The following is a 144,179-nucleotide window of genomic DNA, read 5'->3' as shown; positions in this document are numbered from 1 at the left end:
ACAACTCTTATAGTGAGTGATTCTTACTATTGTGTACAATCTTACAACGACAATCTGATGTTTTGGATTGCGAATGGATTTCGTGATTCAAAAGGTAGCACGATAAAGCATAAAACGCTTTGGGCTAGGGTGTCTGAACTGAAATGCAGTCGACCCCTTGTGTGTGTTATTCACACCCTTGGTCACCAACGAGTTGGTGTCCATGCTGTCGGTAACAGTTTGGCTGACGAGGCAGCTAAAACAGCAGTGGCAACATACTTAGTAGCAGCAGTTACAAGATCCAAAAGTAAGATCGATGATGACATCTTGGCAGCTATTGCTGCTTCAGAGACTGGGGAAAACTTCCCTAGAGGTTTCCCTTCTCGATACCATTATCACTTAAGTCCTGATAACGTCCCGTTAGTGAGGATTAATGAAGTTGGGGATAGGGTTATTCCCAATTCGGACTGCAGACCTGCATTGGTACAAGCTGCGCACGAGGGTGTTGCGTCAGCGCACGCCGGAGTGTCCGCAACTGTGTCACTGTTGCAACAGCGTTATTGGTGGTACGGTTTGTACAAACATACACGGACTTATGTCCTCAATTGTGGAATTTGCCAGCAGATTAAGCCATCAACGGTGGCGCGTCCACCACAAACGCAGCTGCACATTTCTAATCAACCACTAGCGTGTGTTTATTTAGATCACTGCGGTCCTTTTTCCTCGGACACTGCGTACAAGTATATCTTGGTTGCAGTAGATTCGTGCACACGTTTTCTTTGGGTGTGGCCACACAGGAGTGCTGACGCCAGGACTGTCATCAAAGCATTGCGTGTCTTTATCGGGAGTTTTGCATGTGGCACCCTTCACTCTGATCAGGGCCCTGCGTTCGCCTCTAAGGCTTACAAGGAAGCTATGAGAATTTTGGGGGTCCAAGTCAAATTTTCGTCTCCATATCGGCCTGAGGGCAATAGTGTTGTGGAACGAATGAACCGTGACCTAAAGCAATCATTGACGGCCAGGGTGTTAGGTACTGGCAAACACTGGCTATCCCATTTGTATGACGTCCAACGTGCACTTAATAATCTCCCTAGAAGGTCTCTGGGTGGGAGGACCCCGTACATGATGCTCTTCGGGGTTCGAATGTTTGTCCCTGACCTTGAGGGTCTCGACATGGCGGCGGCAGCCGCGCCTTTTGACTTAGATGACCACTGTACTGTCTTACAGAATCTTCAAGAAACAAGAGACACTCTAGCAAAAGAGCACGTATCTTCTGCGACCGAGGCTGGACTTCAGATTCCGGTAGTCGGCTGGCTACCCCGAGTTGGTGATCTGGTCCGTGAGAAGGTGGAGAAGAAGAAGGAGTTTGGACCCTCTTATCGTGCACCAGTGCCGGTGCTTGGAGTTGAGGGTACCCGCACAATTGTTTTGCCTCCACTTCCTGGTCACAGAGATAACAGGTACATTTCGGTTGACAATGTCAAGCTACACAGGGTGGCCGATACTCCATAGTCTGACACCTTCAGTTTCTTGCCCTTCAATGATGCGCAGTGCTGTTGTGGTGCGACCATCTGACGTGGTACCTGAGGTTGCCATTGAAATGCAAGTACTTTCTGATCCTGCTGTTTCATATCCTACTGATGACCCATTGCCCCTTTTACTTTCAAATGACATTGTCCAGTCTAATTTTTCCTTTGGAACTGAATCATTGACTTCCACTGCCCTTTCCAAATTTTCTAAATTTTTTGCCTGGTTCAAGAGACAATTTTTGGTTCCCCCCTGGATTTACATCTGGCTGGTGCTCATTTGCATTTTTTTGTTCATGTCCATTGGTTTTGTGGTAGTGTTTTTTAGGTTGATAAATGGACACTACCTGAATGAACGTTCTACAATTAGATTAATTACTGGAACTTTGGCCCCACATTCATCGTCGCACATCATGAAGAGGGACCAGACCTTTGTTAATATCACCGCCTGGCCTGTTCGTGATGGAATAGCATGGGATGCAGTAAAGTTTCAAATTCATGGCCCCACGGAAGTGATTAATGTGCCATCTGTATATCGTGTTTCTATGGGTGATGTGGTAAAGCAAGACATTAGATCTGACGATTGGGATGTTAAAGCTGTAGAGACACTGTTTTCTGATTTAAAATACTATGCCGCATTTGATGCAGAGGATTTGTATTTGAATAATGAAAACTATGCAGAACAGTTTTGTTATCAACATTATGGCACACATTTTCTTCATAGGGCAAACACATTTCGTAGTTTAGTCAATTTTACGCAGTGGGAACATTGCCCCGCCCCGAAGGTTGGTAGTTCAAAAACATTGGTCGGAAAGTTTTTATATTTTTCAGATTTCAGTGTATCCAATAATGATTCTTTTTATTTTAAGCTTATAGAGGAACCTATTTCGAAGGTGCGTTTGACCCACACAAAATTATTGTTTTCCAAGTCCTTTATGGACGATTTGGCCATTGGAGGTTATGACGTTTGGAAACATACTATTGATCTCAAATCAGTTTGGGGAACTAAATCCTGGCAAGTACGAGGTACAGAAGCATTACATCGTGCCTGCCTCATCCCAAACCACATGTTATTTTTAAATTCTACTATTTTTCAGACAACCTGTTTTGGATTGGCTATCTCTAAAAAATAAAAGTCCCCCTCGATCCCAGATCTGAGTGCTTATCCTGGTTGGGAGAATCACACAGATCTGTCCCTTACTGTGTTGCAGTCTTTAATTTCTAATTCCACCTTCAATATTAGTGCATTAGACCCTGCTGGTTGGTTAGTATGGCAGAAAGGTTCGGATACCTGTCAACGTAGATTTTTGGGGTTAATTCCCGGGTACATACAGGATAGAGTAGACCCACGTTTTCTGTCCTCACATACTGTCACTACCTACTCGGTAGGTAAATTGTGCCAGACATGGTTGCAACATTCCTCATTGGATTCTGTTAAAATTCACTTGTCACGTTTACATGACAAAATTGATTTGAATGATTTTGTTAAGGGTCCCGCATTGGGAAGATCCAAAAGATGGGTGTATGCTGTTTACAACGAGGTATGGAAGTTGTCCCAGATTGAGGCTGCCTCTAGACTCCGTGCTATTGACCAAGCCAATATGGAAAAAGTATTGGCAGTAATAGATAATAGTATTAATACCTTATCTTCAAGAATATATACATTAGATAACATTATTTCATCTGTTGTAGATATTGTCCAAGACGATGTGTCTGTTTTATATCATGGTCAAAATCAATTGCGATCGATTATGCAATTTGCTTGGACTTTGCAGACGTTAAAGGCGGGTAAAGTACCATGGGATTACATGAATATTTCATCTTTATTCCGCCCATTTAATCTGTCTGCAAAACAACAATTCATGTCCATGAAAGATGCTGCATATTCACTACTGCATATAGAAAAATTAGAACCTTTGCCTTTTTCTGTTGCTGAGTCGGATTATGCAGTGTGGCTCGTACATGGAATGGTAACTTTACCAATTTCTATGTATAAGTTTAGTTCGTGCATGAAACATTATGCCTTAGGCAGATTTGAAAAACTTGGTTCTGCCTTCTTGCATGAAGTCTGGTCTCTCCCATTTACATATCGCTGTGAGAGAGACGGCAAAGAAGTTTATTTGAAGGGTGAGGAGTGTACGACTGCTCCTGATCATTCTGTAGTATGTAGACATATCCAATTACATGGATCGTGTAATATGAATGCCCCTAATTTAGCTTGCGTGTTGAAGGGCATTCCTGTGCCAGTTATAACGCCATCATTTACGCTGCTTGCTAATGGTAGTTATCTGCTTTTAAATAGTGAGGCTTGCTGTGGGATGTTAGCTGGAATTCCCTATATTGTTTCAGTTTCACGAAAAGTAGTTTGCTGTAATAACGTGCTTTTCCCACCCCCGCAAGGCCGACTGGATATATCCATCTGGCCGACGATTCCAACCTTGAAAGCAGAGTTCAATAGAATGAGCAGAATAAGGGCTCTTTTGTCTCAAAAGGAGGTTGCGTTGACTTCGTCACGAGAAACATTTCTCCTTCAAGTTGCGAACACTCGCACGGAAGTTCAAGCGCTTTTGAATACTGACCTCCCCCTACATTTTGGCACACTAATACACACTATCTTCAATGCTTCTTCTACGACTGGTCTGGTGCACTTTTTTAAAATTATAGGCTCTGGCCTTGTGACGTCTTTCCAGTCTATCTTTGGTGTAATACCAGCTATTTTTCATTCTATTTTTTCTGGGGTCTTCGGAGGGTTTCCTCTGATACTCGCATTAATTGCTGGCATACTCCTGTTGGTCTGCGCACTACGCTATGGCTGCACGACTTGCGCTACTCGACCACGGATTCAGCATGTTCCATCTGCGTAGCCGGATGTGGGAATCTTATGGAACTCTGCCACTGGCTACCTTGAGTGTCGCTTATGGATTATCCTTCCGATTCCCGTTTTTCACTTGTGTACAGCCTGTCTTTCACTGTCTCGAATGTCCGTTCCAATGGGCTCTGGATATGTGTCTGTCAAACTTGGTGTCACCTGACCTGGATTTTGATCGACTGATGTATCCCTTAGTGGTTCATGAGTTTGACTGTTCTGGAGTCGGGTTTATGGCCTTGGGTGCGGCACATGGAGTCCTTGGATTATGGGATATTGAGAAAGCAGCAGTTGACTTCCTGGCACGAAGTTACATCGAGATGCCTGCTTCTTGTCCACGTGGAGTGCTTGATGCTCATTTCCCTGTGGAACACGTGTGCTCTTTTTCTTTGCTGAACTGGATGTCCAACAATTTTGCGGATGACTCAAATGATTTTCTACTGGAAGCCGCAGCTGCATATGCTGCTTATACTTTCCTACATTGACTGCCTGATGGCGAGTCGAATAAAGTTTTTTTTTTTTTTGCCATCTTTTCACAACCGATCGTTGGCTTCTATGGACGATGGATTGTGTTTTTACATTTTTTTCTTCTTCGATTTTTTTCTTCCTCTCATTTTTCTGAACACTCATTTCAAGTTCTTTAGTCTGCATCATTGATCTTGAACTCTGCGTTCTGTAAAAATATTCGCCCCTGGTTATACCGTGGTTCGATCAAAGGGGGATGTCACGTGGTTCTAGGCCACTCCCTATTTACAGTGCTAAGTTAGCTTAATCACGTTAGCTGTTGGAGGACCATCTTGTTGCTTTTGCTGCCTTTGCACCCGACACTGTTGTTACATGTTATTACTTTGAGAAATGCAGACTCGCTCTTGTCTCAAGTGAATGTTATTTATACATCCTTAACAGTTGCTAGTGCCCTTGGTCTGTACATCGAGTAAAGAACTGTTCTAGGACACTAGACGGTGCCGACTGATTATGTTCAGGGTGATCGTACCACTGTTTAGTCACAACATGCACGCAGCTGCAAATACCAGAAAGTCGAGGGCTTTAATAACACAGCGCAGCATATTGTTAGGGCATTCGATAGAAGAGCTGTTGCAGAGAACACTGAGCTGATCCTGTGATGTGATACACCTGAGCTGATCTATACGGTATGGGGTCCCCTATGCAAGCCTATGAGACCTTCTAATAGTCTAATAATATTTTATTAGTTACTAGAGAAAGGAGGGTGGTTATTTTCCACTGTCATTATAATATGATCGCTCCTTTTATATTCTATGGTATTGTAACAATGTTAATGGTAATGATCTTAACCATTTGTCTACTTATGTTAGCCAAAGTATTGTATAACAGGACTCGAGGTTTATGTATAAATTCTTTAATCTTTACTGTGTCTTAGTTATTCTGTTGTGGACTGATATATATATGTGCAAACGGGTATTTCGGGTTCCCACCATTCCTGAGAATAACTAAGTCGCTTGTTCTGGGTTGTCTATACATTGGGACCGCCGAGCTAAAGCTCGGATAACGAATGTGACACTAAGCTAGTCGGATAAGGGGTTCTTAGTTCTGAGGGGAGTTTCTGGTACACCACAATTCTCTAAGGTTCTGGTTTCCTGCGCATAGTTCTGTGCATACGCAGAATCCCTACAACAGGACCTCATAGAGCGCTTCCAATGGTATGTTCCTAGGAGGACCTTGCGCTCTAGGGAAGTCAAACGGTCAGCCGTCATTAGGGTAAAAAAGGCCAACTGGGGCGGAAAGAGTTTTGTGCTCAAAGCCTCCAACGCCTGGAATGAACTTCCGTTTTTCCTAAGGTCTACTACTGAACTTTTAACCTTTAGAAAAAATCTGAAGACTTGGCGGTTTTCAGCCTAGGCTCTGGCAATGCTTCTGGACGAGTGTCTTTTTACGCTATCTCTTCTAGGCAAACTGCTATAGCGCCAGGACACCCTCGGGTAACAGTGCGCTCTACAAATTGATTTAACATAACATAACATAACATAACATGTACTGCCATGAGAGGGTTAGCGGCGCTGGTCCCCGACACGTATAGTGCCTAATGTACTGCCATGAGGGAGTTAGTGGTTCTGGCCCCCGACACGTATAGCGCCTAATGTACTGCCATGAGGGGGTTAGCGGCTCTGGTCCCCGACATGTATAGCGCCTATTGTATGGCCATGAGGGTATTGGAGACTTTGGTCCCCGACATGTTTAGCGCCTAATGTACTGCCATGAGGGGATTAGAGACTGTGGTCCCCGACAAGTATAGCGCCTAATGTACTGCCATGAAGGATTTAGTGGCTCTGGCCCCCACAGCCCCTAATGTACTGCCATGAGGGGATAAGTGGCTCTGGTCCCCGACACATATATCGCGTAATGTACTGCTATGAGGGGGTAAGTGGCTCTGGTCCCCGACACATATATCGCGTAATGTACTGCCATGAGGGGGTAAGTGGCTCTAGTCCCCCACACACATATATCACGTAATGTCCTGCTATGAGGGGGTAAGTGGCTCTGGTCCCCGACACATATATCGCCTAACACTACGTACCAGTGCATCGGTGTCTGGCGGCTCTGGCCATATATGAGAGTTGTAGGAAGATATGCGCCGTGGAAACAGAAGCTGGACCCAAACTGTACTTGTCACCTTGGTCTGTCTGGTTATGGCATATTACTCTGGAATGCAGAGAGGGTCAACAGAGCATTCCACTGACACACAGATGCACAATGTGCAGAGAGAGACTCATATGCGACCCGGGAGACATTATCTCTTAGTACAGTTCCCCCATCCACAGACACCCCCACATTCAAAACGTAGAAAAGCCCCTCCCACCCTTCTGGTTTCATGCTCGCTCTTGTTCCTGTTCGGACGGTGCTTTGGGGTGTTTGTTGGAGGAAAGGCTTTGACGCCCCTCCTGAACCAGAGCGCTGGAGGGTAGATGCACCAGAGCCATGTCTACACCCTCGCGGAAGCACAGGTACCATCTTTGGTTGAAATTTGTAGGGTTGCAACATGGGGTACGCCCTCTACTTTTGTGCACTATTACAGAGTGATGCAGGAAATAGACCAGAGGTGGTTTTGGGGTCAAAGAAATAGGGGAGGGTTTGATTCCAAAATACATTAACCTGAGCGATGCAGGCACAGTCGGTTGTCCTGGTCTATGTTATTGCTGTTATTCCTCATTAACGAATTTGGTATGGGGGAAACATACGAGGAGGTAATGTTTCAATTACTTAGCAGTAATTGCGTTACTCCACGTACGTATTCACCATACTAAATCATCCCCTCCTTCCTGCATTGTTCTGACCCGGGCAACTGTATTAGGTGTCAACGAAAACAGAAGGTGGTGAGGGTGGGAGGCGCTTTTCTACATTTGAATGTGGGCGTGTCTGAGGCCCAGTGGCCCCGTTAAGTAATTAAGTATGGTGAAAACGAACTCAGAGTAATGCAATTACCCGTAAGTAATTGAAGCGGAAGCAGACACACACAACAAAACTCACTTCTTCACACAGAGGTTTAATGACGACCATTGATATTATCAGGACAAAAATGCTCCATTTCTGGACCAAGGGTACACATTTCTGAAACTAAACCGAACACACAGAGCCTGAATAAATGAAGACCTTGTGTAGTGGAGCTGGGACGATGAAGAGAGTGGGGCAGATTAGGGTGCCTTGCACGAGGGGGCACAGGCAGGAACAGGCTCACAGGAGGACAGGACACGTCTCCACACACGTCTCCTCTCTCTCTCTTTACTCTCTCTCTCCTGAAGCCCCCGACCGCTCAGCACCACGGGCCTACTGTGATTACCTGGGAAAGTTAGAGACAGTGACAGAAGTACCAGCAGCGGCACCCTCTCCCAAAACACGTCCCCGAAGGGCACCAGGCCATCGGGGAAATCCCTGCTGGAAAAGCAGCCACTCTGGGCTGGCCTCCAAACATCTCCCGTATCGATGCAGAGCTCATGCAATCTACTAGACACACAGATCCAGCAGAGGAGACACTAGTTCTACCACCCAGACTTAGATGCAGCCGCCCAACACACATAGACCCACCGCCCATCCACAGACCAGCAGCGCAAACCAGGGGTGGGCGGAACTCGTGGACTTTCACTCCACGGAATTCTGTGGAGTCACATAAAAACTCAGCGAGATTCAGCGGAGTTCTGCCAATGGCCGGAGGATAAGCAGCTCACAGTGCAATTTAGCGCCAGTAGCGCGAGCAGTGCTGAAAATCAACATGAATGGCACCATGCTTTGTACAAGAGGGTGCAGCCATTTGAGTTAATGTTGCTGCCGCTCGAGTAGAATATCTACCCAAGCTGCAGCAAAGCGACTTGAACTGCAGCCCTTTGACTGCGACTGCCCACAACCACGCGCGACCACCCTCAGAAAATCACGCCAGGGGACTCCAAATCTCACTTGTGTTCGCAAGCTCACATTTTCTGGAGTCTTGCTTGATAAAAATTCTGCCATGCCACGATTGGCGGAATTTGGCCAGAATTCTGCATTAAAGAGTAATGGGGTGTGACTAAAATGTCACCATTTCCGTGGGCGGGACTAAACATTGCACCCGCCCCTAGTGCAAACGCTCCTCAGTCTGCCACCCAAAAAACCAGCAGTGCTGATACTCATGGACTCACCACACACCCGTAGTCTTATGGCGTGGAAGACACTCACTCTATTTACCACTCAGACACAGATCCGGCGGCATGGACACTCATTCGATCTAGCACTCACCCATAGATCCAGTGGCACAGAAACCCCCACCCATGGTCCTCCGAGCAGTTCCAGTCTATCCCAAAGGAAATGGAAACAATGTATATATAACCCCAGTCATTGATTTAAGGGGAAATCAAGATGCCGGTGCGCACATCTATGTGTTACATGAGTCGAATTGAATATCATAAGCCAGGATCTCATATTAGCATCCTGGTAACCATGACAATTTTATTGGTTCAACACCTCAATCCCCGTTAGATAAATGTAAATGTCCTGTGCATAACACTTCCGAAGTCCTCTGCAGTTGGGCTCCACTGGAATCCAGACAAGAAATTTTAAGATAATGGAAGGTGCACCAGGAAAAGAGTGCAAACGCTAATTAAGAAGTCCTTTAAGTTTCTTTTATTCTTTATAGTAAAATATGCAGACAGACATCAGTCAACGTGTTTCGTTCTTTACAAAAGAACTTCTTCAGGGCTGAAACAATTAACACAAGACAGCACATAAATATACACAAATACATATATAAAAAACACTAGTACAAAAAAACTACAATACATATATAACTACAAATAACAATGAACACATGACAAAAAATATATATATGAGAATATGTGTATACAACTCATAATTAAATCAAATACTTGTGACATCACTATAATAAACCAAGTACCGTGCGATCCAGAATTTCAACCAAACCCTAATATAAAACACAAATATACATAACCAATATAGAGAATACCACAAGGTGTACCAACCCTCAATAACATAAAATTCAAAATACAGCAAACAATATTTTATATATGTACTTATATACATTAGTTCATTTATTAAAAGTATTTTGTTAAAAGAGAATAATAGATAATGAAAGAGAGAGTAGAAAAATGGTAGAAAAAAATGGTCGAAAAAAGAGGAGGAAATCATCAAGAAGACACAAAGGTGTCAGGCCTTTTTTGGAACCATATTTCACTTTGATATCATATCCATATTCAGCTCCAGGTACTCCTCCGATTAAGAGGCAGAAATGGACGAAAGTCTTCGAGAGGTATGCCAAGGTGTGTTGTGCAACTTTGAGTGCCGAGAGAAAGGCCTCATTGCTTGGGGCCTGAGGGACAATAAATATTTGATCATGTGCCCTCACCTTCGCCATCTGACTTAGAAGATTTAAATGAATATGAACTATGTCTTCAAAAACTTGACACTCATTTTCTTCCAAAAGTTAGTACCATTCTTGAACGTTACCACTATGCCAGGAGATTTCAAAACCCTGAGGAGTCTGTTACTAATTTATGTAAACCTGCTTCTACATGCAAATTTGGTGACTTAACTGATGAACGAGTTAGGGATCAGTTCATGGTGGGTTGTGGCATGGAAAGGGTGAGAGAAGAGCTTTGGTTGAAAGAAGATCCTATTCTAGATGAGGTCCTTGTGGCTGCCAAATGCATTGAACATTCAATTGCGTGTATTGGTGTGATAAAGACAGAAAAAGATAAGAGTCAAGCTGTTAACTTGGTCAAAGAAAAGGCTAGGAAAATTGTTGTAAAGCCAGATGTAGGTGTTCATAAAAGCATCACTCTGATAGTACGTAGATGTTATCGCTGCAACTCTTCCACTCCTCTTGCTAATGATAAAACGTGTCTTGCTCTTAAAAGAACATGTTCTAAATGTAATAAGAAAGGTTCCTTGGCCTCTGTTTGTAAAGCCAAAGGGGCTACTGTTAAGGAGGTCTGTGTCAGTTATGATTCTGGGCCTGAGTGTAATGATTTCATGTGTGTTCAGATTGATCTTCAAGCGAGAGACCACAGTAGTAACAAACACAGCGGCCCTGTTGATGCCATTTGTGTAGAGGGAGAGACAACTGATGTTCTTTTTGATTCAGGGGCAAAAATTACCATTGTTTCCAAATCATTATTTTCTAACAATTTAGCTCATAAAATTAAGTTACTTCAACCTGACATTAACCCATGTGCTTACGGTGGGCAGCCCATAAAACTACGTGGATATTTCACTGGGGTCATAGATTACAAACAACGTCTCACTTGTGGCAAGGTGTATGTCTCTCATAAAAGTGACAGAATAATTAGTTGATCACAACAAGTCGATCTCGGTGTTATGCTTGATCCCAGCAGCACCACACCTATTAAGCTTAAAGATGGGCCCACCTTAGATTTTAATTCTGTTACTGAATCTTCATTGCTGTCATAGCTCAAATCTGATTTTTCAAAAGTATTGAAGGATGGTTTGGGTTGCTCGAAATCTTATAATCATGAGATAAAATTGGTTGATCAGGCGAAACCTGTGTGTTGTAAGGTTGGGAATATTCCCATTACCACTCATGAGGAGGTGAAGAAAGAACTTATGAAACTCAAAGCTGAGGGTATAATTTAGGAGGTTGAAGGAATCCTGTGGCTTTCTGCCATAGTTGCTACGAGGAAGTCCAATGGCAAATTATGCCTCTGTGTAGACCTGAGGCATCCGAACAAGTGCGTTGTAGTCGATAGGTATCCCCTCCCTAACATCTCTGAGTTGATCATATTGTTGGGAGGCGCCACTGTCTTCAGTACCATTAACTTAACTAGTGCATACCACCAGATCGAGCTCATGGAATCTTCTACGGATCTTACTGCATTCATAACGCCCTTTGGTACCTTTCGGTTTGTTCGCCTGTCTTTTGGGCTTGTTTCCACCTCTTCTGTCTTTCAGCGTGCTATGAAAAGGGTTCTTGATGGCACAACTGATGTACGTTTTTATCAAGACGATATCTTGATTTTTGGAAAATATTCTGTTGAGCACGACCTCAGACTAAGGGAGGTGTTGAGCAGGCTATCCGATTGGACTCTTACTGCGAAAGCTGAAAAATGCAAATTTGGTGCCAATTCCATAACATATCTTGGTCACATCGTGTCCAGTGAGGGCATTGTTCCCAAAGAGGAGTTAGTTGGCTCTATCATGCACATGAGTTCTCCTACTTCTCGAGAGGAGTTACTGAAATTTTTAGGAATGATTGAGTTTTATTCCAAATTCATTAAATGTTTTGCTGAACTCAGTGCCAACATGAGATTACGCTTGAGGAAAGGTTATGTGTTTTCTTGGGACTACTTATGCGAAGAAAAATTCCAGTCTTTCAAGCTTCATCTCAGCATGACTCCAAAACTAAAGAACTTTGATCCCCAAAGAAGGTCATTAGTAACTACTGATGCTAGCCTCAAGGGTTTGGGTGCTGTCCTACAACAGGAGGGAGAGTTTGGAACAGAGACCATCATGTTTCTGTCTAGAGCATTAAAGGATAGAAAGGTAAAGTACTCTGTTATTGAAAGGGAGACATTAGCTGTGTTCTGGGCGGTGAGGTAACTTAAATATTTTTGTGGGGGTTTTGTCATACGAACTGACCACAAGCTTCTTGTTGAGAATTTCACAAAGAAAGGTGTGGACTTAATATCAAGTCGAATTACCAAATGGGTCATTGCTCTACAAGAGTATCATTTTGTTGTTGAGTGCCTGTCTGGTGTGTGTAATACAATTGCTGATATTCTAGTGTTGAATGTAGTTCGGATTCTGATAACCTTACAGAGGATGACTCCGCATGTGTTTGTGCATGTCAGCACATTTTCTGAGGATAGGTGGCATGAGGAGTTAGCTAAGGACGTTGCGCTTGTTGAGGTGATGAGGTGCATGACTGAGTGTTGGAGCAAGAAAAAGTAAGCCTCTGATGCGTGTCGAAATTACTGGGCTGTACGTGATGAATTGTCAGTTAACAATTGTTTGTAATTCAGGGGCACTAAGCTCACCCCATCTAATCTCAGGTGTGAAATAATGGATCTCATCCACAAGACTCATCAAGGTATAACCAAATGCAAAGAGCGTGTGCCAATGTCGTATTGGTGGCCAAGAATGGACAAACACATGGATCGCTTGGTGCGTGATTGTTTCATTGGGGCTTGGAGCGACAAATCAAAACAACCAAGGGTTCAACCCATAGTGGCGAGGAACTTGCCCTCCAGTTCTTGGCAAGATATCGCTCTAGACATTGTGGGCCCTATTTATGATCAAGGAAGGTCATCTTTCCTCATTGTGGTACTAGATATGTTCTCCAGATGGTGTGAGGTTTTCTTTACAAGCTCTATAGAAAGTAGGGATGTAATTAATTCTCTCAACTGTTTGTTTGCCAGGGAGGGGTTTCCTCACTCTATCCTTAGTAATAATGGGGTACAGTTGACATCAAAGGAGATGGTTGATTTTCTTCAAGTAAAAGGAATAACTCACAAAAAGTGTGTGTTGTACCATCGAGAATCCAATAGTATGGTTGAACGATTCAACAGAGTCATTAAGGAAACTGCTTCTTTGCGAAATTCAATGCTATGGATTGGAAGGCGGAAATTTGTAAAATGGTTGAAATGTACAGTTACCACACATTGTACTACAGGAAAGACCCCATTTGAGCTGTTACAAAGTAGGCTTCCCAACACCTTAATTGAAACTTCATGGGTGAATGCGTATACATTTGAGGGCCCAAGGGAAAACTGCCGGTGCTCAGACTCTGCCCACTGTTGCTGTACTGTTAGGTAACCTGACCCCGTCTCCCTTCGCCATCCTCCACTTTGCTGAACTTGTTGGGAACCTATCAGCTCAGTGGTCACGGCCTGACGTCCACGACGGCATGACGTCATGCCAGGTGAGCTTTGTTGGAGGAAGGGAAATCCTTTAAGAGAGCCATTTTCTCTCGGGATTTCCCTTCTCTTCTCTTTTTCCGGCGGGAGAGCAACGTCGTGGTGGTGCCAGCGCGGGACAAATCCAGGACCAGGAGCAACGTCGTGGTGGTGCCAGCGCGGGAGAAATCCAGGAGCAACGTCGAGGTGGTGGCAGCGCGGGACAAATCCAGGAGCAACGTCGAGGTGGTGCCAGCGTGGGATGCTGAAAAACTGAAGAGGCAGAGGACCCCAGGCAGCCTGCTCCAGCCCGAAAACCCGACCTTCAGCATTTTCACCTGTGAAGCCCCATCCTTTCTCGGTAAGTGCAGTTTATGGCAGGTTGTGCACTATATAAATGCTAATTATAGCCCTCTGACAGTCTGTCCAAGTATTTGTTGACTCCAAGCCCTCTTCATCACCCAGAGATGGTATCCGTTGAGAGTGCTTTATGCATGCAGTCACGTGTTACTTCATCTTGCATTCCCTAAGAGGAATTGTCGTCGTCGTCGTCGTCCCCCCCCCCCCAACCAGGAAGTAAATTTTGTTTCGTGCAACACACAACTGTTGTGTACTGCATACTTTGAACTGAGTGATCTGTGGGCGTCGGAGTTTAAATTAGGGATCGGTGTTTATGATGTGGCAAGGTTAAGATGGTTGAAGCCGAGGCAGAATGCAGTGTGAGATTCTCAGTGTGTCAGTAGGTCATAGAGGCGTGCAGACTGCATGCACATCCAATCCGTGGCCTCTTTGTAGGCCACACGGAGTGACAGTCTCATATATGCCTATGGGAATAGTTGGATGATGTGAGATATGCAGATGGAGGATTTAAGGGGAGAGGTGTTGGCCTAACGGCTAGGGCGCTCGACCTCGGACCTGGGGAACTGGGTTCGAGTCTCGGTAATGTCGCTAAAACATCCTGTGATTCTGGGCAAATCACTTAATCTCCCCGTGCCTAACAAAAATGAATGTGTGTCCTTATGTAACGTAACTGGTGCTATGTAAAGCGCTCTGATAACCTATTCGGTTCAAGTTCGCGCTATATAAATCTCTAAAAAACAAAACAAATTACAATTTGGTCGGTGTGTGGGTGATCTCAATTGGCGCATGCGTGAGGAACAGAAGATTTGTCAAGGAACACTAATTTTGATTCAAGAAAGGCTGTGAAAGTAACTAAGGTGTCTGTGGGGGATCTTGTTATGATAAAAAATCGTAGCAAGAGCAGCTATCCCAAGTTTTCTAAACCTGTTCGTGTCATTAAACTTTTTACAAATGCGGTGAAAACCCAAGACCACAGAATATGGAATTTAAATCGCGTGGTGGTGCTGCAGATCGGTGCATATAAAATCTCCCAACTTCCACGGACAGAGTAAATCCACAGTCGCACGCACATACACTTATCATACGCTAGGGCCCATCACACTGACATTCATTCTATTACTCTATCCACACTGAATATAGGAGAGAAACCTAAACCAATCTGCATCTAAAGCGAGGTCAATGTGACCATAAAGAAATTGTCCTGAGTCATGATTTTAAACATAGGAAATACATTTGAAACTCAATAAATGACAAAGAAATAACCACCCGACACTGGAATTCAAACAAATGGTTGTTTATCTAAATTAATTCAAATGAAAGTCAATCGATAGCAAAATCATTATTCTCATAGTTACCTATTCTAGCTAAATGGGTCAGGACAGGTCTCTCAGTAAAGTCTCCCGAGTCGCCGTCCTCACGATCAGCATCGATCCTCACGAACATAGGTTCAGGAAGAAGTGGCCTTAGACCCTCCCTAGTCTAACATTATTTATAATAAAACTTGCAAAATAAAAGTAACAAACAAACTCTGAATGTCCGTTGAGCCGTTGAGCAGAGCGAGCAGGAAAGGATGTCGTTTAGCAACATTTAGAAAACCTCCGCTCAGAAATATCACAAAAATAAAAACACGGAAGAAGGAAACTCGAGCTGAGGGAACGATACATTTATGAATGCTCTTCCTTGGTACCATAGTGAAGCCACCGCAAGTTATCTCAGTTCATTGTGGCTTTATTCTTTTCCAAGGGCAAATGGAAGCAAGCCCGGGGCTGCCGTCCTCACGGAAACTTTTAATTCAGACAGAGGCTGTGGTCAGGTGACTTCCAACCATGTTCAGCAAGGCCTCTTGTCAAATCTCAATCACTCGAGTGCAGGCTGTAAATAGCGGCCATCTTGGTTTAGGCCAAAACGAACCATCTTAATTAAAAGAAACACAAAACAACGTTACCACATCGTAATGATTATACAGTGTTAATCCCCACTAATACCCTTATGTGTATGTATTTATCTAGCCGTCTGCAACACAAAGAAGCATTAGAGCACGTTATTTAAAAGCGCAAACACGAAACAAATAGCACTTTTGCGACATTCATTTAATTAATTTGCTCACCAATTTAGTTCACGAATTAATAAAGCAACATATATGCATTCCCGCGTGTAATTTTCTCTTCATTAGTAATGTTGGTTAATCAAGACTTCTAACAAAATTAATAATTAATGATTATAAATTAGTAATTTTAATCATGACATATAACATAAACTGGAGTTTAAATCTCAATAAATTTTCAATAGAAAACCCTGCTCCAGCAATCCCCCCTTTGGTGATATATATCACCACAAAAACCAACCCAAAAAAAAAATGTTGTCCCAATTTTTAGGAGAAATTGAAAATGTCTTTTATGACACAACATTAAACACCAGATTCTCTTTCATCATCCCTCTTCGACTCCAAATAAACACTCTCCCTCAATTCTTCTAATTCATTTCTTGTGGGTCTCTCTTTGACCTCTTTTGTTTCTTTGCAGTATTTCCTCCAATTATTCTCTTTTTCCCCCTCTGTTTTTACAACACAAACACCCTAATCTAAGTATCAATAAAGCAACAATTACACATGTCAAAGGAAATAATATTTTACCAATAATGGTACTACCTATCTTAGCAATAAAACTCTTAACAGCTAGTAGCTTATTAGCTATTTTAGTCCAGATACTTTCAGCTTCCAGTGGTACTAATTCTTCATGCAAATCAGTAATATTTTTGATATAGATCTTCAGATCTCTGCTTCCGTCAGGAATGTAAGTGCAACAATGTTGAACTTTCAGCATTCCACAAAATCCACCCTCCTTGGCCAATAAAATATCAAGGGCAAGTCGATTTTGCATAGACATGGCACGTACGGCAATCAGCTCCGTATTTACCAAAAGAAACCCTCCAGTGGTACTTGTCGATAAGCGATCCACCACTGTTGATAGTTTCTGGATTCCATATGCATTTAAAGAAATTCCCACTGCTGGAATTAAAGCCCCAAAGATATCACCTACAATTTCTGACCAAGTTTCTCTCTTAAAACGTGTTAGTAAATTAATGTGTTCTACATCTTCTATCCTATCTATATGAAAAATCTTTGGAAAGACCAGGCCAACATAACACGTGCCATACCAATGGTCAGGCAACCTGTAATAAGCCCTATTTCCACAAATATAATACACTCCCGGGAAAACTGGATCTTCACCACCTTTAAAACCCCATCCTGTTGCAATAAAGTATGTATCATGACACTCACTAGTCCCAACAAAATGACTATCATATTGGGATCTCCTTCTGGTAATGCATAGTTTACCCTTCTGTGGTGCATCTAAAGCCAAAGTTGGACTGGCCCCATCCTTCAACTCTTTTCCCATCTCAATATCCCATATTGTCTCACTCACTTCATATTTCCCTGCCTTCTCATGCATGCTCACTTTCCTTTCCTCTACCAAGTCTAGGAAAGCCTTTTCCTCTTCTTTCAAACTACAGGTTAAATTGTTTCTAAAAATGTAATCTAATGTTAATTCTTCTGCCTCAATAAAAATCTCACCAAAAATGTTAGCTTCTTTAGCTGGATTCAGCTTTTTGTTCATAGGTAATTGCCCAAAAATGTTATCTTTGTTAGACATCTCAAAATCTATTTTCCCTAGCAAATAAAAAACACTACTTAGCACACTACATGAAATCCCATACGTAGCTGGTAAATGGTGATAAGTAACACCCTCTGAAACGGACGCTGGTAATTGCATACAGACATAGCAATCCCTAACTTCCATTGTCTTTACGTATTCGTACAACAACTTTGAAAAAACATTGCTAGAAAAATCATTAATTGACCTATCTTTATGTATGTAACTGTTACTACTTCTAGTTGGAACTACTTTCTGTGAATTCTTCTCTATGTTAGTCACATTCTCAGTATGTATTCCTAAGGTGTCTATTGTAACCCTAAAGGTAACTAATAAAGCTAGTACACCCCATAATAGCATTAATAATCCAGTACAGCAGCAGCACATTCTACACCATCTTTTCAAGAAGGCACATCTACTTTGATTATTTTCTGTGTTAGCCATTTTACTACTTTGGCAGTGTCTTTTGACTTAGCCTCTTCTACTCCTCTACCGAAATTTAGAACTCTAGATTATTTCAAACAGCTAATTTCAGACTTTTTCTTTTCACTTTTCTCCAAGTGACTCCTTCAGTTCACTCAGTTTGGATTTTCATCACTTTTCACTTCTTCTTCAGCAACATCAAATTGTATCAGATCTTCAACAACATCCTGTGCATCCGACTCTTCTCCAATGTCAGTCAGGATAACTTTCAGGATTCCAACAGTTTTCTCCTCAACCACTTCTCGTACGGTCCCCTCTGGATTTCTTTGACTCTCTGCCTCTTCACCGTCAGACAGTGCCACGTACGTCCATTCCGGTGACCAATACTTCTGGTTAGGTTTTCTGATTCTCTTGATCTCCTCTGGTTCTTTTGAGACCTTTTGTTTTTCACCTTTTGCTTGATTCTGACTCGACACCTCGTTCACCTGTTCAGCTTTCGATGAACTTGCACTTGCTCGTGTCAGTCTGTACCTTAGCCTCTTTATTCTGTTAGGCCAAAGATCTCCTCTTACACTCCTTTTTGGTCTCACTTCTTTATTATTTCTCTCTCCAATCCAAGTTCTCTTTCTCAGAACTCGACCCTCTGTTTTCTCATTCTCACTCTCATCTGATTCTGTCTCATTTGCCTCTTGTCCATGAACAACTCTCTTTTGCTCCACAGTCTTTCCCACCACCGATTGAGATTTCCCTAATTCTGTCCCTCCTCGGGTCTCCGACACGCAATCTTCTTGCTGTCTACTTATCCCTTCACCTAGCTTATCAGGAATGTTCCCTACACCTCCTCGGGGGTCTTCCGCAATCTGTCCCTCTCTATCTTCCTCTGACCCTACTTCTTCAGGTGTAATCTCAAGTGGATTTTCAACATCTGATTCAGGCGTAGTTTCTGTGGAATTGCTCTCTTCTCCTCTTTCTTCTCCACTGTTCGTTGGAACTTCAGGCACTCTTACAGAATCTGATCTCTCCTCTGAGACTCTAAATGTTTCTCTTGAAGCCTCTCTTGGAAAGAAAAAAGAATCACCTGACTCTATTTCTCCTTCCCCCCTTTCAGAATTCTTTTTTCTTCTCACTGGTTCAGTTTCTGCATCATCACTGGAATCTGACTCTTCAAAATACTCCTTACCAGTCCCATCCTTTGGATTTGGAACTCTCAGAGTATGACTTGCATGAACCCAGTTCTTCACACCAGCACACTTTACTGCAGTTGTCGTAGTCAGAATGACTTGTCTTGGCCTTCCCCACCTTGGAACCAAGCAATTTCTTCTCCTGTGCACCTTAATCCTCACCCAGTCCCCTGGACTCAGATCATGGGCTTGCTTCTTCTCAAGTGTGGTAGCGTCTTCTCCAACCTGGTGAAACACAGAATGAACTGCGTCAGCCAGGCCTTTACAGTAATCCAAAATCATGTCATCAGTTATTGTCATCAACTTGTTGACAGGCACGAATGCATGTCTCATCGCACGTCCCATCAATATTTCATGTGGACTCAACCCTGTGGTTCTATCTGGAGTAGACCTAATAGTCATAAGCACTAGAGGCAAGACATCAGGCCATTTCATTCCAGTGGCTAAACACATCTTACCAATTCGGTTTTTGATTGTACCGTTCATCTGTTCAACTACACCAGAAGCCTCTGGCCTGTATGCACAATGTAGCTTCTGCTGTATGCTCAATGCTTCACAAATTAAACCCATGAGCTCATTGTAGAAGTGTCCACCTCTGTCTGACTCAATTGTCACTGGGAACCCGTACCTAGGAATCAACTCCCTTAACAGTAACTTTGCAACTGTTATTCCATCATTCCTCCTAGTCGGATAGGCCTCCACCCATCTTGAGAACAAACAGACTACCACTAGAACATACCTCAATCTGTTCACTTGGGTCATTTCAATGAAATCTATTTGCATTCTGGTAAAAGGACCTCCTTCTCTGCCTATTGTTCCTAGACTCACCACTGTCTTTTTCCCAGTATTGAACTGCTGACAAATCAAACATCTTTGACAGATGCTCTCTGCAATTAGCCTGAACTTTGCATTGTACCAGGTTTGCTTGAATGACCTAATCATTGCGTCCCTCCCAGATGTCCCTGACCATGGTACATCCTCGCCATTGTTGACAGCATGCTATTTGACATGACTGGTCTACCATCTCTATAGATCCAAACATGATCTGTCTCTCTTGGGGCACAACCTGCCTTGATCCAATCTCTCATTTCCTCATCTCCTGCTTCATCCTGCAACTGTTTCACTTCATCCCACGTTTCATCATGAACGAATCCAAATCCATACTGACTATCAGTCATCACAGTCACTCTCAGATTCTTTCCAATCTTGCAAGCTTTTGTCAATGCCACCAATTCAGCCACTTGAGCAGACCTAACTCCTTTCAAAGACGAAGCTTCCATAACCTCTGAAACCTTGCACACCGCATATGCTGCACTTAGCACACCATCATCAGTTCTCAGACATGATCCATCCACAAACAGCACATGATCACTCTCAGGCAATGGCAAATCTCTTATGTCTGGTCTAGGTTTTGTGCAGTAGTCAAGCACATCCAAACAATCATGATCAACATCATCTCCCACATTCACATTGTCAGCATCTGGCAACAGAGTTGCTGGATTCACATTCACACATCTCTCGAGAGTCACATTTGATGCTCCCAGAATGATTTTCTCATATTTAGTCAGCCGACTGTGTGACATATATTGAGTCCTGCTTCTCGTCAAAAGAATTGCCACATCATGAGGTACGAATACCCGTACAGGATATCCCATTATTATACCCTCACTCTGTTCCAAGCTTCTGCATGTAGCAGCTACCGCTTTCAGGCAACCTGGCAAACCCACAGCTACGGGATCAAGTGTCGATGAGAAGTAAGCAATTGGCCTTCTCAGTTGTCCATGTTTCTGAATTAACACTGAAAGTGCACATCCATTTCTCTCACTGCAGTACAACTCAAACTCTTTCTCATAGTCTGGCATTCCCAAAGCAGGAGCTTCACACATTCTGCTCTTTAACTCTTCAAATGCTGCCATTTGTTCTGCATCCAATTCCAATGGGTCTTTCACTTCACTTTTGGTCAATTTAATCAGTGGCTTTGCTATCAGGGAGAAATTACTTATCCACTGACGACAATAACCCACCATCCCCAGAAACATCCTCACTTCTCTCTGGGTCATCGGGGCCCTCATTCCTCTGATAATTTTGATCCTGTCATCGGTCACCTTTCTCAGACCCTTTTCAATATTGTGTCCAAGATAATGCACCTCTTTCTTGCAAAATTGCAATTTGGCTGGAGATACCTTTAACCCTCCATCTGCCAGATGATTCAGTAAAGCTATGGTATCTACTTCACAAGCTTCACGTGTCTTCGATGCCACAAGTAGGTCATCAATGTACTGCACTAGTACTGAGCTTTCAGGCATGATCAAACTCTCCAATGATTTCTTCAATAACTGATTGAATATCGAAGGACTCTCTGTATACCCCTGTGGGATACGACACCATGCCAAAATACGCTGTCCAAACCGAAATGCAAAAATCGGCTGGCTATCATGATGCAATGGAATTGAAAAGAAAGCATGACACAAATCAATCACCGTGTACCATTCAGCATCATGAGGAATCTGATACAAAATCACTGAAGGATTTGGCACAATGGGACAACATGCCACCACAATTTTGTTAACCTTTCTCAAATCTTGTACAATCCTGAACTTTCCATTACGTTTCTTTAGCCCCATTATCGGTGAATTACACGGGCTACTCAGTAACTCTCTCAAAACACCCTGTTGAATCATCTTGTCAATTATAGGGGTTATTCCTTCAATTATCTCTGGTGTCAATCTGTACTGTGGGATATTAGGATAAACAATCCCCTCTTTCACTGAAATCTTCACTGGATCTACATTATTCATCAATCCCACATCTTCTCCAGTAAAATCCCAAACCGCTGTTTTTACTGTGTGTCTCAACTCCTGAGGCAAATCATCTGGATCAAACACAGCATATGCACCAACAATCTCACTCTCTCTATTGTCTAGAGTCATCCTGTACAAGACATCCTCATCTGGTGTCTCAAAAGCTATTCCATCCGGAGTACAGAAAATTGTACAATTCATCTTGCACAATAGGTCCCTACCTAACAAGTTCACTGGACTAGTGTCACAGACTACAAACCTGTGCATGTCTGAAAATTTCCCTATTCTTACCCTTACTGGTTCGGTAAGACGAGTCTTAATCTGTGTATTTGCTACACCAACCACTTGGATTGCTTCGTCCGAGAGAGGAAGATTTCTAATATCTGCTGACCTGACAGTTGATCTCGTTGCTCCTGTGTCTACCAAAAAAGTAACACTCTCCCCATTTATTTTCCCATCTATAAATGGTCCTGCCTGGTCTATTTCTAGAGTTGCACCAAGTATGCACTCTTCCTCCTCTCTTCGGCACCGTCAATAGTCCCCTTCAGACTCACTCCCCTCATTCTTTAACCAGTACTGCTGTACCAGGTTAGAACGTCTCGGTTTGTTTACCTGCTCATCATTGTAGAATCCTGAGTCCTGGTTATACTTTTGGGACCCTCTATTCTGCGGCAAGGGCGGTTTTGGCTCTTGGCTCTGCTGTCTGACAACCTTCTGCTGTTGTTGCTGTTGATTACACTCCTCGTTCTGCACCTGTTGATTCAAGGGTTTATTCTCATTACTCACTAATGGTGGATTGGTACACTCGGACCTCCAATGCCCCAATTGTCCACAGTTGTGACAAGGGAACTTTTTCTTTGCCTCTTCTAGATTCCCCTTCCCTTTTCCTGCATATCTGGGCCTATTTCCTGGATTATTCGCTTGTTCCACCATCTGTGCTTCTTGTCTTTCAGCAACTTTTACCTGTGCCCACATTGCTTTCTCTTTCATCTTTCTCTGTTTTGCCTCAATCTCATCACTGAAGTACTTTGCATGTCTCAAGATTTCATCAATCTTTTTACTCTGCCAATCAACTGTATGCTCACGTATTCTCTCACTGATTTCAGGTCTCAAGCCATATACAAATCTGTATACAAAATGACTCAAATCCTTGTCACCCAGGTGTTCATCTCCACTGAACTGTTTAAAAGCCAGTATCAGCCTTTCATAAAAAGCATGAACTGATTCTTTCGCTTCCTGATGTGTTCGATCTATCTTAACCCAGTCTGTCTCTTTCGGGGGTACCTTATTTTTCAGGAACACTATAACCTGCTCGTACTTCTTCATAACCTCTGGGTCCGGTGCTCCCGTTTTCGGATCTCTTGGATACTCCTTAGCAGGCCAATCTACAACTATTTTACACTCTGCCCACAAGTCTGCTGGAACAATTATATCAAACAGACTATTCAGGTCAATCCACAGCACTTTTGACAATTTCACAAACCTGTCTACCTGCCTATACCCCTCGACAGGCTTTTCTCTCAATCGAGGGAAATCATTTGTAAATGACAAAATATCCTGTCTAGTCCATGGGACATGTACATATCCTTCTCCAGGAATCTCTCTCATAGGATAAGCATCCACTGTTTTCTCTTTTTCTCTCATGGGAAAAGCTGAGTAAGTCCTGTCCACTGAATCTTCCCTTTTCTTGTACCATCTATCCTTCCACTTTTCCACATCACCCCATTTTCGCAATAAGGCAATCATTTCCTTAATCTGCCCTGTTCTGCCAACACCATTTAGATTCTCAATGTCCTTGTCGGTGAAATCCACCCTGTAAGGCTTCTGCAAAGCTTTTATCTTATCCATGTCAACTCCTTGTTCACTCGCTATTGCTCTTAACCTGTCATGTGTACTTTTAGCCCTCCAGGTGATACTCTTGCACATAAATAACAACTCTCCATCATGATGGTTTTTTAATATCTCTGTAGGAATTGTTCCTGCAATAAGCTCCTCCAATTCTATGCGCAACCTGGCTACATCAATTGCCTGTGAATCTTTATCCTTCTTTTGAAGAACTTTCAACCAATCATTCAAATCTTCAGCTGTTATTTCAGTAGACTTTTTCACTACACCCACTTGTTCTGCCATTCTCTGTGGTTCCAAAATTGTTCCTCCCAAACAACCAGTATTCAATCCTGAATTAGGCTGTACATCTGATCCTCCACTGCATGTGTCATGTCTTGATTGCCTCAAATTATTTTCACCCGTCCTCATTCTTGATTCCTCCAAAGTGCAAGAACCAACCAAACCATTACCTACATAGGGAACTGTCAAACCATTTTCACCCATTCTTTGTTTATCAAAAATAGGCACAACCGGACCAATCGTTACAGGCACTGTAACAGCTTCTAGATTTTTCGTCAGCTCTCTAATTTTCTCAGTCAGCTCAGATGTGGTTCTGGCTAATTCTCTTGTTTTCTCATCACCGATTCGATTCTCTCTCTCTCGCTCTCTCTCTCTCTCCCTTTCCGTGAAAGAGCTACCACTTTTCAGATCAGGTGTCACCACCTCAGTTTTCACAATTCGCAAAGTATCTCTTATCGGAGTAGCAACTGGCGTGCTCTCTTCTGGTTCTGGTCTATATGGAGGTGGTCTCTTGTAAATCATGTCATCCAAGACCTCATCCTCATAATCATTAGCCCCATACCTTCTCACTTCTGTATCAGGCACCTTTTCTGCACTTTTCCTCCCTTCCATTTCTTCAACAGTTCTCATAGGATATAATCCCTCTGACATACTAGCATCACGCCATCTCCTCATTCGATCATGATGAGTCTCACGATCATATTTCCTCCCGAACATATACTTATAATTGCCTCCACTGTGGTAAATAATTTAATTACCGGTACTTAATTTGATGCGGAAAATTAATAAGAATAGCTCAGTAAAATAAGAGGCAGAATCCGTGGTATTAGAGATTCGGAACGGCTTTATTCCTATACAAAGGAACACAATTCGAATTATGGGCCTTCTATTCCATCACCACGAAAGTTCAGGAAGGAAGGAACATACATTATTGACAGGTAATCATTTTTATAGAAGAGGCATTACAGTGAAACAGATGCAGCAGGCGTAACAGTTGATAACAGAGATAAAGACATACATGCGTAACTAAAATGGGTGTAACTAGGCGTAACTAAAGAACGTCATTAGGTATGATGTCACAAATGGGTGGTTCCATGAAAGAATTTCGCAATGTCAGCAAAAATACTTGGCAGAGATGTGCGCGCAGCAGCATGACGTGTGATTTGACGTGCAACTAGGGGGAGAGAGGGACTTGACATTTAGCTCTACATGTGGAGACAGAAGTCTGGGGTTATGTCAACCTAATCCCAAATCATATCTAATATCCTATGTTTAAAGAACTGTGTTATCCAAAAAGAGAGGTCTCTTAGGATAGAATCTTATTCTATACTGACTATACTGACTGTTAGTGCGTGTACAAGCGTCTAAGTGTCTACACTAGATGCGAGGGGGTAGGAATATTCCATGGTAACAGGCCTATGAATTACTTGCATGAGGGCAGCGAGGCCTGGCCCTTTGCGCGGTAGCTGGAGGAATGTTTACCTAAACTACTAGACAGGAATGCATCGGATGAGGGGCGGAGGAGATAATCTTGAAGGTGAAATACAGTTTTCTGGCAGGCTACGGGCTGGATCAGGCACCGTTAGCCGCGCAGGGAGTAAGACAAAGTTCATGGTCACAGATGCAGGCTCAGACTGGAGCTTTCAGAGGCAGAAGGCAGGAAAAGGCTTGAAGACAGAATTCGGGCCTACTCGCCTGAATCTGTAGAAATGTGGAAAGTGAACCACATAAAGTCGGTGGCCTTTCATACTTAGGAAAGGAATATCTGACCCATTCATGGCGGATCTGAAAGAGGACATGTTGACGGTGGACGCACATGTGTTTGCGTCTTCATAACTGGAACTGGAGGGAACATACATGTACTTGTAACTTATACATGAAACCGTTGGGGTCCAAGATAGGGGACATAACCGACCATAAAAATCCATATTTCCACATTCCCTCCTTGTCCCCTACTGGCCCTTAGGAGATATCAATCTTCATCAATCCATCGATCTGTTCATATAACATCATTTGTTCTTCTTTCTTCTTCCGGGATCTCGAATGAAAACTTGGATGTGGGATACACGAGGTGGCACACAGACCACAAATCGCTGGCCCACATTGTAGACATAAGCAGCAACTGAATAGTATGAGAAAGCCAATACCTAGGAAGGAGAGCATTCTCCATCCCCAGGCTGACAACACGCCCCAGAACCAACCGGACCAAGTCCAGCTGCCTGGACTCTGGTGTATCTGGCTTACAATCTTATGAAGGCGGGTTATGGCTTTATATACTGACGGCGAATTTTCTGGTATGAAAATGCAACAACTTGATCCGATGACCCTACAAGCTCCGCCCCTATCGGCCAGGATGACGTCAAGGACAAGACGATTTTGAAGCACAACAATCCGCATAGCAGACTGCTCTTCTGTTAAATTGCCTAAGGCGGAAATAGTTTCGTTCACTACTGCTTCAAGGGTTCTGGTTAATCTACGTATCAACTTACTATTAGTGACTGTACCTATATAGGGGAAGAAACCTTTATTGAAATCTGTGTATTTTTCCCATGCTGTTTCAGTGTAATTGACGATTGGGAGATCTCTCTGCTGTCTATTGTGTACTAAATGAGTATTTCTATGATAATCAGGAGGAGCTAGGAAAACAGGTGGTAGGAGGAATGCTATGTAACAGGTACCATCCCAATCTAGAGGTAGGCGTATATATGCGGTCTGGCCACATATAAAGTAGGAATGACGAGAAGCTCTAAATGTAGACTTGCCTTGATCACTGAATTTTATCACAGTGGTGCATTTACTATGGCCCATGTGTATGGAGCCATTCTTTCTTATACATAGTTCCCCTTTTACTGGGAATACGGACATGGCGGACAAGATTGGTGTAGCTTCAGATTCAACGTTCAGGATCATGAGGTTAAGTGTAAAATTACCTAATCCGTATACTTCATTTTCTAGATCAGTTCCTGTTCTTTTGGGAAGTCCCTCCTTGTTAGGGTAGCAGACTTTAAGCAAAACTAAGTTCAGGTTTCCCCATACCCAGTTGTCTTGATAAACTGCGGAATCCGAATCTAGGGAATTGATCAAACTAAACCATGCTCCACAGGAGCCATTGTGTGTGAACGGATAGGGAAAGAGGGGCAAAACTCCCTTATAGTTCTGATAGGGAGGGAGTCGGCCACATATCCAACAATTTGTGGCATTGCTGGTTTGATGGGAATGATGTAGCATACTAATGAAAGTGTTATTGCGCAGCGCAAATCTATAGGACAACTCATGCGGGGGTAATTCACTAAAAGAATGTTCAGCAGTAACATTGTAAACATGTTTAGAAATAGGATAATATATGTGCAACAATATACTTGCAGTGAATATTAAAAGACTTAAGAAAAACAAAATTAATAACGTCACTGTGCAATGACTACGCAGTGATTTACAGTACGCATGCCTTTTCAACTGCATCTTTCGGTTTCTTTCTCTAGTCAGGTCTAGGGGATACATGTCAGAGACAAATTCGACCGATTCACCTTGGAGAGGACTTAAACAATCAAATTGTCTGACTTATTAGACCGTAATTTTAGTTTGTATAGTTCCTTATCGCTTTGTTCAACCAAAGGAAGCTTTGAGTCAATCGGTGAAGACACGCGAGGTGTAACGTTTACATCAGACGGTAGTCCATGAAATTTCTTGATATGACTTGAATGTAACCATCCTTTGCGACCTTCGATCTTCACGGCTGTCCTCGTGGTGAGTAGTACAAGTTGAGGCGATTTCCACCTAGGATCCAGCTGAGTTTTCCGGTCAAAATTTCGCACTAACACCAGGTCCCCGGGAACTACGTCATGGGGTTTCACCTCGGTGTTGTCGGGAAAGGCTGCAGCTACCTGTGAACGACAAGATTGTAGTGCAGACATCAAGGAAGCCAGGTAATCTGTCAGCATATTACAGTCAACATCAGTTATTTTGCGTGGTATAGGCGTCCCCCACATATTTGGTGGTCTACCGAAGATCACTTCATACGGGGATAGCCCTGTTCGAGAATGTGCTACCATTCTCATGTAAAAGAGCGCAACTGGTAAGGCTACTACCCAATCGACACCTTTCTCTCTACATATTTTGGACAATCTAATTTTCAGAGTTTGATTATGTCGTTCCACGAGACCTGCTGCCTCGGGGTGTCGGACACAGTGAAATCTCCATTGATAGCCTAACAAAAGTGAAACGTGTTTCATTAGTTCGGATGAGAACGGCTGGCCGTTATCTGAGTAGACAACACGTGGTAAACCGTACCGTGGGAAGAATTCTCGAACTAACTGTTTGGCAGTAGTCGGGGCAGTGTAATCTGAAACCGGGTATGCTTCTGTCCAACGGGAAAGAGCACAGACAACTACGAGAACATATTTGAATCCTCGACATCGTTCCATCTGGATATAATCCATCTGGAGGACTTCAAAAGGGTGATCAGGAGGCTGAAATCCACCCTGTTCTACGGGAATGCTTTTACCTGGGTTAAACTGACAACAGATCATACAGGTACGAACTTTTTGTTTAGCTGCTGCTCGTAAATGTTTGTTGAACCAAATGTGTTGAATGCTGTCTAGCATAGCCTTTTCTCCTAGGTGCGCTGGACTATGTATTGTATTAATGATGACTTGGACCATTGAGTCGGGAAGAAACCATACAGATTTTTCCTTCGTCATCCATCCTTGATTCGTTTGGATCCCTCCTAATTCAGTCCATTTCTTTATTTCGTCTGGTGTAGCATGTGTCTGTATGTCAATTACGTCAAGAGCGGGATCCTTAACCGTCATGCAATGTGTTGGTGTCAGAACTATTGTCTTTGTCATGTCAGATGTGTGAGTTTGAGCAGTCTGTTTAGCTGTTCTATCAGCTAGATCATTGCCTTGGGAAATGATATCAGTAACTTTCGTGTGAGCTTTACATTTCATAATTGATATTGCAGTGGGTAGATGTATTGCATCTAATAAGGCATGAATGAGGGGTCCGTGCTGAATGTGGGCACCGTGAGAAGTTAAATAACCTCTCTCTCGCCACAGCACGCCGAAGTCATGTACAACTCCGAATGCATAACGTGAATCAGTGTATATGTTGACTTTCTTATTTGTGGCTTGAATACAGGCTTGTGTCAGAGCGATGAGCTCTGCTGCTTGAGCTGACAAGGTATTTATGCAATATGTTTCAATGACTTCAGTGTCTGTTGTGACTGCATACGCGGCCACTAGCTCTCTCCTGTACTTGTTCTCATACATGAACCATCTACATACAACGTCAGGTCTGGATTTGACAATGGGACGTCTGTCAAATCTTGTCTGGGTTTCGTCGTGATAGTAATAACTTCAATACAATCATGTGCTAGTGGGTCTGTTCCGTTTACTGGCAAAAGTGTGGCAGGATTCAATGTACTACAACGTCTGATTTCTATGTGTGGCTGAAACAATGTCAATTCGTAACCGGTAAGTCTTGCTATAGTCAAGTGTTGTGTTTGCGTTCGGTTCACAAGAACCTCTACTGCGTGTGGTACTTGTACTGTCAATGGATGTCCTAATACTATGGCATCGCTTTGTCTGATTGCTAAAGCTGTCGCTGCCACTGATTTCAGGCATGCAGGCAGAGCCTGAGCTACGGGATCTAATGTACTAGAAAAATAAGCACATGGTTTGTGTGATCCTGCTTGTTCCTGTGTGAGTACTGACAAGGCAGTACCTTCGCGTTCTGTAACAAAGAGCGTAAAATGTTTATTGTAACATGGTGTTGCTAAAACAGGTGCTTGACATAAAGCTTTCTTTAGGTTTTCAAAAGCTTGTGTATGTTCCTGAGTCCAAGGGAGGACAGTCGATGTGGCCGCCTCCTGTGTTGTCAACTGAATGAGTGGTTTTGCTAGAAATGCATACTGAGGGATCCACTGCCTACAATATGAAGTGAGGCCTATAAAAGCCCGTACCTCCTTTTGTGTCTTGGGTATTGGCATGTTAGCAATTAACTGGATGCGATCTGACGTAAGCTGCCTTCCCTCCTTGGACAGCGAGTGCCCAAGGTAAACAACTCGCTGGACACAGAATTGCAGCTTAGAAGGGGACACCTTGTGCCCCTTTTCGGCCCAAAATTGTAAAACCGTCAGTGAGGCTTTTTCACATTCAGGTTCGCTTCTAGCGGTGATCAGCAGATCATCGACATAATGAAGCAGGGCAGTGTTGACTGGCATGTGGATACTGTCAAGTTCTCGTTTCAGTGCTTGGCTATAGATGCTGGGGCTTTCTGTGAATCCTTGAGGTGCGCGTGTGAATTTAAAGCTTCGTCCATTTAAACTAAATCCGAACAAGTATTGGCTTTCCGGATCTATTGGGACGCTGAAAAAGGCATTCTTGAGATCAATTACAGAAAAGAATGTTGCTTCGGAATCAATGGCTGTCAGTAATGAAGAAATGTCTGGGACTACGGGGTATTGTGGTACAATACATTTATTTAATTCGCGCAGATCAATAACCAATCGATATACTGGCGGGGCTTTTGGATCAGTTCGTTTAAGAATCGGAATTATCGGGGAATTACATACATTGGAGTCGGTTTCCACAACCACTCCTTGGGTAATAAGCTTGTCAATGATTTGCAGTAAAGCCACTACAGCATCTGGGGGTAACTTGTATTGTCGCATTCGTGGTAGTACCACTCCTGTCTTTAGTGTGACTCGATATGGTGTAATGTTCATGCAACCAACATCTGTAGGGCCTTGTGCCCATAAATGTGTGGGTAAAGTCTGCAGTCGGTGATCCATGTCTCGGGACACATAGTGCCCTTTGAAATCACGTAAAAACAATCTTACTCCTTCCGGAGAACAACATATTATAGCTCCTAGAGCTTTCAATGTTTTTATACCTAACAGGTTTTCTGGACATGATTTAGTAAGTAATAAATCTGTAGTTCGTGTCAAGGGACCAATCGTAAGTGGAAGAGGCTGTGATACTTCGTTAATGATAGGTTTTCCTGAAAAACCAAGGGAAATATTCTGTGAGCCTGAGAGGGGTGCCCCTGGAACTTCACTACGTTTTATGGTTGTTCGGCTTGCCCCTGTATCAAGTAAAAATTTTCTATCTTGGCCTAATAGTTCACTGTGTACATAAGGTCCTTCTTGATCTACAGGGACCTCGATAAGGGGTAAGCCAACTTCCCTCTCTAGGCTGTTTCATGAGTATCGTTGATAATCAGGATAGTCATACTGTGCGGTCTGGTACATCTGTTGTGTCGTTGTTGGTGTGGCAGCAATAGGCTGCGGTGGTGGAGCTGGCATAGACTGTTGCGAAGCTGGCATGGACTGTGCATGCTGCGGGGCTCCTTGTTGGTTCTGATCCTGTCTAAGTGGCCGTGGTCTTTCTTTTGTATTACCTATGGCGATATTATGTTTTAAAACTGGACAATCGTGTACATAATGACCTGGTTGTTTACAATAGTTGCATGTCCCTTTTACAGAACCTGCTGAAACACTGGACTGTGTCATACCCTTTTTATGGCCGTCAGCTGGAACTGTCTGGGAAACTAGCATTTTCATTTTCGTGTCTTTCATGCGTCTTTGTTCATGTTCTTGTTCCTCTCTAATTCTATTGTGATGGTACTGTAGCATTTGTAACATTTGTGACGGAGTGTTACCTTGCCAGGTACTCTCGAATTTCAATACTCTATTCTTAACTTGGGGCAAGGCATTTTCAACTAATTTTGTCACAAACAGATGTGGATACGATTCGCTACTTGCTTTTATTCCACTATTTATACCAAAACATTTTTCGAATCGGGCATAGAAATCACTAGTGTCTTCATCTTGCTTTTGTTTACAGGCTGAGATTGCACCCCAGTCTTCCTTTTTCGTAGTTAATAAACGTGGCAGTACCTGTACTAATAAACCTGGTAGTATTTTGGTCTTTTCCCCAAGCCCTAAACCTGGACCTCGAGCTGTTTCTTCGTTTTCTAATGCTGTCCAATCTATCTTTTGGTCTCCCACCTCCCAATCCTTTTCTTTGAGTTTTTCGTAAATGCCCGCAGGCATTAATACCTTTAATATTTTCATAATGTCGGGATAGGTATACTCTCCCATGAGCAACATGTCTTTAATTTCACGGTGGAAACCTGCTGGGTCTTTGTCATGACTGGGTACCACTTGATTTTGCTCGGGTACCTTCTTCAATTAATAGATTTTCCCGGACTTTATTTGAATTCTCCTTACTTTTCTCTTCCTGTCTGAGTGCTTTTTCTGTACGTCTATATGATTCTTTACGCCATAATTCAATGGCATCTTTCTGTGATTGTCTAGCTTTCTTTTTCCATAATTCTTCCTCTACTTTCATGATGCAATCTGCGTCCCAGGTCCCAGCTGCGGGCCACCTCTGACTTTCTGGTAATTCCTTAGTGTAGTCTACCCATAAATCAAGAAATAATATGGCGTCCAGGCCATGTTTATGATACATGAAGTACCCTGGAGTGTCCCTAGGAGGAATGGGAACAGCTTCTTCGAGTACCCCTTTTCTAGTTTTGATCTGTCTTAATTTCGAAAAGAGCGGCATATTGAGAACTGATCTGAGACCTAATTTTGAACACGTTTAATACAACAAAACACAATAATGAACAGTCATTCACACCACAATATGCTGAACGTATTTAAAACATTTAACATTTAATGAACAACAATGATGGCCATTTAGGGAACTAGTCACTAAGCATAATACTCGGCACTAACTAGGTAATTCTGAATTATATACTAGACATACTAGATATACTGCTAAACAGTACAGATACACTGCTGAAACAGTGCAGACCGGATTTGTGTACCCAAACCCGTCTTGACCGGCACAACCTATGTGCACGTCAGAACGCCTCCCCGGCAATGGTACTCACCGGGTAGCTCGGAACGGAAGGCCTCAGAACTGAACTGAACTGGACTTGGACCGGACTGGACTCGACTCGATACTTCGGAACTTCGGAACTTGGTGGGCCTCTGTATACCTCGGATCTTGCTCTCTCAGCTAGGCTCTGGTCGGGATACTTCGCACTTCTCACCGCCTCGTCTGGGTGTTGATCGCAGCCTCAGTTACCCCCGCTCGGCAGGAGGGAGATACAGGAAATCCTGTGGGTACGCGTTGTTGTCCGTCCAGCTGTGGCAGGAGACCGGGCCTGCAACGCACCTCCGGCGCGTGAGATGAGAAAGTGTCCCTATTCGGGCGCCATATATGTGGTAAATAATTTAATTACCGGTACTTAATTTGATGCGGAAAATTAATAAGAATAGCTCAGTAAAATAAGAGGCAGAATCAGTGGTATTAGAGATTCGGAACGGCTTTATTCCTATACAAAGGAACACAATTCGAATTATGGGCCTTCTATTCCATCACCACGAAAGTTCAGGAAGGAAGGAACATACATTATTGACAGGTAATCATTTTTATAGAAGAGGCATTACAGTGAAACAGATGCAGCAGGTGTAACAGTTGATAACAGAGATAAAGACATACATGCGTAACTAAAATGGGTGTAACTAGGCGTAACTAAAGAACGTCATTAGGTATGATGTCACAAATGGGTGGTTCCATGAAAGAATTTCGCAATGTCAGCAAAAATACTTGGCAGAGATGTGCGCGCAGCAGCATGACGTGTGATTTGACGTGCAACTAGGGGGAGAGAGGGACTTGACATTTAGCTCTACATGTGGAGACAGAAGTCTGGGGTTATGTCAACCTAATCCCAAATCATATCTAATATCCTATGTTTAAAGAACTGTGTTATCCAAAAAGAGAGGTCTCTTAGGATAGAATCTTATTCTATACTGACTATACTGACTGTTAGTGCGTGTACAAGCGTCTAAGTGTCTACACTAGATGCGAGGGGGTAGGAATATTCCATGGTAACAGGGCTATGAATTACTTGCATGAGGGCAGCGAGGCCTGGCCCTTTGCGCGGTAGCTGGAGGAATGTTTACCTAAACTACTAGACAGGAATGCATCGGATGAGGGGCGGAGGAGATAATCTTGAAGGTGAAATACAGTTTTCTGGCAGGCTACGGGCTGGATCAGGCACCGTTAGCCGCGCAGGGAGTAAGACAAAGTTCATGGTCACAGATGCAGGCTCAGACTGGAGCTTTCAGAGGCAGAAGGCAGGAAAAGGCTTGAAGACAGAATTCGGGCCTACTCGCCTGAATCTGTAGAAATGTGGAAAGTGAACCACATAAAGTCGGTGGCCTTTCATACTTAGGAAAGGAATATCTGACCCATTCATGGCGGATCTGAAAGAGGACATGTTGACGGTGGACGCACATGTGTTTGCGTCTTCATAACTGGAACTGGAGGGAACATACATGTACTTGTAACTTATACATGAAACCGTTGGGGTCCAAGATAGGGGACATAACCGACCATAAAAATCCATATTTCCACACCACTCCTCTGCTTTTCTCGCTCATGCACCTCATCTTCCCATTCCACCAACGCCTCGAACTGTGTCGGCCTTGGTCTAGGCTCTAGACACATCATTTTTTCCTGTAAATTTCTCAACACGGCCAGATTAAATGAACCATGTTCCGGGAACGCTAAGACACCATCTTCTTTAGTATACTTAGCCCAGTTATCTAACCATATACAGGTATGATACCCATATTTCGCAACCATGAAGGATGCAGGAGTTCTTGTCGGAGGTAGCAATTCACCTTCTCTAGTTATTATGTTCTTATCCTTGTCGAACCATCTTTTAATTTTACTGAACAAGGATTTCTTTTTCTTTTCCTCCGGTTGATAATACATTTTCGCGTTCACTACAACCCTCTAGTCCTTTCCGCAACTGTACGATCTTTTGTCCAATAACAGCGCGACTCACACCAACGCACCAATCCTGGAGCGTCTACGTCACCCTGTACTCCTTCCAATCCCTGCGCAGCTCACACCAACGCACCAATCCTAGCGCGAGCACTGTTCTGATCCACTGCCCAATCACAGCGCGGTCTGTATGACGTCAGTAGTCGCTGCAGTCCCTTCTGCTATGTCTCCTGTCACTCGCCTACCCCTCCTTTACAAAGCCTTCTTAGTAGACTTCGTTTCAGATTCTACAAAATCTATTAGTTACAACATATAAACATCTCCATTGTCTGCTTCGCTAACCACAGAATAGTAAAGAAATTCTTTCTTACAAGAATCCCGCTTCTTTCTAGAACAGCACTTGCCTCTGCTCTACCACGGAATAATTTCTTTCGTTGACACAGTAGCACATCCCTCTACTCTGCCCTTCTAACATGCATCCATTAACTGTTTCCTCTAGGACTGCTCCAAAGAGTCTCACAATCAACTAAATGCTCATACATTCACGCACTTTCACACCAGAAAATGTAGCACATGCACACAAAATCCTGCCTTTCCCAAGAACAGCGAACAGTCTGTCCCCCTACAGAATTATAACACACATTAACCAAGCAGCGCTTACCTCTGCCCAGTCCTTCAGACAAGCTCAGAGAATACCTATTACTACTCCAGCAGTAAGCTTTAACGGCGAACCTTACGGATCCCTGGGACTTAAGACCTGAGTTTCACAGATAACCTTCGCTACCATACGCACTCCTTTTATACCGAAAATATGTCCCTAATAGTAACACACGACGATGTCACTGATTCCGAACCCAGACAATGTGACGCGCAACTTCAATTGTCACACGTTTTTCCCCGCATACGTACAGGGCCAACAATCCCGTCTTTCCCGAGAGCAGCACTCACTTCCCTCTGCCCTACTACGGAACCGTCACCAGCTCCCCACGTTCCAGAAGCCGTACACACTACATAAAACTCAATACGACGACCTCAACATATAGTATTAGTACATATACCAACATCAATCAACAAATCAATGAATCAAAAGCTTATGTACAAGCAATCTATCAGATCAAGACAATAATCTAAAACCATCATACTGCTACCAGGAAACTGCTGCAGATCGGTGCATATAAAATCTCCCTACTTCCACGGACAGAGTAAATCCACAGTCGCACGCACATACACTTATCATACACTAGGGCCCATCACACTGACATTCATTCTATTACTCTATCCACACTGAATATAGGAGAGAAACCTAAACCAATCTGCATCTAAAGCGAGGTCAATGTGACCATAAAGAAATTGTCCTGAGTCATGATTTTAAACATAGGAAATACATTTGAAACTCAATAAATGACAAAGAAATAACCACCCGACACTGGAATTCAAACAAATGGTTGTTTATCTAAATTAATTCAAATGAAAGTCAATCGATAGCAAAATCATTATTCTTATAGTTACCTATTCTAGCTAAATGGGTCAGGACAGGTCTCTCAGTAAAGTCTCCCGAGTCGCTGTCCTCACGATCAGCATCGATCCTCACGAACATAGGTTCAGGAAGAAGTGGCCTTAGACCCTCCCTAGTCTAACATTATTTATAATAAAACTTGAAAAATAAAAGTAACAAACAAACTCTAAACGTCCGTTGAGCCGTTGAGCAGAGCGAGCAGGAAAGGATGTCGCTTGGCAACATTTAGAAAACCTCCGCTCAGAAATATCACAAGAATAAAAACACGGAAGAAGGAAACTCGAGCTGAGGGAACGATACATTTATGAATGCTCTTCCTTGGTACCATAGTGAAGCCACCGCAAGTTATCTCAGTTCATTGTGGCTTTATTCTTTTCCAGGGCAAATGGAAGCAAGCCCGGGGTTGCCGTCCTCACGGAAACTTTTAATTCAGACAGAGGCTGTGGTCAGGTGACTTCCAACCATGTTCAGCAAGGCCTCTTGTCAAATCTCAATCACTCGAGTGCAGGCTGTAAATAGCGGCCATCTTGGTTTAGGCCAAAACGAACCATCTTAATTAAAAGAAACACAAAACAACGTTACCACATCGTAATGATTATACAGTGTTAATCCCCACTAATACCCTTATGTGTATGTATTTATCTAGCCGTCTGCAACACAAAGAAGCATTAGAGCACGTTATTTAAAAGCGCAAACACGAAACAAATAGCACTTTTGCGACATTCATTTAATTAATTTGCTCACCAATTTAGTTCACGAATTAATAAAGCAACATATATGCATTCCCGCGTGTAATTTTCTCTTCATTAGTAATGTTGGTTAATCAAGACTTCTAACAAAATTAATAATTAATGATTATAAATTAGTAATTTTAATCATGACATATAACATAAACGGGAGTTTAAATCTCAATAAATTTTCAATAGAAAACCCTGCTCCAGCAGTGGTTTGTTGTGCTAACACGGTTGGGAGTGAAACTGTTCCTGCGGATCTCCCTGGAACTTTTGGTGACAATAATGGTGGTGAAGGTTGCAGTAAATCTTCTGGTGCATCACGTCGTGTGGTCAAAAGACCTGGTTATTTGAAGGCGTATGTTTAACTTATGTTGCAAAATGTTTTGTTTTCTCTCTCTATTCGTCGTATTCATTTTATTCTTCTTTTCACTTTATGTTGATAAGGAGGGAGGTGTGTGGTATTCCGGCCGTTTCCCTTGGTTACTTTGCCTGAGCTGGAACTCTGTGATGTCACAGGGGAGCTGGGCTCAGGCGATGTAATGTTGTTGTTTGAAGGGACTGACAGTTGCTGGCTGCCTCCTGCCTGGGAGGTTGGATGGGATTATTTCCTCCTAATAAAGCTTCTTGCTTTTACCTTATTGTGCATCTCCATCTCCTCATTTCGTCAAGAACCTTCGTCACAGGTATCTACAACGAAAACTCCTGGTTATTGTCACCCAGAATACTTGTCTTTGAAGTACATGTTCCAAATATACCCTGTTCCAGCTCTTGATAAGACTCTCACAATTTCCTGCCTCCTAATTATGACGTTCACAACAAGTAGTACCCTCTCTTCTCAGGCTCAGACTTAGTTACCAAAGTATAGGGCATTCATTTCATGTGAAAATGCACTCTCTGGTTCTGAACCAATGGTGCCTCGTATGCATGATTACCCTCCACTGTGCTTGTGCATTCATAGGATCAGAGTATCTTCAGCAACAAGAGTACCTCCCTCATTTGATGCACTCTCTGGTTCTGTACCAATGGTGCCTTGTATGCATAATTACCCTCCACTGTGCTTGTGCATTCATAGGATCAGAGTATCTTCAGCAACAAGAGTACCTCCCTCATTTGATGCACTCTCTGGTTCTGAACCAATGGTGCCTCGTATGCATAATTACCCTCCACTGTGCGTGTGCATTCATAGGATCAGAGTATCTTCAGCAACAAGAGTACCTCCCTCATTTGATGCACTCTCTGGTTCTGAACCAATGGTGCCTCGTATGCATAATTACCCTCCACTGTGCTTGTGCATTCATAGGATCAGAGTATCTTCAGCAACAAGAGTACCTCCCTCATTTGATGCACTCTCTGGTTCTGTACCAATGGTGCCTTGTATGCATAATTACCCTCCACTGTGCTTGTGCATTCATAGGATCAGAGTATCTTCAGCAACAAGAGTACCTCCCTCATTTGATGCACTCTCTGGTTCTGTACCAATGGTGCCTTGTATGCATAATTACCCTCCACTGTGCTTGTGCATTCATAGGATCAGAGTATCTTCAGCAACAAGAGTACCTCCCTCATTTGATGCACTCTCTGGTTCTGAACCAATGGTGCCTCGTATGCATAATTACCCTCCACTGTGCGTGTGCATTCATAGGATCAGAGTATCTTCAGCAACAAGAGTACCTCCCTCATTTGATGCACTCTCTGGTTCTGAACCAATGGTGCCTCGTATGCATAATTACCCTCCACTGTGCTTGTGCATTCATAGGATCAGAGTATCTTCAGCAACAAGAGTACCTCCCTCATTTGATGCACTCTCTGGTTCTGAACCAATGGTGCCTCGTATGCATAATTACCCTCCACTGTGCGTGTGCATTCATAGGATCAGAGTATCTTCAGCAACAAGAGTACCTCCCTCATTTGATGCACTCTCTGGTTCTGTACCAATGGTGCCTTGTATGCATAATTACCCTCCACTGTGCTTGTGCATTCATAGGATCAGAGTATCTTCAGCAACAAGAGTACCTCCCTCATTTGATGCACTCTCTGGTTCTGTACCAATGGTGCCTTGTATGCATAATTACCCTCCACTGTGCTTGTGCATTCATAGGATCAGAGTATCTTCAGCAACAAGAGTACCTCCCTCATTTGATGCACTCTTTAAATACCCTGCTAACTTTTGTCCCGAGACCCACACAACATTCATAACAACTCACGAAGGATATAGGCTGCTCTATGCTGAGCCAGCCATCACATGGAAGCACTCGCCCTCTGCTGAAGCATGTCGTGGGAAACTGTCATGCTTCTTCTCAGGTCATACCTGTCATTTGGCAGGTGCCACCCTCTTTTCACTTCTACTCACTGTATGATGAACAGCAGGCCTCCATAGACTTTAATAGGATCACCCAATGTTCAAACCCATGTCATCCCCCAAGCAAGTCCTACATTTCCATTCACTATAGTGAGATCACTGTAGTGCTGCTTTTGTGATGTAAATGAATCAAGGAGATGGCATGGAGTTCCATTAATGTAATCCTAGTAGACGACCTGGACATCCGTACCCTAGTTCGCCAACATCCAGTTCTGGTGGTGCCCAGTGCGACAATGTTTGTTGGTGCCCCCCCCCCCCTCATGACCGCCTTCGCCATGGATTCCCTCACTACCACCCTTCAACAGGGGCCCCTCAAGTCTCTATAATGTCTCAAGTGAGGAGTGACATGTCATCCATACTGGTGGGCAGGACAGTTTAAGAGTGCTTGGTCTGGAGAAGCACAAACTAAGAATGTAAAATGTAACACCATAGTTGGGGGTTCTCTTTAATAATCAGAATTGATTTCTATCCAAATGAACCCTTTTCCCAACTTTAGAAGGACGAAAGACTGGGGGAAAAAAAGCATAACACCCTAATCTATACCCTGCAGTTTGCATTAAGCTCTTTTTATTTTTTATTTTATTTTTTTAAATATCTTTATTTGATTTTACCATAGTTAAACATACCCCAAACCCGCACCCCCCACCCACCCAGGTCAGACACTTAATAATAAAATACAAGAAAAACAAAGATTTGTATGTTCGCACAAGTTCATCATCCTGTTACATTATACATTATCCCTGTAAACTACCACTTTCTATTAAATCATAAAGTTAATTATACTTCACAATATTCTAGGTGTTATTTTGGGATTGACACCATTCTATTAATGGGGACCAAATTCTCCAACCCCTTTTACGCCGTATCCTCCCTTTCCGTTTATAAATAGCAGCCTCCAGATGGGAGATTGCGAGAAGCCTAGCCAGCCATTGATGGAAAGACGGCGCATTGGGATCCAACCAGGCCGCGGCGATACACATTCTTAAAACCGCCATAGCTATAAAAATAAGTTCCTGACCCGGCATGGGGGTGCTAGGATCTGTCGCTCCCAATAATATGACTTCACTGGACAAAACAATCTCTCTTTGCAGTACGGTCGATAAAAGCTTCACAATGTTTTGTTTTAAAGATGTTAGTCCTTCAAAGGTAGAAAAAATATGCACACAGTCAGCATTAAATAGCATACATCTTGGGCAACATGTCCCCTTGCCACTCCCCCATTTAGCGATCCTATCTGGAGTGTAATATAAAAAGAAGCATGTTTTATAGAATTGCGTTTGGAGTTTTGTTGACATGAGAATTGTTTGAAACAAGGAGTATGCAGAGTAAAATTTTTCCATAGTTATGCCAATTTTCTCCTGCCACTTCTGAGATGTTTTCTCCAGATCAACCCGGAAACCGCAAATTTATAAGGGAGTATATTCCCCCAATTGTGTTTTTCCTATGTGAATTAATGTTTCTACTAGAGTTATTTTTCCCGGAAAAATCCCTCCCCTCACCCTTCGTATTAGAAAGTCTCTAATTTGAAGATATTTAAAGAAATCCCGCCGGTCCAATCGATAATTGTCCCTAAGTTGCTCAAAAGATTGTATCCCTACAGGGTAGAGTAAGCACCCAATGTGATTTATACCTGCCTCGTTCCACTTGCTGAAGTACTTATCTTTAAAAATTCCGGCGAAACCGGATTATCCCTTAAGGGAGTATAAAATGATATTCGTCCAATACCCAGCATTTTTCTCACAGCTTTCCATACCCTAAACCCGTTCGTCAATGTTTTTAGTTTCACTTTTTTATGATAGCTGTCATGAAGATGTCGCCAAAGATATCCATAATTTTTGTTGCACAATGTTAATTGGAAATAGATGGCAATCACCCTCTGGTGTCATTTCTATCCCAGTATTCTGTAATAATTCACGACTATAGAGCAGCACAGATGCCCAATAGTATGCTTTTAAATTTGGGAGAGCCAGACCTCCTCTTTCCTTTGACAGGGTCAAAAATTTATACGCATGGCGAGGTTGTGCATACGCCCACATAAAACTCGAGAAGGTGCGTTCCATAGATTTAAACCATTGATCTGAAAATTCTAAGCATATTGCCCTAAATAAATATAAAATCTTAGGGAAAAACACAATTTTCAAGGCAATAGCCCTGCCGATTAGGGATAGATGTAAATTGTCTAAGCGACGAAGATCTTTCTGTATGGTGCCCAACAATGGCTTCATGTTTAAATCCACCAGAATCTCAAGTTTAGATGTAATACAAATTCCTAAGTATATAGCTTTATCCACAACTCGGGGGTCAGACATCTCGCTTTTGTTATTCAGCACGATCTGTGTTTTCCCCTGATTGAGTGCATATCTGGATACGAGCCCAAATGTATTAGCCTCGCATTAGATAGCCGGCATAGCTGTGCTAGGATCCGCGGTTACAAAAGCAATGTCGTCTGCATAGGCCAAGATCTTAGTTTGGTATGCTTGTGACAAAATCGGTGCTATTTCGATATTTCCCTCTATTCTAGTAATAAAGGAATCGATATAGATCGCGAAGAGCAGTGGCGAACATGGGCACCCCTGTCGAGTTCCACGAGATGTGATCAACTCTTTAGTGAGGCTACCGTTCACCATTACCATGGCCCTGGGATTCACATACAATTTTTGCACAGCATGAATAAACCCTCGGTTAATCCCAACCCTAGACATAGCAGCCCACAAAAATTGCCACGAGACCCTGTCAAAGGCCTTCTCGTCATCGAGAAGGACCAATGCCATAGGGTCTCCGGTGCAATCCATACTATCAAACAAGGTGATCACTTTCTGAATGTGATTAGTGGTTGATCTCCCTGGAACAAAGCCATGTTGGTATTTGGCAATTACTTTATGAATAATCGGGGCGATTCCATTTGGCAACAGTTTTGAGTATAATTTGGAGTCTGCATTTATTAGTGTGATAAGGCGATATGAGCCCAGCTGATCCGGGGGTTTATTTTTTGGGGGAAAGATAACTATGTTTGCCCTAGACCAAGAATTTGGAGGCTGCCCCCCTTTAAAAATGTGTATTATTAGGTCAAATAGAATATCTTTAATCTGTTCTATAAATACTAGATAGAATTCCGATGGTATATTATCTAATCCGGTTGCTTTCCCTTTAGGTAAGTTTTGGATTGTAGTTACAATTTCTTCTTTGTTGGGAATTTCATCTAAGATAAGCTGATCTTGTTTGTCAAACCTATCGGTGCCTCCTCCATCTAAATAGCTCTCGATTTTATCTGGATCCCTCCCCCCTCTTCTGTGTACAGGGTGCTGTAGAATCGCCAAAATGCCTCTCTAATTCGTTCCGGATCAGTTATTTGGCCTTCCTCTGGATCCTGTATTTCCCGTATCAAATTTACTGAGGCCTGCTGTCTCTTACGAATAGCCAACTTGCTTGTTAACCTCATACACGAGCTCTTTATGAGCGGTTGCTTTTTTTATGGCTTTAGCAGTAAAAATATTTGTAATTGCGGCCTTTGCAATTGCCACCAAATTTTGAATTCTATTTATATCTTCTAGCTCCTGGCTCCCTCGAGTTACGCTTATCAACTCCTCTTCAGCAAGTCGAAGATTTTCCTGCAGTCCTCTCAGATGTTCCCTGGCTATTTTATTAGTCTTTAATGAGTATTGCATTGTTTCTCCTCGAATCCCTGCTTTTAAGGCGTCCCACATTACTTCAATTGATACACTCCCAATATTGTCCTCTATAAAGTTAGGAATCCACTCTTTCATGTGGACACAATACAAATCGTCTAAAAGCAAGGATTTTTCGAATGTCCAGGAAATAGGTGTTATAGTTCCAGGTGTTATTTCTATGGTGCAAATTAAAGGGTTATGGTCTGAGCGAACTCGAGGAAGTTTCTCAATTTGAAATTTAGATCTAAGTGAGTTGGACATCAATATGTAATCTATCCTTACGTGTGTGCGATGCGGGTTAGAAAAAAAGGTATAACCAGGATCATTAGCTTTTAAGATCTGCCAGCCATCTACAAGCCCATGTGTATAACACATATGTTTCATTGCCTTAAACACTCTAGGTTTCCGGGCCTTGTACTGCCAATCATCCCTTAACGACCAGTCGCTGGGGAGATTAATATTAAAATCCCCGCAGACCACTAAGGGTAGGGGCCAGTGCGTACGTTCATTAGAAATCTCGTGGAAGACTGACGGCTCGTCATTATTGCTCCCGTAAATAGAACAGAGAGTGGTCTTTTGCCCATGTCCATCTTGACACTCCGACACTACCCAGCGGCCAAATCTATCGGCTTTAGAGCGGTTAAAAATGTACCCTGGGCCCTTAGCTAATATAGCGACCCCCCGCATCCGCACACCTTGTGGAGTTGCACAAACCAGTTTATACCCCAGTGTTTTTAGCATATGTATCTGTGTGCCCTCGATGTGAGTTTCCTGTAAGCATACGACGTTCGCACCCATGGTTTGTAAGCCTATCGCAACCATTTGTCTCTTTTTAGGGTCATTTAAGCCACAAATATTTAAGGATAGCACTTTTAGGACCCCCATCTAATTATGTCATGTGATCTTGGCATTGCCCCTTTGCTACACCATAACCTACTGTTTCCAATATACCAGTTACCAGCATACGTCAATATAGCCACCTGTCTGACCTTCCACCCAACCCACCCTACCCAGCCTAACCCCCCCACCCTGCCCCCCCCTCCTCCCACCACCATTATTAGAGGTTACCTGGCCAACACAGGGCCAGGGATGTATTGCATTAAGCTCTTTGATGACAGTTAACAGCTGACTGGTCTATGTTAGGATTGTAATTTATAAACTGCACGTAACAAAAAATCTCTCAGACAAAAGCAGTAACCCACTGTCCTATTTACATTAAATGCAGTTTGTGATCTGCATAGTACACTTTCTTTGCAGCAGGCACATTAACCCTCTGTGCACCTTATGGTGAGTCAAAACGTCCACTACACAAACCTCCCAATCTCTCTAGGAAGAACATTAATCACCAGAGTTATCTTGATATTTTTATTGTTGCCAGAAAAGTTCTGGGGGGCAGGAATGCGCCAGCAGGTGCTTTTAAACCCGTGATATACTTCTAACACGACGCCCCCACCCGACGTCAGCGCCCGGTGCGGTCGCCCCACGTTAGAATCGGCCCTGCACGTGCGGCCATCTCCTGGTGGGGGCTGGTTACCATCGCCAAGACTTGAGAAGGCGCACGCACCCTGCGAGGCACAGGAGTTAAGGATGCCAGCGGAGCCCCTGGTTCCCAACCTGGCCCTGATAACTGTGCCAAAATGTCCCACTACTGACAGCTCTCTGACACTACTCACAGATAAGCAGGCACGCCACTCGACTCTAATCCTGAACTGAGAAGTAACCCCATGACCCCTCAGCCTGCCCTGACCTTTTAGCTACCGGTGAATTGCATTCTGGGACTCGTAGTGTGGCTGTCACTATTAAATCCCGCAGCGCAATATACAGTTTATCAAAAGCCAAGACGGTAAAATGTCATGTCATAAATAACATAGGGTCAGTAGCCAGGGCGGATGCAGGCTTCATGATGGTGGCGCTCACAGCAAACATTCAGACACTCCCGGCGCACCGGCAGACACTCCTTGCTCTGCTGCACTCACTCCCACCTCATGCTGCTCTGTCAAGTTAGTTTTGTTCCTAGCGCCAAGATGCCCTCTTGGCCGAACGGTGTATTGTCATAAATATGTTGTACTGCCTTACACCCACAGTGCAGACCCCGATACTCTCAGCGGTGGACACGCCCAGCACAGGCTCAGACATTCTAGGGCCACCCACAGTGCAGACCCCGATACTCTCCGAGGTGGACACGCCCAGCACAGGCTCAGACATTCTAGGGCCACCAACAGTGCAGACCCCGATAGTCTCGGAGGTGGACACACCCAGCACAGGCTCAGACATTCTAGGGCCCCCAATGGCGCTGCGCAAACTGATGCCGCCTGTGGAGGCGCAAAATGCGAAGAGGCCACCGAGCGTCTCATGTGATATCTGACAGACATTCGTCAGCCTTGGGCTGAGTGGGGCCCCCTGAAAGTATGGGAGGCTCCTGAAGTGTTGCCCCCTGAACCGCAGGAGCTGTAGGGGCCTGGATTACACACCTGCAGATACCCCCAATATAGACTCCTAAATTCGTAGGTAAACCGCTGGCACTCCCAGCTAACATGCAGACACTCTTAGGTCATACATTTTACTCCCAGCTCTGCTGCGGACTCGCCTTGCTCTGGTGCACACATTCATTTCCAGGTTAGATTAAGACACTTCGGCGGCGCTGCCGAACACGATCGCAGCTCTTCTACGACACTCCCTGCTCTGCTGCACACAGGCCCAGGTTAGAGACAGACACTTCGGCTCTGCTGCACACGATCACAGCTCATCCACAGACACTCCGTGCTCTGCTGCACACAGGCCCAGGTTAGGGACAGACACTTCAGCACAGCTGCACACGATCGCAGCTCATCTACAGACACTCCCTGCTCTGCTGCACACAGGCCCAGGTTAGAGACAGACACTTCGGCTCTGCTGCACACGATCACAGCTCACCCACAGACACTCCCTGCTCTGCTGCACACAGGCCCGGGTTAGGGACAGACACTTCAGCACAGCTGCACACGATCGCAGCTCATCTACAGACACTCCCTGCTCTGCTGCACACAGGCCCGGGTTAGACACAGACACTTCAGCTCAGCTGCACGTGATCGCAGCTCACCTACAGACACTCCCTGCTCTGCTGCACACAGGCCCGGGTTAGGGACAGACACTTCAGCACAGCTGCACACGATCGCAGCTCATCTACAGACACTCCCTGCTCTGCTGCACACAGGCCCGGGTTAGACACAGACACTTCAGCTCAGCTGCACGTGATCGCAGCTCACCTACAGACACTCCCTGCTTTGCTGCAGGAGGTTTCAGGGCAGTTCTGTGCAGGTGCAGCAGCCGGTTAAGGTGGGCGGGGAGTAAGGAAGGAGGGACAGACACTCCCACTTCACAAACTGGGAGAAACGAAACTTAACTTCAACACTTCCTCTCGGGACGGGCAGGAAGGAACATGGCTGCAGCAAACCAGCTCCGGAGCCTGAAAGAAGAAGCCACGTGCTCCATCTGCCTGGAATTTTTCACAGACCCCGTGTCTGTGGAGTGTGGACACGCCTTCTGTCTGTCCTGTATCACTCGGTGCAGGGAGGGGCTGCAGACAGACTTCCCTTGCCCTCAGTGCAGGGAAATATCTCAAAGTAAATCCCTTTGGCCCAACAGGCAGATGGCGAACATGGTAGAAATCCTTAAACAGCATCAGGTACCGAGTGCCACCCCCCAGGAGGCGAATCTGTGCCGAGAGCACGAAGAGAAACTGAAACTGTTCTGTGAAGATGACCAGGAGCCCATCTGTGTGGTCTGCAGCATGTCACGTGATCACAAGCAGCACACGGTGCTCCCCATCCGAGAAGCTGCCCAGGAGTACAAGGTATGTGTGCTACAGAGCTGGGGCAGGGGTGGACCCAGTACACATGGCACTCCACGAGGCAGCCAAAGGGAACGAAGTATGTGTGCTTTAGAGGTGGGTCAGAGGCTCAACTAGAGCCAAATTTCCGGGGGGGAGGCGTAATTCTTCCAGTAATAGGCAGAGTGGAAATGCAGGGGCTCTAAGAAGGGGTGAAACAAGCATTTGCAATGCAAAGTGGTCTCGCTTTTGTGAGCGTTAGATGTTTTGGCGTTGTAAATGAATGTCTTTTACCTACCAAAGGAATAAAAGAGGAAAGAATATGGAAACAGAAAGTCTGTTGGAGAAAGGAAGAAAGTGAAATAGATGGAACGAAAACGAGGAAGGGGAGAACTGGGGTGAAAAGAAAATAGAGGGGAAAATAGAAACGGCGCAATAAAGATAGAATGAGGAAAAAAGAATTAAAGAAAGCAAAAATGTTCATAGATTAATGAAGTAAAGACAGCAGGAAATAGAGACGAACAAATAGAAACAGGAGAAGAAAATAACAAATCAAAGGAGAGCGAAACAGAAAAAAGAAGCGAAGGAGAGAGAGAGAGAGAGGGAGAGAGAGAGAGAGAAACTGTCACTGAGATTAAGAGAGACAGATGCAAGGACCGACTGTGACATGCATAGTATAAAATAAAGTGAACAGAGGAACAAGGACAGACTTTTACGGACAGGTACAAAGAGAAATATTAGAAAAGCTGAAGTATACAAAGAAGTCCCTGTGTGCGTGAGGTGGGCTTACAGTTAGGGTACCCTCTTTAACGCACTTTGCCCTGGTGCTGCTAGTAGGCGGCGGTGCTGACAAACACTTTTAAACAGGATGGTGGCAAGTCAAAATTTTGAAAATAAAGTGTTTCAATAAAGACATTTGATCATTATTTTTTATCACACACCGATGATAGTGCACGCTCGCTGTGCAGTGTAATACACTGCACTGTCTGTCTTACATGCTAGATCTGTGCTATGCAAATACTGCAAAGGAAATATGAGTGCACCTGTGCACCGTCAGTGGCCAGGCCTCAGAGGGCATAAAAGAGCTGAAACTGGTTACATAAATTGAAAGCTGTTACAAACAGGGGTCCCCAAAATACGTTTGACCCAGGGCCCCCAACGTCCTTCTAATGTCCGTGTTAAAGAGGGATATTTTAATTGGAGCAAACACTCTCCACCACAGTGTCGCGAGGCGCTGCCACGTGCCAGCAGCAGAGCTGCAGCACTTCTGTGCATCTCCATCAAGGTGGAGATGCTAACTCTTGGGTTTTTATTTATGGACCTTGTTCCTTCTTTAGTAGTTCTCCATTTACATTATATTTGTAATTCACAAAACGCCTATGAAACCTTTCACCACATGTTGTCACCGCTTGCTACCCGAGTGCTTTGTTTTCATGGCTGACTCCTTTTATTCTAATTCCACACCCTGGGGTGGGGGCAGAGAGCGGGGGTAAATAACAGGAGAGGATTTGGCCCTTCAGAGCTGCCGACTGGGAAGCCAAGCTGGAGTCTCGGGGTCGGCAGAACACCTCACGATTCTTGGCAAATAACCTAATCTCCCTGTGCCTAAAAAAATGAACGTAACTGGTGCTAATGTAAAAGCGCTCTGAAACGTTTGGTTTTGCGCTACTTAAAACTGTGAATAAAAAAACACGGGAGGGGGAGAAAACATGAAAGCAATGGAGCAGGGGCTTGGCAGGGAGGAAAGAGCAATAGAGGGGAGGCGGGGACAGATAACAAGGGAGGGAGCACAGAGGAGGAAAGAGCAATAGAGGAGAGGCAGAGAGAGCTCACGAGGGAGGGAGCACAGAAGGAGGAAAGAGCAATAGAGGGAAGGCAGAGACAGCTCACGAGTGAGGGAGCGCAGAGGAGGAAAGAGCAATAGAGGGGAGGCGGAGACAGCTAACAAGGAAGGGAGCATGAAGGAGGAAAGGGCAATAGAGGGGAGGTGGAGACGGCTCACGAGGGAGGGAGCACAGAGGAGGAAAGGGCAATAGAGGGGAGGCGGAGACATCTCGGGAGGGAGCACAGAGGAGGAAAGAGCAATAGAGGAGAGGCAGAGAGAGCTCACGAGGGAGGGAGCACAAAGGAGGAAAGAGCAATAGAGGGGAGGCGGAGACAGCTAACAAGGAAGGGAGCACGAAGGAGGAAAGAGCAATAGAGGGGAGGCGGAGACAGCTCACGAGGGAGGGAGCACAGAGGAGGAAAGGGCAATAGAGGGGAGGCGGAGACAGCTCGGGAGGGAGCACAGAGGAGGAAAGAGCAATAGAGGGGAGGCAGAGACCGCTCATGAAGGAGGGAGCACAGAGGAGGAAAGAGCAATAGAGGGGAGGCAGAGACCGCTCATGAGGGAGGGAGCACGAAGGAGGAAAGAGCAATAAAGGGGAGGCGGAGACAGCTCACGAGGGAGGGAGCACAGAGGAGGAAAGAGCAATAGAGGGGAGGCGGAGATAGCTCACGAGGGAGGGAGCACGAGTACCGAGGAGGAAGAAGCACAGGGGGGAGAAGAGAAACTATACTGACATCTATTAAGAATGGATCATGTCGGGCATAAACACGGCCAGGGTGCCCATTTAATTAGCTTCCTATTACCTTCTCTGCTACTACGTCTGCCTCGAGACACCTTATAAGTTTTTCTCTCAGTTAACATCCTGTGAAAGGATAGCCGAAGTGCACGTGGACAGCTGCAACACCGAATTAAACCCTTGGGAAATCCATTTGATCAAGTTTAACACCAGACTGAACATTTCCCAGTTCTGGGTATATCCTAGGATCCCGACTGGAGTGGAGATGTTTCCCACGTGGCAGAACTTTCTTTTTCCTTGTTTTGCATATTTGCTACAGAGGAAGGCACGCTTCCCTTGTGGTGTGTACAACACTACCAATGCACTCCCTAGATTGAACGGAATTACTGTGACTGGGTATATGGTGGGCGATGATATTATCCAGCACGGCTTTCTTGCTATCAAACCCTATGTTAGTGACGTGCATTTAATTAAGGAGTTGACGAGGGCTGAAGAAGCTGCATGGATAAACCTCAGAAGCACTCCCGGTAGATGTGGGGGCTGTGGCTACCAGCCCTGACGGGAGGGTAAGAGAGGCCATCGAACACATGGAGGAGGGGTGGGGCTGACCACACCCCCACTGTATGCTTCTAGAGTTAAGAGTGTCGCCCGACACAAACAATTGCTCGGAGGAGGGCTGCTTTAGCATAGAAAGATAGCAGATCATTGTCTCAGAGTTAGGAGGGGCAGTTTAGTTTGGTTGGAGTAGCTGGCTGTCGGGGAGGGGCAACTGAAAGAGGCAGGATCTGGGAAGGGTCCCGTGTGACGGGTACCTCTAGAGTACAGCTAGAAGAGAATACTTTCAATTCTTAATTAAAAGCTGTGTGGAAGGGCCGATGGCAGTGAGGTGCAATAATAACTTAAGTGTGTCCGTTTCCCTCGCCTCCTGATTGCTGCTGTCCCCTGCGGTCTGTTGCTTTCAGTGTGGCTGCTGGAATAAAGCGAGGGAGGGGCGCAATTGGCACTGGGAGTGTACCAGAGGGTGGGAATAATGGCTGGCACCAACAGGCGGGCGCCAGGGAGCCACTGGCAGGGAAAAGAGCTGCTTTGGAGCCAAAAGGCATTACGGCCCTGCGATTTGGAAGTGCTGATTATTGAAGTTCTAAATGAGCAGCAGAATGTGAAAACACATAAAACAAACACAAAATACCTATTCCCCCAATGCGCCAGTGATGTCAGCAAACGGCGTGGAGGACTCAACGTGCACCATCTGTGCAGTACGAGTTCAAAGTTGGGAAACACGCCGAACACTGGGAAACGACTCGGGACACAGGTTTCCCAGCAAGAAAGGCACGCTGAAGTGGATGCCTGCTTGTGCCCCGGGGAACCGCAGAGTGCATTCTGCTAAAGAAGCACTCTAATAGGTCCCTGCTTGTGCCCCAGGGGCACTATTAAGTGCACGCAATGTCGAACACAGCAATGTGGGCACGAGATTAAACGTTTGAAGTTTTTGAATATGACGCGCTTGCCTCAAGTAAAAAAAAATTATCCGGGTCGGGAAACACACTCGGCACTCAAGTAAAAAAAAATTATCCGTATATTGCAAACGGGAGTGCGGGTGGGCGGGCGATTAGGCACGAACAACAGAAGTGGGGGGCGGGAGAGAAGGCTCGGACCGCGGGAGGGGTGGGACGGGAACAAAGTAGTGCTCAGGAAACACGCAGTAAAGGAGCCAATAGCCGTGGAAGGATACAAGGCCGTCATAAGGTGGGACTAGCAGCCTCTAAACCAATCAGAAGGCAGCACTTAGAAAGGAAAAAGCTACAAGCCAATGAAAAAGTGGACGGAGGAGTGGGCGGGGCTTCCCTCACCTATAGTGTATACTGCATGCCTCGCAAAGCGAGCAGCGCATGCGCTGCACCGCTAGGCGATACCAAAACAACAAACCCTCGTTATCAAGCGAATGGTCTTTTAAAGACCTGTCCAGCTCAAACTGTCTGTGTGTGCCCATGAAGCTGTTTCAGCCCGGGCTGACACCCACGAAGGGGGATGCGGGGTGGCTGAAGCCTGTGAGCCCTATGGGTGTTGTGCGCCTGGTCAGAGGCAGGGACAAGCTACGTGCTACACTCCATTCGAGAAGCTGCCCAGGAGCACAAGGTGAGTATACATCAGTTCTAGAGATGGGGTGATCCAGCCTCATACTGTGCTTACGGTTGCCAACTGGCATAGCCAATAGTTTATTATCCCAGACGGTACAAGACCTGAGAAAATAACTTCTGTGTGTTTTTGTTTTACCCCGTCTCGGTACACACTTTAACCAGTAACTATAAGAAGACAGCACTTTTAAAATGTCACAGAGCTGCTGTAATGATCCCTGACTGATGATAAAAGTAAACAAAGACAGAAAGGCCCTGAACACAGACTATTTCTATCAAGGTGTGTGTGGGCCTTTGCAGAGTAGTAAAAAGTGAACAAATGGCTGGTATTTTTCTCTGAGAAAGGTGTCAACCCTAACTGTGCTCCCCACTGGAGCACAAGAGTATAAGGAGTGTGTGCTTCTAGTCTGAGCCTGAGGCTGGGGAAGGATATGCAGTGCTCCACATTCCAGAGGCTGCAGAGGAGCACACTGTGTGTATACAATATGTCTGGGGAAGGTGTAGATCCGCCTCCCACGTAAGGTTGGGCGGAGCTTGCAAAGTGGAACTCCGCGGAGTTTCACAGAGTTACTAGACAACTCAGTGAAATTCCGTGGAGTTCCGTGGCCTAGCGGAGTTACCCCCAGCCCCCCACCCCCCATCCTGCATAGTCTGAGTAAGGAACTAATCAATAAATCAATCAAGCGCAGTACTTACCCGTGAGGTTCTCAAGGCGCTGGGGGGTGGGGGGATGCTGCTACTGCTCAGAAAGCCAGGTCTTGTGGAGTCTTCTGAAGGTCAGCAGGTCTTGGGTCTACCGTAGGTGGATGGGGAGGGTGTTCCAGGTCTTGGCGGCGAGGTGGGAGAACGATCTATCAGCGGAGGTTGCTCTTTGGATGTGGGGGACTGTGGCAAGGGTGAGGTCGGCGGAGCGAAGCTGACGGGTCGGGGTGTAGAACCTGAGTCGTCTGTTGAGGTACGCTGGTCCGGTGTTGTGGAGTGCCTTGTGTGCGTGGGTGAGGAGCTTGAAGGTTATCATCTTGCTGACGGGGAACCAGTGCAGGTCTTTTAGGTGTGGTGTGATGTGGCTGCGGCGAGGGGTGTCGAGGATCAGGGGTGCAGAGATGTTCTGAATGCGCTGAAGTCGTTCCAGGAGTTTGGCCGGGGCTCCTGCGTAGAGGGCGTTTCCGTAGTCCAACCTGCTGTTGATGACGGCCTGGGTGACCGTTCTTCTCTTTTCGGTGGGGATCCACTTGTAGATCTTGCGGAGGGTGATAAAGCAGGAGGAGGAGACGGCGTTGACCTGCTTTGTCATAGAGAGGGTGGAGTCGAGGATGACCCCTAGGTTGTGTGCGTGGTCGGTGGGTGTTGGAGCTGTTCCTAGTGCGGTCGGCCACCAGGAGTTGTCCCGGGCCGAGGGGGTGGATTCGTCTTGTCGGAGTTCAGCTTCAGTCGGCTGTTCTTCATCCAACTCAGCGACGGCTTTCATTCCTTCGTGGAGGTTGGTTTTGGCGGTGTGGGGGAGAGGATCAGCTGGGTGTCATCGGCGTAGGATATGATGAGGTTGTGCAGTCGGGCGACATGGGCGAGCAGTGCCATGTAGATGTTAAACAGCGTTGGGCTGAGAGATGAGCCCCGGGGTACGCCGCAGATGATCTCGGTGGCTTCGGAGCAGAAGGGGGGGAGGCGGACGCTCTGTGTTCTGCCGGAGAAGAAGGAGGTGGTCCACTCCAAGGCCTTCACTTGGATCCCGGCGTCGTGGAGGCGTGTGCGTAGTGTGCGGTGGTAGACCGTGTCGACGGCAGCTGACGGGTCCAGGAGGATGAGGGCCGTGGTTTCTCCGTTGTCTAGCAGGGCACTGATGTCATCGGTGGCGGCGATGAGGGCAGTTTCGGTGCTGTGGTTGCTGCAGAACCTGGACTGGGACGGGTCCAGAATGCTGTTCTCCTCGAGGTAGCGGGTCAGTTGTTTGTTGACGGTCTTCTCGATGACCTTCGCCGGGAATGGGAGCAGGGAGATGGACCAGAAGTTCTTGAGGTCCTTGGGGTCCGGCTTGGGTTTCTTGAGTAAGGCTGAACTAAAGAAGACTTGCCTTCCTCCCATATCGGTGTCCTCTGTCCTGCACCTGCTGCTGGGCCTGGCTCCACTTCTGCAGCTCCATCATCCCCTTTGGTATTGCTTTGTTCCCCCTAAGTTGGCAGGGTATGCCCAGACGTGGGTCCCTTGCTCACTTTGCCACTGGATTCAAGCTAGCCTGGCTGATGACGGCTGATTAGCCAGAAACGGGTCCCAGGATGCTTGTTTCCGGTCCAGGGAAGACCTGGCTTGGCAGTTCAGGCTGGACTGTTCCCATGAGGCACAGGGTCAGACTGATTTGCATATGGCCATGTCTGAACTGGGGTGGTGGAGTGATCTAAAGAATGATGATGGATTAAACCCAGATCAGTTGACTGGGGGTGAGTGTTTGATTTGCTCAAAGCTCCGTCCATCATCCCCTTTGTTATAGCGTCATTTGAAGACTGCATGTTTTCAATTGAAATGGCCACTAAAATGGCACAACATCCAGGTTTACCAATAAAAGTATGTAGAGCGCAAGTTTGTGCTTTGTTTGTGCTTTCCGAATGGCTGATTATATATTTAAATATTTGCACAGTTACTTTACATGTATTTGGATTTTGTTGTGTGTTACAAAATAAATTGACATCCTACAGCATTTCTTTTCACACTTCCTGAACACCAGCAAGATTGTCACATAGTGAACTATACAAAATTGTCTTGCTTTGTAGTCAGAAGAGAAACAAGCATTTGCAATGCAATAGGTCTCTCATTTGTGAGAGTTTGAGCTATTGGCATTGTAATTGACAATGCCTTTTATTTGTGTGTTTTGAAAACCTGCAAGCGGTGTATAAACAAGCACTTTGTACTTATAGTGCTTGCTTATGAGAAGCAAGGCTGGCACTAAAACAGGAGCAGTTACTGCCAGCCTTGATTCTCGTAAAAGTACAATGTGCGTGTTTATGCACCGCTTGTAAGCTTTCAAAACACAAATTAAGGGCATTGTCATTTCAAACTCTCGCAAATGCGAGACCTATTGCATTGCAAATGCTTGTTGAGCTCGGAGACGGAGGTGGCAGCAGCCATAGCAAGGCAGGGACCGTGATTCCAGGCTGTGCGTTTCAAAAGCAGGAGGGAGGAGGAGGAGGCAGCTGCAGCCAAAACAGACCTCGGTCTTCGAATGCACAGCAAATGTGGCAAGATGAGAGCAAGCTTTACATCCCTGTTTACAACAGAGCTCTGTAAACCACGAGCACTGGTCTCCATTGCTCCATCTTAAAGAAAGAAATAGTGCCCGCAAGCTCTGAGTAACAACACCTGTAACGGGGGGAAGTCCTTAAAAATGAGCGGAGCATTTAAAGCCCATATCCTGAATACAGTATGTCTCACAGAGACACGGCAAACGCTCCGTAGGGTAGACCTAAAAAAGTCCTCCTTGTTAAAAAATAAACAGCAAATTGTCATAAGATATAACCTGACATTTGACCTCATTATTTGAACGCACACCAATGTGTCAAGCTGTGTTGAAGGCCTCTCTATTGCTCATTCACCGTCTGAACTCCAGCATAGTTATTTTGGGTGTGCTGCAGCCCCTCCTCCACATTTCTGTTTCACAGCTATCAAGTGGGTCCATGTCATGTGCAACACCTTCAGCCACTCCAGGTATTTTAACCAGCAGTACATTGCATTTTGGGACTTGTAGTTTTGCCGTTAAATTTGTGAGGAACAGATCCTACAGTTCAAATTGCTAGCTCATTTTGGTTAAAATGTCAGGACTGTCTGAAACTTTCACACAAGCCATCAGGCCGATTGGCAGCTACATGGGATAATATGGCAAAATAAAAGGAATCCATAATTTGTAAATATTCCTTTTGACATCCTATGAATTCCAGCACATGTTTTGGCTTCTTTGGCTAAAATATATTTTCAATTATGAGATTTATTTTAAGAATAAAAACAAGAATATTTTCTTGGATAATTCTTTTAATTTGCTCCTGCTAATAGAAATGTGTGCCTGGTTTGATCCATTTTTCACTACAGACATTTATGGCCTCATTACGATGTCGGTCGGAAAGCATTCCGACCAAATTGGTCTCGGAATGGTTTCCGACTGAATCGGATTCAGGGAGTCCGACCGACCCATCACGATGGTTCCGAACATCGTTCGGTCGGACTCCTATTGACTTCAATGGGAGCCTGTGTTCCGATCGAATTCACAGGCTCCCATTGAAGAAAGGGGTGGGAGGGGAAAATTGTGCAACCTGTAGCGGGCACCCCATGGTGCCTGCCACACTGTGCATGATCTGAAAGTGGGGACCAATGGGTACCCCCCATAGGCCCCATTCGTTATTCCCCTGTGAAAGGGTGGGGAGGGCTGCTACGGGCCCCCAGAGTCCGATTCCGACAGCTGATCCATGTCAGAACAACTGATTCGGAAAGGCTGTCCGAATCCGACATCGTAATACGTTGGTCAGAAACGTAGTCCGTAGACCCTTACGAGTGGGCTCTAAATGACTCTCCGAATGCTGTTCAGAACAGAGTCAGATCCGAGCAGTGAAGTCCGAACGTTTTCAGACTATCGAATCGGTCAGAAAGACTGGTTCCGAATCGGATTCGACCGACCCGAATGCCATTCGGAGCCTTTCTGGCCGACATCGTAGCCTGCCCCTATGTGTATTGAATTTAAAACACTACTGCAAACCAGTTGTGTTTATTACAGGGTGTGCTTTTAAATCTGATAAAATATTTAGCTTGCTTTCAGTATTTTGCATGGTATAGATTATTTTGAGAACACAGGCTTGTGTTTTAAAGGCCCCAACGAAATAATTTTAGTTGAGGTTGGCATGGCATTAAAAAAGTTTCAAAAAAACTTCAGACAGATTTTTCAAAAGCTCAGAAACACGATAGAGCAAAATGTAGGACTTCCTTATGCAGCTCTTTAGAACTAGAACTACTGGGACTAGTGAAAGTGTTCTAGGTATGTGTGCTGTAGGTGAGGGTTAGGCTGGCCGCATTTTGCTGCTGGAGAAAAGGGTTTGTTAGATAAAACCATAGAGTGTGACGCTGAGGCAGCTTTGGCACTTTCATGGAGCCAGTTATTCGGGGGCTAGAAAAATCATAAAATCTTAAATTTAGGTTCTGTGCATTGGAGCCGTTCACAGTAAGCGTTATGTAACTTAAAGATATACAATGGAATTTGAGGTACGTGAACTGAAACTGTGGCCATCGGAGCAATAGTAATTGGACCATGCACAGCAGGAACACTCAAAGTTAGGACAGGAGGCATTGTTATGTTATGTTATGTTATCTGGTGTTTTATTGAGCGCTCAGCTACTCAAGCAGAGTGTCCCGGCGCTGTGTACTGCTGGGGAACCCATCCTGGCTTTCCCTGTGAGATGGTCCCTTACTGGGCATCTCCAAGGTGAAGACCAAGCATCCCCGGCGCTGATGGGACCGTAAGTGGAGATTAAGCAAGCTATTGCCCAGAGTTGCTGAGTGTGATCCATGATTAGAGTAGGCACCGAGGCGAGAATTATCGAGTCTGCTGACCTTGGCCCAAGACCCTGCCGCGACGGGAATCGAACCCTGGTCCCGGGCCGACCTCTGCTTCCGGGTCTGCCGCCTCTAACCAGTGAGCCACACCACTCCATTGGCATTGACCCAAAACCAGGTTCAACGGGGACGGTAGACTCAGCGGCAGTCACAGTAATCGCGGTTGCAAGAGGTGCAGGTACAACGGGAAAGATTGGAGGTGGCCCTCCAGTGTGAGTTGCATTTGGATCGATAGGGGCTGTTGCAGCAGCACTACCACTGGTATTACCATGATGATTAGTGGTCTGGGCAGCATCAAGGTGGTGGACGAGAGGACAGTAGGTGGTCATCGCTCGAGTCTCCATTGGTACTCGACTTCTCTGCTGCATCGGCATCTTTCTCTTCCTGCGTTCGGTTCTTTCTGGATTTCTCAGTCATTAATGCAGGTGCATCCTATTTATTTAATTATTTATTTATCGTGATATATACAGCGCGAACATGACCATCATCGTATCAGAGAGCTGTACAAAGAGTGAGCAGATCAGGGTTGCTGAATCGTAAATACAACTATTACTTAAGATCCGATGTACATGGAATTCGAGGAGCTCGGTATAAATACAATAGACTACAATACGGTGAATGACAGTTTCACAATAGTTCTATTGTGATTTGTTTTTTCAGGTAGTGCGTCTTTAACTTCCTTTTTGAAAAGCCTCAGTGAGGTAATTGCTCTCATTGACTATATTTTTGGAGCAGCTCAAGCGAAGTGCGGCTGTGAGTTTTCTGTGTTTTTTTTCATCTGGCTGCTTCTAATATGAGGAATTTTACACTTCTAGAGTCTCTTCCACTTCCTGATATTTTGCTCCTACCTGTCAAGTGTTTGGGACCAGAGTTGTGTAGAGCTCTTGTGTGTTATGCTGCTACCTTCAGTTAGATCCTAGCTTCAACTGGAGCAAGCTGAGGGTCCTGAATGAAGGGGAAATGCGATCATAACGACATGCGCCCGTTACAAGTCTTGCTGCATTTATTGTCGCTCTCGTTGGAGCTAGGCTGGATTGAGGTAGACCTATCCGTGTAGCATTTCGATAGTCCAGTCTTCAGAGCACTAGAGATTGAACCGCTGTTTTAAGGTCATCAAACAGTATGAATGGTTTCAGTTTGTTTTAGAAGGTGCAGATGCAGGTTGGCGCTTCTGGTTGCTGCTTGTATGTGAGCTTGCTTGTTTGGATTTGAGTCAAGTGCGATTCCTACTGATTTTACAGAGTCTGATGGTTGGGATGCAGTTTAGTGATTTGAGTTGCAAAGACCAAGGCTGCGGTTGTAGGGATCTAAGGGCTGGGGAGAAAAGAATGACCTTGGTTTTCATTGGGTTCAGTTTGAGCTGGTTGCGTGCCGGCCAGTCCTGGGTTTTTCCTCAGGGTGTCATCCAGTCTCCTGATATCTTCTTGAGTTGAGAGTTTGATGTAGAGCTGAGTATCATCAGCATACATGCAGTAAGGGATGTTTGATTGCTTAAGGGGTTCAGTGAAAGGTTCCATGTAAAGATAGAGCATGGGTGGAATTTTGTAGATTCATGCGGAACATCCCGGTCAATATCTGCCACCTCGGGTAGGCTGGTACCGATTTTGACTCTGACAGTTCTGCAAGAAGAACCACCATTTAAGGACAGCTCCTGATAGGCCCATTCTGAGTTCAAGAGTTTCTCTGAGTCATTTGAGGTTTACCGTGTCAAATGCTGCTGATAGATCTAGAAGTATTATGAGATAGGATTTGTTTTTAGGTCTCGGCTAGCGAAGGCTGCGCTTGCGCAGTCTCGCTCGCGAGAATTAATGACTTCGGGTGTTTTGGAGAAGAGGGGCTTGAACCCGCCCCTCTTCTCTCCTCTTCTCCATTGGCTGGCCTCTTAAATGCTGGCCACCCATTGGAGAAGAGGCTTGTCGCACAAAACAGGCCCCGTCCTTTTCGGATTGGTGGGGCGTGTTTTTTCGTTGCTTTTCGCAGGGCGTGTTTTTCTCTCCTCCAGCCAATGGCAAGAGGAGAGAAAAAGAAACACGCCCCCGAATCCGAAAACGCCACTGCGTTTCTCCGAGGCATTTGTGCTTCGCCTCGGAGAAAGGCGGTGGTGTCTCGGTATGTTCTTGCATGGCTCAGGATGGTACCGCACACACAGTGCAATGTTTCACCCTAGCTCTACACTTGTACACACAGTGCAATGTTTCACCTCAGCTCTGCGTGTGTACACACAGTGCAATGACCCCCAGCTCTGCACGTGCACACACTGCAATGTTTCACCTCAACTCTGCGCGTGCACACACAGTGCAATGTTACACCTCAGCTCTGCGTGTGTACACACACTGTGCAAACACACCCAGTTCCGGGTGTGTACGCAGTCACAGTACAATGTTTAACCCCAGCTCTTCAGTTATACACACAGTGCAATGTTTCACCCCCAGCTCTGTCTGAGTACACGCCGCCACGCTTTAAAAAACGTTAGCTCCCTAATCCTCTCTTATGTACCAACACAGGCTACAGACATCATCCCTTCCATAGTACTCCTCCAGTGCGCATGCGCACAGAGAGCCGTCCTGCTTCCCAATGTGCGCTGCACAAACGGCAGCATCACAGCCCCGGCTCCTAAAGCGACCACCTCTCTGCTCCTCGGCGTACACACCAAGCGGCAATATACCCACCCCCTCCCCTTGTCCCCCCTCAGTCTGACGTCAGAACTCAGCGAATAACTAGATGAAAATTGCGGAGCAGGGTCGGCCTCTCGGCGCTCAGCGGGGCCCGGGTGGAGGGGGGGAGGGAAGCGTTTATTTAATCGGAGGGGGCTGGGGATGCCTCTGTATGCTTCCCATTGGACGCTCTTTAGCGCCTCTGTGGGGATTTCACGTGCGCGGCGCTAATGGGACCACTGCAGACATGTTAGTCGTATTTTTTTAGCATAATTTAATCTACGTTTTAGGTGATTGGACGTGGCTGCATCCCGCCAGTCACAAGTTCCACTTTCAACCCAGTGAGGATGCTCTGTAGGTGAAGTTGACACTAAAATCGGTGTGCGTCCTGCATGCCATGAATTAATTTGTGTCACACAACTGTTCACTGCGAGATTCACCTCCAAAGTCGATACACTGAACACAGTCGAACCGGCGTCGCCACACCTGTTAATCACACCGGGCTTATTTACAAATAAAAACCCTCTCCCTCCTTACATAATTAATGCAATTGCTTGTTTAAACAAATTTTGAGGAGAGCGGGCGCACTTTGGTTTGTTGTTCGGCGGTGTTTTTCTGTTTTCAATCTTTTGCTCTGCAAGAAGTCGTGCGGGTGGGCTCAAAGATGGCGACTTTTGTGAGCGAGCTGGACGCAGCCAAGAAGAGTCTGAGCAAAGCATTAGGGGACAACATCAAACAGTGAGTACGACTATGGCATTCTGGCGTTTAGTTCACATTTCTTTGACATAGACGTGCATCTGGTAGCAATCATCCCAATTATCTATTTGGCCATCACTCTGTCTAGCGTGTGATGGCCCCTCCTTCATCTTCCGTTTTCCTTTACGGGGATGTGCATCTAGAAACAATCATCCCGATCGCATCTACAGTGCGACTTTTACATTTGTTTATTCTTGCTTACTCTACCGGCAGATCTGTGCTCGCCACCCTCTGTGTTTTATTACCCTTTGCGCGAACTCAGAGAGCCGATTGCTGTTTCCATACTCGCCCTATTTTAAGAAAAGCAACAAAAAAGAAAACACATTTTTAACGTTTCCCCTTTGGAATGTCAGCGATTTCCAAAATACGCAACATCTTCTGGGTGACCCTTCAGCTTACACAGAGTCCTAACTGTTCAGTTTTAGCGCTTCCAGTTCATAATGTATGTTTTTAAGGGAAGCCTTGCCTCCTGCTCAGGTTTCTCCTTTCGGTTTCCCTTTGTGGTGTGTTTTTAAATATTTCCCCGCTTTGTGAGTAATTGGGGGTGCCCCGCTTTAACGCAGTGCCCACTTTTATGTTTAAAAGGGCAATAGCTTTACGTCTCGCAATTGCGAGACTTATTAGATTGCAAATGCTTGTATTTATATCTGCCCAGCACCCACAAAGTGTTTTTGGAATAGCTTCAGCCCTTTATCTAATCTCCCCGCAGCTGTATAATTTGGTGGACTGTTGGCGTCTTACTCCTGCATACATCCCTGTATCTGTATATAATTATATTTGGAACTTACGGTGCTCATCTCATCTCATTCATTAACGAGGCACTAACAAGCGCTCTTAAAGCAGCAGTCTCCGTCTGTTCTTTGTAGCCAGGACATTCATCAGCGAGGCACTCACAGGCACCCTTACGATAGCAGTCTCTGTATGGTGCAAAAACACCCTCGCTTAATTGACCAGCACAACAGCAACAACATTTTTTGGCCATGTCTTCAGCAGTTTCTCTAATCTCCCCACAGCTGTCGAACTTGGTGGAATGTTAGCGCTTTACTCCTGCATACATCCCTCAGCCCCTCCTCCATTGAACTCCCGGACATCGTGCATTTTTATTTATACCTGCAAGTGTTTTTGGAATATCTTCAGACCTTTATCTAATCTCCCAGCAGCTGTATAACTTTGGGGAATGTTCGCATTTTACTCCTGCATACAACCTTCTCCCCCCGCCATCGAACTCCTGGACATCATGCATTTTTATTTATATCTGCACAGCACCCACAAAGTGTTTTTGGGATGTCTTCAGCCCTTTATCTAATCTCCCCATAAATGTTTAACTTGATGGAATGTTAGTGTCTCACTCCCGCATACATCCCGTCAAACTCCCGGACATCGTGTATTTTTATTTATCTCTGCACAGCACATGCAAAATATTTTTGGGATGTGTTCAGCCCTTTACCTTATCTCTTTGTAGTTGCCTAACCTGGTGGAATGTTGGCTGCATTACTACCGGATATCGTGTATTTTTAATTGTATCTGCATATAATTATATTTGAAAATTACAATGTTCATCTCATTCATCAACTAGGCACTAACAGGCGCTCTTAAAGCAGCAGTCTCTACTATCATTTGGTGTCATGGGTGTACACGCAAGGCAATATTCCCAATCTCTTCTTAGTAGATATATGTGAGAAACAGTGGTGCAATTTTAGGTGTTTCAAATCGGATGTGATGAGTTGCTTTCATATTTTTATAAGGTTTCAAACTACAAATGTTGATAAACTCCCAGACAATGGCATATCTTGTTTGTGAAGTCTGGAGAATGGAGAAGTGCTTGTTTTCAGGGCTTCTGAGTACTGGCAGTAATGCAGAACTTCTACTTTTACGGAGGCAAGTGGCTACAGAACGAATTCTGTGGTAACACTGTACCACCAGCCCTAGGCTGTACTACAACAGAGTGGAAAATAAATAGCTGTGGCATGTTTTAAAGGGCTATTTAAAAGTGTGGCTACCTGGCTGGTCAAATTTAAATTTTCACTTTGTGCCATAGTTTTCAACATAATGTTTAAAGCATTCTGTTATTTTCTATTAAAAAAAAACGCAAACAGCATTCCAAGTGTGTGTGGGTGGCTCTGTGTGTGTGTGGGTGGCTCTGTGTGTGTGTGTGTGGGTGGCTTTGTGTGTGTGGCTCTGTGTGTGGGTGCAAATGCCATAAGTCTCGCATTTGAGAGTGATTAAGCTATGGACATTGTAAATAACAATGCCGTTTCTTTAAATGTTTTAAAAGCAAAAACAAACAAAAATAATGTCATGAGCAATGTCAATAGCTCTAACTTTAACAGTGCCGAGACCATTGCATTGTAAATGCTTGTTGTCTACTGATGTTTGTATATCATCTAGGATGTTTAGAATGACGACCTCGGTATTGTGTCCAGGCCAGATGCCGGATTGGCGTTTGTCAAGTAGGTCAAAATTCTTGATGTGTTAGTACAGCTCATCATGGGCACATTTTTCTACCAATTAGCCAGGAAATGCGGACTGGAATTTGGTCGGAAGTCATTCTGCTCACTGCCCAACTTTTTATAGTAGAAGAGGTTCTTGGCCCGTCTTCAGGCACTCTGGGATGGATCCTTGCTGGAGAGATGTGTTCACGAGTCCCGTCTTCAGACACTCTGGGACGGATCCTTGCTGGAGAGATGTGTTCACGATTCCAGTCTTCAGGCACTCTGAGACGGATCCTTGCTGGAGAGATGTGTTCACGAGTCCCGTCTTCAGGCACTCTGGGACGGATCCTTCCTGGAGAGATGTGTTCACGAGTCCCGTCTTCAGGCACTCTGGTACGGATCCTTGCTGGAGAGATGTTCACGAGTCCCGTCTTCAGGCACTCTGGGACGGATCCTTGCTGGAGAGATGTGTTCACGATTCCAGTCTTCAGGCACTCTGGGACGGATCCTTCCTGGAGAGATGTGTTCACGAGTCCCGTCTTCAGGCACTCTGGGACGGATCCTTGCTGGAGAGATGTGTTCACGATTCCAGTCTTCAGGCACTCTGGGACGGATCCTTCCTGGAGAGATGTGTTCACGAGTCCCGTCTTCAGGCACTCTGGGACGGATCCTTGCTGGAGAGATGTGTTCACGAGTCCCGTCTTCAGGCACTCTGGGACGGATCCTTCCTGGAGAGATGTGTTCACGAGTCCCGTCTTCAGGCACTCTGGTACGGATCCTTGCTGGAGAGATGTGTTCACGAGTCCCGTCTTCAGGCACTCTGGTACGGATCCTTGCTGGAGAGATGTTCACGAGTCCCGTCTTCAGGCACTCTGGGACGGATCCTTGCTGGAGAGATGTGTTCACGAGTTTCGTCCATGAGGGAGTGACGGATTGGTGGATTTCTTTCAGTAGGGGATGGGAATGGGAATGTCTAAATGTTTGGTAGGTTTCATTGAATGGATGATTTTCTGGTACACACGTGCTATTCCGCATGCCACTTAGCATCCGCACAGTTACACACTGTTTTTTTAGTTTTATTCTAGTACCTCTCCTTCACATGAGCAGCAGGCTTCAAAGCCTCATACTGTGCTGGTCTAGGGGGAGGCTTCATGTCATACAGTACTTCCCTCAAGTTCTCAATGACTCTCAAATGTCGGAAATAATGAATCACAAACGCACTCCAATGTATACACTAAGTATGCTTTTTGTATAAAGTCGATGGTGCTAGAGGGTTAATCCTTCTGAGAGCAAGGATGAATATACAATAGTGAAAGCGCTATCCTTCAAAAAATTTTATAGAACTCGGCAAAGAATCAGAGTATTGTGGTAAATATTTCATTACCGGTACTATTTTTTATGCGGTAAAGTCTATTAAGAATAACTCAGTAAATATAAGAGGCAGAATCCGTGGTATTAGAGGTTTTAAAAGGCTTTATTCCTATACAAAGGAATACAATTCGAATTGTAGGCTTTCTATTCCATCACCACGAAAGTTCAGGAAGGAAGGGCATACATTATTGACAGATAGGCAGTTTTATAGAAAATACATTACAGTGAAACAGATGCAAGAGGCGTAACAGCTGATAGTACAGATAAAAGGTGCATACGTAACTAATAGAGGCGGATGTATGGGCGTAATTTAATAAACGTCATCATACATGATGTCACAAGTGGGTGGATCCATAAAAGAATCCTGCAATGTCAGCAGAAATATTTGGCAGAGATGCGCGCGCAGCCGCATGACGTGTGATTGACGTGCAACTAGAGGGTGAAGGGGACTTGACATTTAGCTCTACATGTGGAGACAGAAGTCTGGGGTTCATGTCATCCTAATCCCAAATCATATCTAATATCCTATGTTTAAAGAACTGTGTTATCCAAAAGGAGAGGTCTCTAGGATAGAATCTATTCTATACTGACTGTTAGTGCGTGTACAAGCGTCTAAGTGTCTACACTAGATGCGAGGGGGTAGGAATATTCCATGGTAACGGGGCTATGAATTACTTGCATGAGGACAGCGAGGCCTGGCCCTTTGCACGGTAGCTGGAGGAATGTTTACCTAAACTACTAGACAGGAATGCATCGGATGAGGAGCGGAGTAGATAATCTTGAAGGTGAAATACAGTTTTTGGCAGGCAACAGGCTGGATCAGGCATCGTTAGCCGCGCAGGGAGTAGGACAAAGTTCATGGATACAGATGCAGGCTCAGACTGGAGCTTTCAGAGGCAGAAGGCAGAAAAAGGCTTGATGACAGAATTCAGGGCCTACTCGCCTGAATCTGTAAAATGTGGAAAGTGAACCACATAAAGTCGGTGGCCTTTCATACTTAGGAATGGAGTATCTGACTCATTCATGGCGGATCTGAAAGAGGACATGTTGACGGTGGACGCACATATATTTGCGTCTTCAAAACTGGAGCAGGAGGGAACATACATGTACTTATAGCATGCACATGGAGCCGTTGGGGTCTACGATAGGGGACTTAACTGATCACAAAATTCATATTTCCTCAGTATACACAGACAAGCGTATACAAATAACTAAAAAATGAAGTAAGAAAAAGATTTAAGATCGTACGATGCGTGTAATGCTTTCTTAAGCAAACATTTACAATTCAATGGTCTCGGCATTGTTAAAGTTAGAGCTATTGGCATTGCTCATGACACTCTCAAATGCGAGACCTATTGCATTTGCACCCACACACACAAAGCCACCCACACACACAGAGCCACCCAAATACACAGAGCCACTCTGCATCAAACATAAAATAAGATAAAGCCGGAGACAAGGTCGAGAGCAGACGCACATGACTCCTGTCCTTGGCTCCTGCGCAGCATCACACTCAAACTACAGCATCCATCACAGCCCTGGCTCAAACAAACTGCCAAACACTCCCAATGAATGCCTATGTTTTGTTATGGTAGAGAGAAATTCTATAACGGGTGCAGTGCCACACTGGCCAGCTTCGATGCGCTAGAATGCATCATTTACTGTTTATCATAGCGCGGACTCTGTCTAAGTTTCAGAGCGCTGTACAGGGTGTTGAATGGGCAGAAAAGCATTGATAAAACAGTTCGAGTTTATACTTGTATTAAAGCGCTTCGAAGATTCATTAGGGCTGAGTTCCACTACATCCAAGAAGAGCTAGAGGACGTGACCTAAGAAGGAATCGTACTAAGAAGCAGAATAGTGATCCCCAAGAGCCTGTGAAAGCAGGCCACACGTCAAGCTGATCATCAACCCACCCGGAGTGACCAAAACCCCCAAGAAGCCAGCCAAAGAGCTAGGACCGCTGAATGGCCAAACCAACAACCGTCCACAGTGAAATGACATTGATGACTCATCGAAGAGATATAGACTCCTGCCAAGAACCTGAGCTAGTGGTTAGAAGGGGGGGGGGGGAGGGTGGCGTCGGGCACTAGGACCCAACAAAAGTGATTTGAGTGCCAGGGCCTGAAATGACCAACCTCAAAGAGAACACATAGCAGGGGTAGGAGTGGCGAGGAGAGAGCTGTAAGGGACAATGTCGGGAGCACGGCCTGTGTCGTCTTATGCACGGCCTACCTGGCCGATAACTCGTGGGAGCACCCAGCATTCCACCCCCTCGGGGGAAAAAAACCTTGTATTAAAATGACACTCTCCCCTCCCCCACCACGACACACTACACCACTTCACTTTCTGGGGCCACAGGTGGGATGGATTGATCTTTGCTGGAACCTATCGCCATTCTCCATGCAGTTAGCTACACTGTCTTTTACATGGTCTCAGTCTGACCGTATCCCGCTGTCCTCCTGCGTGCGGACAAATTCACGGGCTCCCCATGAAGAAAGGCCACACTTCCTCACTTATTATATTTTTTACGAAAATGCAAAAATGTGATTAAACGCCAATGGAAAACCAAAATAATTTTTCCTGCAGTACAAGTGGCACACTCCCTAGAAAGCGCATGCTCACTGGACCCCATTAACAAATAGATCTACAATGTCTCCAGAAAGCCCGAGAGTAAATCCTGGGTTCACGTTGACTTTACAGATGGGCCTGCTTTAATTAGCAAGTTGGGGAAACAATACATTTTGCTTTTTAACCTTAGCATGACTACAAATGTAGTAGTTTCATTATTAGCATTAACATCATTGGTCAATTGTTGCTATTAGTATAGGATGAACATTATTAATAACTAACGCTACAATCATTATTATTCTCATTGCATTATTATTATAAGGTTTTTCATGTTGTAGCTGAAGTGAACTTCCCTTTTAGCTTCGCGTTGCTATGGCATATTCGTCGGCGTTGATGCGTTGTAGCTGCTTCCCACCATGGAGCATCGCTGAAAGAATTCTTGTTAAATTCCAGTAGATGGCGCTGACACTCCTAAGGAAAAAAAATCGTCTCCTTTCCTATTCACATAGGACCTGCTGATGCCGCAGGCAGCTACAATCCATCCCACTCACGTGTGAGATCTCAGTCCGCTGATGGAAAACATATTTGCAGAGCTGCACGCCTCCGTCCTCGGGGCCGGAGAGCAGAAGAAGTGAACTCGCAGGTTCATAAGCTGAATTAACCGCGGCGCCGGGTAGAATGTCAGCCTCTGGCACAGCACTGGTACAGGCTTATTTCTCATGATGGAGGCTGCAGTCATCAGTGCTTAATTTGTAAAATATGAAGTGCAGGTGCTCAAATGTTTGTCGGAGGCCACACCCCTTTCCCCCGGCTCCACCCACTTCCTCTATTGGCTCCACCCACACCCTCAACTGGCACGCAATCCATAAACCGTGAAAATGTCACATATGTCCTCACGCCAGAACGCATGGAAATGTTACACATAAGCACCCATGCCATAAACCATGAAAATGTCACACATAAGCAAGCACCCACGCCATAAACTGTGGAAATGTCACACTTAAACCCTCAGGCCAGAAAGCATGGAAATGTCACACCTAAGTGTCCAGGCCAGAAAGCATGCTATAATCCGTCACACATAAGCATCCAGGACAGGGCTATTCCAAAAAACGTGGAAATGTCACACATAAACATCCATGATCCAGGCCACACACCATTGAAATGTAACATAGAGGCATCCAGCCGGGGTGTCTTGTTAACTTCCAGCCACAGTAAACCAGTGCTTAATTTGTAAAAACATAAGTGCCAGCCGCCAGGACCCTTTTTGGGAGGCCATTGCAGCTTGCACCACGCATTTTCCCTCCCTGGCAGTACTGCTAATCGCAATACCAACACAACTAGTACACATCACTCACCTAGAAGTGTGACAATTCAGACTATTTCAAGTCACTTAAAGCTATAAACGTGGTGTGAGCAGTAGATATTATTCATATATAATGTATATTAAATTATTAAACATCTGTTGCTGTGCTTAACTCAAAATTAGACGGACAGCGCCACTAGGTGCCAGACTTTCATAGGTACCGGAATACAGGTGTTGAGAATTAAGTACCGGCACCGAGCACCGGAAAACAACAGCTGAAATTAAGTGCTGGGTGCTGCCCTTACTGCACTGCTTAATTTGTGCCAGTTGTTGCAGGTGGTGGTAACAAGCCCTCGTTTTTGAAGACCTGTTCAACAGCAGACTAACTTTGAGTCAGAGCAGGAGAGAGAGAGGTGAAAAAGATTGAATGGCGGAAGAGAAGGGTAGGGAAACAGAGACACAGGGAGAAAGCCGGCTTGAAAAAGAACACACAAGAGAGCAAATCGTGCAGAGTGAAGAAAGAGCCATGATGATGTGGAATCAAGACCAGACAGCCTCCGTAGTTTGCAACACTGGCATTCAGAAGTTCTCCCAATGGTCTCGAAAGACCAACTTTGGTCCCCTGCATTTCTTTTTTTCACACATTAAGCCCTAACTAGCAACATTGCCTCATCCTCACGCTTTCAGGATCCCATCACCAGCTGAGCATGGGACCAGAATACAAGAGGGTTCAATAGGTCAAGGGCATCGTGCTCAATTTTTAAGGTCATTAATGAGACACTTCTCCTGACATAGTACACCCTATCCAGCTCTGCCTGTCCTCTGTGCCGCACTGGCTCTCCCATAGAGCCTTTCCAACTTCCTTGCACATTTCCCCCACCTTTACGTCGTTGTTCTGCTCTACACCCCTCACATGTGACCTGACCATCGCCATGATGCAACTGTCCACACCTGTCCCCTTGGCACCCCTATGTCTCTATCCAAGTTGGAGCATAAATTAGCCACAGTCAGCAGCAGCCAGAGCCACCTTTAGCTCTACTGCACACTGTATTTAAGCGTGGTCCCCAGCAACTCCCCACCCGAGTAGGAGGTGAGGTGTGACCGTGTGTGAGGCACCCCGAAGAGCTGATGAGCCGATGAGATCATGGTGCCTGCCTGGGCTCCAGTTTGTGCACTCTCTCTGGAATGTAAACATCGTTTTAAAAGAGTATCCATCTATGCTATGAACATGACACTGGATAATCACTGAACCGCTAAGTCGTCCGTTTACCTGCGCAAAACCGTTATCTGGGTGAATTCACAAACCGTCAAAGAGGACCCCAGACACCCCTCTCTCTCTTACACAACCTCACTCTTTCTCTTTTTTCTCTCGTTCTCTCTCTCCGCATTCCTTCCCTTCCCTCTCTCTCCCGGTCACTCACTCTCTCTCTCTCTCGCTCTCCACGCCCCTTCCCTCTCTTCTCCATCTCACTCGCCTCGGCATCACTCTTCTACTCTTGCCCTCCCCGCCATGCTCTCCTCCTCGTGGTGACGCATAGCCTTTAAAGGCTAACGCTGTGCCCCCTCTACCCAGAGGCCGGTCCAATAAAATTACCAGGGCTCATTTGTGTTCTCAGTCCGGCCCTGCCAAGAGGGCTCTTCTAACCCTTCGCCGCTCACTGCCACATCTGTGTAGCAAAGACTATGGTTGGATAAAACTTAGTGAAGTAAACAAACAAACTGCCTGGCACAGCTTTGTGAGGATTTCTGTGGAAGAAACCCCTGGCCTTCTATGATCTTGCATTGATCATGTAGGTAGCACACAGTAACTGGTTGAAGGAGTCCCCAAAGGTTTCACAATGTTTATTAGTCAGTTTGCTTGGTGATACATCCAGTGTGCCGGAGACATCTACTGAGCAATCGGTTCGCTCTGTCACTCAAAAGAGAGTCCTGGTAGCCTTTCCTGGTCGTCTAAATAGAAGATCCTCCGTTTCTGTTGTTGAATCGGGCAAGGGGATATGGTGGTATATTTCTCAACCCTGAAAGTTTCTCGTCACTAGCGGCTTGAAAACCCTTAAATCTGGTAGAAAAATGTTGGCACGCTTGCTTAAGGTTTGTGCCCATCTTTATATTAAAGTTGCTTACGGCAGTTGTGTAATCCAACAGTCAGTTTTGAGAGCAGATTTGGGCAGTTATGCCCTTTTTGCTAATTCCACTGATACTGGTAGAACCAGTGTCTTTAACACAAGGTGTAAGCAGGCCTGTGGGGTGACGCTGAGAGTTTTCAGGCAAGGGAACCCAAAAGAAGAGCAGAAATCAAGGCAGGTTGAGCTACTTAACTATCTGTTAATTTATGGGTTAGCCCTTCTAGAGAACGATGGACTATGAAAGGACAGGGGGAATTTTTTGTATTTCACAAGTACCCTCTGTCTCCTTTTCTTCATACTCCTCAGTTTGACCAACAAGAGAGGATTCCTTAAAGGTTTTGGAGAGAGCCCTACAATTCATGTCTGGTTTCTGGGACCTCTCTAACCCTCCACCTTAAGTATGAATTGTATCACAGCCACCACAGTTAGTCCTTTACTGCTTGATGAGCAGCTGACAAAAGGGTGCGCATTGTGTGCCTCTCCTGAGCACAGACACCTGCTTTGTGTCACAATTTGTGTGACAAAAAAAACTTCCCGCACACATGCATGAGCGTGATCATCATGTTTGCTCAGGGATGCGTCAAAAACTTCAACTTGTGCTGAATTTGAAGCAGGGGTGCACATTCTCCAGAACCATGTACAGGAGCTTTCATTTCCCAAAATGAGGGGAAAGACACCAGCTTTAAAGTCTGCCACAACATCATTGACGCTGTGCTAGTTAATAGCCCATCAACATTCCTTTTTCAGAAAAAAAATGCCCTCAAAAATGAAATATCTATTCATGTCGCTAAAATATTCTAGGATGCTAACTGTTATACTGCTCAGAAAACGATGCTCAGTGTGCCAAACCAACAGGGGTATTGTTTACATTTCCGAGATCTGGTAAAGTGCCAGCAGGCAATTCTTGATTCCAGTTTCTACATTGCCTCTCTATGTAAAGCTTACACAGCCATAACCATTTCCAGAATACAGCTGTATGTATATCATAGTTTCCAGATGTGCCCGGTACGTAAAGCATTTGTTGCCTTGAGTTTGCACACCCTATTTATGTAGCACGTGTTGCTGTGACAGTTTCCATATTGCCCTGTTTGCAAAGCCAGATTGCCATAATAGCTGACTCACATGTTGTCATGTGTGTGGTTCATATTACCGTATCAATTTCCACATTGCACAGTGTGTGATGTATACTTGCTTTATAGTTCAGGTATGAATATGTAAATACCTTAAAATATTCATAGGATACGATTCCATAGTTTTTACCATTATCCCAGTCAGTGGTGGCAGGGTTTAGCCATCTCAAAACAATGAAAGGTTGAGCTGATTTGTAATCTGTGACCTGCCCTTTAATCAGAATGTTCTGACGCAGGAAGATTAAACCACTAAACTAGATGAGCTATCCAATCATTTCAGGGAAAATAAAAACTCGGCAGGAAGCAAGTGGATTAGAAGAAACAGTGGCACACTTGATGCTGCAACAGGCCTTTCCCTTACTGAAACGGTCCCAGATTTCTTATAGAAATTATGAACGCTGCTTTAGGATGGAGTTTGGATATATTCAAAGGGCCCTGCATCTGCTACAGAATCTGCTGTGCGTGTGTTAAACATGCGAAGAAAGGGAATCAAATCACACCCCCAACCAAAGAGATTCAAGCGAGGGGAGGACACCCTTTCTTGCCCACGTAAGCGAGGCCTTTTTTCGGGAACAATACCATGGCAGAATGTAATTTTGAAAGAGGCCCCGCACACGTGAGACAATAGGCAGCCACGAACGCAGGTCGCACGGACACGGTATCACAGTAGTAGTACTAGTAGGCAAAACAATGCCGTTCAATCTTACCGCGTTACTCGTGGTGGGCCGTGGGCAGTCCGGCTCAGTGTGGAATAACTGATTATTTTAGGCGGCCGCGGCCTGGTGCAATGAACTGCAGTGTGTGTGTCCCGAGTCCCGGACTGGTTAGCAGAGGGCTGCAGTTGTGCTGGGGCGTGGCGGCGGTGGCGCATGTGGTCATGTGACAAAAAGCTGCCACGCGCTGCGCATACAGCGGCCCCTACGCCCCTATCAGAACAGTCAACTCAGCGTCTCAGAACCGAGTCCGACCCACAAATCCAGCCCGCCCCTGGCCTGGCGCCCCAATAAATCAGTGTGACGCGCACACACAGTCAACTGTGTTAGTGCATGCACGCCGCACGGCCCACTGAGCCCACCCCACTCACTGACTGTAAAATTTAAATAACAAACCGAAACCGTTACCAGGCTGCGGCCTCTGCCGCCATGATCGATCACACTACTACGCCACCAATAATTTATTCTCTTTCGCACCGTGCGGTGCGCGGCAGGCTGGCAGCAGCTAAAAACTAAAATAATTGTGAGAAATGAATGATTGAAGTAGTAGTAGTGTGAGTTAGTCTGTCGATGATGATCTCACACACACAGCCGCAACTTAACTGCTCCTGTGACCTGCAGGCTCTGCCAGGCTGCATGATTGAACACGCTGAGACTGAGACAGAGTACAGTGAGTATTTCAATCTAAATTTGAAAAAACATCAATGACGCACGGCACGGGCCGGGCGAGATGCATAGACCCGGCCCTGTCAATTAAGTGCCGGTGCTAAGCACCGGCAAGCACCGGCACAAATTAAGCTCTGGCAGTCATACAGTTTTAGCGGCCGGCTCTCGCGGTAGTTCTGTGTGCATTCTGCGTCGGGGTTGCGTAAGTTTTTTGACGCGGACTCGACAAAAAATTCATTTTGGCAATTAAAAAGCTACGGAAATGTGCTGATTCGTTACAACAAAAACAAGCACACCACTGCCTTTCTCCGAGGTGAAGCAGAAATGCCTTGGAGAAACGCAGTGGCGTTTTTGGATTCGGGGGCGTGTATTTCTTTTTCTCTCCTCTTGCCATTGGCTGGAGGAGATAATGAGAAAAGTAGCAAAAAACACGCCCCCGAATCCGAAAAGGACGGGGCCTGTTCGGAGAGACAAACCTCTTCTCCAATGGCTGGCCAGCATTCAAGAGGCCAGCCAATGGAGAAGAGGGGCGGATTCAAGCCCCTCTTTTCCAAGTCATTAAATCTCGGACCGAGACTGCGCAAGCGCAGCCTTCGAGCCGAGACCTACAAATGATAAGAGACTGTTGGTGTGAACAGTTTGGAAAAAATCTAAATATTATAAAAATAAAAAAGGGTGTAATAGTTCTCAAAAAATATTGAAAATAGGACAGTGGATCACGTGATCATAGAAATAGAAGAGTTTGTAGTTCAGCCGCTAACAGTCCTGAGAAATGTTCTGTAGTGCATAATAGTGATGAATACTGTTGAATAGAGAAATATTTTCAGACGATGTCTGAAAGTACAAATGGATAAGGACATAAATAATGTGAATGTTATACCTGACAGTAATTTAGAAATAATAAATGATTAAACATAAAAATAAACATAATGAAGACCATAAAAAGTACAGTAGAATACAGTAATCAATATCAACAACATTGGCAAACATTTCATGCTGTTAATATCGCAAAGAAAGCAACTCAATTCAAGTTTTTCGTTAAGCCCGAACGGGTTAGTAGTGTTCAAGCGATAAATCCATGATGTCTCTCGTTGTAATAGAAATTTTGTGTGATCGCGACCAGACATGACTGTGATTTGATCCAAGATGCAAAAACGTAGTTGACTTATGTTATGCTTAAATTCCTTAAAGTGGACTGCCACTGGGGATTTGATGTTGCCAGTACGTATGTTGCTCTTATGTTCATTGATACGTATTCTCACTTTTCGTGCAGTTTTTCCGATGTACACTAGTCCGCATGGTCATTACAAAAGATAAATTACGTTGGCGCTGTTACAATTGGCAGTTACTTTTAATTTAATTGGAATTCCTGTGTGTGGATGCCGAATGGTGTCCCCTTTAAGGATGGCATTACAGTTCCCGCAATTGTAGCATGGTACAGTGCCTTTGAATGTACGAGGTTCCTTTGGCTGATTCTTCAAAATTTGTTGAATATTTCGGGTGCGTTGATACGCAAATCTGGGATTCAGATCACCATGCTTTCTGTAATAACAACGCACTTATCCTTTTTCAATACGCGTCACCGGTAACTTAACCACATCGATTAGGACGTTACTTGAATTTTCATAGCGGCACTTCACGCTACCACGCGGCAAACAAATTTTGATTACTATTTTGTATGGTTTCTTCATTCTGCATGATTATTTACTCTCACAACCTATTCATGTTCACTTTTTCAGAGTACGTTATTTTTTTCATCACACTGTAAGATTACCATCACACATATAACTCAGTGCCTTGACCGACACATCTTTAATTTCTTTACATTTTCATTTTCAGAGAGCTTTTTAACCCTGAAGAAGGGCTACGGCCCGAAATGCATTGGGCTAACGATAAGTTGTAACATGTTGAGAAGTATAAAACGTCAATGATTTAAGAATAATTCAATATGGACCAAATACGGTTCATTGACATTTTTTATTTTTGAAAATATCAAAATTGAGTTCCAGACAAATAAAACTTTATTTGCAAACAGCTTCCAACACTTCATTTGGAAGACAACGAAATCAATAAACTGTATTTTTTTGAGTGCTTAAGGGGGACGCCCCTTTTTGAAGGATAGCGCTTTCACTATTTCAAATAAATGTGTCATACTGTGGAAATTGCAAGGACCCCCTCTGCCTAAACCCCTCCACCCCCAGAGGGGAAATAACCCTCACTAATGCAATTGGGTCTACCAGTATCAGTCACTGTGAGAGTACACTCATAACAAACAGTTAAAAGTCCCTGTATCAATTGTCTGGTGAATGAGAGCTCACAACCCAACTCGACAAAACTTAGCAGACAAGTCAAACAACAATATACTCTTATCTATCCTGGGATCTTGGACTGCGACGAGTCTGATTACAAATTCAACTGCTCCGCACTAAGCACATACAAATTCACATCCTTAAGCCACAGGCATCCCCACAATGTATGACACACAACTTCAACACAACACTGCAAGCTTGACATAAACAATTGAACCCCACAACACTATAAATACTCGCTCCTCCACCACTGTAAGTTCCTTCAGCACCAACAGGCCACCATCGGCCTTCAAAGTAGAGCCATGGACTTTGAGGACATGGGCAAATTTCGGCTCGGGTAAGGTCCGGTAAAGTCTAGATCACGGGTACTCATAGTACGGCCCGCGTGCTGCCAGCGGCCTGGCAAGCCTTCCTTTTTGGACCGCGGACCTTGCAGACATTGTGCCTGTGTTTTTAAAAAAAAAAATTGAAGAGTGCCAGCAAACATGGACTCCGCTCTATGGGGGCCAGGCGATTCCAGCGATAGTCAGAGTGGAGCTGCAGGGGCGCTAAGAAGAGGTGAAATACAACAAAGCCTCATTAACAAGTAAATGGTCTTTTAAAGACTTGAGAAGTACTCGGGTGCGGCTGTGTGTGTGCCCGGGAAGCTGTCTCAGCCCGGGCTGCCACACACACAGGGTGAGGTGAAAGAGGGTGACGGAGGACAGCAGGGTGTGAGAGCCGGGTGAAGTGACTGAGGGCAGCAGGGAGTGAGAGCTGGGTGAGGTGACGGAGGGCAGCAGGGAGTGAGAGCCGGGTGAGGTGACGGAGGGCAGCAGGGAGTGAGAGCCGGGTGAGGTGACTGAGGGCAGCAGGGAGTGAGAGCCGGGTGAGGTGACTGAGGGCAGCAGGGAGTGAGAGCCAGGTGAGGTGACCGAGGGCAGCAGGGAGTGAGAGCCGGGTGAGGTGTGCGTTAAGAGCCCGTGCTGTGATATTTCCCGCCAGCCTGTAGTTAGAGGGTTGAGCCAAGGCCAGGGAGCTCAGGCCTGGTCTCCGCTCACGCAGCACAGCGCACAAATGCCCGCCGCCAGGTTGGCGCTATATATAATTGATGCATGTATACCTACACGGACGGGTGACTGGTGCCAAAGGGGGGCTTTGATCTGACAGCTCGGGGTGAGATTCAGAATTAAAGCCAGCGACAGATGAGGCCCCAGACCCAGTGGTGGGACACAAACCCCACGAAGCAGCAAATTCAGAGAGAAAACAAGTTGGCTTTTACATTGCACAGGGAGAGGGGGAGTGGGGGGGGGCTGTCTCTGGGCTGGTGACAGTGACATGGAGACGCAGTACGGGTGCACTCCCCGAGGCACAGAGACAGACAGAGACAGAAACAGACAGCTAGATAGAGATAGAGACAGAGACAGAGACCGACAGAGACGGGGACAGACTGACAGATAGAGACCGAGACAGACAGAGGCAGAGAGAGATGGAGCTAGATAGAGGCAGAGACAGGGACAGATAGAGGCCGAGACAGATAGACAGAGAGACAGAGACAGATAGAGGCAGAGACGGGGGCAGTCAGATAGAGACAGACAGAGACGGAAAGGGAGACAGAGGGAGGGAGACAGGGACAGACAGGGACAGACAGACAGATAGAGGGAGGGACAGACCGCTAGAGACAGAGACAGACAGAGAGGCAGAGAGACAGAGAAGTGGAGAGGGAGAGGGAGGGAGACGGAGAGAAAGAGAGAGGGAGGGTGACGGAGCGAGAGGGAGGGAGACAGAGGGAGACAGAGGGAGGGAGTCAGGGGGAGACGGAGGGAGAGTGAGATCGAGGGAGGGAGGGAGACAGAGGGAGGGCGAGGGAGGGAGGGAGAGGGAGGGAGAAAGATAGAGATAGAGAGACAGAGTGAGTGAGACAGAGGGATAGAAAGAGGGAAGGAGACAGAGAGAGGGAGAAAGATTGAGAGAGAGGGAGAGACAGAGAGAGAGACAGACAGAGAGAGAGAGAGAGAGAGACAGACAGAGAGAGACTGAGACAGACGGAGAGAGAGAGAGACAGAGAGAGAGAGAGAGAGAGAGACAGACAGACAGAGAGAGACTGAGACAGACGGAGAGAGAGACAGAGAGAGGGAGGCAGACACGGAGAGAGAGAGAGAGGGAAACAGACAGAGTGAATGAGACAGAGGGAGGGGGAGAGAGGGAGAGAGGGAGATATATATAGATGTAGATATATGTGTATGCCGGGTCTGGGGGCTCAGTGGACGAAGGCGTCCGCTGCAGGTGCCTGTGTTCAACCTCATGCTCTTAGCAAACTTCCATCCTTGTCAGGACAACAGAACGGTCCATGCATTCCTGTGTCCTTGGTTGTATCCCTGCACAGGCTGTACAGAGCGGTCCACGCATTCCTGTGTCCTTGGTTGTATCACTGCACAGGCTGTACAGAGCGGTCCACGCATTCCTGTGTTTTTGGTTGTATCACTGCACAGGCTGTACAGAGCGGTCCACGCATTCCTGTGTCCGTGGTTGTATCCCTGCACAGGCTGTACAGAACGGTCCATGCATTCCTATGTCCTTGGTTGTATCACTGCACAGGCTGTACAGAGTGGTCCACGCATTCCTGTGTCTATGGTTGTATCGCTGCACAGGCTGTACAGAGCGATCCATGCATACCTTTGTCCTTGTTTGTATCACTGCACAGGCTGTACAGAACGGTCCATGCATTCCTATGTTCTTGGTTGTAACGCTGCACAGGCTGTACAGAGCGGTCCACGCATTCCTGTGTCCGTGGTTGTATCCCTGCACAGGCTGTACAGAGCGGTCCATGCATTCCTTTGTCCTTGTTTGTATCACTGCACAGGCTGTACAGAGTGGTCCACGCATTCCTGTGTCTATGGTTGTATCGCTGCACAGGCTGTACAGAGCGGTCCACACATTCCTTTGTCCTTGGTTGTATCACTGCACAGGCTGTACAGAGTGGTCCATGCATTCTTATGTCCGTGGTTGTATCACTGCACAGGCTGTACAGAGTGGTCCATGCATTCTTATGTCCGTGGTTGTATCACTGCACAGGCTGTACAGAACGGTCCATGCATTCCTGTGTCCACGGTTGTATCACTGCACAGGTTGTACAGAGCGGTCCACGCATTCCTGTGTTCTTGATTGTATCACTGCACAGGCTGTACAGAGCGGTCAATGCATTCCTATGTCTATGGTTGTATCGCTGCACAGGCTGTACAGAACGGTCCATGCATTCCTGTGTCTATGGTTGTATCGCTGCACAGGCTGTACAGAACGGTCCATGCATTCCTATGTTCTTGGTTGTAACGCTGCACGGGCTGTACAGAGCGGTCCATGCATTCCTATGTCCATGGTTGTATCGCTGCACAGGCTGTACAGAGCGGTCCACACATTCCTTTGTCCTTGGTTGTATCACTGCACAGAGCGGTCCATGCATTCTTATCTCCGTGGTTGTATCACTGCACAGGCTGTACAGAGCGGTCCATGCATTCCTGTGTCCTTGGTTGTATCACTGCACAGGCTGTACAGAGCGGTCCATGCATTCCTGTGTCCTTGGTTGTATCACTGCACAGGCTGTACAGAGCGGTCCATGCATTCCTATGTCCATGGTTGTATCGCTGCACAGGCTGTACAGAGCGGTCCACACATTCCTTTGTCCTTGGTTGTATCACTGCACAGAGCGGTCCATGCATTCTTATGTCCGTGGTAGTATCACTGCACAGGCTGTACAGAGCAGTCCATGCATTCCTGTGTCCACGGTTGTATCACTGCACAGGCTGTACAGAGCAGTCCACGCATTCCTGTGTCCACGGTTGTATCACTGCACAGGCTGTACAGAGCAGTCCACGCATTCCTTTGTCCTTGGTTGTATCACTGCTTAGGCTGTACAGAGCGGTCCACGCATTCCTATGTTCTTGGTTGTATCACTGCTTATGCTGTACAGAGCGGTCCAAGCATTCCTTTGTCCTTGGTTGTATCACTGCACAGGCTGTACAGAGCGGTCCATGCATTCCTATGTCCGTGGTTGTATCCCTGCACAGGCTGTACAGAGCGGTCCATGCATTCCTATGTCCGTGGTTGTATCCCTGCACAGGCTGTACAGAGCGGTCCATGCATTCCTATGTCCGTGGTTGTATCCCTGCACAGGCTGTACAGAGCGGTCCATGCATTCCTGTGTCCGTGGTTGTATCGCTGCACAGGCTGTACAGAACGGTCCATGCATTCCTGTGTCCTTGGTTGTATCACTGCACAGGCTGTACAGAGCGGTCCATGCTTTCCTATGTCCGTGGTTGTATCACTGCACAGCCTGTACAGAGCGGCCTATGCATTCCTATGTCCACGGTTGTATCACTGCACAGGCTGTACAGAGCGGTCCATGCATTCCTATGTCCGTGGTTGTATCACTGCACAGGCTGTACAGAGCGGTCCATGCATTCCTATGTCCGTGGTGGTATCCCTGCACAGGCTTTACCGAGCGATCCATGCATTCCTATGTCCTTGGTTGTATCACTGCACAGGCTGTACAGAGCGGTCCACGCATTCCTGTGTCCTTGGTTGTATCACTGCACAGGCTGTCCAGAACGGTCCATGCATTCCTGTGTCCGTGGTTGTATCACTGCACAGGCTGTACAGAGCGGTCCATGCATTCTTATTCTGTGTAGAGGTTAAAGATGATGGGAGAAAGAATAGAACCCTGAGGTACTCCGCTGGAGACAGGGTATTTCTGTGATCTTGTGGAACCTATTTGCATGAACGGATTCCAGTTGGTGATGTAGGATGTGAACTATTTAAAGACCGTGCCTGAAAATCTCACTCGTTTTTTCAAGGTATTGATCAGAGCAGGATGATCGTCTGTGTCGAAGGCTACAGAGAGGTCCAGGAACAGGACCATAAGGTTGAGAGTTTTTCTTGTCGTTGACGAGGAGGGTGTTGTCGACTACTTGGAGTGTGGCTGTGTCAGGGCTGCAGCGTTGCATGAAGACAGATTGGTCCTCCTGTAGAAGATTACTCTTGCTGATTTTGCTCCTGTAGAGTGTGGCAGCTGCTTTCTTGTTGATCTTCCCTTCAAATGAAAGGTAGGTAATAGGTTAGACTTCTGTGAGGTCGGCCAGGCCCAGGGATGGCTTTTTAGCAGTGGAAAGATCTTAAGAGTGTCTGAGAGTGTTCCTTGGCTGAAGGAGATGCTGACAATGTGGTGCATTTTGATGATAGATGAAGGAAGGGTCTTCTTATGATCAGAGGTTCTCTAGACTAAAGTTTAGGATATTGGGGAGACCCATGTACGAGATTGAAGAAGATCCATTGGCGGGTGTGGCAATGGGGGATGGTTTGAAGTGGAGGGATTGTGGAAGTGGCAACAACGTTAGATATGATATGTTGATCTTGGGGAAGAAGAGTTTGATGGCATTGTATTTCTCGACTGATGCAGAGACTGTGGGTTCTGAGAGAGGTTTGGTTCAACGTTTGACAGCTTGAAGAGTTTTTCTTATGTTGATTGCCTCACTGATGGTGGTTTTGTAGAAAAAGGATTTAGCTGCTATGGTGAAGGATCTGCAGTTCGTGTTTTTAGTAGGGTGTTTGACTTCTCCTGTTTTCACGCTCCGACATCTCTGGAGGGCTGAAGTGTTCTGGTATGTTTCAGAAGACTGTTGGATGGAGTGGAGGGATATTTTTCTTCTGATTCGGTGCAGCTATTAGGATACGCTGATAGAAAGTGATCTGACATGTTGCCTTTGTGTTGGGTTGTTGATGAGTTCTGGTATTTCCAGTGTGTTGAGTAGTGTGTATAAGGATTCCTTCATGCATTTTGTATTGGAGTTGCAAGGGAGGTGGAAGTCTCTGAGGAATGTGGGTGACTGCATTGGATGGAGGCAGAGGTGATGTCTGAAGTTTCTTCTGTTAAGTGCTTGCTTGGTCCGGGCCGTCTGTAGATCAGTTAAAAGGATGCTATTTTGGAGATTGGTAGAGGGAAGTGGCAGGAGTGGCGTTTGAAAGAGTTTGGTATGGCAGAGTTACTAAGAGTGAGGGTCAGAATGTCCTGTGTGTAGCATTCTCCCCAGGCAGGGCACTCGCAAATGCCTACGCCACACACGGAGGGTAGATTTACACGCTTTTATTCATCAGTGTGTAAACGCGAACTCAACGTTCCAAACCTGTCTCCCTTTCCCTGCATTCGAACATTCATGTCTAAGTGTATTGAGTCCATCTGAAGCCAAAAGGGTCCCGCCATTTCTAACTCACAAGAAAGCTCCCCTTTGTTAAAAAACAATCTCTCTGCTCCCCATCGCCCCCTTTGTTAAAAAACAAATTGCCAAGTCTAAATGTTTCCATGCAGTTAGGCTTAAAGTATGCACAGTGGGCCCCGATACACGAAGGTAAACTTAGATGTTTGGTCTAAACTTAGTTATTTTGAACAACAACGGTTCCTCGAGAGTTCAAGATAAGAAGGCGGAATGAATATAGACTCAATCAGTACTATATTGAAGAGACTTGTCCAGCCGGACAGAGGTCAAATATTTACTTATAAGTAGATAAACGGGCATAATACCCATTGTCCTGATGATGATCCGTGTATTCCCCCAATGGATCGAAACGCCGTCAACACTTTAATAACACCTTATACGTCCTAAATATTTTATTTGAAAGTGTAAAGGTGTTCTACGCGATTTGTTTCCTTGAAATTGTTTACTGTTTCCTCATAACAAACCATGAGCTTTGCCTGAGCCTCCTGTTGCTTTGTTTTGTCTTGCATTCCTTCCAGGTTGGTCGAACAGTTCACTGGCTTGTGTCCCACTTTATGTACTAATGTTTAAATGTTTATCTACCTATAAGTAAATAATCGACCTCTGTCCGGCTGGACAAGTCTCTTCAATTTAGTACTGATTGAGTCTATATTCATTCCGCCTTCTTATCTTGAACTCTCGAGGGACCGTTGTTGTTCAAAATAATTAACTCCCAGGGTCCCTGGTCGACCTTTCTTGGGTGCCCTTGTTGAATTATAATATGGTCTAAACTTAGGCCAAACGTCTACGTTTACAACTGGAATTCACAAACAATCCGAGTGCGAACTAAAAGATGGTACCTGTAAATGCTCTTTGTGAATTCCCAAAGTCATAAACTTAGACGTTTGGTCTAAGTTTAGACCATAAGTCTAAGTTTACCTTTCTGATTCGAGCCCAGTGTCTTTATCAAGTACAAGTCAGTGCCCGTGATGAAGCTAGTTTGCATGGAACAGGATTTCAGGTCCTTTTAGGCAAGAACAGGTCCAAAGAAGTGACACCGTTGTCTGTCTCCTTGGCTGTGATACCTGGGGCTGGTGCTTACAATCCTGATATGTGCGACTGTTACTTACAATCTGGATATGTTTGGGTGATACTCACAACATTAATGTATGACTGGCACGTACAGTCTGCGCACATGGGGCAGAAACTCTAGTGATTCTTTTCTGTAAGTAAGACCGCACTCTACAGATCTACACTTATTTCTTGCGCTCTCATCTCTGCAGGTAAAACTTCAAGAGTGGCTGCGTCTTCTGAAGAAAGAGGAGGAATATATTCTGGAGTCGAAACTCAAGGAAGAGGAACAATATAAAACGATCAGAGTGAGTGGCTGCAGGGAGTGCTGTGTCTCTGTGTGTCTGTATATGTCTGTGCCCATGTCTTTGTAAGGACACACAGAGGCTGATGAGTGACCCTACAGACTGGGACAAGGTTTCCACCTGATAAATCTACTGACCAGAGTCACTGTGCTTGGATAATGGGGCTGAAATCGGCCAAGGGTCCATCCTAAAATAAATAAAAACAAGAATTACTTTCTGACCTTAAGATAGCACCTACATACGTACATGGTGTGTGTTAGTGTATATGTGCACAGGTGGGGCATTATTTGGCTGTAAATATGTACCAGTGTGTGTGTGCGTGTGCGTGTGCGTGTGCGTGTATGCATGTTTATGCTTAGGTGTTCATGTATGGATGGTCCTGGAGTTATTCATGGGAGTGCATGCATGTCTGCACATCTCTATATTTGTGTGTTTTTGTGGGCATGGATGAGTTTTCTGTGTGTCTGTGTATGCATGTATATATTGCGAGTCATAGATGCATGTGCTCTTATGGGTACATGTGTGTTTGAAGGTTGGGTATGCTTTAGTTTGGATTTATTGGTTGTGGGTTTGTACTTGCATATTTGAATGCCTGTCTAGGGGTTTTCATATCGCAAAGTCTGGTGGTATTTGTGAGTTTGCAAATGCATGTGCATCTGTATGTGTGTGTGCGTCTGTGAGCTTGTGTATTCATAGGTCGGGAGTTCTACATCATTGAGATTATGTAAGCTTCTCTGTGTCAGTATGTATATGTATGGGTGTGCCAATGTGAGAGTGTGAATTTGCGGGGTTTGTGTATGCACGGTCTGGAGATGTTCATCTGTGTTGTACAACGGTCTATGGATATTTGTGTGAGTGCACACATTTATGTGTGCATCTGTATGAGTTTGTGCCTCTGTGAGTTTGTGTATGCGTGGGTCTGGAGTTATACTTCTGTGAGATTTTAAATGCATCTGCGTGCAAGTATGTGCACACATGGGTATATCTGTGAGCCTGTGTATGAATGGAGTGAAGATTTCCCTCTGTGAGTTTGTACAAGCATTTGTATGTGAGTGTGCACCTGTATGAATGTGTACCTCTGATCGTATGTGTATGCATGGGTCTGGAGTTATCTATCCACCCATCGAGCAAGCACGGTGTAAGACTCTTCTAAACCAAGGATTTAGTAATGTAATCGTGCTCCGGTGTTGTTTATACATCATCAGCCACTGACCTTGGACACTCTCTGTTCTGCTCAATCCTCATTGCAAGGTTTTCCTGCAACAGTCTATTTAATCGGTCATATTTTATGCCTTTATTAGACCTCTCTTACAGGGATAGGACATAGCTGATTGGAATGTCCCAGGATAACTAGTGCACTTAACCCTGTCTCAGGCTGGAAGAAAGGGCAGGCCTGTAATGTGGACGCACAACTAGCATTGACGCACATTTATCACCGCTCTGACACGGCCACTGGTCGCGATATTTAAGTGTTGCATAGGGGTGTCTGTAGTGATAGAGTTAACAAGGGTGTCATTGCCATAAACATTTCATGATAAGTGTTTAACTCACAGTTTTTGTAAAGAGTTTTTCCTAAAATACACTCTTTATTCTGCAATGATTGTTACCTCGCATGTCACTATGCCGCCTGATAGTACTGACAACTGAGTGACGCGTTCATTGCTGCAAAGTGCTTGTCACCAGATCATAGCCCTGCACAGGCACTGCCAGACCACGATCAAGGGTAATGATCATGTTGGTTGAGGTCGTTTGCCTCTAGTGTCCTGGGGTCTGTCCTACTATAGCTCAAAACTGAGCCAAGGACATCCCTTTCTGCACTTGATTCTCACGATAGTGAGATCAAGCAGTCAAAGTCTTTTCACTGAAGTAGAGGGCAAGGCAAGCATTCAGAACTAAACAGTCAACCAACAGACACAATAATGTAATGTCTACCCCTGCTCTTATTTTTAGTAAGAAATAAAGTCCTTTCAGCTCCCCACAAAAAAATACTAAACAGGTCAATAAAGGTACAATTGCAGGGTTGCAATGAACAATCCCAAAAAAAGTTTAGCACCACCTCTGGTGCTCTTTACCCTCTATAGGAGTTCTAATGTCTATACTATGTCAAGAAGTCAAGCCCCTTTTCAAGAAATCTTACAATGACACCAGCAAACTCAAGAACTACCATCCCATCTCTCTGTTCCCCATTTCCACAAAAGTCCTCAAAAAGGCCATCAACTCATAGAGCACCTGGAGATCAACAATCTTCTGGACCTTTCCCAATCTGGATTCCGGACGACCACAGCACTGAAACCTCCCTGATCGACGCCACTAATGACATTAGATCCCTCCTTGACTGGGGAGAAACAACAGCTCTGATCCTTCTCAACCTCTCAGCAGCATTCAGCACCGTGTCCTACCACAACCTTATCAACAGGCTTTATCATATCGAAACCTAAGGAGATTATCGAGCCGTATATCGGATGTGGCAGGGGCGGAGCTGCCTCACCCGGCATGAAGCTGCTTGGCATTCTAGTGTTTGTGCCTACAGCCTTCCTGCCGTCGGTTAACTTACCTTCTACTTCCAGGTCACTACACGCCATGTTCTGCCTCCTCAGCTGTGTTTTCATCGGCTTTCTCTCTTGGTTTATGGTATCGTGCATGGCCGCTCCCGCTCAGCTCCTGAACATCCCTGCAGAGACAAGAAAGGAAAACCAGGACATTCATAGGACCACATTTTCCAGTCTCCTTGGTGGTAACACACGCTGCGTTTAATTGATGATAAGTGTAGTTTCATGCAGAAATTATCAGATCACAGTACTTCGCCTCAGGAATCCGCCATTCTGGCACATGGTGGTGATAATCCTAAGGACAAAATGTAAGAGCCATAATAATTCTTGTCTCTAAGACACTAAAGAATTAAGTACACGGAAACTTACTAAGGCTCTATATATTTTTAGGTCTCGCTGAGCCAACGCATGCACTGCGAGAAATTTAGTGAGTGGCTTTTGAAAGTGCTTCTACAGGCTTTTCCTGGCCTCAAGCTTGCGTGCGCGTGCACGCGCGCAGCCGCGGCGTGGGTTTCTGTCAAGGCACATTAAGCCTTGCGTGCCTCTCGCGGGGCGTGGTGGGTGGGGGTGGGGGTGTATGTGTGTCTGTCTGTCTGTCCTTGTTTTCCCCTGACTAGTAATGCCAATGGTGAGGTTTGCTTGGCTCGTAAATTTTTACACAAAGATCTGCCGCGACCCTACACTTAAATGAATTTGCATAGGCAGCAGAGAACACTTGACATTAACACTATTAGGATGTTTTTTTTAATTTACATTCCTTCCCATCCGGAATCCCCCTGGCGCCCGTGTCCGGAGTTCAGTGGTGAAGATGCGTATTCACTTATAGTGTGTTGCATGGCACGTGATTTTTCTGAACACTAGCATAACTTTGTAGGCTACGCTTTGGTTGTCGCGTTTGGACACTATTCATACTATAGGTGCCTTTGGACTTTTCCTTGCCTGTTCTACATTTTGCATGTGATTAAAATGAGGCATTATGGGACTTACAGTCCTGCTTGTTTCAACATGCTATTCATCGTTTGGCACTTGAGATCATAAACACACATTATGTGTCACATTTCGAAAGTCTGGCATATGTTCTATTGACCTTAAGCTTCAATCGCGCCTACTTGTTTATATTTAACTCTGCATTGAGCAGCCATGCATTTTATTTCAATTACAAGTGTGTTTTACGGGTTTAGCCTTGAGGGCTTTCTATGCTAATTAAGGGATCAGCTGTATTTAATCCTATCTCCCTGACACCTCATGTTTACGCAGCATGCTTCAATTTTAAATGTTATACGAAAGGGGTTTGCGCAATTTTTTAAGATATATGACAACGACAGCAGATGTTCTTATATAATGAAATTGATACATTTCCACTACAATTGTCAATTCTATACATTGCATGTATATTTCAGTGGTCTGATGATGCACTTTGCAGTTAATGGATTTATGTTAAATGCACTATGGGTTTTTATAATTGTTTAGTTCTTATTATGACCACTTATTTTACCAAATGTATTTCACGTGTATGTATTTTGCGTGCACTTTATGTGCTTTAATCCATGCGTATCTGTTTTCAAAAAATTGGAACCAAGATCTGTTTTCTATGTCTATGATAGTGACATAGTATAAATGTTCAAAGTAAATGGCGCTCACCAGATTGAACAAGCATTGGCATAGCCAATAGGTCTCGCTTTTGGGACCTTATAAGTGTTTAACCATGCAACAGTTAATGTTATTGCAACAAGGATATTGTGCCGCATAACTAATTACTTATAAGGTCCCAAAGGCGAGACCTATTGGCTATGCCAATGCTTGTTGTATTATGTTTTTGACCTTTTTTTTGACTAGAAGAGATACACAGTTGGAAATTGTATATAGAAGTTCGTTTTACCTTTGATTCAATTTTTTCGACTTTTCTAGTCTGTAGTTTGAGCCTTCTATTGCCCCACAGACAGAAAGTTACAAGGTATACTTAACTCTCACACATGTATATAGGATCTATGGTGTTCTTGATTCCTGTTGCCACATAAACCTTTACTCTCTATTCTTATTTCCTTAGATTGTATGATACTTCATTATATGCAGTCATTTGCCTACTTAACGGAAGAGGGGATTTACTCAGGTTTTCTTACACTAGTAATAAGCAATATAGACACATGCTGTTTAGAACCGATCGTAATAGCAGATTCACTGATTCCAACTTTTCCTTTCCTTTTTACTCAGAAGGCATATAGAAAATATCTGGATAACATAAACATCTCTGCACTGACTCCGTAGGACCTGTGACCTTTCTCTTCCCATCCCCTCTTCCTCCATTTAACCTAGATTGCCTTTGACTAGTGTTGGGCGGTCTCGGTGGTGGGTAAAGTTGGAAACTTATCTCGGGAAATCCCTATCGCTCATGCAAAAACTAAGGTGAGATCTGACAGAGATGCTGTCAAATGGATCTCATCCTCCCTCACCGGAAGACCCCAGAGAATCCACCTACCACCTTTCACCTCAGCACCAAGAACATCATCTGCGGCGTCCCTCTGCCCTTCTATGTTCAACATCTACATGACTCCCTAGGCCAACATCAGCATAACTCACCGAATAAACATCATATTATACGCTGACAACACCTAGCTCATCCTCTGACTATAAGAAGACCCCTCCACCATGAAGGCCAACTTCCAAAGATACAGGATTGGCATCGCCTACTGGATTAAAAAAAACTACCTAAAATAACACAGACAAGACGGAAGTTATGATCTTTGGGAACAGCACCTCTCCGTGGAGCGACTCCTGGTGGCTTAACAAACTAAGGCCAGCACCCACTCCAACAGTTCAGGCTTGCAACCTTGGCATCTTCCTGGACGGCAAGCTCACCATGGAAAACCAGATCAATGCAGTCTCTTCTGCCTGCTTCCTCGCCCTTCGCATGCTCTGTAAAATCTTAAAATAATTCATCGTCAACAACAAACGAACAGTCACTCAAGCCCTAGACACCAGCCAGCTAGACTACGTAAACGTACTCTATGTAGGAGTCACAAAGCACCCCCTGAGGAGACTATAAACCTTGCCGAATTCAGCAACCAGACTCATCCTTGACCTCCCCAAACAGACCCACACCACCCCCACCTTAAGATGTTCCACTGGATCCCCATTCAGAAAAGATATCAATTTAAGATGCTCATCCAACCTACAAGGCCCTTCACAATCAAGGACCAGCGTACATCCAGCACCGCCTGAACTTCCACCAACCGTCCAGACACCTGCTCTCGGCTTCCCTCTCCCTCGCACACACTCCCCGCACCCGCAGAAGCAACAGTGGAGGGCACTCCTTCTCCTACCTTGCGGCAAAATCCTGGTATTACCTCCCCCCACCTACGGACCGCAGCCTCTCTTCTGGAATTCGCGCTCTTTAAATTCTGTTTAATTGATTGATGTCATACGGGCTTAGACATTATTCAAGCACAGACTCAGTTTGCAATATGTCACCCACTGGCTACTGCATAGATCAGTTCAACGGCTTTTGCCTCAAAGAGCTCATACAGGCAAAATCTATATTACTCAGACCGAAGATGTCTCTATCCTGGTGTACCTACTCGGTGGTGGCGTAGTCGGTGTACCCGTTCCAGTAGCTGCGGATTCAGTTGTGTGCGTCTGTAGGACAGCCTCACCAGGACCAGGACTGCTTAAATAATTCCTATCCCAACAACAGAAACTGCTGTCCCACCCATCACTAGTACCATCTACTAAATGGCAGTGTGCCCGAAAAACTAATCCGGAGCGCTTTTTTAACAAGGACTTAAACTTCAGTACCAAGGGGAGTCCTGTCCCATCCTCACTCACTTTAGTGTCTGGATCTCCAACCTCAAGACACAGGAATGCAGCCAGTGCACTTCCATTGTCTTTGGAAGCTGTATCCACCCTCCATCTAAACCAGAGGGATACAAAATGGATGCCACTGGCCCCAATACTTGGACTCTCACCATACACTGTTTCTATTACCACACGTGCTGCACATCCACCGTATGTACATGCACTGGAAATGCACACGAAAGGTTAGTGCAAGTGTCTCAAACGCTTTTAAAGCAGTACAGGAGACTGAACTCTCTTTGGACACGGAAAGAGGTCTGGACATAACTAATGATCCACAAAACTTGGGATGCTACGCCCACCACATTAGGTGGCTCACTCAGGACATGAGAAGTAGTGTTATCTTGGTTATGAGTGCACGCCTGACGTGTTTCTCCAGGTCACCAAACAGGTTCTGAAACTCACATTACCAAAGATAGGCCTAGGATTCTGCGCACGTGTTATATTAGCTTGATTACTCAGCCGCACAAAAGGCACACAGCCCTCTACCTTCAAACCAGTGACTCTGCACGAGAGCACAACCCTCTACAGGTATACTAGTAGCACATCACAGAAGAACAATCCTTCACAGATATACTAGTGGCACAGCACAGGGACGCAGCCCCCTACCTATATAGAAGTGACAGCGCAGGAGATCAACCCTCCACCTCTATACTAGTGACGCAGAACAGGAGCACAACCCTCTAACTTAGTACTAGTGAAACATGCAGGACAGAACCCTGTATCAATATACTAGCAACAGCACAGAAGCACAACACTCTAGCTGTATACTTGTGGCGCACCACAGGAGCGCACCCCTTTAACGGTATACTAGTGACACTGCTCAGGAGCACAACCGTCTACCATTCTACTGGTGAAACAGCACAGGAGGCCAATCCTCTACCTTTATACCAGTGGCATAGGACACGGGCACAACCCTCAACCTGTATACTAGTGGCACAGCACAGGAGCAGCACAAGAGCAAAACCCTCTACCTGTATACTAGTGACAAACAGTTGATGGACAGAATGCAGAACAATGTCATACATTCACCCCAGTACAGAGATCTGGGCCAAAATCCATCGTTTTGCTCACCATGCCATTCCAGTTTGAACCCAGCCATATGCAAATCAGTCTTGACCCTGTGCCTCATGGGAACAGTCCAGTCCGAACTGCCAAGCCAGGTCCTCCCTGGACTGGAAACAATAGTAGTGACCTATAGTAGTGGCACAGCAGAGAAGCACAACCCTCTACCTGTATACTACTGACATCAAGGAAGAACCGTCTAACTCTATACTAGTGACACAGCACAGGAGCACAACACTGTACCTGTAAACTAGTGACACATACAAGAGTGCAACCCTCTACCTGTATATTAGTGACAAAGCACAGGAGCACACTCCTCTACCCATATAGTAGTGACACAGCAGAGGAGCACAACCCTCTACCTGTATACTAGTGACACATCACAGGAGTACAACCCTCTAACTGTATACTACTGACATCAAGGAAGAACAACTTTCTACCTCTATACTAGTGACACAGCACATAAGCACAAACCTCTACCTGTAAACTAGTGACATATACAGGAGCACGACCGTCCACCTATATACTAGTGACATAACAAGAGTACAACCCTCTACCTGTATACTAGTAACATAAAGGAGGAGCACAGCCCTCCAATTGTGTACTAGTGCCACAGCACAGGAGCACAACTGCCTACCTGTATAGTGGCACAGCAGTCCAATCCCCCACCTGAATACTAATGACACCACAGGATCGCAACCCTCCACCTGCATATTAGTGAAACGTTACAGGAACACTAACCTCCACCCGAATACTAGTGAAACATCGCATAAGTGTAAGCCTTCACCTGTGTCCTGGTGAAACACAGGAGTGTAACCCACCACCTATGTACTAGTGACACATACAGGAGAAACAATCATCCACCTGTATACTAGCGACATAGCATAGGAGCACAAACCTACACCTGTATATTAATGACACAGACCATGAGCGCAACCCTCCATCTGTACACTGGTGGCACATCACAGGAGCTCCACCCTCTACTTGTATACTAGTTGCACAGCACGGGACCAAACACCTCTACCTCTATTCTAATTGCACATCTCAGAAACACAGCCCTTCACCTGTCTTCTAGTGAAACATCACAGGAGCACAACCTTCTACCTGTATACAAGTAACACACCACAGGAGCGCAACCCTCCACCTGTAAACTAGTGGCACAACACAGAAGCAGGATCCCCTACCTGTATACTACTGACATCTATAGGAGCTCAAACTTCCAACTATATACTAGTGACATATACAGGAGCACAACCCTCTGCCTGTATTCTAGATGCACACCATAGGAGCATTACCTGTATAGTATTGACACATCACAGGAGCATGACAAAGCACATGAGCATACCTTTCTTATCTGTCCACTAGTGGCACACCACAGGAGCAAAACCCGCTGCCTGTATACTAATGACACACCACAGAAGCACAAACCTCTACCTGTATACTAGTGACACAGCACAAGAGTACATCCGTCAACCTTTATAGTAGTGACATATTACAGGAGCACAGCCATCTGCCTGTATACTAATGGCACAGCACAGCAGTGCAACCTTCCACCTGTATACTAGCGACACATTACTGACATGCAGTCCTCTACCTGTATACTAGTGACACAGCATAGGAGATCTTTCACTAGTATACAGGTGGAGGGTTGTTCTCTTGTACCATGCCACTAGTATGGAGGTGGAGGGTTGTGCTCCTGTGATCTATCACTAGTATGCAGCTAGAGGGTTGTGATCCTGTGCTGTGTCAATAGTACACTGGTAGTGTGTTGTGTTCCTCTGATATGTCACGAGTATAGAAGTAGAGGGCTGTGCTGCTGTGTCGTGTTACTAGTATACTGTAAAGATAGGGAGTTGTGCTCGTGTAATGTGCTACAGAGTGACATACCTCCCCTGATAACACACCGGCTCCTGCTCTAAGCCACAGTGTGACAAACCTCACCTGATAACACACAGGCTCCAGCTCTAAGCCACAGTGTGACGCACCTCACCTGATAACACACAGGCTCCAGCTCTAAGCTACAGTGTGACAAACCTCACCTGATAACACACAGGTCCCAGCTCGAAGCTACAGTGTGACAAACCTCACTTGACAACACACAGGCTCCTGCTCCTAGCTACAGTGTGACATACCTCACCTGACAACACACAGGCTCCTGCTCTAGGTCACAGTGTGACGTACCTCACCTGACAACACACCGGCTCCAGCTCTAAGCCACAGTGTGACATACCTCACCTGACAACACACAGGCTCGAGCTCTAAGCTACAGTGTGACAAACCTCACTTGACAACACACAGGCTCCTAGCTACAGTGTGACATACCTCACCTGACAACACACAGGCTCCTAGCTACAGTGTGACAATCCTCACCTGATAACACACAAGCTCCTGCTCTTAGGTACAGTGTGATGTACCTCACCTGATAACACACAGACTCCTGCTCTAAGCTCCAGTGTGACGTACGTCACCTGATAACACACAGGCTCCTAGCTACAGTGTGACAATCCTCACCTGATAACACACAAGCTCCTGCTCTTAGGTACAGTGTGATGTACCTCACCTGATAACACACAGACTCCTGCTCTAAGCTCCAGTGTGACGTACGTCACCTGATAACACACAGGCTCCTATCTTGGGATAGGACAAGATTTCTAATCATCCTCCTCACCCATCTTCTATAGGAATTGCTGAATTACTGACAGAAACCAGTGCAGTAACATTGATTTTATCTGGTAGTTCTCCATTCAAGAACAGAATACACATAATTTTTTTATGATTCTTAATGGGAAATAACCACACCAGTGATTCCCCCTCACTCTGTATGAGAGCCTTACTAGGACACACCCTCTGCGTCTCCTTCTGAGCGAACATTTCCAGTGTCCTGGCAGGACAGGGGCAGCATGCACACCACCTACATCCTCTCTTTCATCCCAAGGGCTCCAACTTCCTGCTCCCCCTCATTTAAATTCTATTGTGATAGTCACATCCACTCACACTTGACTTCAGCCAGTCTCCACTCAGCCTGTCTCTGGGTCTTTGACTGTCTCTGCCTGTGGTGGGTTCGCTTCCTTGCACTTTCTTCATGGATCTAACTTCTCTGCAGCCTCACAAATTCTGACCTCCCCACAGTTCTTGCGGTGTCTGAGGACAGGGGGAGGGCAGGACTGGGAGGAGGATGTAAGACAGTAAAAGTGAAGGTAGTAAGAGGCTGCAGTTCAGAAATTGGGAGAAGCACGCTAGTGTTCTGATTTTTTAAAGTACCTATTAACCCCTGGACCCTCCCCCTGAACTTTTTAATATCTAACCAGCTTTTGTGTCTTTGCTTATGACAGGACAAGTTAAGAACTGAGAAGAATAAAATTGAATCTGGGTTTGAAAAACTGCGGCAACTCCTGAAAGAACACGAGCAAACACTTTGTGAAAAACTGGAGGAGATGGAGAAGAAAATTACCATGGTAGAAAATGCAAATATCACCAAACTGTCCAATCAAATCACCTCTCTCAACGCCCTGATAACGGCAATAGAAAAGAAGTGTGAGGAGCCAGCGTGGGAACTCCTGAAGGTGATATATCAATCAATCAATCTACTTGGATTTGTAGAGCACGGCTAATCACCCGTGAGGATATCCAGGCACTGGGCTCTTGCTGGGATCAGTTGAAAAGCCAGGTCTCGATTCCTTTTCTGAATTCAGGGAGAGAGGATGATGTTCGGAGGTGCAGGGGAGGTCGTTCCAGGACTTTGCAGTGAGGTAGGAGAGGGAACATCCTCCACTGTTGCTTCGGTGGATGTGGAGAGTGTGAGCGAGAGCAAGGCAGGTGAAGGGCAGGTGTCTGGTGGGTTGGTGAAGTTCAGGCGTTGGTTGATGTATGCTGGTCCTTGGTTGTGTACGGCCTTATAGGCGTCGGTCAACATCTTGAATTGGCATTTTTTCTGGATGGAGAGCCAGTGAAGGTTCCTGGGGTGGGGGTGATATGGTTCCTCCCGGGGAGGTCCAGGATGAGTCTGGCAGTTGAGTTCTGTATCGTCTGGAATCCATTCAGGAGCTGGATGATGAGTCCTGCATAGAACATGTTGTCGTAGCCCAGCCAGCTGGTGACTAGAACTTGAGTGACAGCTTACCTGGTGTTGATGGGGAGCCATCTGAAGATCTTATGGAGCATGTGGAGGGTGAGGAATAAGGCGGAGGAGACTGCATTGATCTGGCGTTTCATGGTGTGTTTGCTGTCCAGGATGATGCCGAGGTTGCGTGTGTGGTCTGTCAGTGTGGGTGTGCGTCTGAGTTAGGAGGGCCATCAGGTGTCGTTCCACCGAGAGGTGTTATTCCCAGAAAATTGGCACTTCCGTCTTATCCGTGTTGAGCTTCAGGCAGTTGGTCGTCATCCAGTCGGTGACACTCGTCATGCAGCTGTGGGATTGGCCCTGGTGGTGGAAGGGTTTTCTGTGAGCGAGAGGATGGGCATCGTCTGTGTAGGATATGAAGTTGAGGCCGTGAGTTCTGATGATGTCGGCCAAAGGCGTCATGTATGTGTTGAACAGGGTGGGGCTGATAGAGCAGCCTTGAAGGACGCCGCAGATTATTCTCTTGGGTTCCTAAGCAGAGGGTGGTTGGAAGATCTTTTGGATTCGTCCTGTGAGGAAGGATGTGATCCATTTGAGGGCGGTTTCCTGGATCCGGATGTGGCAGATTCTTTTGATGAGGGTGTGGTGAGATACAGTGTCGAACGCTGCTGAGAGGTCGAGAGGCATCACGGCCGCTGTCTCCCCACGGTTGAGGAGGGACCTACTGTCAGCGGTGGCGGTGATCAGGGCCGTCTTGGTGCTGTGGTGGGTGTGGAAGCCAGTTTGGGAGGTGTCCAGCAGATTGTTGCTCTCCAGGTGCTCTGTGAGTTGGTGATTTATCCCCTTCTCAAGGACTTTGGCTGGGAAGGGGAGCAGAGAGATGGGGCGGTAGTTCTTGAGTTTGCTGGGGTCGGCGGAGGGTATCTCGAGGAGCGGTGTGACCTCTGCATGTTTCCATTGATCAGTAAAGGTGGCTTTGTTGATGAATGCGTTGAGAATAGAGGTGGTGGGGGCAGGGGTCTGTGGGTGCTCCAGAGTGGATGGAGTTCATGATTGATGCACTTCTGTTTCTAGGGAAAGCTTCACATCCACGGGCGCAGCACTAGTAAAGCAGCTGATGCACTTCTGTTTCTAGAGAAAGCTTCAAATCCACAGGTGCCGCACTAGCAAAGCAGCTGATGCACTTCTGTTTCTAGGGAAAGCTTCAAATCCACAGGCGCCGCACTAGCAAAGCAGCTGATGCACTTCTGTTTCTACAGAAAGTTTCACATCCACAGGCGCCGCACTAGCAAAGCAGCTGATGCACTTCTGGTTCTAGAGAAAGCTTCTCATCCACAGGCGCCACACTAGCAAAGCAGCTGATGCACTTCTGTTTCTAGAGAAAGCTTCTCATCCACAGGCGCCACACTAGCAAAGCAGCTGATGCACTTCTGTTTCTAGAGAAAGCTTCACATCCACAGGCGCCGCACTAGCAAAGCAGCTGATGCACTTCTGTTTCGAGAGAAAGCTTCACATCCGCAGGTGCCGCACTAGCAAAGCAGCTGATGCACTTCTGTTTCTAGGGAAAGCTTCAAATCCACAGGCGCCGCACTAGCAAAGCAGCTGATGCACTTCTGTTTCTACAGAAAGCTTCACATCCACAGGCGCCGCACTAGCAAAGCAGCTGATGCACTTCTGTTTCTAGGGAAAGCTTCAAATCCACAGGTGCCGCACTAGCAAAGCAGCTGATGCACTTCTGTTTCTACAGAAAGCTTCACATCCACAGGCGCCGCACTAGCAATGCAGCTGATGCACTTCTGTTTCTAGAGAAACCTTCACATCCACAGGCGCAGCACTAGCAAAGCAGCTGATGCACTTCTGTTTCTAGAGAAAGCTTCACATCAACAGGCGCCGCACTAGCAAAGCAGCTGATGCACTTCTGTTTCTAGAGAAAGCTTCATATCCACTGGCGCCGCACTAGCAAAGCAGCTGATGCACTTCTGTTTCTAGAGAAAGCTTCACATCCACAGGCGCAGCACTAGCAAAACAGATGATGCACTTCTGTTTCTAGAGAAAGCTTCACATCCACAGGTGCTGCACTAGCAAAGCAGCTGATGCACTTCTGTTTCTAGAGAAAGCTTCACATCCACAGGCGCCGCACTAGCAAAGCAGCTGATGCACTTCTGTTTCTAGAGAAAGCTTCACATCTACAGCCGCCGCTCTAGCAAAGCAGCTGATGCACTTCTGTTCCTGAGAAAGCTTCTCATCCACAGCCGCCGCACTAGCAAACCTACATTATTCAAGTGCTGCAGACATAGTCGCAGCACGCGGGATGCTGGCAGAGGCAGTGTACGCACATCCAAGACTGCATATCCCACCTTGTATGTCAACCAATGAGAAGAGACCAACATGGACTGGAAGCGCACCAGTCACTGATGGTGGGCGGTCTAACACTGCTCATGCAGAACTGATGTTACTCGCTTTGCCCCACCACTCCCCAGCGAAGCTTAATAGCCAATGGAAGCAGTTGGTGTGTGCGACAGCGAGCAAGAATGGATAAGAAGCCAAAAAGGCCTAAAATAAACAAAACTGCAATGACAGAATACAAAAGTGGGGTCAGGCTGCGAGCTACCAGGTTGTCGGCGAGCTACCAATAGCTCGCGATCGATCGGTTGCAGACCCCTGCTTTATATGTTTGTTGATTTTCTCCGTCATCATTCTAGATAGTAATTTCATTAAACATTAGCCAACATACCACCACAGGACGCTTGCTTATTATTGAATATTTATCATCCTGAAGTCCTACTGTAATTAACCAACATACTGCCATGGGACGCTTGCTTATTACTTTAAAATTTTACCATCCTGAAGTCATACTTTATTACCATTTTAGTGGTACGTGGCCTTGTTAGATCATCTCCGAGGTTTCATGGTTCACTTAAATGATGAAGTCTACATTTTACCAATCAGAAGATGTATATTTTTGTGCCTCACTCATCTGGCTTCCCCATGTGATTTTATTTTTCACTCCTCTTTTGTTTATCTCTCGACACCCTTTAATTCCATGGTCTGTTTTCATGATGTTTTTATACCATATTCTGAACATCTTTTCAGGTATCTCTTATGTCTGTTTACCAGGTTAATTTTCTGTCTTGTAAAACATCTTGAGAAAACATTAATTCTGTAAAATAGTTTATTACCATAACCGTTACTTACTCGCAGCGCTTCTCACCCTCGTCTTTGCTACTCCCTGAGCTGCGCATGATGATGAGGCGGTAACAGTAGAGCGACTGAAGGAAAGGCAGCAGGGATAGAAAATGACACATCACTGCGTGGCTTCATAGTAAAGCCATACTCTGATTGGCCATGTCCTTCTGTAAAGCCAAACCTGCTGCCTCCGAGACTAGGCCTACTCTCCGCCTCTTTAGCCAATCCAGAAGCTGCTTCACAGCATAAGAGCAGCGTCCGGATTGGCGGGAGCAGGCTAAGTCATCGCTCCTTAGGAGACCGGGGAGGCTTCAGATGTGATCCCTGGTTCCCTAAAGTTGTGCGGGTAGGAGAGGCCTTATGTGCGCATGTCGGGTTGGTTATAGGAAGATGCCCATCCATCCTGACATGCGCGCTTACTCATCTTTAGACCCAGACACTCTTCTGGTGACGTCTATAATGATGCCCTGCCCCCGCCCACTCATAAATTGAAAGTCTGCTGCTTGCAATGTGCAGCCGCCCCGCGGCTGTAAAATGAGCACCGTGGCCAGTAATATAAACTTTATAAATGCATATTAGGATCATGGGGGGCAGCAAATACAGGCGGGCAATGCCCCCATAGGTAAACCGCCGCTGGGTGGAATTACATCTAGTACATCAGGACTAGAATTTGGTGATTGTTGCCCCGGTATGTCATGGTTTTCCTCCCTTATGCCAATAAGCATCTCCAATGAGCTAGTGCCAGTATTTTGTCACAGTTACCCCCTATGCCTACAATTGCCTCCAGTGTGCCAGTAGCAGTGGTTTTCACAGGTGCCTGCCCATGCCTACAATTGCCTCAAGTGTGCCAGTAGCAGTGTTTTTCACAGGTGCCTGTCCATGCCTACAATTGCCTCCAGTGTGCCAGTAGCAGTGTTTTTCACAGGTGCCTGTCCATGCCTACAATTGCCTGCCGTGTGCCAATAGCAGTGGTTTTCACAGGTGCCTGTCCATGCCAACAATTGCCTCCAGTGTGCCAATAGCAGTGGTTTTCACAGGTGCCTGCCCATGACGACAATTCCCTCCAGTGTGCCAGTAGCAGTGGTTTTCACAGGTGCCTGTCCATGGCAACAATTGCCTCCAGTGTGCCAGTAGCAGTGGTTTTCACAGGTGCTGCTCATGCCGACAATTGCCTCCAGTGTGCCAGTCGCAGTGGTTTTCACAGGTGCTGCTCATGCCTACAATTGCCTCCAGTGTGCCAGTAGCAGTGGTTTTGACAGGTGTCTGCCCATGGCACAATTGCCTCCAATGTACCAGTAGCAGTGGTTTTCACAGGTGCTTGTCCATGCCAACAATTGTCTCCTCCAGTGTGCCAGTAGCAGTGGTTTTCACAGGTGCCTGTCCATGCCAACAATTGTCTCCTCCAGTGTGCCAGTAGCAGTGGTTTTCACAGGTGCCTTCCCGTGGTTTTCACAGGTGCCTGTCCATGCCAACAATTGCCTCCAGTGTGCCAGTAGCAGTGGTTTTCACAGGTGCCTGTCCATGCCTATAGTTGCCTCCAGTGTGCCAGTAGCAGTGGTTTTCAAAGATGCCTGTCCATGTCGACAATTCCCTCCAGTGTGCCAGTAGCAGTGGTTTTCACAGGTGCCTGTCCATGCCTACAATTGCCTCCAGTGTGCCAGTAGCAGTGGTTTTCACAGGTGCTTGTCCATGCCAACAATTGTCTCCTCCAGTGCGCCTGTAGCAGTGGTTTTCACAGGTGCCTGTCCATGCCGAAAATTCCCTCCAGTGTGCCAGTAGCAGTGGTTTTCACAGGTGTCTGCCCATGGCAACAATTGCCTCCAATGTGCCAGTAGCAGTGGTTTTCACAGGTGCTTGTCCATGCCAACAATTGTCTCCTCCAGTGTGCCAGTAGCAGTGGTTTTCACAGGTGCCTGTCCATGGCAACAATTGCCTCTAGTGTGCCAGTAGCAGTGGTTTTCACAGGTGCTGCTCATGCCTACACTTGCCTCCAGTCTGCCAGTAGCAGTGGTTTTCACAGGTGCTTGTCCATGCCAACAATTGTCTCCTCCAGTGCGCCAGTAGCAGTGGTTTTCACAGGTGCCTGTCCATGGCAACAATTGCCTCCAGTCTGCCAGTAGCCGTGGTTTTCACAGGGACCTGTCCATGCCAACAATTTGCTCCAGTGTGAAAATAGCAGTGGTTTTCACTGGTGCCTGTCCATGCCAAACATTGCCTGCCGTGTGCCAGTAGCAGTGGTTTTCACAGGTGCCTGTCCATGCAGACAATTGCCTCCAGTGTGCCAGTAGCAGTGGTTTTCACAGGTGCCTGGCCATGCCAACAATTGCCTCCAGTGTGCCCGTAGCAGTGGTTTTGACAGGTGCTGCTCATGCCTACAATTGCCTTTGTGTGCCAGTAGCAGTGGTTTTCACAGGTGACTGTCCATGCCTACAATTGCCTCCAGTGTGCCAGTAGCAGTGGTTTTCACAGGTGCCTGACCATGCCAACAATTGCCTCCAGTGTGCCAGTAGCAGTGGTTTTCACAGGTGCCTGTCCATGCCGACAATTGCCTCCAGTGTGCCAGTAGCAGTGGTTTTCACAGGTGCCTTCCCATGCCTACAATTGCCTCCAGTGTGCCAGTAGCAGTGGTTTTCACAGGTGCCTGCCCATGCCGAAAATTCCCTCCAGTGTGCCAGTAGCAGTGGTTTTCACAGGTGCTGCACATGCCTACAATTTCCTCCAGTATTCCAGTAGCAGTGGTTTTCACAGGTGCCTGTCCATGCCAACAATTGGCTCCAGTGTGCCAATAGCAGTGGTTTTCACTGGTGCCTGTCCATGCCAAACATTGCCTGCCGTGTGCCAGTAGCAGTGGTTTTCACAGGTGCCTGTCCATGCAGACAATTGCCTCCAGTGTGCTAGTAGCAGTGGTTTTCACAGGGCCTGGCCATGCCAACAATTGCCTGCCGTGTGCCAGTAGCAGTGGTTTTCACAGGTGCCTGGCCATGCCAACAATTGCCGCCTGTGTGCCAGTAGCAGTGGTTTTCACAGGTGCTTGTCCATGCCTACAATTGCCTCCAGTATTCCAGCAGTAGAAGTTGTCTATGGGTCCCTCTATAAGCCACAAATTACCTTCAGTATGTAAGGGCCAATGGCAGACAAGCTAGCATTACATCATATTCTCCCTCACATTTACTCAACCACACTCAATCATTCATTCTCACTTAGTCTACCTCACTCTCACTCATTCTTACTCTGACTCCAACATACTTACTCATACTCACTTGCTCTAACTGTCATTCTCACTCAATCTGTATCACCCATTCTCTCGCCTTCATTCACACTCACTCCAACTCCTACTCACTCATACTTTTTCACTTCTGCACTCACTCTTATTGTCACTCATTCTGACTCTCATGATCACTGCCACCCATTCTCACTTATTCTCACTCACTACCTTTTAGTGGCTCTCACACACTACCTGTCACTGACACTCACTTTTACTTACAAACGCTCATGCTCACACGTACAAACAGACAACCACACTCCGATCCCCAAGCACGTACCCTACATACATTTAGAAGCATTTTTTTATTTAAGACATCTGCTACAGAAGTTCTCATTCTAGATCCTCGTACCCCATCTTTACTACACGAACCGTGAATAGTGATCTATTATTCACTATTAGTTTAATATAAAATTGGCTGAAAACAAAGGTGGAGCACGACTCCCATAAGGGCGAGCGTCCGCTGTGTTCTCGTTACTCCTTTTGCTACCTCTGAAGCCACAGGTCGCGCAAGCAGTGCCAGGGGTCACAAGGGGCAAGCCAGGAGTCACCGCTGTGACCCCTGGCAATCCCTAAATGAAGCCCATGCATGTGACCCTGTTGCGAACATCATAAAATGTGTCAGGTGACTCCATTCAGAATATCAGAATGTGTTGTGTTTTGTGACTCCATTCAGAATTACACTTTACTATGTTATTACCATTCAGAATATCAGTTTCTGTTGTATTATGTGACCTCATTCAGAATTCCTCATTCTGTGCTTAGTCATGCGATACCCCAGAATGTGCTGTGTCATGTGACCCCAGTCACTGTTTTTTAACCATAGATAGAAGTGTGTCACTCCTAAAAATACTGCCATAACTTTAACATCTCCTGTGGAAACTGATTTCTCTGTATTTCTTTCTCTGTTTTGCAGGATGTCAGAAGCACCCTAAGCAGGTAAGGTTGGTTTATTATCCTCCTGTCAGTGTGTAAAGAGCAGGTCTCAATGCTGCGGTATGAATGTCACTGCTGAGCTCACACAAAGTGTTAGGAAACTTTCAGATCCGGATAAAATCACTTCACATTCTGAAAAATACCTTTAAGTCCTCAGACTCTCCTGAAAACTTGATGTTCGAGGCATATGAGCTGCAGATTGTACACTTAGCATAGATCGCCATCTGGTGTTGGGCCCGGATGTTTGCAGTTTGTTTTTGTTCTTTGGACAGTCTTTGGAAGTCATGAGTTCGGTGACTCCTCCTTCGGTCCGTACTGCGCATGGGCTTCGGCTCCATCCTCAGATTGTTTTTTTCCGCCATCGGGCTCGGATGTGATACTTCGTGCTCCGGCTTCGAACTTCTACGGTCCCAGCCTCGACGGAAAATCCTCGTTCTTCGAGTTTCTTCATCTATCTTCATCTCTCGAAGCTGCACTTTTCTCCGTTCCGCACATCGGCACCGGCCTTCGGGCCCTCCTCGACTCCGGTCCCGGCTGATGGAAAGGACTCCGTTCAAAAAGTGCCCAAAATGTGGGTCTAAATTTCCCCACACCGACCTCCATCAGGTGTGTAACCTTTGCCTCTCCCCAGAACACGAGGCTAGAGACTGCCCCACCTGTAAGTCTTTTCGCTCCAAAAAGACCATCCGGGATCGAAGAGCTCGACGCACCATGGCGCACTCATCGACAGCGGCTCCACCGGACATCTTCGGAAACGACACCGGAGCTTCGGGGCAACAACACACCGAGCAGGAGGAAGACGTCGTCAGCGCTTCCGAGGCCGACGACTCCGACGTGGAGGACATCACACCGGCGCAGAGGATCGTGAGTACTCTACCCCCTCCCACCCCCGCGCCCAAAACCAAAGAGACTCCGGTTACACCCTCGCCTGCAGGCCTGGGTAAAACCAGGCACATAGCTTCTATCACCCTACCTTCGGGCCCGGTGTCTAATCCTCACAGGTCTCACGGCAGCTCGGGCTCGAGCCAGCCGACGCCTGGTGCCGATAAACATCGTCCGGCACCGAAGAAAGTGACGCCGAGCTCGACTCCGAAGCCACCGATGCCGAAGCCTGGACTCTCGGTACCGACAAAACACAAACACAAATCCCTCGGCACAGACGCTGAAATCTACTTCGACGCCGAAAAAAACGGAGGTTCCAAAAAAGGATGGCGCAGACAAACCATCAAAATCCTCGGCTCCGAAAACATCGGCGCCAGCGGACGATTCGGTGCCACTGGACCTCTTTACACCAGATCCTTTACAAAAGACCTTATTTAAGGATCCAAAGACTGGGCTATTGACTTTAGTTGTCAAGAAAAGGCGTCTTGACACACCGGCTCCTCCTCCACCGCCCAAGCGGAAGGACTCTGCTACTTCTCCTCTCAGAGTGCCCTCCCCACTACCTCCTCCTCCCCCTCCTCCACCTCTTCCACCCCCTCCCCCTCCCAGGTCTCCGCCAACTTTGCCTCAGCATTCCCCGACCCCGTCCCCAGATCCGGATTACGGGGATCCAGATTATGACCCGGCGGACGCCCCCATGGACCCCACTCCACCGGGGACCCCAGACCCATGGGAAGACTACCAAAACCCTGACATACCGGATGTGCCTCAGGATGACCTATACCCATCCAGGCCGTCTCCCCCAGAGGACTCATTAGGGTTTCACCACTTAGTGCAGAGAGCAGCACACTACATATGGGGTGGAAATGCATAGTGAACCAGTGGAAGACGACTTCTTACTGGATACATTTGATATTCAGGATAAGTCCACAGCTATCTTGTCCATGCTTAAGGGTGTCACAAAGCATGCTGCAGAGGTGTTCAAAGACCCTGTCAGGGCCAGGGTCTTAAACCCTAGAATAGAAAAAAAGTATAAAGCGGCACCCACAGACCCTACATACATTAAGGGCCCTGCTCCCTTAGATTCCCTAGTTGTGTCCACAGCTAGAAAGCGGTCTAACTCCCAGTCCTCAGGAGAGGCCCCACCGCCAGATAAGGAATCTAAACTTCTAGACGCATCTGGCAAACGCACCGCCTCACAAGCTGCGAACATTTGGCGCATTGCAAATACACAAGCGCTGCTTGCGCGCTATGACAGAGCACACTACGATGAGCTTGAGGCTCTTATACAGCACCTCCCAGAAAAACATAAACGCAAAGCTCATGACCTGATACAGGAGGGTAAGATAATTACTAACACCTCCATTCATTAAGTGTGCCCTCGATGCAGCCGACACTGCTTCTAGAGCCATAAATACCAGTGTCCTGCTTCGTCGTCATGCCTGGCTCAGGATCTCAGGGTTCAAGCCTGAAGTCCAGGCGTCCATACTAAATCACCCCTTTGACCAACAAAATCTCTTCGGGCCAAAGGTAGACGAAGCATTAGAAAAAATGAAAAAGGACACAGACACAGCAAAGTCTATGGGGGCATTGCAATCACAAACCCCTAAACGCTCCTTTCGACGCTCATCCTTTCGTAGCACAGGCAGAGGCTACTCCACCGATAGCGCCTCTACCTCCTACAAACCCCCTCCTCAAAATACCTTTTCAAAGGACTACCAAAGGGGTGGTTACAGAGGCAACAACAATAAGGGCAGGGGCAAAACTAACACCACCCGTTCTGCCACCCTGCCAGCACAATGACTTCCCTCCGCTCCCGCCAGACCATCCCACTCCGGTCAGGGGCAGACTACAAAACTTTATCCACGCATGGGAGTCCAAAACATCGGACAAATGGGTGATCCAAATTATTCGGTCAGGGTACTGTCTCGAGCTAACATCTACCCCACCCAATATCCCACCAAGGCACCGTCCAATGTCTCAAGAACATTCCACACTGCTCAAACAGGAGGTGCTCTCCCTCCTCCACAAACACGCTATAGTGCAGGTCCCCGTCAATCAGCAAAATCTAGGGGTCTACTCTCTGTATTTCCTAATACCGAAGAAAGACTGGACCCTGAGGCCCATTCTGGACCTCCGGCCTCTAAATGCATACATACATTCCGACCATTTCCACATGGTCACCCTACAACAAGTCCTCCCGCTCCTTTGTCAGGGAGACTTTCTTACTACCTTGGATCTGAAAGACACATACTTTCACATTCCAATACACCCTTCTCACAGAAAGTACCTCAGGTTTGTGGTGGACGGTCAACATTACCAGTTCACAGTTCTCCCCTTCGGGGTCACCACCGCACCACGGGTGTTTACCAAATGCCTAGCAGTTGTAGCAGCACACCTCAGACGTCAACATATTCACGTCTTCCCTTACTTAGACGACTGGCTCATAAAAGCCGCGTCCTACAACCAATGTGTGCAACATACCAACAGCACCATTCAACTGCTCCACCAGCTAGGCTTCACGGTGATCTACCAAAAGTCCCACCTCCTACCATCTCACACAAAGCAATATCTCGGGGCCACTATACACACCTCCAAAGGTAGGGCCTATCCAAACTCAGCCAGAATCGCAAGCATACAAGCCTTGCGCAAAACATTCCTTCCTCAACACTCTCTTCCAGCAAGAGTGTTTATGAAGCTCATAGGAATGATGGCTTCTTGCATTTTCATAGTGCCCCATGCAAGACTCCACATGCGTCCACTCCAAGAGTGCCTAGCACGACAGTGGAACCAGGCCCAGGGTCAGCTGACGGATCTGGTGTTGGTGGACGGCCGCACCCATCACTCTGCAGTGGTGGAACACCACAAACCTTTCCAAAGGGCGGCCGTTCCTGGACCCGGTTCCTCAGGTGATTCTAACAGCGGACGCATCGCTCTCCGGCTGGGGAGCGCACCTCTTACACCTCACAATGCAAGGTCTATGGACGCCACAGCAAAAGTCGCTCCACATCAACCATCTGGAGCTCTTGGCGATCTTTCTAGCCCTAAAATCTTTTCAAAAACAGATTTCGGCCAAAGCAGTGCTCATTCGCACAGACAATATGACTGCAATGTATTATATCCAAAAACAGGGGGGGACACACTCTCCCCAGCTCTCCCGCTTAGCCCAGAGCATATGGAGATGGGCAATTCCTCAAAACATCTTTCTCCTGGCACAGCATGTTCCAGGCGTACAAAACACCATGGCAGATCTGCTCAGCAGACAAACGCAACAACTACACGAATGGGAACTGCATCCACAGGTTCTTTGTCCATTCTTCCAAAAGTGGGGGCATCCTCAAATAGACCTCTTCGCCACCCACGAAAACAAAAAATGCCCAAGCTTCGCCGCCAGATACCCACACCCATTGTCCAAAGGCAATGCGATATGGATGAACTGGTCAGGCAAATTTGCATACGCCTTTCTACCTCTCCCGCTAATTCCATTAGTGGTAAGGAAGCTACAACAGCACTCCCTCACACTCATTCTGGTAGCTCCAACATGGGCCAGGCAGCCGTGGTACACCACACTACTACAGCTCTCAGTGGTACCACACCAAAAACTGCACCTATCCCCATGCCTCCTAACTCAGAACCATGGAGAAATCAGGCACCCGGACCCAGCTCAGCTCAACCTTGCGATCTGGCTCCAGAAATCTTAGAATTTGGGTACCTTAACCTTCCCCCTGATTGCATGAACATTATCAAGGAAGCCAGACGTCCTACCACTCGAGCATGCTATGCCGCAAAGTGGAAGAGATTTGTGGTTTACTGCCGTAAAAATACAATCAACCCTTTAGATGCATCCATACAGCACATCATATGCTATCTGCTCCATCTTCACAGGTGTAACCTGGCATATTCTTCCATACGCCTACACCTAGCAGCGATTGCTGCCTATCTACAAAACAGACAGCATTTATCACTGTTCAGAGTGCCCGCTATTAAAGCCTTTATGGAAGGTCTTAAACGAGTAATTCCTCCCAGGGCACCACCTTCCCCTGTAATGAATCTAAATGTAGTTCTTACAAGGCTAATGGGTCCGCCCTTCGAACCAATGCATAAATGTGAGCTACAATTCCTCACCTGGAAAACAGCTTTCCTCGTAGCTATCACTTCCCTTAGAAGGGTTGGTGAAATACAAGCGTTCACTATACAGGAACCTTTCTTGCAAATACATCACAGCAAGGTGATACTTCGTACAAATCCAAAGTTTCTGCCCAAGGTCATTTCCCCCTTCCATTTCAATCAATCGGTGGAATTACCTGTCTTTTTCTCGCAACCTCAATCTGTTGCGGAAAGGGCCCTACACACACTCGATGTTAAGAGGGCTTTACTGTACTACATACAGAGGACACAACCTTTCAGGAAAACTAAACAATTGTTTGTTTCCTTCTCTCCACCACATAAAGGCAACCCCATCTCTAAATCAGGGATAGCTAGGTGGATTGTAAAGTGCATACACATTTGCTATCAAAAGGCAAAAAGAACATTATCTGTTCCACCTAAAGCCCACTCTACTAGAAAGTTAGGGGCTTCTATGGCTTTTCTAGGGAACATACCCTTAGATGACATCTGCAAAGCAGCCACATGGTCAACACCGCACACCTTTACAAAACATTACTGTGTAGACGTGCATTCCAAGCAGCAAGCTAGTGTGGGCCAGGCTGTACTAAAGACACTTTTTCAAACCGCTGCAACGGATACCGGTGGTCGCCGCTAAGGTTGGGTGCTGCTATATAATCTATGCTAAGTGTACAATCTGCAGCTCATATGCCTCGAACGGAATATGCTACTTACCAGTATGCATCTATTCTTGGCATGTAGAGCTGCAGAGTTGTACACGCCCACCCGCCTCCCTGGCTACCTGTATCCGTTCCAGTCCATCTTATTTAGATACAACACACATGGGTTTCTCACTGTTATTACTACGCTCCATCATTTCCCTGTTGGCGAAAAACAATCTGAGGATGGAGCCGAAGCCCATGCGCAATACGATCCAAAGGAGGAGTCACCGAACTCGTGACTTCCAAAGACTGTCCAAAGAACAAAAACAAACTGCAAACATCCGGGCCCAACACCAGATGGCGATCTATGCTAAGTGTACAGCTCTACATGCCAAGAACAGATGCATACTGGTAAGTAGCATATTCCTTCTCAGTAAACTCCCCTGTGTCATCAGGAAACCCTTACATTTTCATAAATCCCTGCGAGTTGTCAGAAGACTCCTGTGAGTCCTGAAATAATTGCAACAAAAATGAGTTGCTGTCCTCACAAAATCTATTTGCATCTTTAAAGCTTAACTGAAGTCCTAAGGTAAGTAACCTGAACACACAGAAAACATAAGCACATTCTGGAAAAGTCCCCCCAGGTTTTACTCAGTTCAGAGTTGTGCAAAAACTACGTCAAAATGTCCTAACTGTACAAACACAAATGGTGGCTCTGCTCACAACAATTGCAGATCCAATTTTCAGCACTATTGTTAGGGATGTTGGATCATACACATATGTCTTCATGTGGGGTAGAGGAGCTACCATGGTACGGCAGACACCCTGCCACCTAGGGTGTTCACCTGCTTAGGACAATGTCCTTGGCAACAATTATACAAAATAATAAGTACTAGAGCACACGTAGAAAGGCCATTGAATAAAGAAAGTAGTCCTAATATGAAGTTCATCAAATTATTTGCCCTTTTTTGTGAAGTTCTTATTCCATTTGTAGTTTCCACAATGTTTGGTTTATTTACAAGCAGGAACAGCCAATATCTGGTCTATACGAGCAAAAGCAGCCGACACGTGTTTCGTCCATTGGACCCTTTCAAGGCTGCAGAAAATATACATACATTGGTATAGAACATCATCGCTCATGAAATCTTTTACGTAAAATTCATGTGTCAACCTCATGTAGCAGTGATGAGGGGAAGGAAAATAGTGACATGAAATTCTTAATGCCGGTCACAACGCACTGAGGATATTGTGTAAAAATGCATTGTAGCATCAGAGTACCCAAAGCCATAAAACGCGGTACCCATGATAGGTGATGTTGACCGAAAGAAGAGAACCAAAGGAAGGGGGACATAGAGAATGCAGTATATATTATAATACAAGTGAAAAACTAGACTTTGCATGCATTGTGCTCGCTAAGATACAAAGAAATGTGTATTTGGTGTTCCTTTTTGCACTCAAGGAAAGAATATATATTAGTTGTGAGATTTAATAAGAATATAGAATACCTGAGCGCCTTGTAGTAAGGACATTGTCCAAAAGTAGTCCGATAGATACAGAGAAGATCTTGTCGGAATCTATTTAAAATATATATCAAACTGCATGTATATGCAACTATGCTGAGGAAAATATAGGATTGTGCAGAAAAGTAACAAGCATTGGCATAGCCAATAGGTCTCGCTTTTGGGACCTTAGAAGTATTTAGTTATGCAGCACAATATCCTTTGTGCAACAACATCAACTGTTGCATGGCTAAACCTTGTACCTTATAAGTGTTTAGCCATGCAACAATTGATGTTGTTGTACCAAGGATATTGTGCTGCATAACTAAATACTTCTAAGGTCCAAAAAGCGAGACCTATTGGCAATGCCAATGATTGTTTTAAATGGATTGTCTCTCTTCCGGTTTATGTTATGTACGCCTGTATAATGCTCTCTTGTAGCCTTAACTGATGGAATGAGCTTTGCTTGTGTTGGTTAAACTGTTGCGTTTTCAAACATTTTGATACGTGTGGGATAATGGGCTGCAGATCGCTGAATTAATTTTAAGATATTTTAATTTATATACCATTTTATATTTGTTTTAGGTTGGTGTTCTGTGTTTGCTGTATTGATTTAATTAATTGCTATTTATTGTAGATGTTTATGATATTTGTAATTGCCTATGTCCATGAATAGAATAATGTGCAATATTTCTGTAAGAATGCATTTCTTGGAAATTAAGAGTCTGATCTGATTATACATGTGTGCATTTATATATAGCATATATATTCCTGTTCTGCAGAGGCCACCCTCTTCACTGACTATAAAGATGGTTCTATATTTTGAATGAGGCCATACAAATTGCACAGAAAGGTATACTTTGCAAAAGTCTGTGAAATTTGTTGCAGCTTCACAAAAGCTTGCAATCTTTGTCACGTCACTATGAAAATCATGAAATGTGGGGAAATATATGTAATCAGCAAGTCCCGTAGTGGTTGCAGGCAGTAAAGAAGACACGGGCACAGACCAGGATACGTGCAAGTAGCAGCTTTATAGGCAGGTAACTGAGTTGCATTATGTTAGGAGTCACGAGATGCGTGTGTTGTACGGTGAACGTGAAATATAGTGACAGTACAAACTGGTTAACTGTAATTTTGCTGCAGAGCATGACATGCACAATCACAACAATGCCCCAAATCGTGGATAGATATCCGATGCCGAAACGGGAGAGGTTCCGAGGACAGTGAAAGAAGTAAAGAAATGAGTGGCGGCGCAGTGGGGGAATAAAAATGTGAAGGAGACGCGTGAACGAGCCCATGTTCGCATTAAAGTTTGACGAGCGTGGGAGCTAAACGCCATAAAGAAGTTGAGATGCGAGTGCGATCACAATGAAAGATAGGGCTTATGGCATAATCACAGCGCAGTGCTGGTTAAGGGAATTCCATAGGTAAAGCACACTGCCTTGCATGGACAGGCTGACGCGCAATGTAACCCCACTAACTCGTCCCAACTGTATGTAGTCCATACGGAAACCCCAACAGTAGACGGGGCAACTAGTGTGAAAACAGCTTAGCAGGGGTGGACAAATTAAAGAATTAAATAATGAAATCAAAAACAGGCACTGTGCAACAAGTTACTGTATAGTGAAAAAGATCTAAGAGTGCATAATGGTGTAACGTTATATGCAGTGATTATATGCTAAATGCGACAGAAAGAAACACACAACAAGCACCAGAAAATGTCTGCTGTCTGAGGCGGCATTGGCTTAGTCGGGAAGTGAATTGCTCATTGAAGAATTCCCATCAGATGCTTCCGAAGTTAAGAATAACAAGCTAGCGAGAAGGGAGGGGGGAGAAGGGAGGTGGGAGAAGGGAGGTGGGTAGTGAGAGCAGACAGCAAGGGGGTGGAGGAGGCTTAATGAGCCATGACAGAAAGGCAGATGGCGGCTGCGGGCGTGCACGCTCACGTGCACTCAAGCTTTAGGCCACCAAAAGCCGCTGGTGGCACTTTTAAAAGCCACTTACTAAATGTCTCGAAGAGGCAGCATGCGCTGTCTCAGGCGAGACCTAAAAATCAGTACACCACAAGGAGAGCAAAGTCTCCTGAGTAGTATAAAGGGAAGTGCTAATAACAACATATAAAAGTAGACCAGTTTAGAATGAAAACGGGTCACCCAAATGAAACGAGGGAAGTGATTCCATGTGTAGCGGAATACAGTGAAAAGGGCCAATGTACGAATAGTTGTCTCGTGAATTTCCTGACGGATTATATAATTACATTTCTAGGGCCTTGAAAAAGTCACTATTGTCACTGCTTTAAGCAAGCAGATATTCCGGCCATTCAATAGGTTGTGTATGAGTATGTAGCATCCTGTCACGTCCGCAACCCGGCCACTCAGCTGAAACAAGAGCCCCGAGCCACCCACATGGATACCTCTCTGGCATAGGATGAATAAGTGGATGAGTAAAGCTGTCCCCTCCATTTTTTGTGCAGTTTCTGGGCTTCTTTCTCCAACAAATGTGTATCTCGGAGGAGAGCTAAATGAACTCCAATCCTCCTAAGATAGATGTGTGTTCTATACCGTTTCACGAAGGAGTTTAGACCCCTCACATTCCATGTGGCAAATTTAAAATTTCACCCATCTCGTAACATCCCACCCCCCCTCGTTCTCCTCCTCCGCAGACACACCTCCCCACACCATTCCCAAACCCCCACCACCCTCAGACACACAACTGATGCTTCAACAACGATAATAACCCCAAACCATATGCAACTCCCATTATACCACCTGGGTAAACACCTTTCAACTTAGCTACTGTCCTCCCACACATAATGCTACTTCCACCCACCCAAAATCAGTCTCAATTGAACTACAGTGTATATACAATCCCTCTATTGGGTATAAACTGGTATTATATCTTAGGGGCAGAAAACAGTCAGAGGGCGGCGCAATCTGCAGTTCCGCTCCCTAATACCCTGAGGTACTCACACTGGTAGTCAGGGAATCAGTCACACCACAGAAAAGTAGAAACAGGAGAAGGTATGGGAGAAAAACAAGAAGTAAAGTATAATAGAGCCAGGTGAAAAGGGGAGGGTTGGCAGCTTGGCGGGTGAATGACCCGGGACCTCTATCAGTGCCACCACCTCATCTTATCACACCTCACTTAAAGTCCATACAACAATGACTGAGTATCCCAGGGGGAGCCTCAACAAACAGACTAATCAGTCCCGTCGTACTACTGGGTGGCATTCCCCCTCCAGCCCTGCTCATACCTGTCACGCCAGGGGCAAGTGCAACATCATTCTACAGCACCTTCAGTGTGGTCCATAAATATGTGTCCATATTCGACCATCTGCTCGCTCGGGTGTTCGTGAGTCCCCAACAGATCCGATTCTGTGCTTGAGGAAGCAGCAGAAGTAACTGCCTCAACTAGGGCCCTGGCTGCTTCTCACTCCTGTCATTGTTTTGCTAGGTCCAGAGTACCATCAGATTGCACCACCGTTCTCGCAGCAGATCTGGAACGGCGTCTACGTTGGCTTTGTCTCCTTGGAGTAGCCGAGGCTCCTTCTCCGTGCCACAGTGAATCCCGAGCCCGTCCCGTAGATGTCGAAGGCTGACATTCAGCACTATGGACCTCCAGCCAGTCCCAAGTGTTCTCTGGCATTATGATAAAATGAGAACGTCCATCCCGCAGCACCTGCAGTTTGGCAGGATAAGACGACATATACTTCAAGCCAATCATTCTTAGCTTTTGTTTGACACTAAAGGACTGCCATTGCAATTGGACAGCTCTTGTATAGTCTGGGAATATTCGTATACTGCTATTTACAAATATCGGGTCTCCATGGGTCCGAACCCCTCATAGTAGTTTATCTCGTTCTCTGTAGTTGAGAAATTTTCCTATTATGCTTCGGGTTCGAGCTCCTGGTTGCGGCGGTGGGACCAATGACTTGTAGGCCCTTTCCACCACAAGAAATAGTGTCACGTTTGTGAGTGCCGTCTTGTTCCAGTCTTCCATGAATGTCTCTGGGACGTTACCTCCGGCGCCCTCGGGGAATCCCATAAATCATAGGTTACATCTGCAGGACCAGCCCTCCACATATTCCATCCGTGCCTCCAATCGACTCAAGCAGACCGCCTGGGCGGCCACCGTCACCTTCAATGTGGAGATCTCCCCCTGCACTTCCGTGACCTGTGTCTCCGTTTCCACTGATTGCTCCGCTACCGTGCGAAGGTCAGTGCGGAGGAGGTTCATGTCTATGGCCATGGCTTCGGTTTTGGCCTGAGGCTTCAATTGCTGCCGGAATCTGGGCCCCGAGGGCTCCATTGCAGGTTGTATCACCTCTTCAAGAGACTGATGTGGTGGTACCCGCTCCCTGTACCGTGAACTGGTCAATCTTTGTCTGCTTGCTGCCCCTGCGCAGTTTGTCCTTACCCATGCCACTTCGAGGACCTGCAACTTTCTCTCCCTCAATATCTCCAGGATTTCTGGTGGAAGCGCTGCAGTTGTGGTCGCTCCCCACACCTTGTGTGTTTAGAATGAATGCCACCAGTGGTACCAGTCCAATTCTCCACTGGTAAGCTGTGTGAGGGACTCCAGGATTAGCAGCGCGGAGCAGCAGCACAGAGGATACAGAGTTCCCACCTCCTGGTGTCACCTGCAGCTCTGATTCAAATCCAGGGTCCGGTGTTCAGATGCCTGTGCAGGGATCGCACCAGGCACTCATGTGACTGTGGAGGCCATGCTCCTAGTTCAGAGCTAGTTAACAGCGACAATCCTACAGGAGGAGAATGTCAGGATCAAAGGCAGGTTGCAAGTCACACAGCCCACTCACCAGTCAATGGGACCGGCCACCAAGAGTGTGGGTTCACGTCCAGTCCAGTTCACCTCCACGCTGGCAAGGCTGACTGCTAGTCTCCTCTCGCTCCTCTGCACGACCATCAATCCCGGGGTGGGGCGAATAAACAATTGCTGGCAGCCTCTCGCTTGTGTGTGCAGCCACATTTATTATACCCTGCAGGCATACCCTTGCACAGCACCTGGAGGGGGGGTGGGGGAGGGGGGAGTCCACAGAAAAGCTCCTCCTCAAGCACCATGGGTCCACCAGGGCCACCACTGGATCCGTCCCCAGCATCCTACCGAGGGCCCCTTGCATCAACCAGGGCGCACCGTTGTCACGGCTCATCTCCACCACGGCATGTAGGAGTGCCTGCAATGTCCAGGGGATCAGCAGTCACAGTCTCTCTCGCACTCGGCCTCAGGAGGGGAGTAAATCAATGCAGCCACCATGTTGGGGGGTCTCTCCGTGGCGAGGCAGTCACCAAGAGCAGAGGCGTGACGGGGCTCCGTTACAGGCTGCAGGTTCTGTCAGCAGGCCGGCCCCACCACTATCGGGGTATCAGCCATCCCACTTTACCACCCACACTCCGTTCACCTCCTTTCGGCAGCTCCCCAGGTTCTCCCCACAGCTTCGGCAGGCAAGGTGGTCTCCAGCAGAGAGGTAGTGACTTGTAGGCCTCTCCTCGGTTTGTGCATCAGCGCGTTGCAGACAGCTCCGGGGTGTCACTATTTCCATGCCCCCTGGTGCCGCCCTATCTGTAGATCAGTTTCAAGATTTTCAGAGTCGAGGGGGCGGCAGGAGGAAGGAGTATGCCTGTGTCTGGGCTGGAGCTCTCTTTTAGTGCTGCCTCCCGGCCATCTTGTTGGCCACGCCCCCCCATCTTATCTATCATTAATAAAATGAATGGCCATGCTGATCCTATGAATCCACCATAGGCTAAATGAACAGCTAGATCCTATGGATGCCGGAGCCAAAGATGAAAAGAAGAATCCTAAGAAGTAACAGTGCCTCGAGGTTACATATAGTGTCATGACCTCTCCTCTCTGCAGAGAGAGGTAGTATGGGGCACTAATCATCTACTGAGGCCGACTTGCGCTCCAAGTCCAGTCTACTGACATCTCTTACAGATCTGAGCCATTCTGATACCTTTGGTGAGTCGGGAGTAATCTATTTCTTACAGGTTTCCGTTCTTGCTAGCGATATCATAAAAAATATCAGTGAGGCATGATCCAAGTTTAACTCGTTCCAGTACGGGCACAAGTCCATCCCAAATCGGATCAGGCAGGGGCTTACGTTAACTTCGCAGCCATTAATTTCTTAAAACGCTTGACTTACATACCACCAGAAGAAGGCAAATAACGGGCAGTCCACAAACATGCGTATATCATCCGCCTCTGTGTCACCGCACTTCTAATATTTTGATGGTTCCTATGTGATCTTAGCCAACTTCGTTGGTGACCAATAAGGTCTATGGAGAGTAAACAAATGATTCTTTTTAAGTGGTACTGGTTTGATCAGAGTGTATAACAGATTTAAAGATATTCGCTATAATTGCTCTTTAGCTAGCGCCAGAAGATCCTTTTCCCATTTTCTTATCTGTTGCAAAATGAATACCCAATACCACTGGGAAACCTCTTTTTTTAGGTTGTTACTTAGCCGTCACCCACTTGAGAAAATCCTCCTGCACCGAACCGCTCACCTCTGACTACGTTTGGGATGACCACTAACAACAAAGCGGCAGGCATTTACATTTCGAAAGCCCCGCTTAAAATGTTTAGAGAGCGCTTGTCATGTCACCCCAGATGGAAAGGTTGCCATGCTGGAGAGGGTAACTAAGTTTATCTTTAAGTCACTTGGGGGTTCCAGGAGAGCCCCAAATTGGTGCCAGGTCCGCATTGTAATCTATCCTGAGAATTCTCCTAAAGGATTCCCACACCCTCAGGATTGTTAAGAGTACCTTTAACCTATCTTGTTTAAAAACTTTGGGTCCCCAGTCTTAAACAAAAAACATTTTCAGGCTTAAATGCTTCAACATAGCTCTACACAATTGACCCATGTGAGAATTATCTAGCTCGCCAGCCAAGAGCCAGGAATTCTTGAACTGGAAAGGATAACAATAGGATTCAAAACTCGGAAGAGCGAGCCCCCCTTGCTTCAGTCTCATCCTGACCTTTTTTCATGAGATCCTGGCTCCCGTGGATGCCCATATGAAGCTGCCGACCCTCCCTTGCTTCAGTCTCCTCCGGGGCTTCTTTCATGTGATCCTGGCTCCCCTGGACGCCCATATAAAGCTGCCGACCCTCCCTTGCTTCAGTCTCCTCCTCCTTTCATGAGATCCTGGCTCCCCTGGATGCCCATATGAAGCTGCCGACCCTCCCTTGCTTCAGTCTCCTCCGGGGCTTCTTTCATGAGATCCTGGCTCCCCTGGATGCCCATATGAAGCTGCCGACCCTCCCTTGCTTCAGTCTCCTCCGGGGCTTCTTTCATGAGATCCTGGCTCCCCTGGATGCCCATATGAAGCTGCCGACCCTCCCTTGCTTCAGTCTCCTCCGGGGCTTCTTTCATGAGATCCTGGCTCCCCTGGATGCCCATATGAAGCTGCCGACCCACCCTTGCTTCAGTCTCCTCCGGGGCTTCTTTCATGAGATCCTGGCTCCCCTGGATGCCCATATGAAGCTGCCGACCCTCCCTTGCTTCAGTCTCCTCCGGCGCTTCTTTCATGAGATCCTGGCTCCCCTGGATGCCCGTATAAAGCTGCCGACCCTCCCTGGGGCTTCTTTCATGAGATCCTGGCTCCCCTGGATGCCCATATAAAGCTGCTGACCCTCCCTTGCTTCGGTCTCCTCCGCAGCTTCTTTAGTGAGATCCTGGCTCCCCTGGATGCCCATATAAAGCTGCCGACCCTCCCTTGCTTCAATCTCCTCCAGAGCATCTTTCATGAGATCCTGGCTCCCCTCGATGCCCATATGAAGCTTCCGACCCTCCCTTGCTTCAGTCTCCTCCTTCTTTTGTGCGATCCTGGCTCCCCTGGATGCCCATATGAAGCTGCTGACCCTCCCTTGCAATTTCTGCAAAAGCTTTTTGGGGAAAGGAAGTGGTTTAGTGTCAAACAAGACAATCACCTTCGGAAGAACCAGCATCTTAATGGTGTTCACCCTCCATAGATACCGAGGGGCAGATTTTCCCTCCATCTTGTAAGGCGAGCATCTATATCACGGTGTTGCTTGAACATGAAATACCTTTGAAAAACCTTTGGCAAAACAGGAACAGTTTGTTTAATTAAACATAGCGGTGGGAGAACAGTTACAGGCACAGGGTCTGAGGAATGTCTCAAATTACAATCAATCTGTAGCGTTCTTATATACAATTCATTATAGGCAATAAAATGTTTCTGGAGATCCTTGTAGGGAGAGGAATGTAAGTTGCTCCCTCTAGATTCATAAATTAATTTTAATTGATAATCCAGGTGGGCCTCGACCTTGCAAGGACAAAATGCGGCCAGTGGTTAAAGTGTCCAGATGTCTGGACGGGGAGCACGTGATCACTGCGTGTTCTGTGATGTGATTTTCTCTATGTTCCTAACTCATGTAGCATCTGACTTTATGCTGTTTTTGGAGCGCGTGTACCCCCTCCAGCCATGCTCGCTTTATTGGGGCCAATCTCCCTTAACAATTGTAGTGTTTCTTCACTAATCCGTGGGATTGATCTCGGATTTCCCGTCCATGCATTTGTCTGCCGGCTACGTGCCACCCCTCCTGTGGCCTGTCAATCAGTAACCTTGGGCCTAGGTCTCAGTGCTTGCCGGACTATGTATTTGCGAGTCGAGGTTGATGCGGCGTTCACATCGGGTGAATTTGTTAATAAGGACGCGATTTTGTTCAAATAAATAAATGTATCATGTGTCATATCCGCATCGAATTTTTCCAAATTCACAAGGATACCTTAGTTAAGTTTACATCCGGTATTTCCTCCAAACTCTGAGTTACGATGATCCCAGGATTCCTAATCTGGTTTCTGGTTTGAAGCCCTACCTTCTCTTTAGCTCATGTCATAATCTCTGTCCTCCCCTTATTGATTAGATATCCTGACAGACTCCCAGAATCTCTGGCATACATCTCAAGCTGTGGAACACAGAGCTCTGGCTTCGATGCACACAGAACTATGTCATCAGCATGCAGTGCTAGTCTGGTTGGTAACCCTGCAGCTTTAAAGGGAAGAATGGTCTAATCCTGCCGAATCATCTGGGAAAAGGGCTTAATATATACACGGAACAGAACTGGCGACAAAGGACACTGCTGTCTAGTTCCCCTGGATATCTGAAACAAAGCTGTAAGTTCGTCATCCAAAATCTTAGCTGCCCGCACCTTAAATAGCATTTGCACAACTTCAGTAACATTGCTGCTGAAACCATAATCCTGCAATGCCTCCCAAAGATGGAACCAATCAACCGTATCAAATGCTTTAGCAGCATCAATTCTTGCGATTCTCAACAGGAGATTAGAGGCCTCGTCCATATCATTTGCACCAATGTCATTGGGTTAATTCACACAGCTTCCTTCCAGGTATAAACCCCTTATGATCGAAATGGAGCAACTTTTGAAGGACATCTGACAACCTCTTAGCCAAGATTCCTGGAATCATTTTGTAATCACAGTTCAAGTAAGATATAGGTCTGTAGAAATCCACTAACCTAGCATCTTTACCCGGCTTAAGGATCATAACTACAGGTGCCTCATGTTAGGAAGGTGGAGTTTAACAGCCTTCCAGAGAGATCTCATTAAAATGAGATACCCAGAGACAGAATCCCGCCTGGGCCTGCTGCTTTCCCTTTACTGAGCCTCCTAACCTGTTCCCTTATCTCTCCCTCAGTGATCCCGTCTGGGCCTGCTGCTTTCCCTTTACTGAGCCTCTGCACCTGTCCCCTCATCTCCCCCTCTGATCCCTCCTGGGCCTGCTTCTTTCCCTTTACTGAGCCTCCTAACCTGTTCCCTTATCTCTCCCTCTGTGATCCCGCCTGGACCTGCTGCTTTCCCTTTACTAAGCCTCCTAACCTGTTCCCTTATCTCTCCCTCTGTGATCCCGTCTGACTCTGCTGCTTTCCCTTTACTGAGCCTCCTAACCTGTTCCCTTATCTCTCCCTCTGTGATCCCGTCTGGGCCAGCTGCTTTCCCTTTACTGAGCCTCCTAACCTGTTCCCTTATCTCTCCCTCTGTGATCCCGTCTGACTCTGCTGCTTTCCCTTTACTGAGCCTCCTAACCTGTTCCCTTATCTCTCCCTCTGTGAACCCGTCTGGCTCTGCTGCTTTCCCTTTACTATCCCTCCTAACCTGTTCCCTTATCTCTCCCTCTGTGATCCCGTCTGGGCCTGCTGCTTTCCCTTTACTGAGCCTCCTCACCTGTTTCCTTATCTCTCCCTCTGTGATCCCGTCTGGCTCTGCTGCTTTCCCTTTACTGACCTCCTCACCTGTTCCCTTATCTCTCCCTCTGTGATCCTTCCCCTACAGCCTAAAATCTGCTGTTCTGTACGACGTGGGAGTTTTTGTTTTACAACCAGTTTTTCATTACTAAGTGGTCTGGGTTCATATCTACCTTATATATCCCACTAAGGCTCTTCAATATCTTAGTTGTAGAGAATGGTGACAAGGTTTACACTGGCAGAGATTGGATGTGACAATGTTGTGTTGTGGGTGCTGTCGGGAATTCACGTGGACCTCAGGTAGGAAGGCATTTATTAAGTATATACACAAGACTCCTCCAGGAGCAGATGTAACCTGTTACTCAACCGCCCCCCTCACTCAGCCAACGGCCGCTCCTCGAAAACCCACAATGAGGCACTCCATAGCATCATATAAAGCACACTTGTCTCACTGAGCCATCTGCCATAGAACACCTACATCCTGTCATAAGATGTTAAAGGTACTTTTGGATATCGTTAGAGCTTTGACTGTTGTGTATGAACAGTAACTCACACTGAGCTCTAGTCCGCAGGCGCTGCTCTTAATACTGAATCGTATTTCAACTACAGGTCCTATGTGATGTTCATCCTTTGTTCCTGTAGCTGTCATTGTTCTTTAATACAAAGATGATGTGTGTGTTATTACAGGTGTAATAATGTGAAGATTCAGAGCCCAGAGGTGGTGGTGAAGAGTTATAAAGGTAAATACCATTGTGATGATTAGCTCTGAATTTTACCGTTCATGAAAGTGACATGGTATGATGTTCTATGGTGTGGTGTGGTGTGCTATGGTGTGGTGTGGCGTGGTGTGCTATGGTATGATGTGCTATGGTATGAATGAATGAATGAAAGGGCATTTGTAAAGCGCATGGCTACCTGGGAGTGTCCCAGCGCTAGGTGTGGTATGGTGTGGTGTGGTGTGCTGTGGGATGGTGTGATGTTCTATGGTATGGTGTGGTGTGGCGTGGTGTGCTATGGTATGATGTGCTATGGTATGAATGAATGAATGAATGAATGAATGAATGGGCATTTGTAAAGCGCATGGCTACCTGGGAGTGTCCCAGCGCTAGGTGTGGTGTGGTGTGGTGTGCTGTGGGATGGTGTGGTGTGCTGTGGGATGGTGTGGTGTGCTGTGGGATGGTGTGGTGGGCTATGTATGGTGTGGTGTGCTATGGTGTGGTGTGCTATGGTGTGGTGTGCTATGATGTGGTGTGCTATGGTATGGTGTGGTGGGCTTTCGTTTGGTATGGCGTGGTGGGCTATGGTATGGTGTGGTGGGCTATGGTATGGTGTGACGTGCTATGGTGTGGCGTGCTATGGTGTGGTGTGGTATGGTGTGGTGTGCTATGTGCTATGGTATGGTGTGGTGTGGTGTGTTATGGTGTGGTGTGGTATGTTGTGGTGTGGTGTGGTGTAGTGTTGTGTGCTACGGAATGGTATGGTATGTATGGTATGTTATGGGATATTATGGTGGGATGGGATCAGATGGGATGGTGTGGACTGGTATGTTATGGAATGTTATGATGGTATGGTGTGGTGTACTATAGGGTGAGATCATTGTATAATATGGTATAGTGGTATGGGATAGTTTGTTATGGTGCTAATGGATTGAATGGGATGGCGATATGGTATCGAGTGGGCTGGTATGGTATTGTATGGCATTTTATGGTAATGTGCACTCACGTCAGGGTACAGGTACTTGATTTGTGTCTCTAAACTTTGTCTTTTCCAGATTTTTCTAGATTTCTACTTATCTCGATTCTGTATACGTGCTGCCGCATTTCCTTTGCTTAAATCATTCTTCACCTTGGACATTCATGCTAAGTTTATTGGAAATTCAGATGCGGTAATTTCACACCTCACATTAATGATACTGCTAGGCTTGACAACTGCGAGCAACTCAGTTACTGCAGTATTCTGAGACTATTGAATGGGAAATTACCTCAAAATTTGGTATTTACCACATAACATTCTATTTCCCAGAGTTTTAGCACCAACAGGGACCAAGAGTATGTATCTACACTGACCCAACGCATGCATCTACACTGACCCAACGCATGCATCTACACTGACCCAACGCATGCATCTACACTGACCCAACGCATGCATCTACACTGACCCAACGCATGCATCTACACTGACCCAACGCATGCATCTACACTGACCCAACGCATGCATCTACACGGACCCAACGCATGCATCTAAACTGACCTGGCACATGCACTTACACTAACCTAGTGCAAGCATCTGTACGGACCCAGCTCATGCAACTACACGGACCCAACTCGTGCATCTAAATTGACCTGGCACATGCACCCAGTCTAACCTAGAGCATGCATCTACATGGACCCAATGCATGCATGTAAACTGACCTAGCACATTCACTTACACTAACCTAGCGCAAGCGTCTACACGGACCCAACGTATGCATCTAAACTGACCTGGCACATGCACCCGCACTAACCTAGCACAAGCATCTACACAGACCCAGCTCATGCAACTACACTGACCTAACGCATGCATCTACACTGAGCTAGTGCCTGCATTTGCACCTACTTAATGCATGCATTCACACTATCCTAGCGCAAGCATCTGCACTGACTTAGTGCATGCAACTACACTGACCTAGTGCATGCTCATACACTGACTTAGCACATGTGTCTACACTGACGTAGTGCATGCACCTACACTGACGTAGTGCATGCACCTACACTGACCTAGCGCATGCACCTACACTGACCTAGCGCATGCACCTACACTGACCTAGCGCATGCACCTACACTGACCTAGTGCATGCACCTGCACTTACTTAATGCATGCAATCACACTAACCTAGCGCAAGCATCTACTCTGACCTAGTGCATAAACTTACACTGACCTAGTGCATGCATCTACACTGACCCAGCTCATGCAACTACACTGACCTAACACATGCATCTACACTGAGCTAGGGCCTGCATCTGCACCTACTTAATGCATGCACTCACATTATCCGAGCGCAAGCATCTACTCTGACCTAGTACATGCACCTACACTGACCTAGTGCATGCACCTACACTGACCTAGTACATGCACCTACACTGACCTAGCGCATGCACCTACACTGACCTAGCGCATGCACCTACACTGACCTAGCGCATGCACCTACACTGACCTAGCGCATGCACCTACACTGACCTAGCGCATGCACCTACACTGACCTAGCGCATGCACCTACACTGACCTAGCGCATGCACCTACACTGACCTAGTGCATGCACCTACACAGACTTAGCGCATGCGTCTACACTAACCTAGTGCATGCACCTACATTGACCTAGCACATGCACTCACACTAACCTAGCACATGCACTTACACTGACCTAACGCATACATCTACACTGAGCTAGTGCCTGCATCTACACCTACTTAATGCATGCACCTACAGTAACCTAGCGCAAGCATCTACACTGACCTAGTGCATGCACCTACACTGACCTAGTGCATGCTCCTACACTGACTTAGCACATGTGTCTACACTGACGTAGTGCATGCACCTACACTGACCTAGTGCATGCTCCTACACTGACTTAGCACATGTGTCTACACTGACGTAGCGCATGCACCTACACTGACCTAGTGCATGCACCTACACTGACCTGGTGCATGCACCTACACTGACCTAGTGCATGCACCTACACTGACCTAGAGCATTCACCTACTCTGACCTAGTGCATGCACCTACACTAATCTAGTGCATGCACCTACACTGACCTAGAGCATGCACCTGCACTTACTTAATGCATGCATTCACACTAACCTAGTGCAAGCATCTACTCTGACCTAGTGCATAAACTTACACTGACCTAGCGTGTGCATCTACACTGACCTAGTGCATGCATCTACACTGAACCAGCTCATGCAACTACACTGACCTAACACATGCATCTACACTGAGCTAGTGCCTGCATCTGCACCTGCTTAATGCATGCACTCACACTATCCGAGCGCAAGCACCTACTCTGACCTAGTACATGCACCTACACTGACCTAGTGCATGCACCTACACTGACCTAGCGCATGCACCTACACTGACCTAGCGCATGCACCTACACTGACCTAGCGCATGCACCTACACTGACCTAGCGCATGCACCTACACTGACCTAGCGCATGCACCTACACTGACCTAGCGCATGCACCTACACTGACCTAGCGCATGCACCTACACTGACCTAGCGCATGCACCTACACTGACCTAGCGCATACACCTACACTGACCTAGCGTATACACCTACACTGACCTAGTGCATGCACCTACACTGACCTAGTGCATGCTCCTACACTGACTTAGCACATGTGTCTACACTGACGTAGTGCTTGCACCTACACTGACTTAGCACATGTGTCTACACTGACGTAGTGCTTGCACCTACACTGACCTAGCGCATGCACCTACACTGACCTAGCGCATGCACCTACACTGACCTAGTGCATGCACCTACTTAATGCATGCACTCACACTATCCGAGCGCAAGCATCTACTCTGACCTAGTACATGCACCTACACTGACCTAGTTAGTGCATGCACCTACACAGACCTAGCGCATACACCTACACTGACCTAGCGCATGCACCTACACTGACCTAGTGCATGCACCTACACTGACCTAGTGCATGCACCTACACTGACCTAGTGCATGCACCTACACTGACCTAGTGCATGCACCTACACTGACCTAGTGCATGCACCTACACTGACCTAGTGCATGCACCTACACTGACCTAGCGCATGCACCTACACTGACCTAGCGCGTGCACCTACACTGACCTAGCGCGTGCACCTACACTGACCTAGCGCGTGCACCTACACTGACCTAGCGCGTGCACCTACACTGACCTAGCGCGTGCACCTACACTGACCTAGCGCGTGCACCTACACTGACCTAGCGCGTGCACCTACACTGACCTAGCGCGTGCACCTACACTGACCTAGTGCGTGCACCTACACTGACCTAGTGCGTGCACCTACACTGACCTAGTGCGTGCACCTACACTGACCTAGTGCGTGCACCTACACTGACCTAGTGCGTGCACCTACACTGACCTAGTGCGTGCACCTACACTGACCTAGTGCGTGCACCTACACTGACCTAGTGCGTGCACCTACACTGACCTAGTGCGTGCACCTACACTGACCTAGTGCGTGCACCTACACTGACCTAGTGCATGCACCTACACTGACCTAGTGCATGCACCTACACTGACCTAGTGCATGCACCTACACTGACCGAGCTCATAAACCAACACTGACCTAGCACATGCATCTACTCTGACTTCGGTTGTGACCCTACACTGACCTATTGCACGCTCATAATTCATGAGATCTTCCCTCACAGTCCACACTCACACCATGCACTCGCAAATTAGGCCTGTCACATTACGCACCTATGCACTCATGCCGTGCACGCACACACACAACACCAGACAACAGTAGAGACTGCTGCACTGATTTCTGCAGATAATTCCTGAACACTATTTGTCGTTTTCCTGCTACAATTTCTGTAATTTCAGCCAAAGTGGAATGTGTCCCCAGTAATATCTGGTTGAGTGGAACCGCATGTGGTAATACTGTATGTGGTAATACTGTATGTGGTAATACTGTATGTGGTAATACTGTATGTGGTAATACTGTATGTGGTAATACTGTATGTGGTAATACTGTATGTGGTAATACTGTATGTGGTAATACTGCATGTGGTAATACTGCATGTGGTAATACTGCATGTGGTAATACTGCATGTGGTAATACTGCATGTGGTAATACTGCATGTGGTAATACTGCATGTGGTAATGCTGCATGTGGTAATGCTGCATGTGGTAATGCTGCATGTGGTAATGCTGCATGTGGTAATGCTGCATGTGGTAATGCTGCATGTGGTAATGCTGCATGTGGTAATGCTGCATGTGGTAATGCTGCATGTGGTAATGCTGCATGTGGTAATGCTGCATGTGGTAATGCTGCATGTGGTAATGCTGCATGTGGTAATGCTGCATGTGGTAATGCTGCATGTGGTAATGCTGCATGTGGTAATGCTGCATGTGGTTATGCTGCATGTGGTTATGCTGCACATGGCCATAATGCATGTGGTAATACTGTCACCTGGAATACCAGTTGGGCAGAAACTTCATTTTTTTGCCAAATTAGTACAGTGGTTTATTTCCCTAAATACTTGGAGTTTTAAATAAATTTATTGGGAAAACGTGAAAACCCTCCCACACAACCCTGTAGTCTTGACTTCACTAGAGCTTAGCTCAGGCCTGGGACCGGCCCCTGCTGGAAGTTAATCAGATTAAAATGATCCTCTCTCCGGCTGCACTGACCTGCGGTAGGAATGTTTATTCCCTCTCAGACATTCCTAAGGCTAGACAGGGGCCCTGGGAACATGGACCTGAGATTGGACATCCCAAGAGATGGACCTCAGCTCTCCGGCCTTTACGTCACAACCAAATGTCTTTCGTCTACAACACTTCTGATCAGAACCTTAACTGTGACCCCCCAAATCCTGGCTGAGGTCTAGTAGGAATAGGAGGCGGCGTCTGTGGACAGCTAAAGCCGAAGGCTGTCTGCAAAGTCTGTGGGAATCTAAAAGACACGGGGACCACCAGCAAGATGTGCAGAGCGGTATCTGTGCATGAGTTTACTTGCTGCGGACTTACACCTGGAATATCCTCTGTATCTACACTCATTAATTCGACTAATGCCAACCAATCGAAGCATCCCTAAAGGACGGTGTCTACCTGGGCCACTAAACTAGTACAGTGTACCCTCTAGAAGCTCTGTCATTCTGCACCATCTGATACTGTGTGCTCTCTAGTACAGTATACATTGAAGTAGCTAATTTACTCTGTACGATCTAATGCAGTGTACTGACTAGTACAGTATACCTTGGGGTAGCTCTACCACTCTGTACCATCGAACATAGTGTACTTACTAGTACAGTAGACCTTCGAGTAGCTCTGACACTCTGTACCATCTAATGCCGTGTACTGATCAGGACAGTATACCTTGGACTAGCTCTGCCACTCCTTACCATCTAATACAGTGTATTGACTAGTACAGTGTATCTTCTAGAAGCTCTGTTACCCTGTGCCATCTAATACAGTGTACTGACAAGTACAGAATACCTTCTAGTACCTCTGTAATTCTGTGCCATCTAATTCAGTCTACTGACTACTACAGTATGCCTTTCAGTAGCTCTGTCACTCTGTACCATCTAATGCAGTGTACTGACTAGTACAGTATATGTTCTAGTAGCTCTGTTGCTCGATTACATCCAATACAGTGTACTGACTAGTAAATTATACCTTCTAGTAGCTCTGGAACTATATTTCATCTAAAATAGTGTACTGACTACTACAGTATACCTTAGAGTAGCTGTCAGTTACTCTATTCCAACTAATGCAGTCTACTGACTAGTACAGTATACCTTTAAGTAGCTCTGTCACTCTGTACGTTATGATACAGTGTACTTACTAGTACAGTATAACTTCTAGTAGCTCTGCCACTCTGTACCATCTAATGCAGTGTACTTACTTATACAGTATACCATCTCGTAGCTCTGTCACACTGTACCATCCAATGCGGTGTACCGACTAGTACTGTATACCTTGGAGTAGATCTGCCACTCTGTGTCATCTAATACAATATACCTATTCCCATGGTTCTATGTATAACACTCTATACTGTAAAGGCACTAGAAAGAGTTTTAAAGCAAACTTCTTTGTAATAACGGTCGTATTGTTGTCGCCAAAAACATCCTCCCGTCTCTCCCCCCAAAATAAGTTCAAACGGAGCAGGAACCTGCATTCGTCCTGAGCAGCTCACGACTATATATCAGTGTGGAGGCCCAATAGTATAGTTTCAGGTTCGGGTGAGCCAAACCCCCCCTGTCCCTCGGTAGGATGAGAAACCTAAGGGCTCGGCGAGGTCGCGAATATGCCCTTATAAACTGGGAGAATATATTTTCTATTGCTTCAAACCATTGAGGAGTGAATTCTAAACAGATGACCCTAAAAAGATATAAACATTTCGGGGAAAAGAGCATTTTTATCACATTACACCTGCCCCCTACGGATAAATGTAGGATATTTAACCTTGCGAGATCTTTTTTAGTATTCTCCGTTAGAGGCTCCATATTGTCCTTGACCACATTATCCAACCTGGAGGTTATACTAATACGTGGCCTTTTTGACTACATGTTGTCTATCATCTTGACTTTATCATTAAGCACCAGCTGCGTCTTATCTTGATTCAGAGCATATCCAGAGATATGCCCGAAGCGCTCCGCCGCATCTTCGATTACCTTTATGGCAGAATTATGGATCTGATGTAACAAGGACAATATCGTCTGCCTAGGCCAAGGTCTTAGTTGCCCTGTTCTCTGACCATATTGCCGGTCTTAGCACATTATTTTCTAACCGGCGGATAAAAGGATCAATACACACTGCAAAGAAAAGAGGGGAGCACGGGCAACCCGCCTGGTCCCCCGGGAAATAATTTTTTTTTCAAAGAGTGTACCATTCACTATTTCTACCGCTGATGGTTCGACGTATATTGTTTTGACCGCTTGAATAAAACCATCCCTAATACCAATTCTAGACATGGCCGTCCATAGACATTGGGAGGAGACCCTATCAAAAGCTTTTTCTGCATTCAATTGGATAAGAGTCATAGGGACTCCTGCAACATTGGTGATATCAAATAGTGTGATAACTCTCTGGACATGGTCAATTGTAGATCTCCTGGGAACAAACCTATGTTGGCGCTCCGAGATAACCTTATGAATTATTGGCGCAAGTCGGATGGCCAATAGCTTTGAATAGATTTTAGAGTCGTCGTTAATCAAGGTAATAGGATGGTAGGAGCCCAATTGTAAGGGAGATTTAATCTTTTTTCAGAAAACCACTATTTTAGCCAAAGGCCATGATCCCGGAGGCCGTCAACCATTGAAAATATGTACAAATAATTTATTTACAATTCCTTTTAGGTGACGGGAAGAAGTATAGAATTAAATCTGGGTTGGTAATCCGCCCTAGCACATGGTCATTAATGTCTCGGATTCTGTTAGATGTTATTTGCTGCCTGGTACGAAATGCCAAATGGTGACCAATCTGCTTGCTAAATTCATAAACTGTTTCTTTTTGGGTTGTTGCTTTATTCATTACTTTATCCGCCAGAATATCAGTGATGGTGGCTTTAGCGATCGCCACCTGCCGTTGTTCTACCTCCAGATCCCGTCCCTCAGCCCTTACCAAACCTTTCTCTGCCTCCCCTAAATTACCCTGAAGAGCCTTCATTGTTTGCTTGGCACATTTGTTAGGATTTAAGGAATACCTCAATGTTTCTCCCCTAATACCTGCTTTCAAAGCATCCCAAGCCACCCCAATGGATGTACTCCCCGTATTATCCTCCACGAACATTGGGATCCATTGTCTCATGTGAATACAATATTCCTCATTTAGTAGCATTGATCTCTCAAATGTCCATGATCTTAAGTTTGGCCTGGATAATTCCCATTCTAAATCGAGGACCAACGGGTTATGGTCTGATAGTACCCGCGGTAGCTTTTTATATGATATTTCGAGATCAGCGTATTTGCAAGAAACATGTACTCCAGTCTAGCATGAGTCATATGCGCGTTAGAAGAATAAGTGTACCCTGGGTCATTTGGTTTGATCCGGTGCCAGCAATCAATCAGACCAGGGGTCTGGCATAGATTCCTTAATGCCTGAAACGCATTTGGTTTCCTACCCGTATATCTCCATCCGTCCTCTGGAGACCAATCACTGGGTAAGTTAATAATATAGTCCCCGCACAGAATAAGTGGAAGAGGCCAATGAGCGAGATCACTGGAGATAGTATCAAGTACACTAGGATCGTCGCTATTACATCCATATACTGTACATAGTGTCAGTTTCTTACCCATACTATATTGACATTCAGTATTCGCCCACCGGCCAAACTTATCAGACATGACCGAGTGCATAGGATCCCGCCTCCTTTAGCCAATATAGCAACGCCCCGAACCCTGGCCCCCTGCGTTGTTGCACTAACCACCCTATACCCCTGTGTTTTTAATACATGCAATTGTGATCCATCGATATGTGTCTCTTGGAGGCAAATAATATTTGCAACAAATGCTTGTAACCCAACCGCTACCCTCGGCCTTTTCTTGATGACATTGAGACCATATATGTTGATAGTTGCGATTCTAAGTCTGCCCATGTCGGCTTATAACATTAACTAGATTCTGGCACCACATCGCTGTACAACAATCGCACCACACCGATCCAGCACTCTTTTCATCTAATGTGACAAATGTGATAAATGTGACAATAACACTATTGAACCAGCCCCTTTTATCACCCGTCTGAGGATCCCATTCCCCCTCCCTTTCCCCGCCCCCCCCCCCCCCCTCCCTACAACCTAGGGAATCCGGCCCAACCCTGAGCGAGGACGTCCGGACCACTCCTCTTCTCCCTCCACCTCTCTCCCCCCCCCACCAGCGCTCTCCCAGGCATGTTACAGACTTATTTTTTAGCACAGATGGCCCCTGTTAAGCTATCATCCAGTAGCTTCTGGGCTTGGATTATAGAAGTGAGGCTAATATTCTGACCCTGAAAGGCGACTTTCAGCCTAGATGGATTTTGCAAAAATACTGCTGTCTGGAGAGGGGTTGTAAACTGTCTAAGCCGCCATCTCCTGAGTGTTTGATTGGTTCTGATGCTCCGTCCATCACCACCCCCTTTTGTACCGCTTTGATCTCCTCTCAACTGCAGCGTGTGCGAAATCTGGTGTGGCAAAAAAGGAGAAACCCTCAAAACTTCTTTCAGCATTAGGTCTGGAAAGGTCATACACAGTGTTAGACGGACCGGGAGGGTCGGCCGAGGACAAGGGGAGAGGTCTCCGGGGAGAGCCGTCTCCAGCGATCGTACAGACAAATAACTCCCCCCCCCACAGACAGATACCACACAAGGAGATGAGTTAGCGTTCTTTATAAGCACTTCTTAAGGTACAATGAAAAGGTACAAGGAGGTCTGGACTCAGGAGTCCCCTCGATTCAAGTCTCTCAAGATGGGAAAAGGGGGTAGCGGGACAGTCTGGTTACCAGTCTGGTAGTTGAGATGGTATGGTGGGTAGCTCACAATCCTCGAGCTTGGTGGTCTAGCTGGTACGGGCCGCGGCAGCGCCAGCGGGTCCCGGTGAAGATGGTCGATACACGGTCCGCGGCAGCGCCAGCAGGTCCCAGTGAAGATGGTCGATGTACGGTCCGCGGCAGCGCCAGCAGGTCCCGGAGAAGATGGTCGTTACAACGGGCCGCGGCAGCGCCAGCAGGTCCCGACGAGGATGGATGTTGCAGAAGGCCGCGGCAGCGCCAGCAGGCAGGATGATAGTTCACAAGATAGGGCTACGGCAGCGCCAGTAGTCCGTCAAGGCTGAGTTCTCTCGGTGTCTCTCGACTCCAGGATACAACTGCCTTCCTGCTCCGGAGCTGCTCCAGTTATAGGGCAGGCGCCCTTTGATGTCCGGACCCTCGCACTTGGAGGTCGGAGGGTCCGGGATGAAGGTGTCCAGACACCCAGCGGGGGGTGGAGCCGGTGCCTGGGGAAACTGGAGGCGATCGGCACCTGGCGGGGGAGAGTCCTTGGCGCTTCGTTCTCCCATTGACCTGCCAAGTGGTCCGCTCACCTCCTGGGTGGATGGTGGTGCCGGGATGTCGGGGCCGGCCAGGCCCAGGGTTAGGGTCGGGTGGAGGCCACGCGGCCTCGTGGCGCAGGGCCCAAGATGGCGGCTTGACCCGGCCGAGGGAGCCGGTGGTGGCTTGGGCCCGTGATACATGGAGGTCCGAGGGCAGGAGTTCCGTCGGGAGACGGGGTGCGGGTGATTCTCGTGGGTCACGCCTGGCGGGCCGGGGCTTGGGCCCTGTCATGCGGGGAGGGAGCAAGCCCTTCGTGTGGCCTGTCCAACATGCGTCCCCCCCCAGCTGAAGGCGGGGAGAGTCACCCATCTTCTTGGGGACTCTCCTCGTCGAGGCGGAAGAAGCGTGACAGGCCATCTGCGTTGGCGTGGTCTTGACCCGGTCGGTGCTCCACGGTGAAGTCCATTCCCTGCAGAGAGATGGACCAGCGCAATAGTTTTGGGTTCTCCCCCCGCATCTGCATCAGCCACTGCAGGGGTCTATGGTCTGTTTGTACCCGGAAGTGGGTACCGAAGAGATAGGGCCGGAGCTTTTTGAGGGCCCACACCACTGCGAAGGCCTCCCTCTCGATTGTGCTCCAGCGCTGTTCTCGGGCCAGGAGACGTCGGCTGATGAAGGCCACCGGCTGGTCATGACCCTCGGGGTTCACTTGGGAAAGAACCGCTCCGATGCCGTGGTCGGAGGCGTCTGTCTGTACCACGAATTCCCGACTGTAATCGGGGGCCTGGAGCACAGGGGCGGTGCACAGGGCGGCCTTCAGCTTTTCGAAGGCCGCTTGACAATCGGGGGTCCAGTTAATCCGCTTCGGTTGGTTCTTGGACGTGAGACCCGTGAGGGGCCCCACAATGCTGCCGTAGTCCCTCACGAACCGCCGGTAGTAGCCGGTGAGCCCCAAGAAGGCTCGGACTTCGGTCTGGGTGACGGGGGGCTGCCAGGACTGGATGGCAGCAATTTTAAGTTGCAGTGGGGCCACCAGCCCGCTTCCCACCTGGTGCCCCAGGTAGGTCACGGACCCTTGACCAATTTGGCATTTGCCGGCCTTAATCGTGAGGCCGGCCCGCTGGAGGGCCTGTAGGACCTCCTGGAGGTGGAGGAGGTGGTCGGACCAGTGGCGGCTGTATACAGCGATATCGTCCAGGTAGGCAGCGCTGAACTCTTCGAGCCCCGCCAAGACCTGGTTCACAAGACGTTGAAATGTAGCGGGGGCGTTCTTCATGCCGAAGGGCATGACCTTGAAGTGGTAGTGGCCATCGGGGGTAGAGAAGGCGGACCGTTCTTGAGCCCGGGGTGTGAGACCGATCTGCCAGTAGCCCGCTGTTAGGTCGAAGATACTGAGGTAGCGGGCGGCCCCCAGCCGGTCGATCAATTCATCCGCTCGGGGGATAGGATGAGCGTCGGTTCGGGTGACAGCGTTCAAGCCCCGGTAGTCGACGCAGAATCTCAGTTCAGGTGTGGTGCCAGGGGCAGCGGCTTTGGGGACCAATACAACCGGGCTGGCCCAGGGACTGTCCGAGGGCTCGATAACCCCGATCGTGAGCATTTTGGCCACTTCCTCTTGTATGCAGGCCCGTACTCGACCTGGTACGCGGTAGGCCCGGTGTCGGATAGGGGGACTGTCCCCGGTGTCCACGTCGTGCAGGCACCAAGGGGTGACCCCGGGAGTGAGGGAGAACAGTGAAGCGAACCGCAGCAGGAGGTCCCGGCAGCCCTGGCGTTGCTCTGGGGTGAGGGCATCGGAGAGCCGGACCCCGTCCACGGAACCGTCGTTCTCCTGAGTCTTCAGGAGATCCGGGAGGGGTTCAGAGTCCTCCTCTGCCCCACTGTCCGTAGCCATCAGGAGGCTGAGTTCTGAGCGCACAAAGTGTGGTTTGAGTCTGTTGGTGTGGAGGACCCGAAGGGGGTTCCGGGGGGTCCCCATGTCGATGAGGTAAGTGACGGGGCTTTTGCGCTCGACCACCTTGAAGGGCCCCGTCCACTTATCTTGCAAGGCACATGGTTCGGTGGGGGACATCCCCCACACTCGTTGACCAGGTTCGAACTCGACGGAGGAGGCATTGTGATCATACCATCTCTTCATGTCTTCCTGGCTGGCCTCGAGGTTCGCCTTGGCCATCTCCCTGAAGCGCCGGGTCTGATTGCGTAGGGCCAGGAGGTACTTGAAGACGTCTGGAGGGGTCTTTAGGGGGGCCATCTCCCAACCTTCTTTGACTAGGCTGAGGGGCCCTCGCACAGGGTGCCCGTACAGGAGTTCGAAAGGGCTAAAACCGAGGGACTTCTGGGGAACTTCTCGGTAGGCGAAGAGGAGGCACGGGAGTAGTACATCCCACTGGCGACGGAGGGGCTCTTCCAATCCCCCAATCATCCCCTTGAGAGTGCGGTTGAATCGCTCCACTAGTCCGTTCCCTTGGGGGTGATAGGGGGTCGTGAATCGGTAGGTGACCCCGCACTGTTGCCAGAGGGACTTCATGTATTTGGAGATGAAGTTCGTGCCTCGGTCGCTGACGACTTCTCGGGGGAAGCCCACCCGGGAGAAGATCCCCATTAGGGCCCGGCCAACCACCGGAGCTGTTACAGTTCGTAGAGGCACCGCCTCGGGGTAGCGGGTGGCGTGATCCACCAGTACCAGGATGAACCTATGTCCTTGTGCCGTGCGGGGGTCCAGGGGCCCCACAATGTCTATTCCTACCCTCTCGAACGGGGTGGTGACCACTGGGAAGGGTTGTAGAGGGGCTTTCAGCTTACGGCCACTCTTCCCGCTGGCCTGGCACGTGGGGCAGGACCGGCAGTGGTTCAGGACGTCGTTCCGCATCTTCGGCCAGAAAAAGTGGGTCACTAGGCGACTGTAAGTTTTGTCTTGGCCCAGGTGTCCAGCCAGGGGGACATCGTGGGCCAGGTTGAGCAGGAAGTCTCTGAAGCGGAGAGGTACCACCAGTACTCGACCGGCCCCTAGCTCTGCGATTCTCTGTTAGCTGTATAGCAGGTCGTTCTCCCAGTAGACCCAGTGAGTTCCGGTGGAGTCCCCTGCGCTCTGGGCGCTGGCTTGTTGGCGGAGTCCCTCGAGGGAGGGGCAGGTCTTTTGCTCCTGGCGGAACTGTTCTTGGGTGGGCCCCCCTTCTTGACGCCACTGAGCCAGGCCGGGGAGGTCCTGGGGTTGCGCGTCCCCTTTGGTCGTTGGTTCCGGGGGGTTGGCCTCGTCGTTGTCTTCTACTGGGGCGACCGGGGGCGGAGGTGCTGGCCATTCCGGTTCTTCTGGTCGGGGGACGGCACGGGCGGCCATGGACCGGGTGGTTACGCAGGCCCAGTCCGGGAGGCCCAGCATCCCCAGGTGCTCTCTTCTCTCGACGGTGGCCCACGGGGAACTCTCAAGGTCATTCCCCAGGAGGCAGTCCACGGGGGCATCATCCCGGACCGTCACTTTCAACAGGCCGGAGACCCCTCCCCATTCGAAGGGGACGCAGGCCATTTGACACAGACTTTCGGAATTGTCGGCTGAGCGGACGGGGCAGAGAATGTTCGGCAGGATCTGCTCGGGTTTCACCAGGTGACAGCGGACGGCCGTCACACTGGCGCCTGTGTCACGTAAGGCCTCGGCCCGATGCCCATTAATGGTCACCCACTGACCGTATTTCCTGGTGTTGGCGGGTAGGGGAGCCCGCGGGACTATGTCTTTTCCCCCTAGGCACGCTAGAACCATGGCTACGGCAACGCCCTCTACGCCGGGACCACCGCCAAGCTCCAGAAGAGACTCCAGCGGATCCAAAACGCCTCAGCCAGACTCACCCTCGACATCCCACGATCCAGCCACATCTCCGGTCATCTGAGAGACCTTCACTGGCTCCCCATCAACAAGAGAGTCACCTTCCGCCTCCTCACCCACGCACACAAAGCCCTACACGACCAAGGCCCGAGCTACCTCAACAGCCGAGTCAACTTCTACGCTCCCAAACGCCACCTCCGATCAGCCAACCACGCCCTCGCCGCCGTCCCCCGCATCCGAAGAGCGACTACAGGAGGAAGGTCCTTCTCCTACCTGGCCGCCAAGACCTGGAACTCCCTCCCGTCCGACCTGCGCCTGACCCAAGACCACCTCTCCTTCAGGAAGAAGCTGAAGACCTGGCTGTTCGAGCAGTAGCGGCACCCCACCTCCCCAGCGCCTTGAGACCCAACGGGTACGTAGCGCGCTTTATAAGTGTCACTGATTGATTGATTGATGGCGGCCGGTTCCCACTCTTGCTGGGCCGGCTCATACTCTTCCTGTTCCTCTGATAGTCGTTCTTCCCCCAGGGCGGCGGCAGCTACCTGGCGGGGCTTGGGCGTTTGGTTCTGAGGGCAGCTCGGGTCATTGGCGTAATGGCCGACTCGCTGGCATCGGTGGCACGTGACATTGGCTCGGAACCCTGGACGCATCGGGGGGTTTCCCCGGCCGGCCGGGGGCGGGGTGCTGGCCACGGGTGTTGCCGGGAGGGTGTCTCTCCCTCGCCCCTGGCCTCCTCCTCCTCCCCGAGGACGGTGCTGGCCTTGGTTGCTTCGGTTCTGCTCGTGTGGCCCTCTCCGGCCCACTCGGGTGCTTTCCCATCGGTCAGCTTCAGCGGCGAGCTGCCGGGGGTCAGTCAATTTACTGTCGAGGAGGTGCTGCCTGAGCTCGACGAAACAGTTGTTCGACAGGTGTTCCCATACCATAAGGTTAAAGAGTTGTTCGTAGGTCGTTACATGGCTCCCCTTGATCCAACCCTCGAAGGCTCGGCTGAAATAGTTTACGTACTCCACCCAAGTTGTACCCGGGATCCGGGTGCAATCTCTGAACCTCTGGCGGTACATCTCGGGTGTGAGGCCGTAGCGGGTGAGGAGGGCCGCCTTCATGTGGTCGTAGGACGACATTTGGTGATCTGGGAGCTGCAACAGGGCATCGCGACCTTCGTTGACGAACCTCCCCCATAGTCCGGCTCCCCAATCACTCCGGTCGATCCGGTGGGAGGTCATGGCGATCTCGTAGGCTTTGAACCACTGCTGTATGTCGTCTTCTCGGACATACTCTCGGACAACATCCTTGGGGATGTGGACTTTTTTCTCGGTTGCCCCTGGGGTGTGCGGTCGCTCAGGCACCCCCGGTTCTCTATTCTGTTTCCGAAGTTCTATTTCCGCCAGTCCACGGGGGCATCATCCCGGACCGTCACTTTCAACAGGCCGGAGACCCCTCCCCATTCGAAGGGGACGCAGGCCATTTGACACAGACTTTCGGAATTGTCGGCTGAGCGGACGGGGCAGAGAATGTTCGGCAGGATCTGCTCGGGTTTCACCAGGTGACAGCGGACGGCCGTCACACTGGCGCCTGTGTCACGTAAGGCCTCGGCCCGATGCCCATTAATGGTCACCCACTGACCGTATTTCCTGGTGTTGGCGGGTAGGGGAGCCCGCGGGACTATGTCTTTTCCCCCTAGGCACGCTAGAACCATGGCGGCCGGTTCCCACTCTTGCTGGGCCGGCTCATACTCTTCCTGTTCCTCTGATAGTCGTTCTTCCCCCAGGGCGGCGGCAGCTACCTGGCGGGGCTTGGGCGTTTGGTTCTGAGGGCAGCTCGGGTCATTGGCGTAATGGCCGACTCGCTGGCATCGGTGGCACGTGACATTGGCTCGGAACCCTGGACGCATCGGGGGGTTTCCCCGGCCGGCCGGGGGCGGGGTGCTGGCCACGGGTGTTGCCGGGAGGGTGTCTCTCCCTCGCCCCTGGCCTCCTCCTCCTCCCCGAGGACGGTGCTGGCCTTGGTTGCTTCGGTTCTGCTCGTGTGGCCCTCTCCGGCCCACTCGGGTGCTTTCCCATCGGTCAGCTTCAGCGGCGAGCTGCCGGGGGTCAGTCAATTTACTGTCGAGGAGGTGCTGCCTGAGCTCGACGAAACAGTTGTTCGACAGGTGTTCCCATACCATAAGGTTAAAGAGTTGTTCGTAGGTCGTTACATGGCTCCCCTTGATCCAACCCTCGAAGGCTCGGCTGAAATAGTTTACGTACTCCACCCAAGTTGTACCCGGGATCCGGGTGCAATCTCTGAACCTCTGGCGGTACATCTCGGGTGTGAGGCCGTAGCGGGTGAGGAGGGCCGCCTTCATGTGGTCGTAGGACGACATTTGGTGATCTGGGAGCTGCAACAGGGCATCGCGACCTTCGTTGACGAACCTCCCCCATAGTCCGGCTCCCCAATCACTCCGGTCGATCCGGTGGGAGGTCATGGCGATCTCGTAGGCTTTGAACCACTGCTGTATGTCGTCTTCTCGGACATACTCTCGGACAACATCCTTGGGGATGTGGACTTTTTTCTCGGTTGCCCCTGGGGTGTGCGGTCGCTCAGGCACCCCCGGTTCTCTATTCTGTTTCCGAAGTTCTATTTCCGCCAGTTTGCGCTCGTGTTCGAGTGTTATTCTTTTTTCCTCAAGCTCTCTCTGTCTCTGTTTTTCTTCTCGTTCCTCTCGGAGCCGCAGATGCTCTAGATTTAGTTTCTGCTCGGCTAACTTTAGTTCACCGTCCATTTTGAGTCGTGCCATTTCCAACTCGTGTAATCTGGTCCTTTCTCTTTCCTGGATCTCCTCCTGCGAGAGGCCCGTTCCCCGCTCCTCGGGAGTCGTGGCGTTCCCCTCTGGTGCGACACTGTTTTGGTCGGAGGATCCGGCGATCCCAGTTTCTGCCCACGACTCAAGGGCGCGCTTCAAATCATCTTTGGTACTCAGGCCGGTGGTAGCAATGCCTAGTTCCATGCAGAATTGTTTAAGTTCGCGGTGGCTATATTCTTCCAACTTATCCATTTGGAACTTTTCAGTGGAACCGCTATCTTTGGCTGACATCGTGGTTTTGTCGTGGGGTGAGCTACTCTCTGTACGATTACGCGTTGATTCGGATCGCGCCGCTGGCCACCAATGTTAGACGGACCGGGAGGGTCGGCCGAGGACATGGGGAGAGGTCTCCGGGGAGAGCCGTCTCCAGCGATCGTACAGACAAATAACTTCCCCCCCCCCCCACAGACAGATACCACACAAGGAGATGAGTTAGCGTTCTTTATAAGCACTTCTTAAGGTACGATGAAAAGGTACAAGGAGGTCTGGACTCAGGAGTCCCCTCGATTCAAGTCTCTCAAGATGGGAAAAGGGGGTAGCGGGACAGTTTGGTTACCAGTCTGGTAGTTGAGATGGTATGGTGGGTAGCTCACAATCCTCGAGCTTGGTGGTCTAGCTGGTACGGGCCGCGGCAGCGCCAGCAGGTCCCGGTGAAGATGGTCGATACACGGTCCGCGGCAGCGCCAGCAGGTCCCAGTGAAGATGGTCGATGTACGGTCCGCGGCAGCGCCAGCAGGTCCCGGAGAAGATGGTCGTTACAACGGGCCGCGGCAGCGCCAGCAGGTCCCGACGAGGATGGATGTTGCAGAAGGCCGCGGCAGCGCCAGCAGGCAGGACGATAGTTCACAAGATAGGGCTACGGCAGCGCCAGTAGTCCGTCAAGGCTGAGTTCTCTCGGTGTCTCTCGACTCCAGGATACAACTGCCTTCCTGCTCCGGAGCTGCTCCAGTTATAGGGCAGGCGCCCTTTGATGTCCGGACCCTCGCACTTGGAGGTCGGAGGGTCCGGGATGAAGGTGTCCAGACACCCAGCGGGGGGTGGAGCCGGTGCCTGGGGAAACTGGAGGCGATCGGCACCTGGCGGGGGAGAGTCCTAGGCGCTTCGTTCTCCCATTGACCTGCCAAGTGGTCCGCTCACCTCCTGGGTGGATGGTGGTGCCGGGATGTCGGGGCCGGCCAGGCCCAGGGTTAGGGTCGGGTGGAGGCCACGCGGCCTCGTGGCGCAGGGCCCAAGATGGCGGCTTGACCCGGCCGAGGGAGCCGGTGGTGGCTTGGGCCCGTGATACATGGAGGTCCGAGGGCAGGAGTTCCGTCGGGAGACGGGGTGCGGGTGATTCTCGTGGGTCACGCCTGGCGGGCCGGGGCTTGGGCCCTGTCATGCGGGGAGGGAGCAAGCCCTTCGTGTGGCCTGTCCAACACACAGTCTGGCGTAAAAAAACATTTCCAAAATAGACCAATATAGCACGGGGCACGGCCCGCTCACTGGACGAGTGCCTGGCAGGTGATGAGGGAAATCGATGGACACATTGCACTTCCTTGTCCCAATCCCAGTGAGAAAGTTCGGGTAGGGAACCTTTCAGCCGGGTTCAGAGCAAAGATGTCCACAATAGATCAAATGTTTGGGTAACAACTATTACATTGGAAGATAGTGTGTATAGAGGGTGGCAGCCTCCAGCTAATTTTTGTGGACCTATCTGCATCTGACTTGGTGTCGAGGGACAAACTGTGGTCTGTTTTATAGGACTTGGGGGCTCCACCTTAACTTTGCCACCAGCTGAAATGACTGCATGAAGGCAATTTTGCCCAAATTAGGTACGGCAGAAATGGTGAACTTACAGCCCCCATACCTGTAGACAGAGGTGTACGCCAAGGCTGCGTCTTGGCCCGACCCTTTTTTGCCTTTTTATTAATGGCCTAGTTGAGGCTTTGATTGCTGGGAAGGATATTGATGCCCCTAAGCTGGCGAACCATGAAGTACCTGCCATGATGTTCGCCGACGACACCCTTCTGCTCTCAAAGTCACCTATGGGAAGTCAGAGGGCCTTAGACAGCTTTATGTTTTTTGCAAAAATAGGGGGTTGGAGATCAATTTGCAGAAAACCAAATGCATGGTATTTAATGCAGGTAATAGTGTTCGGTCTAATCCTTGCCTAGATGGGAAACCGCTTGAGAGGGTGACTGTCTTTGAATATCTTGGAATCACGCTCAGTGAAAAAATGGACTGGGGTGCCCAAATCAAGAAAGCAAGCTTAAAGCTGGCCCAGACAACGGGGGTACTGACAAAGGTATGCAGAAATTGTATCCATAAATCTGTTGGAGCGGTGGTGGAAATATACAAAGCACAAGCTGGGGGTGCTGCCCTGTATGGGGCTGATATATGGGGTCACCGTCCATCTGGCTCGATAGTGAAAATTGAGAATTTCTTTGCCATGCAATTGTTGGGTCTTCCCCCAAGCTCCCCGCTTACACCGCTTCGTATAGACCTTGGGATTAGTCCAATTGCAGACGATGCCGCTCTTAGACCACTGTTATTCTGGCGACGTCTGGAGTACCCCAGAACTGGCTGTACACAGGGAAGAGCTGAGCGAAGTGTTGAGCTTACAGGGTGCGAGCAAACTATCATGCCTGGCCTTCATCAAGAATACTTTTGCGGCCATAGAAAGGGGTAATTTGTGGAACAATGCAGAAATCTGCCTGTCTGCCTGATAATATCTAGGAATATCTAGGTTAGAGAGCTACAGGGAGCACAAGCTTACCCGGATACAGGGGAGTTCTGCGACTGGCTCATTATTTGCAGTGTTTTTAGAGATAAAAAAAAGGTACAGATTAGAACCTGCCTGGACTATATCCAGCCGGCTCTTGCCAAGAAGTTATACCTGCAGTTTAGGCATGGGGTGTTCCCATTGCGTGCTTTCACAAATAAATGAGCGGGTTCATCCAATTTGGGATGTTCGGCATGTAGCAATGCAGCGGAGACGGAATATCATGTAATATTTTTCTGTCAAAGGTATAAGAAGGCGAGACACCTATGGCTATTACAGCTATACAGAAATCTGGGACCTAAGCACTGTGCTGAGGTTTTTAGGATTTTGAAATATGACACGCACATGCCCATTGTGCATTCAATATGACGTTTTTTATTCTCCATGTGGTGTGCACGTCGAGAAATCCTAAAGATGAGCCCATAGGTTCTGCCTGATTATTTTATCATATCTTATCAACTGGGTTTGGTATTTTTAATATCATTTTTTTAAGAATAAAATGTGCAAATGTGCATCTTGTACTGTATATTCTTTTAAATTTGTGATCATGTGACGGCTGTGATGTTAGCAAAACAAACTTTGGTTTCTTGGAAAATTTGTTAAGGCCTAATATTGCAGTAACATCCAATACAGTGTACTAACTGGTACAGTGTACCTTCGAGAAGCTCTGTCACGCTGTACCATCTAAAGCAGTGTAGTACAGTATGCTTTCTAGTAGCTCGATCACTCTGTACCATCTAATGCACTGTACTTACTAGTACTCGATACCTTCTAGTAGCTCTGTCACCGTGCTATCTATTAGAGTACTGATTAGTACAGTAAATCTTGGAGTAGCTATCACTCTCTACCATCTAATCAAGTTACTGTTACTCTCTGCTATTGTAGTGTGCGTCATATGTGGTAAAGCAATGTAGTATGCTGCGTGTAGTGTGTAGTAGAATGTCCTTTGTAGTGCAGTGTGCTCTTCGGTGTAGTGTGTGCTCTGGATGAATGCACGCTTTAGTGTAGTGAGCGGTCTAGTGCCGCACGCTTTAGTGTAGTGAGCGGTCTAGTGCCGCATGCTTTACTGTGTTGAGCAGTCTAGTGCCGCACGCTTTAGTGTAGTGAGCAGTCTAGTGCCGCTCGCTTTAGTGTAGTGAGCAGTCTAGTGCTGCTCGCTTTAGTGTAGTGAGCAGTCTAGTGCCGCTCGCTTTAGTGTAGTGAGCGGTCTAGTGCCGCTCGCTTTAGTGTGTGAGCAGTCTAGTGCCGCACGCTTTAGTGTAGTGAGCAGTCTAGTGCCGCTCGCTTTAGTGTAGTGAGCGGTCTAGTGCCGCTCGCTTTAGTGTGTGAGCAGTGTAGTGCCGTGCGCTTTAGTGTAGTGAGCAGTCTAGTGCCGTGCGCTTTATTGTAGTCAGCAGTCTAGTGTCGCGCTCTCTAGCGCCGCGTGCTCCTTCGGGGTGTGGTGTACATTAATCGTATGTAAAGCAGAAGCAGTAATTACAGCCTTTCTTTGTGTCATTAAATCTCTAATTGTGAATCTCTTCTCTGCAGAGACGGTGACGCTGGATCCTGACACGGCTCATCCTCGGCTCCTCCTGTCTGAGGGGGGGAGACGTGTGAAAGGGACGGACACAGCACAGACCCTGCTGAACACCCCCAAGAGATTCACCTACTACCACACCTGTGTGCTGGGGAGCGAGGGGTTCACCTCCGGCAGACATTACTGGGAGGTGCAGCTGCTGCGGGAGGGGTGGGGGTGGAATGTGGGGGTCGCAGCAGAGTCTGTGAACAGGAAGGAAAGGATCACATGGTCACCTGAGGGGGGAGTCTGGGCTGTGGAGGGGTGTAAGGGTCAGTACAAGGCTCTCATCTCCCCTCTGACCCCTCTGTCCCCTCGTGAGAAGCCCCTGAAGCTGGGGGTGTATCTGGACTACGAGGGGGGGCGGCTGTCCCTGTACAATGCTGACTCCATGGAGCTTCTCTACTCCTTCCCGCAGGCGCCCTTCACACAGAGGCTCTTCCCGATCTTCTATCTCTGGGAAGGAGCGGAGCTGAGGCTGGTGTGAGCCCCCCTCCTCCCCCCAACTGTCATCCACGGTTCAAACCCCAACATTCCAAAGAATCTTCAAACCCCAACATTCCAAAGGACCTTCTTCATAATGACCCTCTCACCTGTTTCCATGACAACCAGAATCCTCACGTGAAACTATGTATCTCTTTTCCTTGTACATTTTTAAAACAAGGGCAGACAATGTTTGCTGTGTGAATCATCCACCAAACCGCATGTAACATATGATAGTCTCTGCAGAATTAAACAAGCATTGGCATAGCCAACAGGTCTCGCCTTTAGGAGCATGAAAGTGTTTAGGTATGTTGTAGAGCAGTGTGGCTGCTGTGCTCTGTACTGCAAACTTGGTGTCTAGTGCACTGACGTGGGGCAGTGGCATGGTGTGGTGTGTTGATATAAGGTGTGTGTTGGTGGGATGCATGTGGGTAGTGTGCTCGGGTGCATGTGGGTGGCACATGCATCTTTACAACAAAAATCCCCAATTGTAATTAGATTAATAATGCTTGTCTGCAAACTATTGAAAGGGCAATAAGGGTAAATGCCCACGGACCAATGTAACACGTTTTATAATAGTAAAATATCGATTGAAAACAACGAAACTACCGGCCTGTCGTTAATTCTTATGTTTACTGTTTGTGTTTCAAAAATTGTTAAATCCCTAACCACATCGATTGGCGGCAATTTCCCAGAACACACAGTCACTCATTGCAATGATCTAGCAACTTTTTTTTTTTTATCAGCGAAATTTACTCTTCTACCCCCAAAAAAAAGACTCTGGACTCTTCCTTCTCACTCCCGCAGGAACCTTAATCGCAAAAGTTACATTTACATTTTTATTGTCGCCTGAAAACCTCTGATCTCACAAGGAAATGTTCTTTGCAGCAGGCATCTTAATCCTCTGCGAAACGTTAGCATAAGTGGAAACAGCCATTGGATAAAACTCCGATCTGTCTCCTGCAGGAACATTAATTTCCAAAGTTAACTTTACATTTTTATTGTACCCTGAAAACCTCAGACCACATAAGGACATGTTCTTTGCAGCAGGCATCTAAATCCTCTGTGCTACTTTAGCATGAGTGGAAACAGCCACAAGATAAAACTTCCTATCTCTCTCCCACAGAAACATTAATAGCCAAGGTTACCTTTACATTTTTATTGTTGCCTGAAAACCTCTGAACACACAAACATGTTCTTTGCAGCAGGCACGCATCTTAATCCTCTGCGCTACTTTAGCATCACTAGAAGTAGCCACTAAATTAAACTCCCATCTCTCTCCAGCAGGAACATTAATCGCCAAAGTTTCATTACATTTTTATTGTCGCCTGAAAACGTATGAACACACAAGGACATGTTCTTTGCAGCAGGCATCTTAATCCTCTGTGCTTCTTTAGCATGAGTGGAAACAGCCACTAGATACAACTTCCATCTCTCTCCAGCAGGAACATTAATGGCCAAAGTTACCTTTACATTTTTATTGTTGCCTAAAAACTTACAGACACACAAGGTTCTTTGCAGCAGGCACCTTAATCCTCTGCGCTACTTTAGCATGAGTGGAAACAGCCACTAGATACAACTTCCGATCTCTCTCCCACAGAAATATTAATTGCCG

The 144,179-nt window shown here is 47.0% G+C and overlaps 1 protein-coding gene across 2 annotated transcripts; it reads left to right on the top strand.

Moving 5' to 3' along the window:
- The first annotated feature begins 46,704 nt into the window (after positions 1 to 46,704).
- On the top strand, positions 46,705 to 143,169 carry LOC146869090 (E3 ubiquitin-protein ligase TRIM39-like). 2 transcript variants are annotated; one of them, XM_085599796.1, is made up of 6 exons: positions 46,712 to 47,201; positions 83,001 to 83,096; positions 93,889 to 94,119; positions 101,981 to 102,003; positions 120,073 to 120,125; positions 142,054 to 143,169. In XM_085599796.1, the coding sequence occupies exons 1-6, from the start codon at positions 46,788 to 46,790 to the stop codon at positions 142,566 to 142,568; spliced, it is 1,332 nt and encodes a 443-aa protein (XP_085455922.1). In that variant the 5' UTR covers positions 46,712 to 46,787; the 3' UTR covers positions 142,569 to 143,169. The 2 variants fall into 2 exon arrangements, with proteins under 2 accessions (XP_085455946.1, XP_085455922.1); XM_085599820.1 differs by lacking the exon at positions 83,001 to 83,096 and having other exon boundaries at positions 46,705 to 47,201.
- Positions 143,170 to 144,179: the final 1,010 nt, after the last annotated feature.

This window comes from Triturus cristatus, chromosome 1_1, assembly GCF_964204655.1.
Source record: "Triturus cristatus chromosome 1_1, aTriCri1.1, whole genome shotgun sequence".
NCBI lineage: Eukaryota > Metazoa > Chordata > Amphibia > Caudata > Salamandridae > Triturus > Triturus cristatus.
This window is presented reverse-complemented; position numbering and strand designations above follow the sequence as displayed.

Coding starts and splice junctions, on each gene's coding strand:
- LOC146869090 (XM_085599796.1), top strand. CDS start 46,788: ATGGCTGCAGCAAACCAGCTCCGGAGCCTGAAAGAAGAAGCCACGTGC. Junction 83,097..93,888: donor AACAATATAAAACGATCAGA/GTGAGTGGCTGC, acceptor TGCTTATGACAG/GACAAGTTAAGAACTGAGAA. Junction 120,126..142,053: donor GGTGGTGAAGAGTTATAAAG/GTAAATACCATT, acceptor TCTTCTCTGCAG/AGACGGTGACGCTGGATCCT.